Below are 103,172 nucleotides of genomic sequence, written 5' to 3' on the forward strand. Positions count from 1 at the left end.
GTTGGTTTCCTTCTTGGTTGAGTCAGGGAGCATTCATTCCACACCCCATTCCCCTGCTGCACTATGGGGTCCCACCCACAGGAGACAGTCCTTCATGAACTTCTCCAACATGAGTCCTTTCCCACAGGGCTTTATCTCTTCACCAGCTGCCCCAGCGTGGGTCACTGCTATGGTGGGCAGTCATAAACCACAATGTCTCTCAGTCCCAGTCCTCCACGGGGTCACCAGCCTCTCCCCAGCAAACCTGTTCCAGCACGAATCTCTCCCTTGCTCATCTCTGTGTCTCTGTCTCTCTCCATGGGCTGCAAGTGCTGGCCGGGGCTTGCTGCAACATGGGTCACAGCATCTTCTGCCTGTCTCCACCTGCTCCATCCAGTGTGGAGCCTCTCCAAGGCCTTTTCCATGGGTTGTGGAGGGACACCCACTCCCCCATGGGTTTCTCCACAGGCTGCAGGGGCATCTTTCTCTTGGGCATCTGGGGCACCTCCTCCCCAACCCCCCCCCCTTCCCCCCCCCACCTTGGTGTCCGCACAGCTCCTTACATTTTCTAACTCCCTTCTCTGGTGGCAAAATACTGCAGCTTGCGGGTTTTTTTCTCCCATATGTGATTCCCAGAGGCACTATGAATCCATCTCTGATTGGCTCGGCCTCGGTCAGCAGCAACTTTAGCTGAATCTGCTGATGTTTACTCTTCAGGCCTGCAGAGAGCTTCTACCTGCTCCTCACAGCAGCCACTTTCTGCAGCTCTCTGTTCTCTCCCAGCACCCAGCTACACAAAACTGCAACAGGTCCTCTTCACAAGCCAGCTGGTACCCCGTGTAAGCAGCACAGTTCTGCGCAGCAAGCTTTCAGTCTCATGACTGATGTTCACAACCAACAACGCACCGCGCTGACCACCACCATCTCTCCCTGTTTACCTCTTCTGGGCTTCGAACAACACACAATACGTTGAAAGAATCGCAGAATGGTTTTGGTTGGGAATGATCCTCAAGACCACCGAGTCCAACCACCTGCCCAGGCCTACGAGATCCAACCCTAGACCATGTCACCAAGCACAACACCGACACGTCTTTAGGCGCCTCCAGCGACGGTGACTCAACCCGGGCAGCCGGTTCCAATACCTGACAACCCTCTCAGTCACTAAGCTTTTCCTAACATCCAACCTAAACTTCCCCGACTGAACTGCCGGCCGTTTCCCCGAGTCCTGCCACTGGCTCTCAGGGAGAGGGGACTGCCCTTCGGCAGGCGCAGAGAGAGCCATGAGGTCCCCCCAGCCTCCTGCCCTCCGGAGCGCCAGGGCGGTGCCGCAGCGAGCCCCCGGAACCAGGAACGCAAAGGCTTGGCCTCCCGCTTCTACGGACGGTGGCGGCCAGCGCCCCGGTTCGGCGCACGCCCCCCCCCGCCGCGGCCGCCGCCGGTTGCCGGCCAGGCCGCTGCCAGGCCAGCCTGGGACAGGGCCGGCCAAGGCGCGCCCGGCGCGCTGGGTAACGCACTGCCGCGACTACCTAGCGATGTGACCGCTGCGGGGCCGGCCCCCGCCTCCTGCCCGGCCGGGACCCCCAGCAGCCGGGGGTCCTGCAGCCGCCCGCACGCCCCCTCGCCGCCGGCTGCAGCCCCAACGCGCTCCCGCCAAGAGAGGGCACCGGCGGCTCCCGCCACGCCGCTGCCTCAGAGGGCGCGGCCCACCTTACCTCTCCTTATCAGCCGGAGACGCGGCGGCGGCAGCAGCCATATTAGCAACGCCAGCAGGGCCACCGACCCACACCAGCCCCAGACCCGCTCCCTTTTACCAGGAAATCCCGCCCTGGGCCCTGGTCCTGAAATCCGATTGGTGGATGGAGGTGTCTGTAAAGCCCATCATCCTGTAAGGAGGCGCTACGTTTGCGCCGCTGGGAAGGGCGCGAGCCCTCCGCCGCGCATGCGCCTTCGCGGGCGGGGAGGGGGCGGGGAAGGGGCGGGAAGGGGGCGGGAATGGGGCGGGCGGCACAACAAAGGGACGTCCCCTGGTGCGAGAAGGGGAGGCGCAAAGCGCTGCGCCCCAGGGAGGAGCCGCCCCAGAAGTAGCTGTATCAGGTTGGGGCCGCCCCGCTGGGAAGGCGCCTGGCAGAAGGGGCCCGGGAGGTCCCGAACATGAGGCAGCAGCGTGTCCTCGCAGCAAAGGCGGCCGGTGGTGTCCTGGGCCATGCTGACAACGTGCTGCCGGCCCGTCGGGGATCCTTCCCCTCTGCTCCGCGCTGGCGAGGCCGCGGCTGGAGTGACGGGTCCGACTCTGGGCCGCCCCCCCCCAACACGGACACACCAGACGGGGTCCAGCAACGGGCCACCGAGGTGATGGAGGGACTGGAGCGTCTCTCACAGGAGGGAACGCTGAGAGTGCTGGGGCTCTTCAGCCTGGAGGAGAGAAGGCTCAGGGGGATCTCATCAATGTACCCAAATCCCTGCAGGGAGGGCACCGAGTGGGTGTACCCAGCTCTTCTCAGTGGTGGCCAGAGACAGGAGCAGAGGAGATGGGCACACACTGAAACAGGTCACCCAGAGATGTGGTGGGGTCTCCATTCTTGGAGATGCTCACAAGCCACCTGGACATGGTCCTGGGCACCTGACTCTAGGTGACACTGCCTGAGTAGGGAGTTGGCCCACATGACATCAGAGGTCCAGCCTCAACCATTGGCTCACTCTGAATTTCACAGCATACATTTCGTGCACTGTTACACTTACCTGTTAAACTTCCTGCAGCAGCTATGTACCAGGGCAATGATCTGAATGTATTTATTCATTACTGATCCGTGTCTTCTGTTTTTCTTCTCCACCAATGCATCCAGCTCCCTTCAGTGAAATAGTGAAGATACTGAGGCCCAGCGCAACAGAGTGCTGCTCCCAGGGACGAGCTGCAAGTACAGTTCATGAAAAACATTAAGAGTTAGGGAGAAGGTCCAGAAATAATCAGGGTGGCATTTGGCACCCTTAACGAGTTGTTTTTTAGACTATTCAGTCTTTTGAATGATGAGCAGTATTCTTGTCTTCAGTCGTTGCTCTCATTAGGTCAGGAGTGAGCACACCGCACAATGTACTACAGGAAAGAAACGAGCGGTGTAACGGTGTGGCCTCGGCTGTAGCAGCTTTTGAAAATGCGACTGCAGCTGTCCAGCAAGGCTGCAATCTGTCAGCGTCACAAACATGACTCAACAAGCTCCTCAGCTAAAAAAGAAAAGGTTATGTAAAGAAGGTGTGTACAGTTATGAAGGAAGCTTTGGATGCAACAGCTGTCCAGTGCTAAAGGCAGGTTTTTGGAGGGTGATCTCCTGACCACCATCAACCCAGCTGATACTGAGTTAAGTGTACTTCTCTAAGAGATAAACTATTATGCATAACAACTCAGATTTTTTTTACTGCTTAACAACAAAGTGTTCTCTTCTCATTAATGCTAGCTTGGTAATGGATTTCCTACATTGTTCCTTTTTTTGCATAGTGTTTCTCTTTTAAATCTCCATTGCATGTGCACACTCATGTGTCTATTACATATTTTACCATTGAGATCCCCACCATCTAAAAAGTGTCAGAGCTGCCATTACCTCAGGACTTGTCCTGTTGTCCACGTTTTCAATGCTTTAGCCAGCCACAGAGGCAGAAGCTTGTTCGCTCAGCTGTCATCACTTGCAATCAGCAAGGCAGAGGGAGGCAGTAGGGGAAGGGAGGAAGGAAGGAGGGAGCCTCTGTGGCTTTGCCCCTGCATGGCAGGCAGATCCCACACTGGTGGGGTTGTGCTTCCCAGACACTGGGCTGAGCTCCCTGTCCCCAAGTCTGGGGAGAAGAAGGTCCAACAGCTGAAAAGAAGAAGAAAAGAGGAGTGGTTTGCACTGTTTAGCCCTCCATGGCTGTATGTACAGTGTGAACATTGTGTCCGCGCGGTGTGAGCGTTGGGTCTGCTGTGCCTCCCTGCCTGCCTGTCTGCCATCTGACCGCTGCATGAAGCACGGTCAGCACTAAAACACCTGACAAGTCAGGCTCATTCCCTTCTGTTGTGTCGAGTAACAGGCACAGCCCTTTCGTGTTGGCACACCTAGGTGGTTTGAACTCAACGGAACGGTATGGGCTCAAACCTCCCTCGGAAGGACAGTGCTCTAGTGCAGCTTAAATCAGAGAATTAAATATGATGCTTTTAGGAGAAAATGCAAAGAAATATTTGTTGGGTATTACCACAGCTTCATGCACAATTAAATAAAAAATAGGCTAAAATGTAATGAACAAATATTAACATTTACTTCTTCTCCCCTGCCTTTGACTTTTGCAATGTTTTTATTTTCATGGCTGCTTTCTAAAGCAATTTCTGTTGCATAATGGGCAACCACTGGACATCACCTGAAGAAACGCTGCTCTGACACTGTTAGAGGTGGCACTGTGCAGAGCTGCGGTGCCATTGTCGCATACTAAGACTGCTCTCAGTCAGCCCACTTAATTCAGGACACAGAGAAAGACTCTTTGTGTGTTTGTTTAATGTTGCTATACTGGACAATTGCATGCTAATTTCCCCCCTTGAATTCATGCTGCGTTTTAATACAAACACATTGGATTAATGGCTTCTCTTTTACAACGATATTTAAACTTCCTGTAGCAGAACAAAAGCTACATAGCTTCCAGCAGTAATTTTGGGATGGACAAAAATTATTTTCCACATCTTTTTTTTCAGATGGAAAAAAAAACAAAATAAAGAGAAATGTTGGAAACAGAGTTTGGAAGTTACAATTTGCATCATGTGGCATACATGACTGACCACAAGAGGGGAAGCGTGTCTTCTTTTCTGCAGAAGCTGTTGTTACATCCCAGTCTCCGTTACTGGTGATGGAACTCACAGGTTCTTGAAACTAGCAAGCCTAAAATGAAGTTCTGGGTACAGACACGTCAGTTTAATCTCCACCATCACCATAGAATGACTTCATCGAGTGTGTGGCATCTAGTCACCGCCTTTGTTCTAGTGCCATAAGAAATGATTTCAAACTTCAATTCTGCGCCTTTCTAGCCTGGGGAATGTGGAGACAGAAGTAGGTCACAGAGCCTGCTAGCTCAGGCACGCCGCAGCTGCGTGTGCTTCCCAAGTAGCTGCTGTCCCTACCCTTGGAAGTTGAATGATGAAGCCATCAAAGCCTGACAGCTTGAACGCAGTACGAAGAGAAGGTGGAGTTCCTGGTGCGAGCAGGACTCGGGCGCGTCTGCAGAGAAGTTTCTAGATGGCAAATAACACCTTTGGTTAGTAGCGGGGGCGCTGGCCTCTGAAAGCTGTGTGGGCTTGGTGAGCTTATTCCTTTGCTGTAACTGCTGTGGAAGGGGAAGCGGCAGGGAGCAAGCATTGCACTGCAGGCATTTAACTTAAGCAGAGAATTCCCCCACTGCATAGATCAGCAGCAAGTCAGGTGCCCTTAGTCAGACTCTATTTTTACTGCTTACCGTTTCAGTGGGAAAGAAAAACAGAGGGAAAAGAAACCCCACACAAAACAGCCCAGTGCCCTGTGCAACTGTGAGAGAGGTACTCAAAGTGTTTATGATACAGGCTGGTGCATTTCACCCGGGATAGATGCAGATGCCCCAACTAGAAGTGGGAGCCCAAGAAAATGTACGTGTGTGGAGGTGACACAGTTCCTCTGCATTTTACTGGAAGCATTGGATACAAACCCCAGTTTATTCAGACCTAGCTTATGTAGTCGTTTTTTCTAACCTGGCATTACACTGTGTAGTCTAATTGCGCCAGAAGTGTCTGTATAATAATTGGACTAGTGACATCATCCTGGAGGAGGTGTATTTTCAGCTAGATGGGTGTAACAGCTCCACAGCGAACTGCAGATAAAACACAGAATAAAGAAAGGGGTGTCAAGTGAAATCGTGGTTGGTTCAATAGACAGTGAAGGAAAGGGGGCAAGCTGTGAAGGATTTTTGGCACAACCTCTATAAGCAAGGATACCAACAATGTCTTGGAGCTGGGGAAAAAGAAAGAAACCGTTCAAGATGGAAACATGCTTCATGAAATATGACTTGTGAGGTGGAAGTAATAGACAGGTGTGAACGAAGTCTGTCCAACAGAGTGCCTTCAACAGCATAGAGACAGGTAACAATCCTCTCCATCTACTTTCATAAAACTGGTACTTACTTACCATGAAACTTCCATGTGCAGAATTAACCATGCCTTTTCCTCAAGGTGGTTATTTTAAGTTCATAGGCTGCTTCACTTCTTGCAGTTTTAACAATCCAAAGTCCTGCCTTTTATGTGTTTTCCGGAGAGGGACTACTCCCCTGCCCAGAGACAACAGCTACACAACTTTATTAACCAGCAGAAGCATCACATCTGTCCATGGTACAGGCCTCTGAACAGTCTTCATAGCTGGTATATTTTTAAGGCAAGTGGGGTGTTCTAAAGACACATTACTTGTTTCACTCTGTGTAAGTGCTGTGCCACAAGACAGTCACAAAGTGGCCTTGAAACAGTCACCCTGATTGTATGCTGTTTAAAGCTAAAAGTCTTATGGATTACGTCACCTAGACCCAAGCTTTGACTTAAACGAATTAATTTAGGAAGTGCAGCAGATGGTGCCTGCAGTATTGTACTACACACAGGGGAGCCCGTCGGGTACCGCAGCACCCAGCCTCCATCCAAATCCCTGCTCAGCTGGCAGCAGGAGAGCTGGCAAAGTGCAAATAGAAAAAGGGGGGTTTCAACCCATCTCATTACTTCATATTTGCAAAGACTGCACCTCTTACCTACAGGCTTCAGTTTTAGGCCAGTCATTCTCTGGCCTTCTGTGTTAGCCTTGTGGAGCAGCGGACAGTTGTGTAATGTCACAGCCACGTACAGCCAATGTACAAGATCAAAAGGAACCATCCCTCCTCTGCGTGAGACTGAATAATACAATATTTGCATGGGCTCCATGGCTTTCACTTAAGCCAGGGGATTTCATTTGTACAAATTCCAAATGACTTAAAACTCTTAAAAGTGTCAAACAAACCATTGTGGTTGCTCAACTGCTCAACTGTAGTAAAGAAAGTTGCCAACTCCTTTTCATCACACAACAGGGTAATAGTAAAAAATGTGAGTTTTCTCACCATTTGTATTATGGCTTTTTATATCCACCTTTCTGCTCTTCCACAGCTACACCCACCCTAAACATGTGCCATCGCAGACCTTACTGATAATCCAGATAAGATGCACAAGCAAATCTGAATTCTCTGTTACAGTGTATCCAAATTGCCTGTTCCCAGTCTGGCCCAAACAATGTTTGTTGTACAGAGGTTTGTTAGAAGGGAGAGAATTAGGCATAATCTCCCTTAATTTGTATTAGGCGTAATTACTGAACATCTTGTTTTCACAACCTCTATTGACTTCAAACTGCAGGTAATAATGCTTCTTTTTTATTATTATTCTGAACAAAAATGTTTAAACTACTAGCAAGTGAATTTAATTTTCTGCAATAAATCAAAATGTCAGTGCATCTTTCTCTAGAACACTTCAGAAATGAGGTACCTGAAATTAGAACTCATGTCCAAACTCAGCACTACAAATATTAGAATACAAAGGATATTAGTAACTCAGCAACAATGCTTTTTTTTTTTTTAAAAGAAATACTTCTAATGCTGTTAAAGCCTAAAGTGAATGTACCAGTGCAAAATACGCACGTGCACGTAAATGTGTGTATGTGTGTGTGTGCTGGGAACTAGCCCGTCCCGGACCCTGTCCTGGCTTCAGCAGGGACAGCGTTGCTGTTCTGTCGGGCAGCTGGTACAGTGCTGTGCCTTGGAGTCAGGCTGCGAATAGCGGGGTAACACACTGATGATGTAGCTGTTGCCCAGGAGCCAAGGGCTTTTCAGATTCTCATACTGCCCTGCCAGTGAGAAGTGGGGGGCGCAAAAGAAGCTGAGAGGGGACGTGGCCAGGGCACCTGACCTGGAACTGGTCACAGGGATATTCTATACTGTACAACATCGTGTTCAGCATATAGCTGGGGGGTGGGCCTGGAGGCAGCATGGCTCAGAAACTAGTTGAGCATCAGCGCTGGGTGGTCAGCAGTTGTGCTGTGCATCAATTTGTGTATATTCTTCTATTATTATTACTCTCTCCTTTTTCTGTCCTATTAAACTGTCTTTATCTCAACCCCTGAGTTTAACTTCCCCTCACCCCCCACTCCACTTCCTTTTGGATTTGATCCCCATCCCACTGGGGGTAGTGAGCAAAGGGCTGTGTGGTTGTTTGAGCTGCAGGCCGGGTTAAACCATGACACTCCTTTAATAGCCTCTTATCATAGACTAAATAATGAATTCATTATGGAAAAGAAAGACTTTGGAGTTAACAGAGTCTCTGCTTGTGAGTCATAATGAAACAAACCTTCTCATGAGCCTCTTGTAAGTGACAGAGATTATGGAATTTACTGTATGGAAACTAGATTTGTTCTGCACAGTGTGTTCTAAGCATGTAACATGGGAGAGAACAGAGAGCTCCACTGGTGAACCACTTCTCTCAGCTTCGTTTTTCCACTTCTTGTTTATCTGAAATGTGACTGCAGCCAAAATGAAACTATGGGTTTTTTTAAGCATTTTGTTCTAATAGGCTGCATCATTGCTGAAGTGTCTTAACAGCAGCTTCCTTCTTAAATTTAATCATATTTCTAATACAGAAAAGAGACACCTAACTTTCAGCAGTAGCCAAGAAAACAATTCCACTCCGACAAGGTGCAATCAGGAGGAAATTTTATATAACACTGCAAGTAATAAATAAATTATGCATAGCAAGACTAAATTCAGAATTAGTATATTGTGAAACAAAATACATTAGTTGAAGAAAGAATTAATTACAGAGTTAGGATATAAACAGTAATGCATCTCAGGCAGAAGCAAACAACAAAACTGAAAGAAGATAATTGTGGGCTGAGTTTGTTCAAGAGGAACAACATTTACAGGTGGGCAAATGCATCTGATCTCAGAGGATGACAATTTAATTACTTGCAGAGAAGCAGCACACGCTTTATGCATGTTAAATCCCACCAGAAAGTAGGGCATTAGAGATCCGGTTTATATGTACGGCTTTAGATCTAGACAGAAGTGCATTTTACTGAGTGAACAAGCTCCCTCCACGTCTTCCTGATACCCTAATTGTAATTCCACAGCCACTCAAGCGAAGGATGCTTTCATAAACAGCAAAACTGGAATAATTTCTGGAAATCTTGAAGTGGCAGAAATCCATACATACGTAAGCCTGTAACTATATGGAAATTTCCTAGGAAAGGTTATTCGCAAAACTATGCTAGGGAGGCATTATCCAGTCTTAGAGTAAGCAAGCAGCACATCTGGTAAAATGAAAGTCGACAGCAGAAATCCTATTAAATATGTACTTTATATTCATCTTGGCATCACAAATTAATTGGCACCTACATTATACTACTGTTGTGAACTCTTAAGCTCTTCAGCACCACACCAAATTCCCTTGCGCTTCCAATATGTAACCAAACACAACACGTAACCAATTAACTTACCATTCTGACTAAAAACTCAACCTTAACTACATTAACATTCTCTATAACATTTACAGATACAATCTGTTATTCTGCATATAGGAGACTATGAAGCAGGAATATCTCCATATGTGATTTGAAATGAAAATAAAGCGTGGGCATCTCTTCTGGTTAGACTTACAAAAGTGCAAAGGAGATGGCTGTGGAACCAGAGAGTGAATGTGTTAGGGCAATTTGGTATTAAGAAGGTCCTTGAAATCTTAAGCATGTGGAGGAAAGTCATGCTTCTTGTTAACGGACACTTCTGATGCGCAGCTTCATCCAAATCACACATCTCATCAACTACAAAGCTGTCAGGAGGACGAGACTTTGCAAGGCGTTACAGTAGATACGCGAAGTTACGTTAAGGGGGGAGTCTGCACGTGACTGTTAGCAACACTCCTACGGCTGTTAGTATTAATCAAAGCTAGATGAGAACAGACAGCTTGGGAGGCATCTAGTAAGAAGAGAGTAGAAGAGCTTTGTAAAAGTCCACCTAAACATTTTCTGGATCATCCCCACTAGCCCTTCCCTACTTCATTAGGGAGGGGGTATGTTCCCTCCCCTTTCTGCCTCTTCCAGAAAACAAGTTGCAATAAACCTTTTTACTGGAAGGATTTACTGCATTCAGCTTAACATTGCAAATTTTAAACTTGTCACGCGGAAGTTCACTTGTGGTGAAGAAAAATTGCTCTTTGGGTATTTTTGATGAATTAGTATTTCTTTTCACCAAGCACAAACTACAAGCCCATGTAATACTTCTGGTTGGGTGTCGGAATTTCCAGGGCAAAGGACTTACCTGAACATCATGTATTTAAATGCAAAGCGTTAGGGGTCATTAGGCAGAAGGTCAGAGCCAACAATAGTTAAGCATAAAAAAACCCCAAACCCAACCAACTTTAATTTGCTTTTGCTGTCTCAAAAGTCTGAGAGAGATTAACAGGTCTAAAACTTGGCACAGCAACCTAAAATTGCCTGTAATGGTTTGATCCAACCCACTGACACCCCCCACCGCCCTCAAAGGAAACTATCCCAACTTCTTTCTACCAGCCCTAGATGCTCAGTTTCTTTTCTGATGGGTGAAGTAGCACTTGTCCAACCCTGCACTGAGCAAATTCTGCACATCAAATGCAGCACTAATCCTGCTCCCCCCATCAGCTCTGCTAGGTAAGAGGTGAGCTGGTCCACTGAAGGGTCAGATGAGGGCCAGAATTCACAGCCAGATGAGGGCCAGAATTCACAGCATGGACAGGAGAAGAAAACATCTTTCAACAGGCTCTTGATTCTATAAATAATATGGATCTTTAAAAAGAACATAGACACTATGGTGTACCACTTGGTGGTACTTGGCAACCTCCGTTTCTGTTGAGGGGGATGGGCAGTTCAGAAATACTCCAAAATGACCATCAGAAAATTCAGCTGTCAGACATTGGACAAAAAAGGTTTTGCAGCTTTGTGGTCTATTCTTATACTTGCAAAATAAAACCTCATTAACTTTTGGACAAAATGTTCTCTCCTGTGCAGCTTATGCAGTTTACTGGGGAAGATAAGGAGGTACATCCCTGGGACAACTTGGCCAAGAGCCTCAAAAATCATCCCTTTTCTCTCCCTCGCCCTATACCCAGGACACAGCAAGTCACTTCCCAAAGCCACTGAACATACTGGGCCATGTTGGAGAACTCTGTTGCTTAATGGAGTTTATAGCAGAAACTATACTCGCATTCTGCAGCCAAATCCTGCTTGAAGCGATATTCCAATCTCACCAGGAAATCCTGGCAAGGCTGTCGGGTTTTAAGCTGTCACCTCTGGCAGTTTTGAGAATTATCTTGTACGTTTTCAGGGGAAAATATTCAGAGAGAGAACTGCACATGAAAAATATAAAGAGATTAGTTCCCCTTTAAGGTTTGCTATATTTAGTCAGAAGAGCTTTTGCAGAAATTGAGCAATAACCTTAACTGTGGCTCACTGCAAGAAACTAAAATGAATGTGCATTTTAAAAAGTGAACTAATTGGAATTTGTGGGGAGGTCACATTTCTGCTTATCACATCAAGAGGACAAAACCGTCAGTCTGAAATGAGCTTTCATTGTATTTTCAGTATAAACTGATTTTTAAGTTTGATATATTCTGGATATGGTAGGCTAATTCAAGGGCAACTACAGGTCTGAGCACAAGTCACAGAAGTTCTACCAAAATCTGCAAATCAGGAAGGCAATAAAATGAGTCTCGGTTTCCTTAGCTCCTTGCTTTTCTTTGTTTTGCTTTGACATAAACAACGTGCTCTTACCTGCTATGGCATAATAACAAAACCAAGGGAAAAAAAAGTAGATCTGTAGCAGCATAAATCAAATCTGACTATCATGAATCTAGACATCGTTAACAAAATCCAAGGCCAAATGTACTTACTACAGCCATTTTTCATTTTTGTGATTTTGTATTTCTGGGGTCTGTTTTTACAGTTTAGCTTAGATTTTAATTTTGTATCCCCATTGCTAATGTAAATCAAACATCATGGATGTCCTTACATATTCTAAAAGGCTCTTAGTGGATACTAAGTATTTTAGATAAATAATCAAGAGAAATGTAGATCTGGAAGGGGTTTCAAAAGATCACCTAAGCCCATCTCTGCACACAGGCATGAAATATACTATAGTCCATCCCTATGAGATGTTTCATAAACCTCTTCTTAAAACTTCTATAATGGAAATTTAACAACTCCCATGGGAAGCATATTTGAGCGTATCACTACCCTTATAGTTGGAAAGTTTCTCTCACTTGTCTTTGCTACAAATATAGGTTACTTATCAGGATATTAAGAGAAAATTCCCAATTATAATGAAGTACCTTCATGACTAGAGAAGCCACTACAATTTTCAAAGACATTCTGGTATTTGATACGCATACAATTATTGTTTCACCTTATTATCCCCTAACTCCCTCTGTTATAAAACTGAAATCAGAATTTCTTTACTGAGATTGCAGCTACCTTTGAATTCTCAGAACGACAGGACATAGACATAAGGCCAGAGTTAAACCACTACCTTGGATGCTGTGGTGTATTAGTAGCTAAAAGCCTAGAACAAAAAAACTATCACATCATTTGTAAGAAAAGTGGTCTTGCATTTTAAACTCAAGGGTGGAGGTCTGTATCCTAGTCCAATGGAAAGTCTGACTGCAAACACATCATCTCTGTTTCATCTTTAAAAGGACACTAATAATAGTATTTTAAGTTTTGTGAAGATGCTATATGTAAAATATTTCAAATGGTAACGTGAAGAGCGCTGCTTGTTAACGGATTCACCAGGTGATGTAGAAGCCTGGTGCTCCTCTAAGCAAATCTGACAGGACGCAAAGAACAAGAAAGCAAATAAGACACCATTTCTGCAGGACAGGTATTTTTGGTACTGGCTTTTAACTTCATCTGAATTCACGTCTGCCTGATGATAGCATCCCAATTCTGCTCATAAACAGCGCAAGCCTTATGGTGAATTCACCATAAAAATGGATTCAAGTATCAGACAAAGTACAAAAGCCACTCCGCAACGGTGTGACAGCTACCAGAAAGATAAACTGCTCTCTTTCAGGGCTTCCTGAAATCAGGGCATGCTGAATCCTGAACATCAATTATTCAAAGTGCTAACTTTAGAACAGTCTGGTTGAGATAAAACGAAACTGACATTCCATTTCATGGTCTGTTCAGTCACGCACAGAGTGGTTAATGTTCTTTTCTCTCACTTTCCTACTTTAAACCAATTGTCATCTAAATTCAGGCTATATTTTTAAAGCACTGATCTGTGTTTTTGGTGTTGTTCTAGCACAAACCATATTTGCATCAAAAAGGCTTGAGGCAGCAGATGTCCTGGTTTGTGTATAGAATTGTTGTTCCACGACGACAGCGTATTTCTCGCCGCTGTGGCCATCCTGTGATACTTTCCCCTTCTTAAATTTTAAAAAATAAATTTAAAAAAAATGCATGGAAACTACAAGTAGAATTCAAATGCCATCTTATAGCACTATTTCACATTCTATATTATTTCCCCCAATTAAAAAAAAAAGTCTTTTGTTTTACAAACACTATTCTTAGACATAAAATGTTGTTTCAGGCTTGCAGTCATGGAAGCAATTACACTGCTTGGCTACTGAAAATACCCTGCCTTTAGCCTTGTTACGCACCTGAGATGTGTGAAACTGCCTCAAGTACAAATATATTACAGAAGACCTAGGGCCTGATCCTGCAATGTTATAAGCATCCTACAATGGCCACTTGCCAGTGATAAGGAAGAACAAGTATTGGAGCTGCGAGACTCTGCTGGATCAGGCCTTAAGTGTAAGTGCATCATACAACACATTATATGGTGACATCTCGAAATAAAATACTGTAATTTTATGTAATGCAGAAGTAACACGCACAAGTTACATATAGTAATAATTTATTCTGAAATGTTCATTTTTAGTCTCTGTTGAGACATCACCCATGTCTCCTTAATAAAAGAGCAGCCATCTCACCTCAAATACCAGAATATACAACAAGTTACAGCATAGCAAAAAAATTCTACCTACTTTAAGATAAAATCTAATTCAGGTAAAATAATTTTGTTCAAGGTTTTACAGTTACACAGTATTCCTTCTTTTTTTTTCTTTCTTTTTTTTTTTTTTTTGCAGAGCACAAAGAAAGTGTAAATTATTACACCATAACTATCTATGCACATTATGTGACCACAGAAATGTTAATCATTACTTCAGAAAATGAACCACCAGTTCCATTCATGCAGAAAAGCAGGCTGGGAAAGCTTGTTCAACAGAAACCATATTACTGTGAATTTCACAGCCACATGATTAATTACTGGGTTGGATGGACTCACAAATACTAAAACTGAGTATACTGTTTTGCATAAATAATACCAATTCTTCCCTGATGTAGTTTAGTTGGTTTGTAATCTGGAAATGATTGATAAAACAATTTTACTGTATCCCCTCTATTCGTAATGTTTCATGACAGACAACAAGCAATATTTAAAGGATTATGGGATGGGATGCTAATTAAATAGATGTTAAACATACTGTACAAATATACTTGCATTAGCAATTTTATTCCAAACTGTCAATCAGGTATTCCTCCAAAATATTACCAGTGAAGACAAAGTATACTATCAAATATGGCTTCCAGAACAAGGACCCTCTAACAAGAATCAAACTTATTTACAACAAATAAAAACAACAAAAAAATTCAATCCCCATGTTTTTTAGTTTCATTCGAAACAAAATTTCTAAATAGCTGCTGTATATAATACATCAGTTTTATTTTATTTTTGTTGCACTTAAACAGAAGTTACCAGGTAAGAGCCAGAGTGACGTTTAGGACTCTGAGTTCCACTGGAGTCTGGGTTTTCAGACTTGGAGTCACGTTTCTTCGTACTGTTATTTACTGGCGTCGGGATCTGCGACGGCCGAGCAGAACTATTGTCCACGCTGCTCTTCCTGCGGCTTGGGTTGTAGTTGAAAGGAGTCACCCTTGCTGCAACAGCACCGATGGGGGAGCTATGTTTGCTTGAGCTACTGGAACTGAAGGGTGTACGCTCGCTTACAGTACTCTCGTTACTTTCTGGTGCGGGACCAGGGTTACTCTGCGGAGGCTTTGTTTCAGTGCCTTTCTTGTCTGGACTGTCTATCTGAAAGAAAGAGTTCAGACGGTTTTCTAAGCCAACGGTACGAACAGCAACAGCTCCATTCCCTGGGGTTTGTTTTTCTTGCACCTCTTTAGAATCTTTACCATTCACACCCCCTTTCTCTGAAATGGTGTCGATAACAGGGGGAGTATTTCCAGTTGGGGACCTCCCGGATCGAGGGTTGTTAATTGGGCAGTCCTCTATCCTCACCCACACATCCTCTGTCTTAGAGACAGCTGGTGCCATCTGATAGATGAGAGTTTTGGAATCTGAGCCGTTTGTGGCACCCGAGGAAGAATGCTGAGGATCATTCATTATCTGAGGAATTTCGTTTTCTTTTATTTTTCTCCAAGTACCTTTTGCTGGTGCTTGGCTTTCTTTACTTGGCTTGTGTCCTGAAAGGGAACCTCCATGTTGCTTTTCATCTTCACTTTTTGCCTTTTCACTGGATTCTGAAGAAGCTGACAGAATTGAGGAGGAACTTCCAGTTCTTCGCCAAGTGCTGACACGAGGCAGGGATGAGGAATGCTTACTATGCTCACGCTTCCATGTTCCTGATCTGTTGATTGGCAATCTAGATGGACTCTCAGAATGAGAACGAGCTATATCATGACGCTTTGCTGGTCTCCCATCATATTCTACAGAAGGGCTCAGATTAGGGGGTAATTTTCGCCAGCCACTACTCTGGGCAGTTGAATGTGTGGATAAAGACATATCAGGGAGAGATGGACTTAACACCGGGGTCTGTAGTTGGGACCTTGTGGGAGAATCTGGCCTGGAAGGAGACAGAGATTCGAATGAAGCTGACTCCTCTAATTTCCGTCTCAGAGTTGGGCTCGGAGCTTCTTTAATAAAAGTTGACTGCCGAACGAGAGCAGGTCTCTCCGATCTGTCAGATTCGCTTCCACTAGATTTTGTGGATGACATTCTGGACAGGTCTGTCTTTTTGTTGGATCCACCACTGCTGAAAGCTTGGTTTAACCCTTTTGAAGCAGACTCACTTCGTGGAATGCTACTGGTACTCTTCGGTAAGGCAGTTTGCTTGGTAAGGTTTTGCTGGCTCATCTGCCTGCCTGGTGATGTATACGACATTCTACCTGAACTTGAAGATTTAGTTGAAGCTGTGCTAGGAGACGATGTTCTTGGCAACTGAGACAGTTTGTTGGGAGGACTTATGCCATTTCTTCCTGGGGAGATTGAGTTTCGTCCAGGAGATTGCAAAGGCCTACTTAATGGCTGCTGTTGTGGCCTAGAAGGTGTGGAGTCTCTAGATCCTGATCTAGAAGGTCCTTTACTTGATCCACTCTGGTTCAACCCTGATGGCTGCCTAGTTACAGGAGCTGGCTCAGGTTTCACTGATGACTTGACTCCTCTTGGAGAACTAGTCAAACTTTGGCCTTCACTGGGACTCTTGGAGTTTGTGTTTTTGAGTGGAGGACCTTTTTTGGAAACAGGACTAGTACTTGAAGAACTATTTCTAACTCCAGGAATATGGATCATTGTCCTGCCACGTGAAATTGAAGGCACACTTTGTTGTGGTTGCTTCAGCTGGCTCGAAACTTCTGAATTTGAGCGAGCCTTTCCTGTAATTATACTTTTATACACTTTCTTCCCTCCTTTGATTCCCCTACTTTCAGACTCTGCTTTTTTAGATTCCAGTGTACTCTTCTCTCCTGGCTTAAGAATTCTTGGACCTTTATTACTAGTGAAAGGTTTTTCTTCTTGGTCTGGGGTAAGATGAAACGGTGACCCTAAAGAAATGCCAGATTTTAACGAAAGGATAGAATCAGAGTCTGATGAGGCTTGTCTAGACAGCGATGCAGCAGCTGCAGCTTGATGTAAGCTACTAACTATAGAATTTGCACCTTCTTGTATAGCTTTCCAGTCAAAGTTCTCTGAATCAGGTGAGAAACCATGTTCTGAATCCGGCCTCTGTATGTCCCTCAAATCCAGCGTTAAATCTTCTGCCAATATGCCACCTGTATTTCTGGAATTGTTTTTTTCACTTTCACTCTTCACTCTTGAGGGTTTTTTCTTTTTAGGCATAGCAGAACTAATGCATTCCTGCAAAAGATCATCTTCTGAGTCAATACTAAGAGAACTCAGAGAGCTGTTTCTAGAGAAACATACTGGAGTGTCTTCAACATGAAACGATTTAGGTGCATAACCAGAAGTCTGTGGTCTGTTTGATTCCATCTGTGACTCAGGAGCCTCACTGTGTTTTACAGGTTCCTCCTCTTTGTTGTTATTGTTTTCCTGATCAATATCACTGAGGGAACTAAGAGATGAATTGCGAGAAAAACAAACAGGTGTGTTTTCAATAGCAAAATTCTGCATTTTCTCATCTGTAGCTGCTCCTCTGTCTGGAATATCTTTAGTTGACTGAGAGAAAGCTTTCGTCTGGCTTCTGCCTGTTGGGTGTTTTTGACAGACTTGTGCCCTGTTACTGGGTTGCTGATTTGAAGATTGTTCTGGGTTAGTGCAGTCTTTAGTTTCTGTTTCCTTTGCTTCTTTTCCTTTTCTTAATTCTGCCTTCTCCCTTGAAAGGTCAACATCATCATCATCAAAATCTAAAGAACTTAGGGAATCATTCCGTGAAAAACAGTAGGGAGTTCCCTCTATAGGTGTGTAATGATGAGGGGAATCAAATGCAAAGCTTCCTCTTACACGTTCTTCGTTATTTGGCAATTTGGCATTAAAATCTCTTGAATTATTTTTAAGATTCTGTTTCTTTGCATCTCTGTTCTCTGGATAGCTTCTTTCGTTATTAACAGTGCCTTTAGGCTCCCCGGCTTTTCTTACACGTGCTCTGTATTCGTTATTTTGGGGAACAGGCTTTACTGGTGACGTTGGTTTCTTTTTCTCACCTTCTGGTTGGTTTTTATTACTTAGAGATGACGATGCTTGTTGAATTTGATCCATTATCTTCTTCACTCTGAAAGGTTTGTGACTTTTTCCTTTTGGCATAGCGGAGTTAATGCACTCTGCCAGAATGTCACCCTCTTCTGTTTTGTCATCATCCAGGCCTGGGGGAGTCACAGTTGTGCTTTTTGCTCTCTGAGTGTCATCTGTACTTCTACCTTCTGTAGGAATGGTGTCTCGCTTTTCAAACTCCCCTGACTCTGCTCCCGTACCCACAGTGTCCACGTTGGCCAACTCACTCGGGGGTGACTCTATTGTGAGATCACTCAGAGACGTGGCTGTTGAAAAATTGATTGGTGTACCCTCAACACAATATACCCGTGGCATATCATCTCCCGGTGTGAAGCTCACGTGCTTTTGAGATTGCAGTCTGCTTTGTGAAGGCAAAAGTTTGTAAACAGGCAACTGGCTGGGCTTCCTGGCTACAGGAGGAGGTATTTTTGGAGCAGATGCTTGAGAAGGCTTTTTGGCTTTACGTGAAGACTTCGTTGGCATTGCAGAAATAATACATGCTTCCAGTATTTCAATATCATCGTCATCATCAGAATCATCCAGAATATCTTTTTCTGCTTCAGCAGGCTTCTCTGCTTTCTTCTCTTGGTTGTCCTTTGTATCATCTGACTGTTCAGGTTCTGCTTCATTTCCATGCTCGTTTTCATGGACTGGAGGCATTATTCTCAACTCTACATCTTTCTGTATAAATGGCTCATCCAGACTCAGAGCGCTCAGGCTAGAAGAGCAGGAAAACCCATCCGGTGTGCTTTCTGTGGCAAAATGTAGGAGTGTATCAGCATCCGGCAGCACCTGAACTCTCTGAACAGCTGCATTTACAGCTGCCTGCCTAGGACCAGGCTCTCTCTTTTCTGCACTAGGTACCTTACTTTTGGCTACATCTCTTTTTACCGGAACTCCTTGAGCAGGAGGTGGTGTTTTACTTCTGCTTGGAGGCATCGTTTGTCCCGGGCTGTCTGGAAGGTCACTGGGACTTATGATACCACTTACCATTCCACTGCAAGGCTCACTTTGAACTGAACTAGCAATGGAACGGCTTTCGAAACTATCCAGGGAGCTCACAGAGGTACATCTGCTGAACATCAGTGGTGTTTCCTGCACGTAATGTTCTGGTGGGCTTTTAGGAGTCTGTGCGCCGCTCTTTGAAGGAGATTTGGCACCTGAAGAAAATTCAACAGCTTTATGTCTAGAGGAATCAGAAGGAGACAAACTAGAGGTCTGAAGTCTACTGGATTTCGTTCTGATGTGTTGTGAAGTTGATGCGATTTCACTCACGGCACCTTCTGTCGATAGAGCCCCGCTGTTTTCCTTTAGCTCTGCTATCTGTAGGGTGTTGCCAGCATCCGCCACGCGTGTGGACTGATCGCGCCCTATTTCATCTTCAGCTGAGGACAAAGATGACAAAGAGCTACACCTGGAAAAACATATTGGGGTGTCTTCCACACAGTATGTCTGTATAGTTTCCTGATTAATGGAGGGTGTTTTACAGGAGGCAGTCTTTTGTGCATGAGCACCCCTGCTCTGTGCAGAATTTGGGTGAAGCTGATTCTGCCTCTTTGAACCAGCTGAGGGGGCTGATGTATTCCCACTGTTTGAAGAAATGTGGTCGGTTTTAGTGCTTTGTACTGAAGAAGTCTTTGAAAAAGTAAAAGATGGCTTCTGAGAAGGAGGAGGAACTTCTGTTGAGTATTTTAAGCTATAATCAATAGGCTGATCCACATGATGTTCCTCCTCATTGTACTTTATGCTGTAATTAGTTGGTCTGTCTTCCTCTTCATGTTGCTCCTCCTCAGAATAACGTTCACTATAGTTGGTTGGCTTATCATCATCATAATCATCAACCTGGCACAAGGACTGGTTTACTTTTTGGTTCATTCCAATAGTTGAGCCTACTCTATTCTGATCTGAACCACTAGATCCTCTTGATCTAAAGGAAGAAACACACTCTTGCTGGCCAAAAGGTGACTGGTATTTCATGTGTTTATCATCCCCACTTTCACTGTACACTGGATAGGTTGCATTTTGGCTCCTTGACTGCCTTTGTTCATTCTGCTTCATTTCATCATCTATTATATGCTTAGGCCTTGCCCATCTTTCATTCTGAGAGGGACTTTGCCTTCCAGAATTCAACTGCTCATCTGAGTATTTAAGACTGTAATTAATAGGAGTGTCCAGCTCCCCATCATTGTCATCCATATGATTTGCACTGTGAATCTTATGTGCCAAGTCAGCTGGATATTGACCATAACTACAAAATTTACTTTCATCATCTTCAGAGTAAGATTCAATAGAAGGCTTCATTTGCCCTCTTTTACCATAGCCATCGCTGCTGCTGACACTATTTAAGCTGTCATTTGAAGATCTCTTGTATTCCATTTTTGTGTAAGGCACAGGACATGTCCTGTTTGAATTCTCAGATTTAGGAAAGTATGTATTTGAGTGAGTATGGGCAGTGGCTGATCTTCTCTGGGCATTCCTGTCTTCTGCCAAACAGTGCATTTCAGAAGAGGAACCAGAACTTCTGTCTTCCTGTGGAATATGCATGCTTGTCACTTCTTCCATAACTTTGGCAATCTGAGCTGCAGCAGTGGGAATCTGCATTCCTATTCTCTTGGAAGAGCTCCCAGTATTCTCTGCAGCTGGGTGATAGGTATTTAAACCTACATTTCGATCCCTATCAAGACTCCTATCTTTCTCAGATCGAGAATTTTCTAGGTTTCCTCTGCTAGAGGAGGAGGAGCCAGGCAATACTGTAGTATTTAGATAGGGTGAAAGTACAGTCATATTACCAGCATTAAAACTCTCTGATCTGCATACATTATCATCATGCCGACTAGAGTCCAAGACATAATCACTGTACATATTTTGCTTATGTCTCTGCTTATTACGGTGAGATGCTTTTGGGCTTAAATTATCAATGTTGTCAAAAGTCTCTGACAAATGCTGAGCATCCAATTCTGCTTCCAGTGCCTTTTGTTTTCTGACATGAAGGGATGGTAAGCTTGATCCTGGTGACATAATGTTGGCGTCCTTGTATTTTGCTGGCCTGTTTGCCATGAGGTTTCTTAGAGCTGCAGCACTACCCATGGCTATCATTTTGTGTTTGGAGTGAATGAGATTCTTCAGCATGCTGACTGCTCCCATGTCCCACAGCGCCTCCTGATCCTTCGCATTTCGTGCAGAAAGGTTCCACAGGGTCCCACACGCATTACTGACTATTGTTAAACTGTGTGACTTCAAGTGTTGTAACAAGGTTTGTAAGCAGCTGTTTTCTCGCAAGATTTGCCTGGTGTTAAGTAATTGAAAACAAACATCAGTATGTGGCATTTCAAAAGGGTAAGAGACAAAGCAAAACAAACCCTATTATGCTAGAGGCGACTTTTGCCCTTAGAAAGTATAATCGAGAATAATCCAGTGCAAATTATCTCATGTTTCATTTAGGTTTCATCTGACTGCTAATCAAACCCAATTACAAATACGAATAGCTGAGCAGTACAGTTCATGATTAATGAGCTGCAGGTATTAATCTGTTCACATATTCCTGTTACTTAAATGGAATACCTGCATTGTCAAACGCATTGAAAACTACCTGTACTTAGTTAGTGTAACACATTCACAGTAAGACTCAGGCACAGAAACTGCTTACTAAATATGTAATGTGGAATGTCTAAAGATTTTCAGAAGAAGAGTATACCTACCTATGGTCCTCATTAGTAGCAATTAAGCTAGAAACATTTCTTAGTATTCCTCCTCCACTTTCTATGATGGCTAAAGTGTTTGTTTGGCTCCGGTATGTCAGTGTGCCGACCAGAAACGCAAGAGCACCATCAACAGCACATATATCTGCTTTGTTCTCAGTACAGTGTGCTGACAAATTCCATAAGGCACTCAGGACACTTTTTAGTGTGGATTCCTAGGAAAGTAACAAAACAATAGAATTAGAGAATTTTTCAGCTACTATTCACAGTCTCTCAGAAATGCCTAAGTCGACTTCAGCGAGTTAGGCATATTCCGATTTCTTCTCTCTGGGCTGGTGAGCTAGATGCAGGCAGCAATGCACACACATCAGTACTTCACTCGTGTCTCCTCCCTTCAGCTATGGATTTGGTATTGCCCGCCCCAAAGCTTTTAGAAATGCCTGACATGATACTTGTTAGCTGCCATAATGGTAAAAAAGGCTTGAAGACTAACTGGCAGAGGAATCTGGCATGGAATATAATGCTGTCTGGATACCAAAACCATACAGAGAATTTTGCAGAAATGGCAGTTACCTATTCACGACCTCAAAAGAGATTTTATTAAATTGCAAAATTATAAAAGAAGGCTACTGTAACAGCACAGCTCATGACACTGAGGAGCAAAACCTGTCAACCCTCATAAATATCATCACAGAAATGCTAGTAGTTTTGAGATTCCATTGCTACTTTGCAGTTTTCTGCCACGTTAACTCAAAGCAACTCTCTTCCAAGAAAGTCGCACACAGCACCCCAAATATTTGACCAACAGCTTTTAACAGAAAGGACAACAATATTACTGTTTTGTGTAAAGTAAATTCAATGCCTCAAAATTTTATCTCAATCATATATACAAGATACCTTCTTAACTTCTAAAGCACATTCCATCAAGGCTTTCACACTTCCAACTTCTCTTAGTGTCTTTTTACTGTTCACATCTGCTCGCCAGGATAAGTTCCTCAACACACTTGCAATGACCTGCAAAATGTTCAAGAAAAACAACATATCTCAATATAGCTACCTCTTTAGCAAGCTGTCAGACTTTCCATCTGGATTTCCAGAATACTTATGGATTAATCAACAGTGGCTGGGTCCAGCTAGGAGACCAGCCCTTTGCTAAAATCTGTTTTTTGTCGTGTTGCCTGCTAGATTCTTCTAAGATTTCAGTATGAAGCTTGATCAAGGTACTGGCTTTTGTGTGGGGGTATCTAAATCAAAGATTTCAAATCAGGATCCTTTCTTTACATACCGGTTGAAAAACTGATCCAAAAATTCAGATTTGTGCTCTACTCTGATGCCTGCACTAGATTTACACAATCTCTGGTGAGATTAAGATTTTATCATCACCCTTTTCTTTTCTTCCAGGAAAATAAAACAGGAACACTTGCCTGTCTCTCTGATGGCATGACTACTTTGTTGCTTAAAAAGCTGTTTTTAAAATACACTGTACCTTTTACAGTCAGAATAGCTTAGACTGAGACAGACTGTCAGTGGACAGTCATTACATACTAAACTCCATCCATTTACAGGCTGCAGTATAACCCCCATGACATAGATTTCATGTCTATGGGTGTTTTCATTGACACAGAACTGCAAAAGCTTGTTATATCACGTGAGGAATGCTCCCCTCCTGCACACACCACAGGGCAGCCTTGGGAGGCAGAGGCAGACAGAGCAGCCCAGGCTGCTCCAGGCTCACCATCTCAGAGGAGCTCCCAGAGGAGCACAGAGGCTTAACTGGGGCTCAGAGGAGGGGACATCCTGCCTGGGCTCTCCTAGAAGACCCACAGCCCATTGCCCCAGGTTGGCAGCCATTCAGGTAAGTCAGTGGGAGCAGCTCCCTGAACCTTTTGGACTGACACAGGTCAGTCCAGAAGTCCCAGCCTAGGAATGTGGGACGCTTTATGGGATCCAAGGGATCAGCATCCTAGGATTGTAGAGGACTTAGGAAATGGGAGGACCCATGTTCCAAAGACAGGGGAAAAAAAATGGATCTAAGTGGTACGGGAAAACAGACAGGTAAGGGGACAGAAAAGCACAGCTGCACCACTGCTCAGCTTGTCCAACCACGCCCTTGCCTGATGATCACAGTCTGTCCCATATTCTTTGTAAATCCCATTTCTAACTTTTCCTCAGTCTGTGTTTATGCATGTGTATGGGGGGCCACATGCCAGTGGCTGGAGGCACGCCATGGGTCAGAGGGCTAGCTTTTCTTCTAGTGGAGAAAACTTTTTGCGAAGAGTATTTTAAGAGATAAAGTCAATTCTACCTGAATTTTTTCTCCCACCAGATAATTCACTCAAACTGCAAGGAAAACACGGGTTTCGTTTCCAAGAGCTGTTCACTTTGTTTACAGTGGGCAACCGTTAAAATTGATTATAATTTAGTATTTAATAATTTTACACAAGTTCCATACCAATAAAGAACATTTCTGTGCTCTCAATTCTCAGGATGCCCCATAGCACTTCCTGAAGACTTTATTTTCAGGCCATTCTCTTTACATAGCAGGAGGTCTTAGAAAAGACACTCAGGTGTTACACTGACCACTTTGTTGGAACACATAGTTGGAAAGCTTCTTTGGGAGGTACTGGTGTTAAGAGCAGTTATGTATGCATTAAGAGAAAAAACTCATCAAGTCAAACACAGATTTTCTTTTGAAATACACTTTTCTCTGCTATTATTCCCCTATTTAACTGCTGCAACTGAAGGAGCAACCACAATATGGTATTAACCCTCCAAGTAATCCCACTTCACTGGCCCCATCACTAGTAAACTAAATTAGAGAATCTAAGGTTGCTCCAACTTGCCTTTGAAACTGGACTTCCATTAAGTCAAGGTCATAAAAGGGAGTTTTACAGCCCATGTGTTATATGTGCTTTGGTAAAAAAACAGAATATGACCCATAGTTAAGTTTTTTTTACAAGAAGAGAGCTGTACTTCCCAATTTGTGGAATGAGTACAGGTACAAAATTTGCATTGAAGTTAAAGCAGACAAGACCAAGTAAGAACAGTCACAAAAAACCCAAAAAGTCTGGGTGTGATGAATGAGGCTTATTTCAAAGACAGAGCCTAATTAAAAAAGGACAAGGCTGTTTGTGGACAGCACACAGGAAACTTCATGAAGATGACAGAATTCATATATAAAAGTAACTGGTGGTGAGGCCAAATGAGTAGAAGAAAGGTATATATTAGAAAACATTAACAGAAATACAGTATTTTAATACAATGTAACGAAATTCTTGAGAGTACAAAGCAATGGAAATGTCCAAGCTAAAGAAATACTTAATCTCAAAAAGACATTACCTGCTGTAAGTCTTCACTTTCAGATTTCAGTTGGGCTACAAGAGCTCTCATGCAGCCCTTCATAGAACATAATGTAGCCTGTTAAGAATCAGAAGGAAAGAAAAAATGCATAGTTTTAAATGACAGGTTAGGTGGGTTACTTCTGCAAAATATTGCAGTATTTTACACTAATCATATCTTAAGTTCAATAAACAATTAGTGAAATATGTTGCTAACAATAAATATTTGCATTACAACTACTGAAAAGTTAATCATAACTATTCTGGACAATACATAAGTGGTAAAACTGTCCTAAATTTGGGTTTTTTTGCAACAGGTCTAACACTTGATCTGGAACATCCTTAGAAGCTTGCTTTACTATGCCCCAGGTAAATATCACCTGTGAGCTGGCAGTATGTTGTTACCTGCTGCCTATTAAGTGTCACAAACAGATTTTTTCTTTCAAATAAACACATTATGAAAAATGGCACGAATATTTAAAACTGACACAAATACAACAACATTTCTGACACCTAAGTGACTTTTAAAGAATACAACAGCAACTGAAAACCTGTAAGGCTTATTTTGGAAATTATGATAAAGCACAATTAAAAATCACTCAAGAACAAAGGATATGTTACAACTGTACTACTCATCAGTTGGACAGCACGAACATCTACATCACTGAGTAGTTTAGTTCATACTATACACCCAGTATCTGTAGCCCTGTAGTGGTTACTGATTGGATAATGTAAAGAGCCAATACTTTGTGAAGCAATTTATTTGCAGCTAAGGATTTATGCTTCACTCTTATCTAGAGCTTGGAGCAAAAAGCAAGTTACATGAAGTCTGTTATTTCCATTCACTCCTGAAACGTCCTCCTCGACTAGAAAGAGAAATGTCTTCTTGCACTTAAGTTTAAGATCCATAGTTTGGCGAACACTGGGGCAAGAAATTATTGAAAATTTCTATCTTTTGAAAGTAAAGTCCTCGTCAGAGATGAGGGAACTTACTTTCTCTTTTAATTCTGAAGTAGTGCCCATTATGAGCTACATATTCTCCGAGTATTTAAAAGCAAGCTTTGCAAAATCTTATCAGACAGCACTAGCATTGTTAAGTAACTCACAACTGTACAAAATCTGCTTCAGTTTTAATTCAACATCCTCAGAAAAATCAGTCACTATCTACACTCATCAGTCCATAATCATTATGTTCTACACTATCTAATGATCACTAAAAAATTAAACCAATAGACAAAATTCTTAGATTCATGACAAATTAAAAGTGATTTGATATGAGAGTTGGTAAGTATACCTGCATGATACAACAATCAGTTCCTGGTGCTCTCTGTCAGGAATGGGATGGAACAACAGAGGTATTCTGAACTGTCTTGAGCTTGAACTTAATATCCTAGCCTGGACATTTTTATCACCTGTCTTGACAACTACAATTCAAACATAGCTGTGAACTGAAATTACTGTATCTTTAAAATTCTACACTTACCTTGTTTGCAACATCCCCAAAAGTCAGGTTAGTCAGAGCCATTCCGGCGTATCTCCTCAAGGTCACACTGTAGTGATCACTTGTAAGCCCGTACATTTCACAGTCCACTTGCAGCAGCTCAGCGATGGCCTGCAAGCCTCCTGTGAGAGCAAACCAGCAGTAAGCAACATCTCTAACGTCACCAACACACTACACATACAGCAAATTGCATTTATATGGGTGGAACAAATCTCTTTCTGGAAAAGAGGCGGCTCAGAATGGTAAATAAATCAGTAAATACTGAGTCTGGATCTTGAATCCTGTGCTTAGTAGAAGCTGACAGGTATAATGCCATGACGTGGAGACTTCAGGGGAAAATGGCAACGGGGGCATTATGAGGAATTAACTCACAGCAGTTACACAGTGGGCCATTTGATAAATCTGAAATTAGTGATTTAATTATTATCACTGAATATTATTTGCTGAGAGAAATACACAGAATTTTTAATTGATAATGAAAAGTGGTAAATTAAGGAAAACTGCACGCAGAGAATTTACTGAGTACGGACTAAAGTAATAGGAACCAAAGGACAAAACCCTCCAAAAAACAATCCAAGAGAGTAATCTCCACCCCAGAAAGCAGTCTCCTTTTTAAGCTGAGCATTTCTAAAATTGTGAATATTTCAATAAATGTAACTCTTCCAAAACTCACAACTGATGCCAGAAAAGGAGAGTAACTAACATAGTAATTTATCCACTAGGAAATGATCTGGTTAATTTAAACTGACACAAACAAACATGATCTATTTAAACTACTAGTGGAAAAAAGCCATATATCCAGTGATGTACACAAGGAATGTCAGCATTTCCAGCAAACTTCTCAAAGGATATCAGAAGAACCACATCTGGTCTTACCAAGCTCATTCATTGCATGCCTGTGTTCTTCATCAAATGAAAGCTTCATCAAAACGCAGACTGCGGGACAGATTTGATGATCCACTGGAGCAGGCACTGATCCAGAAAGAGGTAACAATTAGTAACTCCAAGGTGATTTTGTCTAGGTAAGTTTTCCAAAGCAAATCTAATCTTAAGAAAAATCCAACGGCAGTTCTGTTCAGAGTTTGTAACTTCCCAGCAATCCAAGAAGAGTTAAGAATGTTACTAAAAAATGTGTGCACTAAAATCCTAATTGATGCTAAAAAAGAAATTAGGGAGAATCCTGGACATATATATTAAGAAAGAAATATGACTTCCAGTAAAAAAACCCAAAACCTTATTACTTAAAAAAACCTCAAAAACTTAGTGAAACAAATTAAAAAGGTTAAATATTCTGATGTCATTAAATAATACATCATGTAAAGTGAAAGTTTCTTTCGGTGTTTCATCCTTATTAATGTTTAATTAAACCCTTTACTTTATAACCAAGAAATTTTTAAGTTCATAATTTTATGTGTTAAGATTCTGGCTAATGCACAAGTGGTATTGGTACATCTTTTTCAGAGCACCACTCCTGCTAAATGTTTCCTGTGGTAAATTCCAACACCCATGATGCAGCCCACTGACTTCAGCAGTACTTCTGTCACAGACACCCACAGCCTGTATTGACAAAATACCCTCAATTCTGAAAAACAGCTGAGGAATCAAGAAAGTTAAATCTATTTTCATGTTTCCTGAGAAAACTCCTATTCACTTACACTGTCACATCTCTTATCATTTTAATACTAAAATACTTCTTACATACGTTATAAATAACAGCTCATATGATACTGAATAGCTTTACTTCATTTAATTTGTGCTCTGTCCCTCTCCTAAATGGAATGTGCTATTTCCTGAATACATCTACATGAAAAGCCATTTGGTATTGTTTATCTAGATATTTTTTATTACCCATTAAAACCTAAAATAGAGTAAGTACATATTTAATATTAATTTAGAAAATTGGTACCAATCTTCTTTATTATAAAACACTAGAGTTATTATCTGTAAAGCACACCAAGGTGATTTAAATAATGAGTTTATAAATAGGGGATCATATCTGTAATAGATACTATTTCTTAATGCCACATCAAGATAAAAAACCTCCCACCAAACCCAGCACACATATACACACATAACTCACATACATTCAACAAGAAGTCAGACTGAAGTAGTACTTTCTGTAAATTCACTCTTTTTTATAAATGTATGTGTATATATATCCTTGAGACATTTTTTACATGGCTTACAGAACCTACTTGGGTTTTTGTCTTGGTCCATGCCTTGCTCATGTGCTTCCTGCCATTCCCAACACGTTTCACAGTAAGCACGGATCTGCTCCAAGAGATGGAGCACGCGGATTTCCCGTCTGCCCCGTTTATCGTCAGGCTGGGAGTGAATGATGTTATGCAGCGCTGCGCTGGCTCTGGCACGGGCCTCCTTACTACCACGAGAGTTTCCTAACAAGACAGAGTCTTTATCGTTGCCATGTAAAAGCTGGATGAGGAGAGGGAGACATCCAGACTGACGCATGGCTATGCAGCTGTCTTGGGAGCTAGACATGGCTAGCAACGTTCTTGACATGTCATCTTTATCATGAGTACCAAGCATTGATAACAATGAATACACCATTTCCACCTGCAGGTCAAATGATTTTAAAAATACAGTTACATTTAAAAAACACACATTAAATTAAAACAAAGTTTGAATGGCACACACAAGCAAAAAATCCTTGTTTAATGGGAAAAAAAATGTGCTATTCAGACATAATTAAGTACTATTACCACTTCTACAATAAACTACTTAGTGATTAAATGTGTAGAAGTGGGCAGTAGCTGTATCTAACTGTATCAAACTACAAGACCAATAGCAAAGACTTCCACAATTCCACTGGAGGACAAAAAAGATTAAATAAGCATACTAATGATTGTGTTTCAGTCTGAAAAAAGCTAAAATACATTTAAAATTAATTCTGTCTTGGAAAAATATGCTTTGTATGAATCACACTTTCACGTAAAGATGCTATTCAGTCACAAACTTTATGTGGCATTAAATACAGTTTTTCTAGACAAAGGAGAAGAATGATTACATGATTTGTAAAATTCACACTGTGCTAAAAAACTGACATGCATATGTTTTAAAATTGTCCTTTAAAACTATTTCAAATTAACTAATAATTTTTATGACGATGCCTGACTTGCATATGGACATTATTTACAGCAAATGCAAAACTGAAAAATTAATGATTTTTGAATTTTACAGGGATAAAACCAATAAAGCAAACAAATGCTCACTTAAATATATCTAACATACAGAGCATTTGTCAAATTAAATAAAGTCATGGAAACATTTAAGTTGGAGTAGCCAGATTTCTCATTTAAAAATAGCAATTTCTGAGGGAATCCCTTGGCTGTCATGTAGTACAGTGGTCAACACACTGTTTGGTTTGTCTTTTTCATTCTGTTTTCTTCGATAGTAGCTTTAGATCAAGAAATGGTTTGGTTCTTCTGATGAACTTTATTAGTAGAGTATTATGATGTGGAGGATGATTTTAGATACTATCTAGAAACACCAAATTCCAACCTCGTAATCCCAAAATAAAAAAGAACATTTAAAGCATTAAGAAGCTATCAATGTGAATTATGAAGTAGCAGCATGTGTATTTCTTTAGAATGTACCACTTAAGGCAAAAATACGTGGATCTGGACTCCTATACAAAGCTTTCTACTAATAACTACCTATTTTCACAGGTTACCAGACCAATGAATGATCCTATCTGGCTTTTTCAGAGACATCTCTGATGATGAGTACAAATACCAAGTTAAAAAATTTGGCCAGCACTGGGTAGAGCAGAAATCCTGTTAACGTGTACTTCTCTAAATACTATAGGTTGCTGAAGCAATAAAAATCTTAAAATCTGTGAAACACTGTATCATTGCAGGCAAAATCCACTGAAGCAGCCTTGGAGCCATTTTTATGACAGCATGCATCTTGACAGGTATTTCAAGTAGCAGCTTTAATCCAGTGTTACTTAGATTTGAAAAGTAAAGTTTTTGTTAGTGGAAACAAAGTCACCAAAATCTGGCCCTCAGGTTGTGACAAAGACAGTGTATGGGAAAAAAATAAAATTGTCTACCTGTGCCCACAGATACATCTCTTTCCCCATCTGTAAACACATTACTCTGTTTAGAACCTCTACCACTTTCCCTTCTTCTCATGCATTAACATTAAGCTTTTCCTACCTCACAGCACACTCACTTCAACCTATTTCTTTGCCCGTATCCTTCCACGCTTTTTCCTGCCTTCAGGGCCCTGCCACTGTCTGCAGTTTTTGGGAATTTCACAACTTGAAATGGTAACTTATAGGCAGACTAGCTGATGTCACCATTTGGTAAATGTAAACAGTGCAGGACCAAAATCAGAACATTATAACGCTGTTTTAAGGCCCAAAGTAATTAATACTATGTCTAGCTAATAGTCCCCACTTCCCAGAAGACTGCACTCAGCACATCACCAGTCATATCTATACTGCTGCTGATTCCAGAGGCAGTATAATAAACTCCAGTGGTTCATTAACTCAGCTTGGTATTACAGACTTGCCCTTTTCTTCCCCTCTCTTTTTATGTTACACATATACTTTGAGCGCAGTCTTTAGTGGACAGACATTTATCACTGTGAAGGGCTTACATAATTCCACACCCCTCTTTTTTTCCCCCCCTTCTTTGGTCCATTTAATTTCTTAGCAGTCACATCTGCTTTGTGGATTTGGGTTCTGGAAACGTATTTCAAGATCTTAAAAGGGTTAGTTTTCATCATAGATTATAAACCAACATCACAAACTTTTTAGACATACTAGTAATTTCTAGCAATTATTTTTTCCTTAATGTAACAACTCTTAACTCATCATCAAGACGTTAAAAAAAAAAGGACTTCTGTGCATATATTTTAAATGTCAAAAAAACCCACTAAAACTTTAACTGCTTAAAATTACTATGTGTGGACAGATCGTTCAGCTAATATTAGTAACTACTGTCAGAAACAATGAGGTTATTGTATTAGTAAAAATGTAGCATTAGCGACCTGTGGTTTGTAATCTTCGGTTACCTTGGTACCCAGGTGACTTGTCAGTCTGCGAGGAACAGAATAGTTACTACTAGAGCTCATTACACTGGCTGTCTCGTGGTCCATTCGAGCAGTAGAACCCTACAAATTCAAAAAATAATTCTGCATAAATCAAAGTTCAAGAGAAAAAACAACTATTGCCTAATTCAGTGTCCACCCTGGATTATGAAATCCTATTGACAGTAATAAACCATCAACTCATTTTTGTTAAATTAGGTCCTCTCTGCCCTGACACAATTTAGAGGTCACTATTAAACTCAGTCTTATTAACCACTTTTCCTGAAATTAAGGCAGGATATTTTCAATGGGATTATTATGTACTGCATAGGAGGAAATCTGTACTGCAAAACACAACCAGGTAAGCAAGAACTGACAAGTAAAAAGAGATTCCTCTGGACAAGAAGTAACCCTACCTGGACTCATCTATATCAAAACCGAATTATAAGTAGATGAACCTATTTAATTTTTTAATGAAAAGCCAATAAAGTAATGTTGACACAATTTGCTGTTAATTTTCCTATAAATTTTTGTAAATAGCATGCTCCTACCTGGAGTAGCAAGACACAGCTATTAGCATCTTTGTCCTCTTAATACATTTTGTATATTTACATTTTTCCTTTTCTTGCCATTTTAATCCATGCACTCTGCCTTTTTTCTGCTTCTTGTTTTTAAAGTTTCCCTTACTACGTCCCTCCCCATTCACTTTGGGCAATTTATGAAAAGCAAACACTTTAAGTAGCAGAACACTGTTTTACTGAAGTAGTTGCCAGTATCTTGTTGATTCTCTACAAAAGCTAACATCTCTTCATTTAATTGTTTAATTTGCTAAACAACATTTTCAAACTATCTGGATCAATGAGTACAAGTTTTTTTCCAATAAAAATACCTAACACACTGTATGAAAGACACTTTGAAATAATTTCTGTATTTTTTTCCTAGGAGCACCATAAAGAAAGTAAAATAATCTTCTCCAGATATTTATGGTTTATATGGTTCAAAATCTTAAATTTGAAGATGAAAGCGACTTTTAGTAAAAGTTAGGAATAACTTCATGTAATGTTTGTCTAGACAGAAAAAATCCAGTTATACTTGACTATTTAAATACATGTTATTTACACGCATCTTACTTTCCCATTTGAATCTAGAACATGGATGCCAGGTCAGAATGGATGCATACAAGCCAGAATTCTCCATTATTAAGTTCAGCATGATTGTTTTATCCAAGAAGGTACACAAAATCTAAGTTTGGACCACTACCTGTTAAAATTTACCACGGTGTATACAGACACAGCATAATTTTCTTATCATTTTCCCAAAACTGATTAAACTTTGATTCACGTAACTATTTCCTTCAGATCCATCATGTGGCCTTCCTACTTTGACAATCCCAGGGTGCCCAAATGAAGTGCAAATATGTTTCCTAATGGCTTCTAAAGACCCACCAGAATGGAAGAGTAAGGTGTGTTCATCTGAGAAAATGCAAAAACACAAGGGGATGTTAACCTTTCTTGTGCAGAACCTTCACTTTCCTTCATCTCGTTTTCCCCTTTTATACTTTATTGTCTTTCACTCCATTTTTTACTGTGCTTGGTATTTCCTCTGGCAAGTTAGGTTATTTTACCTACTTGGTGGTACACTTGCTTAACAGAATAGACTAAGTATCTTTACAAAACTTGCAAAGCAAAGGTATGAAATAATATTACTTCAGCAGCAGGACAGTGAGTGTAATGGAAAACAGAAGACAGCTGAAAGACCTTGCAGGAAAGGATGTAACTGAATCTTGAAAAATCACATTCAGTTCCCAGTGTTTCAATTAAGATTGATTATCTGACTACAAAATCAATTAGAACCAAGTGATTTGGTTAAAACTTTTTGAGGTCAAATTGAAAAGTGGTTACTCAAAGTATATTGAGCTGGTTTATCAGAAATAAATGTTATGCCCAACCCATTAAGCCTCCCCTGTCTGGACTTGCAGTGAAAGTAAATAATCCCCAGATGTGCCTTTTAGCACAGATTCAGCGCCCTGGATCTACCCACCCCCAGGAGGAAGGAATTTGCACGGTTTTTTACATTTTTATGAGGCAAAGTTGAAAACTGCACAAATCCTCAACGTAGAGACCTCAAATGAAGTATGAATGAATCCCAAACTTGCATAAGTCTGTCAAGATATGGCAATCTCTCCTTCCTTCCTCCCCCCTGTAAAATATCTGTTGTCCAGAATAACTTCTGATTCATACACTGAAGATGGATGATATAGCCACAGTGCATCAATTATTTAAATACATTATGCTTTCAGCCCCAAAGCAGCACTGAACTATTTTCTTCCCAAACAATAAAGCTGTCATAAGAATTAGAGTCAGAGCCTCAAGCATTTGCTCAGATATGGCTGACAGAACTAAATTCCAAATGGCATCAAACATATTTCAAAAGTGAAATTATAGGCTGCACTTAGTGTTTAATCAAGTGAAATATTCTAGGCAAATGTTCTAACCAAACCACAATTCTTTCTGATAAATTTTCTTGAACAAGACACTTTCAGAAAGATTTAATAATTTTACTTCCCTGGAGTAGCAAAAATATTTTGCATATTTATTTAACTATTTCGTTTGTAGTGTGAAGTTTTAAGAAGCCAAATTACTAGTGGGAATGTCTCAGCTACAGTTGGAAATCATGAAAGGAATGACTGCTGGCATACAATAAATAAATAAAGAGAGGGGTCACAAATTTTGATAAATATTTGCTTTAAAAGACAAGTAAATAATTTCATGTACCCCTCAAAATATTCCACTAATGCATTTCACTAATAAAAGGAACAGCAATTAAAGATTATTCAGAAACATTTAAATAACCCTTTCGCACACTTCCAGATTATCTAATTGATACTACTGCCTCAAAGCTTTATCTAGAAGTATTAAAGAAGCATTCATGATAAATCAGTGATTTGGTTCTCCTCCTCTTTAAAAACACTGGTATTTCAGTGATAATTTATAAAGTCAAAATTTGAACAATTTCTGATGATTAGATATTTCTAGTATTACAGTTCACCTACAATAAAATCTTTTTGTAGTAATTATTATTTCTCCTTTGTAGCATTATGCTCATTGATAAAAAAGAAAAATGCTCCCTTTGTTATGAAATATCTATACTTCATCTTATTAAGACTCTTCCTTCCAAAAAATACAAGAAATGTCTCAAGAAGATGAAATGCAGAAAGACATGTATCTTTTTGAAACGAGCAGGCATACAAACACCGTATAAGGCATATACCAACATACAAGCATTGTACATTCTGAGTATTTCATTATACTACCAGTAAAGAAAATAATCGATTTACCTGACCAGTACTGCTAGTAGCCATGCTGATTTCTGCTGCTCCTTGACCTTCATTCTGCCTCTCTGTATCATGGGAAGCTGCATCATGCTTGCTTTGAGGTGCTCTCTGTTAATGTAAGAGTTTATGAAATTACATCGAGAAATGAAGTGCCCTTTACCATTCAGAGCTCTGTAGACTGTGGATGCATCAATGCCGCATCCTCACAAAGCCACTGAACAGTACTTTGTATTTCATAACCCCTAAGCCTCAATAATTAACAGCCGAGACTCAGCGTCTTCGAGAAACTGCAAGATGAAAGTCAAGCATGTCCTCTGAGGATTATAGCCCTGCAAGACAAAGGATTTGCTGAGACACAGAAACACCATTTTCCACCAGCTGTGCTCACATCGCTATCAGAAATGTAACAGAATTGGAGCAAACAACTGTCTTCTCTGCACTGTCACGTGATCCGTGCAATTACTGGAGACCACGGCCAGCACAGTTCAATTAAGCTTCACATAGTTCAATTACGCTTTACACTCAAAGACAAATAATTTCTCTGTGAAGAGATGGATATTTTCAGTAAGAATCCTTCTAAATGTTAAGGGAAAAGAGTGCAGGAATAATCACTTTGATGCAAGGAAAATTTTTATAACCTCATACTCATCCATCCACCTAAACATGTTTTATCAAAATAAATTCAACTGCTCTAGCAAGCTGCTGCAGACATGTTTCAGTTCTTTCAGCAGACCAAATACTCTATACCACTGCGTGAAAATTAAACCAGTGTCCCTGCACTGACAGTGATAAAAAGATCAACGTGAAAATCAGACCTTTAAATACAGTTTCCTAATAAAGCAAATAGAATAGCAGTTACACACTCTGTGAAGCATCCAACATTATCTACTAGTGTGTTTAAAATCTTTCAGGTAGACATAAACAATCCTGTCATTGGAAGTGGCTTGAAGCCTGGAGTTGAACAGGTATCACCTTAACTCCAGCACATGATTACTCTCATAGTGTTAGTTTTGATGCCATATCCCCATGCACAGACTCAGAGGCTACACACTACCTTAACAGACAACACTCCTGCATCCTTCTCAATTAATTTGTTTCACTACACTCGGTATATTAAATTCAGCTTCTGTGCAGCTCTGCAACCTTCTTGAGCAGTACCGCCTACAACAGCATCTGTCTCATCTTTCTTTAGGGAAATTTAACTCAGCAGAAACTAATTGAAACTTCTTCAGTTACCTGGTGGTCAGATTCATACAGTGTCACTGGCAGACTAACTCTATTTTGTTCTTATTAGTACACATGCTAGAGTAGCGAACCCAGAAAATATTTAATGCTGAACAGAATTTCAGAAACCAGCAATGAAATAAATGTGAAGAGATAACACAGGGATAAACTTGAAAAATGAAATCTAAACTGTTTAACTAAAGGAATAAATTATGTCAAAGAACACGCTACTATTATACAAAATAACAGCATCAGAAAATTTTAAACAGTGATAGGTAACAACTGTCTTAACTGTAAATGTTCTGTTATGGATGGCGACTAAGCCACAAAACAAAACTCAGAAAACATTTTGGGAGACACACAGCATTACTATTCTCTTAAATTTGAGCCGTAATTTTGGAAGCCACCATCTCTGTGTATTAAATTACACCATTACTGATGCTCATGCAATGACAACAGAAAGCTCCTAAAACAAGTCTGTGGACCCATTAAGATCACACCTTGCTGCACAACATGCTGAATACGGTGCAATGTTATTACATGCTGAATCCCTGTCTCACACTACTTTCCATCTTGAAAAAATTGTAATATTTAGTTTGACAAAACCTAAATCTAAGCCTCCAGTATAGCTCAGAGTCATTAGGTGACAGTAATTTTCAGTCCCAGGAAGAAGGTAGTATTCAATGTACCTAGAGGTGAAAGGCTGAAGGGATCACCAGTCAGCCTCTGACCCAATGGGTCACCTGAGGGGGAATAACTATTCTTCCAAGAACATTTCTAGGTTTGGGGCAGTTTTTTGGCATGGTGATGATGGTCTATTTCTTAAATACTTTTGATGCATCTAGAGCACAACCATGGAGAGACTCTAACACGAAAAGTTTCTGCTCTCAGCACTCTCTGTCCTCCTCCCATTTACATACATTTCGTTCACTACATGCTATTTATGAAAGATAAATAGTGGCTTCCTGTCCTTCTCAAGCACTCTCAAAAATATGCTACTACAAAAACCAGTCAACATAACACCCAAATTAATTTATAAGGCAACATTTAACAGCTACTAGCAGGGCTTATCTAACTTCAAATGTAGTATGCACTCACAACACACACAAACATATAGACACGTTACTCTCACATAAGTCACCAGCTGGGCTCCTATGTCAAATCTGCAAGTTCACAGCAAAGTGTTTTTACTACTTCAGCTACTGAAGTGATTTGAAGTAAGAAGGCATTCTCTTCACGAAAACTGGCCCAAAGGAGGTTACCAGTAACACAAGCAGCAGATAAAAACTGATTCTTCATGTAAGCAGACATTTATTACAGTACATATTTAACGTTAAGTACCATCCTAATTTATTAAATGAAATATAAAACCAGTATCTATCTGCACACATGTATGGGGATTAAAATATATTTGTTCATATAGATAGCATTACTGTAAATAAATTAATATTAATCCAACAGACTGTGCATTAGTAAAGAGAGTATGACCACTGCAAGGTATGCCCCATCTTTGCATTACCTTTTAGCCCTGACCACAAGACCCGTGGATGAAAACGTATGAACCACCAACCACATCAGCAAAGAACCAGAGCACATAAACAGCAGCAGATTCTGTAACCTCTACGTGAGGTACAGCAGCTAGACAACGACACACAGGTCCCCGGATCAGACTGCATCACCTGTTCTGAAGCGTGATTTTTGAAGGGGTGTAAACTGTGTTTACAGCCCTCTGCCATTTCTGAGTGCATGACCCTGCAAGCCCCTGAAGGGGGCAAGCTGCTGTGCTCTCACAGCAAAGCGCTGGAAAAGCACACATACCCATTACAGGAAGGTAAAGCTGCTCCCTCCATCTTGTCTGCCACTGATTTTTAAGTGCCCTCAAAGCTTGTCAATTCTCAATTTCCCTGTATTTGCTAGCAGGAAAAAGATACATCTCTAGCTATTATATGACATTTGAAAGCACAGTAGGCCTTGATCAATTTTTGCTAAGACAACCAATTACAAATAGTTTTACATAAATTTCTGAGTTGCCAAAACATCTCCTGTGTATTTATTAGGATGGAAAACTTTTCCATGCATAAACAACTACCCTTCCCCCAATATTCAACTATCCTATTATTATCTGTGTTTTGAAAACTAAAGATACGCTACCGTTTTCTAGATAACAGAAAAAGTTTATTTTGCCATTCCTTCATATTAAACACAGCACCCATACAGGTATAATTAAGAAGGTGTGACAAAGAACAATGGAATAAATAAAAACAAGACTAAGTTTGAAATGCTTTTGCTCTGAGTCAGAGAAAAAAATAAAGTCTAGTGAGTCAAATGCTTGACAGAACTGCTGTCCATCACAGTTTAAACAGTTTAAAGCTTGCTGAACATCATCTCTGTACAGATTACATCCTTTACCTTTTCTCTACAGCAACACTAATAAAAATACTTCGTAATATCTGTCATTTGAAATGTGTGAGAGAAACCCCTGTACCACTATCAGAACCTCAAAAGCACACATGAAACACTTATCGAGAATTTGATTTTTTTCTTTTAAATAATTTCAATTTTGTATCCGACAGCCAAAAATTATCTTTGGAGGGGTCTAACTCTACAACGGATTGCAAACCTTATGAAAATCTTGCAAAATATCCAACAGAAGTCTCATGAAATTTGAAGATACCATCACTTGCAGGTAAATTACTTCAACTTTTTCAAGCAGCACTTACAAGACTTTGAGATTGCCAAGCTTTAAAACTGATTTCCAACAGCCACTTTCATGGTACAGTATCGCAAGTTCTTATTCTATGAGATGTACTGCACTTGGATTCCATGGTGATTGGCATCACCACAGGGGCCAACTACATCAGTAGAAAAGGTATGGTATTTATTATTGTTGCTACTAAATCTTTATAAATAAAAGGAGCACATTCAATTTGGGTATCGCTGTATCAGGCATGGTATAAAAATATAATAAATGCCTCATGTTTATATTTTTCAGTAACACAGGCTCTGCAGTTTGACTGCTACTACCCTCCTCCCTGCCACCAGGCAATTTCAGAACTAGATCCAGCTGTTTTCCATAGCAGATGGCCATCCTTTGGAAAGTAGTAACACACACTATGAACTTTTAGTGTATAGTGAATGCCTCCTTTTCCACAAGTGCCCTGGCAATTCTGTTCTAAAGAGTGTAAGTATAAAACCTGTCATCCAGACACTTTATAGATAAGATACACCACAAGAAAATTTCAATATATTAGAATTTCGACGCATTCAGCAGCCAAATAATTTGGTGAAAGGAATGAGGAACTAAGATGAAAATTTACTTTAATTCTGTACTTGCATCTCAATGATATTGGAGTCCTTGAACTCAGTCCAAAATACAATTTACCAGAGCAAGAGATAAAAACTCTGGGGACAGAATTTGTCTGACTAAATGGGGCAAAAGTATCTGATAAGTGGCTGGACAAGTGACGATTAACTGCTTAGCAGCTTAAGGCCATAACTAACGTCACTGACATACCACATACCCAATTTATTTTAAAATGAAGAATACTTAGATAAGATGTAGCAAAGGAACCTTGAAAAAAGGAACATATCAAAACTACGGATACAAAACTGTATCTCCCTGGGAGTCAAAAGTCAGCAAGATTCCTCTAATTGGTGTCCTTACAGTGAATTCTCTCATTATAACATGGAAACTGCACCTCCAGTGCTGAAAACACCCCCTCCCCAGAAAAAGACGCTTACTTAACAAAAGTGCACTAAGTTTAAGAGGTACTGTATCTTTAAATCAAAGCACGAAAGTAGTTAAACAATTGTAGTGGAGAAGGTGTGACTAATAGGCAGAAGCACATCCTGAGCTGTATCAGTGTACAAAACAGTGGTAACCAGTGTGCTAGCTTTGTGGAGTGACCACCTAGCACCCACCTCTGCACAAACACCAAGTAAATATCTCAGCTCTACCAGCTCTTCGCACACCGGGTAATTCACCCTGGTTTGGGACAACACAACCACGTAGCAGAGAGCTTTAAACTGGAGACAAGAAGGGACAGATCAATTCCTCAACAAACAAGAACAGGACGCTGGGGTAGTGCAGGCAAGGCAAAGGTCCTGGCTGATGGGAACACAAGGGTAATCCACACAACCAGGCACGGAACAGAAGGAGGTGCTGCAGAACCGCCTTGCAGGGCAATGTCTCAAGCCTGTGCTGGGTAGTGCTGCTCCAGCATGCCTCTGCACTAATGCACGCTGCATGGGGAACAAACAGGAGGAGTCAAAAGTGTCTGCAGTCACAGGGCTACAACCACGATGTGGTGGGACAGACCACACCACTGAAAGGCAGCAACTGAGGAATATAGAAGTTTTAAGAAGAACAGACTGGTTAGATCTAGGGGAGACCTTAATTGCTCTCAGTAACTACCCAAAAGGAGGTTGCAGTGAGGTGGGTGTGAGTCTCTTTTCCCAAGCAAGTAATAAAACGAGGAAAAGCAACAAGTTGTGCCAGGGGAGGTTTAGATTGGATATTAGGAAAAAAATCTTCACCAAAAGCATTCTTGAGCACTGGAACAGGTTGACCAAGGAAGTAGCTGAGTCACCATTCCTGGAGGTATTTAAAATGTGTGTAGACAGGGCACTTGGGGACTTGGTTAGTCGGACTTGGCAGTGCTAGGTTTATGATTGGACTTAGTGATCTTCAGAAGAACTTTCCCAGCCTGAACGATTCAGTGGTTCTAAGGTGAGGAGATGGAGTTGTCCTTTATGCAAGCGAACAGCTAGAAAGCATGAAGCTCTGCCTGGGGATGGGTCAGGAGTCAGTCAAGAGCTCATGGGTGAAGATGAGAAGGCAGACCAACATGGAAGCTGCTGTAACAGACCTATGCTAAAGACTTCCTGATCAGAAAAAGAAACAGATGAATCCTTTTCCAAACAAGTGCAGAAGTCACATGTGTACAAGTCCTGATGCGCTCTGTTGACAACTTCCTGACACAAGTAACTGAATAGTCAACAAGGAGATGTACTGTACCGGACCTGATACTTACAAAAAAGGAAGCACCAGTCAAAGACACAGAATCACTAGGGTGGAAACCTAGTGAATGCCTCCTTTGCATCTAAGTTAAATGCTGCTTCGGCTGCAGTGACCATGAGATGGTAAGATTCAGGATCCTAAGGGGAGAGGAAAAGGCAAGAAACCAGGACCACAGATATGCACTGGAGGACAGCAGATTTCAACCTCTTCAGGTATCTGCTTGCAAGAATCCCATGGGATACTGCCCTCCAGAGAAGAGGGGCCCTGGACAGCTGGTGATTCAAAAATCACCTCTTCCAAGCTCAAGAAAGGTCCATCCCAACAAGTAGAAAAACAAAAAATGGGCATCAGAAGACTTGTACGTAGACGAGCAAGAAGCTCCTAATTGAACTTGGGCATATAGAAAGAAGAGTGCAAGAAGCAGAAGGTGGGTCAGGTGTTCCAGGAGTAAAGAGTTGCTGTCCAATCTTGCAGAGAATGTAAGGGGCAGCAAGAAAGAACTCTGCAAGTACATAAACAGCAGAAGAAAGACTAGTGAAAATGGGGACCCTTCTGCTGAATGGGGAGGGAGACCTGGTGACACAGGGCACAAAAATGGCTAAGGTACTTAATGGCTTTTTTGCTTCAGTCTTTACTGGTAAAAGCATCCTTCACAAATCCAGGTCCCTGAGACAGAAGACGTACCCTTGATGGGGAGGACCAGGTTAGGGGTAGCTTAAAGTAAACAGGACACGTAAACCCTAATGGCCTCATAGAGTGCACCCATAAGTGGTGAGTGAGACAGATAACGTAACGGAGAGTCTACTCTTGAATGGTCATAGCAGACTGAAGGAAAGCAAGTATGACTATCTTTAAGAATACCAAGAAGGAAGATCAAGGCAACTAACAGGCTAGTTAGCCTTGCCCGAGTCCCTGGCAATTGAAGGTGATGGAGGAAATCCTTGTGGAAAGCATTCCCAAACATGTGAAAGACAAAAAGGTGACTGGGAACAGTCAGCACGGTTTTACAGGGGGGAAGTCAGGTTTAACCCTTCTACCACTTAATAAGTCACAGAAGAGCAGCTGTCACTATTCACATCAACTTTAGTATGCCTACAGACACTGTCTTCTGTAACATCATCACAGACGAGCAGACAACAATATATGGGTTAGGTAAGTAGACAGTGATGTGGTCTGAAAACTGGTGGAACGGTTGCACACCAGAGGGCTGTGATCAGTTGCACAATGTACAGTTGGAGGCAAGTCACTAGTGACGTACCCTAAGGGTCTATGCTGGGACCAGTACTGTTCAGTATCTTTGGTAACAACCTGGATGATGTGACACAGTGCTGTGTCATCAAGTTTGCAGGCGACAGAAAACTGGGAGGAGAAGCTGATGCACCACATGGTTCAGATGTCTTTTAGAGGGACCTGGGCAGGCTGGAGACAGGGGCCGACAGGAACCTCATGCAGTTCAACTAGGGGAAATGCAAAGTCTGCACCTGGGGAGGAGCAACCCCAGGAACCAGTACAGGCTGAGGGTCACACAGCTGGAAAGCAGAGAAAGATTAGAGGTCCTGGTGGACACCAAGGTGAACATGCTAGCCATGGACCCTTGAGGCAGAAAGTCAAACAGTATCCTGGTCTGCATTAAGAACAGTGTTGCCAGCAGGTGGAGTCAGGTAAACATTCCTCACAGCTGGTATGGTTGCTTCTGGCAGACCCAGTACAATAAAGATATGGATTTACTGAAGCAAGTCTTGTACAGGGCCACAACAGTGTTTTAGGGACTGGAGAGTCCCTATGCAGAGGAGCTGAGAAAAGTGGGACCATTCAGCTTGCAGAAGAGAAGGCTGAGGGGGGGAATCTCCTCAATCCATAGAAACACTTGGATTGGCCAGTAAATCAGAAGACCAGGAATCCTTAATTATACACAGTACTGTCTGCTTCACTTGTAAGTCTACATTTTTTCCCAAATCCTGAAATTACAAAAGCATTATTTTTCTAAAAGGTAAAATACAAATCCCTTAGTAGTCCAAATGCTGGTCTAAGCTCTCACAGTAGTTATTTTGGGTGAAGACAAAACATAAAATGTTCAGGTCGAACATAAAGTTTATGTTTAATTTACCAGTACAAGAAAAGGAGTTGACCTTCTAAGTGAGTTTTCACTACGAGGGCAATTTTTGCTAATGGCAATTGCTCCTATGGACTTTGCAATTTACCGGAAATGTTAGCTTGTATTTCTTAATATAGAACCCAATACTTGAACACTAAAAATATGCCAGATGTCTATAGTGAAGTCTGACAGAACCTGCATTCACCCTTCCTTTAATCTTATCTCTCTAAAAAGATAAGCAAACCATGATGGTGCTTATCAGAGATTCATACTTAGAGAGGCTTTTACAACTGAGTCTTGTAATTATTTGCTAAACCTAAGACTCAGCCTTTATAATACATTTGTAATACACTGCACTTTGGCATTTTTACTGAAATTTCAAGTTAAACTTTTAACTGATACATGACTAGCGATTAAAGTTCAATTGTAGCATGAAGACTAATTCATGTATTCCACTCTCAGTTCACTGGTAAGAGAGCTAGCAACAGTGTATGTATACTGACGAGTTGATTAACTGTGACATCACTAATCCTGCCTAACACTTTATTTAGTTTTTTAAACTTTTTTTTGTCCTTAGAAAAAATGTTTGTAACATAAAAGAAGGCAAGTAATTGCTCACTAACCTCTGCTTCAGCTGCTTGTGATTGCAGGAGCTGCCGTATACGAAGAATGTCCTTTTCTATTTGTTGAATTCTTGCAACCCTTGCCTGAAATGAATGGATTCTCATGTTTGATTTTGTTCAAAAACTCCTTTTACTTACTGTACAGAATGACAATATGTAGAGTTCTTGGCAAATGGACAGCTGACCACAAAAGAAAACAACTTCATTCATTTGACAATTCAAGTATTCTCCATAATAAAACAGAGGCATCTGTGCAAACCTTTGAAACATAGTAAGTAGTTGGGTTTTTGATAAAACCAATACTTGTTTGGATATAACAGGTCACGAAACAGCACACATTCAGCTACATAAAAATGCTCCAGTTAACTTGTACAATTTTCCTGTTTCTGAAACTGACATTTTGTGCAGATCTTTAGCAAACTGACTTCCATCTCAAATGCCAGAATTCTACTTGCCTTACAGCGATTTGAGAGAGATTTATGCATTTTCTGCTCCTTCAAACCTCAAAGAATTTAACAGGCTAGGTATGAGAAAACTACATACTGCTCCTTCGATTTTTCTGGAATTTTACATACATCTCTGAATCAAGAGTCTTTTACTGCTACTCATTTGCTGTAACACTCTGTGGCTAGTAAAGGAAATGTTAAAGAAGCCCCACCAAGCATTACAGGACACCCATACTTCATACAAGTTCACAGTGAAGCACAGGTTGCATTATGAAGTTATATATCCCTGTATGAAAGTAATTAGCCCAATAGTATCAGGATATTAATAAAACACCAAACAGATTAAATACTGATTTTTCTGTATGTGATGGAGTGCTTAATAAATGGACACACAGTTGAAAGAAAAATCTTGATTCTTTCACCTGATTAATATTTACAATGCTATACTAAAAAAGGAAAGGCTTTAGTGCATCTAGTACACACTGTAAGGATCAGCATTATAACCAATCTTATTTAAGACATTTATAACCTGGAAGTAAGATGTACTTTTAAAATATACTAATGTCAAATATATGCATGGAATAGAAACACAATGTTAACTACAAATTTTAGAAATATAGAAGATATAATCACAACACATAACGAATTCCTGAAATACACATCATAAGCAACTCTAGGAAAAAGCATAATAAACATAAATGTTCAGTAGGGATGCAAAACTACAAACATTAAACTGTAATTTTTATTTGAAATTGCAAAACGAAGTATCAGAAATGCAAATAGAATTTTGAAAGCTGCACACACAGAAGCTTCCACACAACATGGCACAACCAGGTACTTCATGCCCCTTGTTCCTAGATTAATACATTTTTAAGTATTAGGAAAATAATATATCCCTGGAAATAACTGCACTGGTGAATACATCTCTCTGTCATTAAATGTTACTTGAATTTCCCCTAAATTGAGATTTTTTTTTTCTGTGTAAGCAGCAACAATTTATTACACAAATGGCATCAAAATAATCTGAGTATCTAAAGATACACACCTAGGCATGGGGAAATGCTTTTGTGCACATGAAAAAAAATAAATTGCATGATTTGCCCAGTATCACTGAGTCCTCAAAAGGGACAGGAATTCAGTTCACCCTTCCCAGTTTTAGTCCAGAGTTTTAAACAATTGACCATCCTTCTTTCTGCTGATCCATTATTCATACTACGGGGACATTTAGGATTTAGGATTTCAATCAGGAAATTAGAATTATTAACCAGGAGCATATTTTGTACCATATATTGCACAAACAGAAAAAGAATGCATTTCTTGCCACAACGGTGTATAGACTAAAAGCAAAACAGAGCTACATAATCAAACAAGCACTGCTTTAACTTTAGAACCTATACAAGAAATATCAATCTTTATTTTCTATTTGTTCATATTTGCGTTGATACATTTAAAGTTAAAACTTGTTTGGATTTCACTGCTCCAGTAAGACTTCTAAGAAAAATAAAATGCCTCCCTGTTCACAGTGAGAGAAGAGCAGTCACTTTCTAGAAAGCAAAAAGAAGGAATATTATTTTGTTTCAAAAAGACTGGCACAAGCTGTACAGCTGAATTTGTGCAGGGCACCACCAGGCTGATAAACTCAACAACAGAGCCATACGGCTTCCAGATCAGAGCCAGTTATTATCCAGGCAGATTAAACCTGGGTCCGTCTCAGTACATCTATACAGACAAATGCATGCAGCCTTTATGCATGTACCTGACAATAGCAGGATGTTTTGCCAAATAATTACATGAATTTTCTGAAAAGTCTTAAATTATTCACTTTAAAATTTAAAGCAGCTTTTCAAATTAATAAAAATAGAAACATTACTTAAGTAGCAACATTTTGTGCTGAGTAAACCTGGTAAGAAAAAGAGAGTCTAAAGAGACTAATTTTATTGGAAGGACATATTTTTGTAACATTCACCATAAAAAACCACCCCATATTATCTTACCAAGCTGGTTATCAAACATCTCTGGAAATATGGGTTAATAAATAATTCACCTTGTTGCTCTATTACTGTGGGGGAACAGCTTTTGTCACCAGCAAGCAACTGATTATTCCACTTACAGTTTTCACAAAATTACATCCCGAGTTACACTTCCAAATGTGTGTAACAATTTGCATACAGAATTGTACATGTCCTCATCATGAATGCAAAACAATTCTTGGTAAGAGCTAACAGCTTGCAGATACATACATGAATTATTCCTTGATAGGTGGTTTCTGGTTAAAGAAACTTAACTGTAGCTGCATTTTATTCTAAACTTAAAAGCATGGAAAAAAACTCAGCATGACAGATGTAAAGTAAAGAAGTTGCAAAATACATTTTTTAAAAGCTAAAATAGCAATAAATTATAAGCAAATTATAATAAAAATATTTTCTTTTGAAACAATTGTTTACTTCTGCCTACCTAGAAGCCTTCTTTTAAACAGCAGATGAGGGCACTTTTAGCTGTGTATCTTTTTCCAGTGTTCTTATCCCTATTTTTATATTTGAAAGGATAACTAAGTGTTCTAGGCTTATCACTTATCTACACAGTTTAAAGAAACAGCTACCAATAATTTAATAAAAACGCAGGAAAAAGTTTTCTATTCCATCTAATAATGAAATATAAACTATACCTGTGCTCGCTTCTCCATGTCCTGACAAGTACCTAGTTGTTCTTCCATTGCAGCTCTGATTTGCCTTGCCTCATATTCCAGCTGCCTTCTGGTCATATCTGTTTGCAAGGAGAACTGAAATGGAAGTACAGAGAAGGCGTTTTAGTAATACCGCTTATGTAAATTATGTATTTCTCTGAAAAAAAGCAGAACAATTACTTTTCTACACCAAGGTTCACCAGCAAACAAAACATAATAATAGAACCATTATTAAAATCAAGAACACAATGTTCTTGAACCAACAGGCTACCTGCAAGTACACTTTAACAGGGTCATTCATTACAAGCCCGGAACATCTGGCTACTAATGTATGTCAGCATGCCAACAAAATTGTCACAGGTGCCATGTGAACCAGTGTTCTCAAAAACATTCAGAGGTATTAAGCTACTGCACAGAGCTACAGCATTCATACTACAGCCATCTACCCTATTTTTAACTATCCTGTGAAAAAAATGCAAGTGTTCAATTCATGACCACCTCCACAGTTAAGGGAAGACACTCCACTGGTTAGATTTTTCAAAGCAGGAGCAAAGCACTTCACTGGTTTTGGGCAATTACTCAGTTTGCAAATAAATGAGTCTCCAAGAGCAGTCTTCCTAGAAAAAGGTCAATTCAGAGATTCAAAAAGAGACCATCACCTACAAATACGTAGAATTTTGCTAGAAAGAATGGAATCTGTCATGTTACTGTGGCTGGAATAAGTAGCAATGGACATAAATTACTACAAAAGAGATTTAGTGTAGATGTTAACACACTCTTATCATAAGATGACCCAAGTTAATTGATTACCTATGGAACTGGAGAAACAGTCTTAAAACCTACAACACACTAACACAGACACTGCTGACAGTGCCTTTGGGGACGTGCTGCACTTCCTCAAGATCCTCTTCAGACCTTCTCTGTGGTTCTGGTGTTCTGGTAAGCTCTGCTATGACTCAGTGTTGTATCTGCTGAAGCCCAGCTACTTTACCTCAGTCAGGGAAGTGTATCCGCTGTCTACTTCACTTCCATTGGACTGACTGACTCCTGATGACTCTGAACAGACAGGCAGGTCTTCCCAACACTCTATGTGTGAAGGAAGGCACTGCAAAAATATCTAAACTGTTGAGGTCTGGCAACAGGAAAACCTGCTTTACCTGGGATATCAGACATCATCATTATCCCAGATAATGGTGACTTGTCTATAAATAGTTTGGAGATGCCAAGGGAAAAGCTTGGAGCAACAATATCTGCACAGGCTCTAACACCAGTTCACTTGCTGTTACAAATTCAGGGTAAATTGTCTCTTAGGCTACTATGGCACTCAAAACTAGAAGAATCCACTAAACAGAAGAAATACAGAAAACACCTTAAGGGTATAGAGTGAAATAAGCGGCCTACTGACATGTAACTCATTTGTCATAAGGACTTTTCAGTGCTTCTCTCTGTGAATTTTATTCATACTGATATGAATTTTAATGTGTAAAATTGTATATGAGAAAGGCATTATTTAGGCTGTTAGCTTTACACAGTGAATAAGAATATTATAAATTAAAATGACAGTCGAGAATGCCACCAAATTTATAAAATATACACAGCATCTAAAGAGGGGTCATTAGCACCACATATGTGACCAAGCATACTTAGATACTTACATTTTCAGTAAGGGGGAGACTATCAATCCTTTTAGTCAGGTTCTGAAGCTGGGCATAATACCAGTCCTTTTCTTTTTCTTCCTTCTCAAGTTCCGCAAGCAAAAGAGATCTATTAAAAACATTGTCAAACATAAGCTGTTAAGGAACAAAACTACAACATACAACACAAGTACAAATTTTCCCTGGCTACTTTGATATAGCATGCCAGTCATGACTGAGAATGAAGATAATCAAACTTCCGTGTGACAGAACTTTCTGTAGAAGAAAGAATTCTTACTTTAGGGGATCTGTTCAACTTGGTTCCTGCTTTAAAAATATTTCAAACTAGTTCTGAGGACTTAACATTTATACTCCATACTCAGTGCAAGTGACCTGACCAGTGCTCAAATGGAAAATTAAATTTGAAAGGTCCTCTTGCTTCAACTGGAAGAGACTGAAAAACTACACACATCTAAGAGTGCTGAATATTTTAAAATATGAACAGAACGGCATAAAATTTGATTCAACAGCTATGGTAAAACAGAACAGTTTTAAGAATGTCAGGACTACACATAAAGTCATACACTCTGTAGCTTTTACATTAGATGGGTTTACAATCAAAGGGAAAAGAAGCAGCAAGCAATACCACTGCAGGTAACTGTAGCAGTATTACCAGAAAACAGAAACTCTTCAGCCACAAGGATGGGGCAGCAGGCATTCCCTAAGTTCTTTAGACAGACTGAAGGAAAAACTACTAGATGGTGCTTGGGGAAAGCCTGTCAGTAAAGTAATTTTTCCTGCCCATCCTCTAGCTCTCATACACTGGGTTCCTGATCTCTGCACATTCTGCATGACTCCCCTTTTTTCTACCTCGGGTACCCATGCACCAGTTGTGTCCAGTTGTAAAATCAATTTTGCAAAAGCATCATCAATGCAGTGCTTATAAACTTATTTTTACCATATGAGGATTTGCAAATGTGAAAGGACCGATTAGTTCTGCCTCTGGATGTCAAAGAGCTGGTAGCAGAAACTGGAGGGATTACTTTCAGCTAAGTGAACATGTGATTAAGTTCCCCCTGTAAAATGTAGGGTATTCAGTTTGTGAGATGCTGTGTCATTCAATCTATTTTGACATGCACAAGGGATGCTAGAAGCAAGAAAAGAACTTAGGAACCATCCTCCACAAAAAAACATAATGCACGACCTGAGGCTGATTTGTCTTACTCAATAGTGTCATTTTTGCTTCTGAGTAATGCTCTATTTGGGATCACTAACTTGGTACCACTGCTCCATTACAATTCAGATTTTAAATAATGTCTTTATGGTCTCTCAGCACAAAGCTTTAAGGGTTGGTACAACTACAGCAGGTTGCACCTCAATTTCCTTGAAAATAAGCAGCAAGTGTCTGTAGATGTGTCTGATAAGCTGCTCCCCGCACTTAATGTTACTATCAGATACAAGCTCCATCTCAGCCTTCTGGAACTTCCCAAGGTTAGGAAACCATTTAGAGCAGAAAAGCTGTTCCTGATTATGGAAGAAAATGATTCCATCCTTTTATACCCCGAAAGTGTTTGTAGCAGAACTTCCACAGTATGGAGAAAATTCAGTTCCATGTCATACACTGTCAAATTCAGTGAGCATGCAGTAATGCAAAAGAAATAAGCCTCTGGGACTTCTATGAGTTAACAAAAAGTTTCCAATTTGAACTGCTCTTCTGAGTTCTTACTTTGAAAGACATCTCTAATGTGGTATTTTTGAAGCTCCCCACAATAGATGAAGCTGAATGAATGCAGAAATGGGTTTCTTCTTTTGGAAATCTTTTTTTGGATAATGATGTCATTGTTATTCACAGTTAAAAGGGAGAAAGGAAACTAACTATATGCTACACTACTTCCATTATGTAAATTACAATAATAAATATTTTCACTTAATTGGTACATGATAAAATACAAATCTTGAAAATGGAAGACTGTTGATAGATGCTCTAAGACTTAGGTATATCATACAGTCAGCCAAGGGGATATAAGCATAGGAGGAGAAAGGGGTTATGAGACAGAGATAATGCTTAAAATCACCATTAGGAAAGTTTGGGTTTTTTTAAAAAAAAAAAAAAAAAGAGAGTGGCATAAACCAGAAGGAATACATAAGGCATACAAACACTTTCTTTAAGAATTCAATGCAAGATTGTCACCTTTAGTGGCAGATTACTGAATTTACAAATATAAGATAATTAAATTTACCAAATTGCAAAAGGCAATGCAACCAAAAAGTAATCTGCAGCGTACTCTGAAAAGTTTCGTTGCTGAAACAGTGTATTACCAAATACACCTGGAAATAGTCAGAGAAAAAGCAGGACATATTTAATGAGCAGTATACTTTAAACTGATAACCTAAAAAACATACAGACACACACACAATTTTTTTTAAATTTGAAATCAGAGGAGAGCTAAGCAAATGAGAAACAGGCAATTTCAACTTTATTTTGGTAAAGTGAATCAAATGATTAATTTTCTTCCCCTCAGAAGGTCACTTATTTGTTTACATTCTAGTGAATTAGTTTATGAATAAACACCTCATAAATTTGACAACTTCACATGCATTTAATACATGATTTAGTCCTCGCCCAAACACTGTTGCCCATGAGCAGCATATATTGTGCCAGTGTGTTAAGATACTGAGTGGAAATGTTCCCTTGCTGCACATTTCCAAAAAATTATTTTCTTCTGAATCATTTTAGTATTTTGAGGCTTGGCAATTGCCACCAGCTATTTGAAAGTCTGTTTAAGTGCCAACAAAAATTGTGTTAGCAAATAATGCGTGTTTATATATATGTTTAGAAACACAGAAACTTAATGAGTATGCCAAATGAACTCAGACACAAAACATAGGAAAACAAGTAGTTAATTTTCTTTTATAATTTGTAGTGATTTCAGCTGCATGGTCCTACACCACCCCCTCTCTCCAAGTTCTGATTCACTTGGCTACCCAGGGATCCCATCGATGCCCTACATGTTCCTATAGGTAAAACAGCATAAAGAATAGGGTGGTTTGGATTACCCATCATTTCACTAATAATGAAGGCAGATGTCATCTGGCTGTGCCTCCACAATCTTTACCCTATCAGCTGTGACAGTTAGACTGCCTAAGCTTGTCTGAAATGAAAATATTCTTATCTCCCCTCCCTTTTTTATTTTAGCATGACTTGGAACAAAGATCATTTCATGGCCTGTTTACTGCAGAGAAAAATGACCAAAGCACTATCACCTTAGAAACCACAAGATGGGGAAAGGATCACAGATCATAAATCAGATGTGCTAACCACCTTGAAGAAGTCTGGCTGCTATAAATTAATACTAATTTTTCCATATCTGGAAGTGTTAACTACAGAGATTCACAGAACAGTCAGGGTTTGAAGGGATCTCTGGAGATCCTTTAGGCCAACCCCCCTGCTGAAGCAGAATCACCTAAAACACACCACACAGGACTGTGTCCAGACGGGTCTTGAATGTCTCCAGAGAAGGAGACTCCACAGCCACTATGGGGAGCCTGTCTCAGTGCTCTGTTACCTTCAGAGTAAAAAAGTTTTTTCTAATATTCAGACAGAATTTCCTATGTTCCAGTTTGTCTCCATCACCCCTTGTCCTGTTGCTTGGCACCACTGAAAAGATTTTGGCCCCATCCTCTTGACATCCATCTTCTGGATATTTCTAAGCACTGGTAAGATCCCTTCTCAGTCTTCTCCAGGCTGAACAGACCCAGCTGTCTCAGCCTTTCCTCACAAGAGAGAAGTTCCAGTCCCTAAATCATCTTCGTAGCCCTCCACTGGAGTAGTTTCCTGTCTTTCTTGAACTGGGGAGCCTAAAACTAGACAAAGTAGTCCAGATGTGGCCTCACCAGGGCAGAGCAGAGGGGGACATCTTCCCTCAACCTGCTGGCCAGGTTCTTCTTAATGCACCCCAGGATACCATCAGCCTTCTTCACTGGACTGCTGGCTCATGGAGAGCTTGCTGTCCACTAGGACTCCCAAGTCCTTCTCTACAGCACTGCAGCTCAGCAGGGTCAAGCCCTAACCTGTACTTGGTGCCCAAGGTTATTCCTCCAGAGGTGCAGGACCCTATACCTGCCCTTGTTGAACTTCATTTGATTCCTCTCTGTCCAACTCTCTAGCCTGTCCAGATATCACTGAATGGCAGTACAGCCTTCTAGTGTGTCAGCCTGTGGAGTAATTGCTAGAGGTGATTTAAAAATTAAACTTATGTCCATGCTTTAAAACATTCAGCACTGAAGAAACTTCCAGGTGGAGTGTAGTGTTACGTTGAGAGTCCATTCCACAAAAGTTCCCTGGGCAATCTTACAGGTTGGCCACACCAGGGTAGCTTGATGTGCTGACCCTGAGAGAATAGTGCACAGAGGGTGAAGCAGGGTGGAGACACCATGACCAGGCTCCGTGATATATGGGAACCTGGCGTGTTACGGTACAAAGAAGGTGCATTGTTTCTGCCCTGAGTGAGAACTGAACCAGAACTGAGCTAGCAATTAACACTTCTCTGTAAAAATCACGTCCTTTGGGTGAACTTTCCTCATTCTATCATTGTAACACACGTCCACCTCAAAAAGCTACCCACCTCCAAGGCACAGCCACCCCACAACTGAGCACACGCTCTGAATTTCTGCTAGTTTATGCTTTTTAACGTAAAGTGAGGAAAATTTACACCAATCACAACAAAAGACATGTATGACTAGAGTCACTCCAGCTCCATCTGATACATAAAAATCGTATAAAAGCGGCCTAAGTATGGTATGATGTTAAGGAAGGGACACCTCGAGGGCTGCTCAGAAACCACTTTGCACCCACCAAACTTTGCACTGATTCCAAAGTGGATTTTTTTTCTTGTTAGCAGCTACTAGGCATAAAAATACTGCATTGCTATTTATTTGGTTTTGCAGCCCCCAGCCTAACATCCTACCCATTAAGCAGCTGCCAATGACCAAATCTTTAGGAAACTTTGTCTTACAGACAAGGCTCCAAAAACATCTGGAATTTCAGTCAGATTAATTTTAAGATACAAAGATGTCTTCACTGGAAATAGCTGTTTATCTCTTACCTTGCGTTCCCTGTGTGACTGGTAAAGTGCTACAAATCTGTATTACATCCTGGTATTATGTTCTTCCTATTAAATGGATACCACTGCCTTTCAAGAACAGTAATTTTTTTATTTTGTCAACAAAAAAATCAGATAGGAACAACATTTTGAAGATGAATCTTTCTGTTTAGCAGACATTTTTCCTGAGAGGGAAAAATCACTAGGTAAATGTCTGCTAATAGCAAATAACTGCCCACACAGCTACAGGAGTTATAACCATTTACAAAAAAAGAGAAAGAGATTGCACCATCACACTGTTACATTTTCACCACTTATCAACAGTGGTGAAGAGATATGGAGGTGCTGGGGATGCATATTTCAGGTGCTGGTATCTGCTGATCCAAATAAAATAGCCTTCAGACAACAAACAGGAACTGTGAAACACATATACAAAGAAGCAGCAGAAAACATATGATGCATTTTAAGTTGTGGGTTTTTTTCTGGTATTTTTTCTGTGCCTCTAAATACAATGTGTATTCCTCATTATATATATTCCTGTCAACATAAATATACCAGTGTCCAAAACATATGCATGATAGCTAAATACTTACATGTGTCAGTAAACTTTAATGTTAAAATTAGAAGTCAATCCATACTGGATGAATAAATAAGGAAATTTACCTCTCTTTTTCTAGCTCTTCTAAATAACCAGTGCTTTCTCTGCTTCCATTCATAAATCCCCTTCTTGGAAATGACCCCATGGGAACAGGGCTGCCCTCTCCTGAACGGCTTGACACAGACCCTTCCCGGCTCCCATATGAACGCACGGACACCTTTGGCCTTAACTTCACTCCAGGGAAGTTGGTACTTTCCAAGTTCAGTTCTGGATAATAAAGAACAAACACTTTCAGAGTTCAAGTTCAGCAGCACAAATTTAAAAGATCATGTCTATTATATTAATTTCTTATTTCCTGAACAAATGTGTATCTTCACGGAAACATTCTGCATTGGAATCCACAAGACACCACGTGAGTAAAGTCAATGTTAATGGTGCACTTGGAGAATCCTAGACATCTGAGCAGATGGCCAAATTGCAATCCTGACAATCAGAACCTTATCCCCACACAACCCTGTCTCTTTCCCAGAGGACATAAGAAATAGGCAGTTTTGCATAAATGTCACATAAATTGTTCTTGTGGCCTACTTGCTAATAGCTTGTTTCTCAGAGATCCTGCAGATGCTCCTCTGTCACATAAATGATGACAGCTCTTTTCACCACAGTGCCCTTAAATGTATACATCCCCTATGACCTTTCTGGTTCACTGGTAGGGATAATGCATGTATACAGGAAGTCAGTGGTCCGGGCTTGCTCTGCACATCCCTGATAATGGCATACTGCATATTCCATCAGATGCTCTAGGGAGGGGGGCATCAATTTGCATCACGACAGATACAATTCCAGTAATATGACATGGAGAGGGCAGAGCATGCAAACAAGTTTAGAAAACTGGTGGAGCTAATCCATCTTTAATTTAAATACATGTAAATTTTTCTGAAGAACTGAATGAAATGCAAGTTGTATCAAAAGCAAATGATCTGATTCCCCAGGGTAACAGTGGCAAAAGCACAACAGCAGTGTAGGAACGTGTATTTTTATGAACGTTCTTAAAATGCTTAGCAAAAATTACAGGCACTGAAACTACACCTGAGCATTAAGGTCTGCACTGGAAATATACAGCTGAGTTAGAAAATTTTATCCCAACGAAAAAACAACTGAGAAACAAATGAACCTACTTAAATTGTAATTCTAGATTTACCTTTAAGTCGTTCCAGTAAGTCAATTTGTCCAGAAGATGCCATTGCCTCATCTTCAATGCTTCCTTGTAGCTGTTTCAGCACCTCCTGTAAGAAATTAACTTAATTAAGAAATCCTTATAATAATAATCCACAAAGTAAACACATCTTATCCTGCCCTCAAGTGCAAATTTATGCAACAGCTACTGAGACACTGATGTAAACTGTATTTCATGCACGTAGTGATCAAGTGTCATAATTCTAATTGCTATTAAATATATTCTACAGTATTTCCCCAAGCACTGTCATGATGTAAAGTATACCTTGAATAACTCATCCTTTCTGGTATTTCAGTCTATTTAAAAGTACTTCTCATGTTGAATACTAGTTGTCTTGAATTTCTCCATCTGCACACCTATGGTTAGTTTTGTAAAAATAAAATCTGGATTCACTGTGAAAAATTACCAAACTATCTTGAATGCCACATTTTTTAAAACCTCAAATATATCACAACAGAAGTATTCCCCAGGATTTATTTTCTGGTACCACCAGGAAAAAAAGATTCTTTCATGGTGTCATATTGTTCGGCCTATTAATACCACTACTGCTACACCTACAAAAAAAAAAAGGGAAAAAATAAAGATATTTAGGGCTCCTCCACACCACTGAAGCTTCAATGCCAAGAATATTGGCGTGTGGTACTGAAGCTATGTATTTAAGAAGGAACACACTTCTAATGCACAGTAAGATTTGTAGTAAACAATGACTACAACGCTAAAAGGGTCCCCGGGTCGCTTACGCTCAGTGGCCTAAATTCAGGTAGAAAATTAAATGCAAGTTAGAGAATGTCTTTTCTCTATCACAATGGCAGATGCACCAATAGGAAAAATAAATTGAAAAGACTGGCCACAAGGCAAAACATTCTTACTGGAATTTAAAGTATCGTTTTTCATGCTGTGGCATATAAAATATTTTTAGAAGCAACAACAGTCAGGAAATGAAGAAAATTCTGAATAATGGAAGTTACTTCATACTTTTCATACATAGACTCTACACCCAGAACTGTACTTCTGTTCAGACCGGAAAACTAATCATTTTAGACTATTTAAAAAAATCTCTACATCACTGTTTTACTCTTTTAAGAGCCTAGTATATCTTAATGTCAACATTAATGGTTCTTTCAACCTACTTGTACAGAGGATACCTTTTAAATTAATTTTGTTCTTTTCAAAGGAAACAAAACAGCATATACAAGAAGACAAGATATTCTTTAAACACTCTACCAAGCTTTTCCTTGTGTTCAAAAAATTCAAAGTGTCTTTCCTTGGATCAAAAAAAAACCCAACCAAACAAAAAAAACCCCCAACCAAACGGACTTTGAGTAAAAAACCACACAGGATTCCAATGAAACAATCTCCCAGTACTAGACTCAGAGCAAAGAGGAGTAGCACAGACACTGCACTCACCTGCTGTGTAATTAGATGCTGGTACTCTAAGAAGAGGAATTCTGGTGTACAGACATACTAACTGTGTTTACACTGTTCTGTGGAAATAATTCGGCAGGTGGGGTTGAGGTCAAATTTCCCAATTTACGTGTTGACTGGCTGATGGGAGTTAAGCATGTGTCTGCATTTGCATTTCAGACTGGATCAGTCTGATGGCATTCCCACTGCCCCAGCCACTGCAATTTGGTTCACATTGTAGGGCGATCTTGGAGTACGAACCAAATTCCTTTCTGATTAAACTGGGTAGTGACATTCAAGACTGCTAATGGACATTCACTACAAGGCATCAGGATGGACCTAGTCCAAACAAACAAAAAAATCCCCTGCAACATATGTAGCACACACATTGGGTCTTCAACATAATTACTCTACAGATCTGCTCTTACTACACTACCTGTTATGCAGTGGCATAGCCCTTAGGATCAACTCTGGGGTGATAAAATCACTACTTTTGGAAAGACATCTCCACTGTGCTAGTGCTTAAGTACATTCAAGGGCATCCTCATTAGCCATATGACCCAGGCATCTCTATACAGAACACCTGCCTTGTCAGCAAAGTCAGAGAAACAAGTAATCTGGCGTTTCTCAACGAGAGATTCCTACATTACCTGACATCAGGGCATGTAACATTTGCAGACAGCAGTCTTAGCTTAAAAGCCTAAAAGGGCAATGTGATATGTGGAGTGGTGTTGGGAGTTTTACAGGTTTCTGAAAGACCTTCCAACTCAGGTAAATTCAGAAATAATGAACCCCTTTTCTCTAAGAACAGGATCTTGGTCCTGGAAAATAAGACAACCCAAACTTCCAACTCCTCCTCCAGTTGCCTTCTCAAAAGCCTCTTCCCTCACCACCCTGAGTGGCAGTTCTGCAGTTTCAGTAATCTTATGTTCAGGATGCTCTCCTACATAATGAGTCCTGCGTCAAGATCCAATTCCTTTTCCTGTGCTACCAAATCACATGACGAGACGTCCAGGCAGCTCTTCCTGGTTATTGGTAGCAGTTAAACATTAGCATGCTGGATCACCTTTCTCAATTTTCTCTGCTACAATTCATTAATTTAGGTTGTAACTTTCAGATTTCAGATATCCCCTTCTCTTTGACAGCTCATGCATTTTTTTAAGTTACTGGGTAAAACGTTCTTTTCTGTATTTTCCTACATTTCTCTTCTACAGTACTGCTAAGGTAACAATGCCATTATGAGGCTATGGCATCCATTCTGAACTCAAATGAAATCTAAGCTGACAAAGATGACAAAGGTTAGAGAGATAGATGCAGGTCCTCAGCCAAGTACTGTGGAATATGAGGCAGTGTGCTAAAATGACAAATTGGGGAATCTACAGGCTTGCTTGAATAAATGAACAAAGAATTCTGTTTTCTGCAATTACCCATTTGGAGGAAAGCTGGCAAGTTATCTATTACTACAATAAAGGAAATTTTCATTTGTTCACTCCAGGACTCAGCACTAATGCTGTTTACATGCAGTTATCCCACACGCTCCCCTCCAAGATTACTACAGTGCTTTGAAACTGTTCTTTTCTATAGTAATTTTATATTTTGATGTGTCTGCTAAAATGTAAAATCTTTTCCACAAATAAAACTGAATCAGTTTAACTGAAATTAATATTCTATTTAGTTATGCAAGTTTGAATAAACATATTAGCAGTGGTTTATAGCATTATTCTAAGTGAATTCTTCACTGACTAGATAGTGACTTACTGATAAAACACACAAACGTGAAGTTGATCTATATGGCAGGATCCAAAGTTGTTTTTTTTTTTCTGTTCTTCTAAAGAATGTAAGTCAAATTACTTTAATGGTCATTTACATATAACCTAGTTTATCTTGTCCTACTGGGGAAGTACAAAAGACTGCTTTTGGAAGTGGAGCTGTCCTCAGCTGTGACTCATCATCATTTAAAAAGGTTTTTCACAGTCCCTGGACTGTGAAGTACAGAAACAATGTCAATTTTTTGTTGTTGTTGCTTTGTTTGCTTGGACTCTATGAATATAGTCCTGACCTTACAACTACTTTATGGATAATTAAAAAAGATCAGACCTGTCAGCAAGTAACTGGAAAACTACTGAGAAGAAAAGCACCTTAACTAACACAGTTCCTGCGCTCAGCTAAGTTGTAAGGGTGGTAAATTAAACTGCTTAATGACTGTGAATTTACCCAAGCTGCTAATACAGAATGGAACCATAGAGGAACAGTACTAACAATGCCAGATTTCAAATCCCAGTGAATTAAAGATTTTTAAGTATATTCAATTTTTCAGGACTGTATGTACCGTTATTAATATTCATACTTAGAAAAATTCCAAAAGATGATATCTGCAAAAAGCCATTTTGTTTTAGACATATCCCTCTCCTTTGGCAAGAAAAGGAGCCCTGACAACCATTCAGACAAATCAGATACTTTCAGTCTTCTGTAAACACTAGTTGCTTCCCCCTCCCCTTTTTAAATAGCATGAGATTACTTGTACTCACTTTTTTTTGTCTATCAAGCAAAAGCCAGAACGTATGAAAACTATAATGACAGTTAAATATATGGAACTGCCAGCAGCAGTACACGAGGTCTGCTCACCGGCCAGTACCAGCTGGAAGAGTAAGCCCACAAAATGTTTTGAAATGTATTGCACCTTTTAAAAGTAACCCGAAGTCTACATTTAAAGAGACTTCAAAGAAAAGCTACCCTATTAACCCATTTTTTGTAAGACATCTTCATGCCTGATCCTTTTCAGCTGATAACTATAGTTGGCCATGTGTGAAGAGCCATCCCTATCAATGCACACACAGGCTTCACTGTGTGTTTCTTTCAATGTTTGCACATAAAAGCAAAACTGAACTATCTTTCAGTTTAGTTGGGTTTTATTTTGCTTATCTTGTTTACCACTTTATTTACAACATCTGAGTATAAAACCAGGTTTAACTGCACAAATATATCAAGTCTTCCCTATTTCAGGCAGTAACTGAACATCTATCTTAACACCATACAGGATGGGAATAATGCACACTGAATGACTCAGAACTATTCTTTTTAATCAAATTAGCAGTATTTCAGAATTAGAATATTCCTGACAACATTTGTAATCATGTTTTTAGCCCGATATTCTAAAAACTTAACATACAATTGCACTCTAAACTGAAAGTGATTTTTGAAGTTCAATCCAGTGTTGCACACCTTTTTAATTATTACTGATTTAAAAGGACAGGAAAAAAGGCAAGAGATACTAAAAGCACATCCACCACTCAAACACAACAAAAACATGAGATGTCAAAACAGTGGGGGGAATGGGACAGCAGGGGAGGGGAATGACAGCAGAATACTGTTTTTTTAATGCATATACAGAAAGCAGAAACTTAAATTCAAGGTCTTACATGATCTCTCTATCTATATGAGCTTTAGAGTGCCTTAATTCTCTCAACACACACAGTATAACACTCATAGAGACAAAGAGCTGTGGAAGAGTCTCTTCATTCCTATACATTTTTGCGAATTACACCACTATGTAATCAAACTTGGCAGGAGACCTTATGATTGCCTGAAGTGCCAAGCAATTGCTCTGGCTGCTCAACCTTAAAACCAGGTCCAAATGATAACAGCAATGACAGCACTGCTGAGTGAGGTGAAATACTGGGGCAACTCATCTTTTATCCTTGTACAAAGTGGAAAGCATTTGTTATGCGAAATGCTGTTGTTCATTTTCTTTTCCAACAATGTTATTTCCTAAAAGATATTCACTTGGTGCCACCATGCTCAAGAGCTGTCACTTGCTGTAAGCACAGACTGAAGTCTACTAAGGTTTTAGTGCAAGCCCACTGTCAGATCAGCTAATGTTACCGGATTTTATGCTCAGAAAGAATGCTGCATGAAATAATGCCAGAAACTATATATAATCTCACCAGCTCAATGTCACCCCAATTCTAATAAAATAATAAATTTATATATATATATATATAAAAAATAGATATTTATAAAAAAAAAGCAAAGCCACTTTTATTCAATTCTCCAACCACTTTGGATTCTGGTAGAATATTTAGAGTGGCAAATACAATGCAAAAATTTTACTTGCTGTGAAATCATAGAATGGTGTGGCTTGGAAGGGATCCCAAGGATCATAGAGCTCCAACCCCCCTGCCACAGGCAGGGCCACCAACCTCCAGGCCTGGAGCTACACAAGGTTGCCCAGGGCCCCATCCAACCTGGCTTTGAACACCTACAAGGATGGGGCATCCACCACCTCTCTGGGCAGCCTGTTCCAGCACCTCACCACTCTCTCTGTAAAAAAAAAAAAATTCCCCCTAATATCCAATTTAAACTTTCCTTCCTTTAGCTTTAATCCATTCCCCCTTGTCCTGCCAAATCATACCAGCAAACTTAAATATACAAATCAAGTAAAATACAACACGATGCCACTGCTGCTTCTCTACTATTTAAATAAGTTCACTGATATTTTAAATGCCCGTGTTTTGCAAGATGTTAAATGACTTTTATGACTACATTTTTTTGTTCACATGAACTTGAAGAGAGTTATTTGCAAATGTCTAACTGCATTAGCTGCACCGTCATGAGAGAGAAGCATTTCCCAAAACTCATCATTTGATTCAATCTGTAATAACCAACTCAGCTCATGGGGCTTTTGTCCATTTGCACATTAGAATTTATCAAATGACCGAGACAGATTAAATGCCTTCAAAATTACTTTTGTTTTTCGTAGTATTTTTAGAGGATTGATCCACTGCACCACCCCCTGCACACATACTCTACTACCCATATCCTTCCACTTCCACCCCGTGTCACAATCCTGATGTGCCCCAGGACTGAGATCATCTCTTCCGTCCAGAAAGGTATGTGGTGGTGGTGGGGTGGCACCACAAAAACATCCTGCACATGCAAAATTCAATTAAGGGAATTAATTTGAGAAGGAAGATGAAAGTTTACATCAGGATGGCGGGGGCAGAGGGGGGAGGGGGGAGAGGGAAAAACCCAAATGCATAGAACGTTTCTTTCCTACGCTAACCATGACTACAATTTTCCCTTAAAACACTTAAAATGTTGAAAGACTTACAGAATGAGAAAGAAGTATTGAAATTAAATAGACAGCAAGCATACACTGGAAAGAAAATACTGGATGAATTCACACAGCACAAGTTACAGAAGCCCAGAATTTAGCATCTATTCCAAAAGTATTTATACAGGTGAGGAATGTTTCTGATTAATTAGCTGCTCTTCTCCTTATTTGTTCAACAAACAACATATTGGTTGAAAAACATTGAAAAATAGTATTTTCATGAGTTGGAAGTACAATCTTTAGCAATTTAGCCTCCAAAGAGGCATTCAGTATCAACGGATGACTACTAGGCAGCAAAAAAAGGCAGCTACTGGTCTGCAAACCTGCCCCAAAGAATTCTTCAGGTGAACAGCCTTTGCATGTGAGACTATGCAGCTCATTTCACCCTCATACTAGCTCAGCTAGCTATTATCACATATGGTAAGATTGCTTGTACAGGCAGTTAAATAGAGCAGAAACAAAGACTTGAGGAAAAAAGTAGAAAACACGTATGGCTACTCAAAGAACAAACCAGTGTGTCACCATGACCTGTCCATTTCTATCACACCTGTTGTTGCACAGAATGAGATGAATATAAAGCTAAAATAGGCCTTCACCAGGAAGAGGGATATGTGCAAATGCCTGTGTGGTAAATCATTTGGAAGAGGACCTGACTTTCAAAGTGTCAGATCCTATGCTGTGACTAGAGCTTCAACATTCTCCTTTATTAAAAAGGTGTGATGTGGAATTTCTACAGCTGGGCAATTCATTACTGTGCACAGCTAGCTTGCAGTGAGTTTAAATCTGTGTTTCAGAATACCAAGCCTAACTCAGCTACGCTGAAAGCAAAATACAGACTTATTACTGAATCAAAATATTTTGGTAGGTTGTACTGAATGTAACTGGATTTTGAGCACTGTCTGTCCAGTATGCAACAGAGCTACGTGAGAGCTGTATCTCAGAGCTCTCAGGGAATTCTCTCCTATTAGCCCAGCTGCCTGCAGGCAGCGGTTCTGATGGTAAATGGGGTCGTGCAATTTCCAAACACGCAACTCGTACTGAGACCTCGACTCATTCAAGGAGACGCAGACTGGCTAAGAAATGCAGCTGAAGGAAGAGGATGGGCTTTTAGTTTTAATACTGTAAAACACTCCACTGTTTTTAATTAAGTATATTCTCTGGGGGGAAAAAAGTATCCTGCAGACTGCATTTCTGTGAAGAAGTAACTTTTAAGTGACCTGACCCTCTGCAGGTCATTAATATGTATTTGTTTAAAGACTTAATTTGAAGAGGTGAATTAGAAGATAACAGTATTTTATACAAGATTATATTTTTATCCTTATTGTGAGCCTTGGTACATGCTAAATTTAGAAGAGGTTTTTTGTAGAGCAGGTAAAATTGTACCACATGTTGTACAAACCAGCTGACAAAATCAGGGTGGCATTGCCTATCTTAAAGCTGGGATTTCCTTAATCTTCAAATGTGCAAATGAAAAACATTTTACATTTTTTTTCAGTGGTGTGTTTTTCATCTAAAGAGAAAAAAATTGAAAATAAACTGAACTGTGTAAATCACTATTTTTTGGTACTTTCAGTCATACCATTTGTTAGTGCCATGAGCAAAGAACAGATCTGGGGGTCAGATTCATCTGAAACAACACTGAAAACAGATACAAAGAATTTCACAGAAATTTCTTTAATTTATACTTTTGATTAATTGCTTCCCTTTCATAGCTTTCTTCTCAAAAGCAGAAAACTTACTGCACAAACTCCTTGTTTGCTACTGCACCTTGACCTGTTCTTCAAAGCACTTGTAGTTCCTTCTACATTTGCCTTTGTGTGCTGTAATTTATGTTCCTGCTTAAAGCTCCCCTAAAGCTGCCCACAACAGAATTGAGTGAAGTATCAAAGAAATCAAGACAAAGCCTCCACTGTGTGCCAGACAAAGCATGTATCAAAACAAGCTTTAAAAAAATTGAAGTTTAGAGAAGAAAAACAAGGTCTTTGAAGTCAGCAGAGCATACAGTACCATACAAATAACTCCTAAGAACCAGGAGTACAAAGAATAAAGAAACCCAAACCAACCACCCTTAACTTTGGCCACATCATCCAGAACATTGAAAAATCAGTCAGACAAAATGAAGTTGACTCATTAGAGTTGGCTGGAAGATGCATGGAAACAACGCCAAGACAAGGGCAGATTCAACACAGGCACCACTTTCTGCAGTACACTACTTGCATGGCAACGAGCAAATGAAGACCATGCTAGAAGGTTCTCATCAGCTGGTGACACACAGTCTGTGTTCAACTGCTGCTAGTAACAAGTGAAAAAAGAGGTTTCTTTTAGTACCACCTGTATCCAGGTAAAGAGGATTCTTCTCAAGAAAGCTGTAAGCCAGGTATGCACAGGCCTCAACAGGATGATGCAACAAAACCAAATGCCAGAACCAAGGGATACGTTAAGAAATGGAACATGTCTGCAGCCTCAGAGCAGCAAAAGTGTTGACACATCACAGGATGATCATGGTTTGCAGCTGCTTCATACTTGTAAAGAAACTACAGGATCCTAGTGAAAATTGAAATGATTTAAATTCTCTGGACCTTTATAATCTAATGACTGTAATAATCTAACAACTCTGGCTTCCTTAAAAAAACCCAAACCTACAACAAAACCCACCACCCAAACTCTACCAGTTTTTAACGTGACAAAGGTATCCTAGTGCCACCTCATACAGAATTTTAAAATTTAAATCACTACACGTTTTATTCCCAATTGTCACAAAGTACAAGTTTTCACTAAAAATGCTTTCCTGCAGTTATTTGCTGAAGTGTTCTCCAGGAACATAAAAACTCATGCACCAGGGACTGTGCTACTTTTCCTGGTAGCCAGAGCCTCGTGGTGGGTCTGCTTAAACATTCTTGTTAACACTTTCTGTTGAGCTCCCAAAGACGACCAAGAAGTTTTTAAACAGCACAAAAAGCTAAACTATGAACCACAACAATCAGATAACCATTTAATTAAAAATATTAACCAATCAAATGAGAAAAAGTTCCTTGAAGAGTCACTGCAACTGCTGACTTGAGTCTCAGTAGAACCACCCCACTGCCTACTCCACCCTTGCAGGGCAGATGTGAAGCGCAGCGTGCTACCTGGTCCGAGAAAAGGCTCCCCACGCCTGGCAAGGCAGAGGTCTCCATTTCCTACTCTATCACATGGTGTTTGGATTTATTCTTCAGGCTGCCACTGTCACCTTCCATCCTTCACCCCACTCCAGTCCCCTCCACCCCTCAAACCTCTGAATGACCCTTCCCTCTCCTTCACAATGGTTCAGAGCTCTAGAAGGGGAGGGGAGTTCGTCCTCAGATAACAGAACTGAGAACAAATGCTGTCCATCACACTGAGACAGGCCAAATGCTCATCCACACCAACATCCCACCTTGAGGAACCTTTGAGGATACATTGACAAAACCAAACCCATCATTCATTTCTTTTCTATGTTCTCACCCCTCTTTGCAGCTGGCCTTGACTTTCAGACTTCCTAAAAGCACTTCTCCAGTGGTACTACCTCCTGATCAATTCTCCTGTTATCCAAATGCTCCCATGGCAAAGACTTAGGATTTAAAAGAAACTCTGCTTTGCTTGTTTTCTGCTTGCTATCTGAGAATGCTATTTGACGTCCCTTAGTTCTAGGATTGGAGGAAACTAAAAACTTGCTACTAAATTTTCTCATGGTATTTATGATCTTTTAGAGCTCAACAACCTTCTTTCTATCCCATGTCCCACCCCTCCCTCTCTCTCTGAAAAGTCCCATTCTATTCAATCATGACACCTGAGGAATCTTTTTTTGTGGTTTTTTTGGTACATCTATACTAATTTTCCTAGATACTTCCTGAAGAAGTTCATCAGGATAGGACATACTATTCAACTTCTGGATGCACCATATGTCCATCCTGACATAATTACAGCTTTTTTTTGTTTCCCTATCTACACACAGAAATTCCTAGTATCAGAAAGACTTTTTGGATATAATCTAAGCACCAACCTAACAACTTATAAAAAAAAATGACATTTCAGATATTTAGATATTTACAGTACCTCTAAGCCCACCTACTATGTTGCTGCCATGCTAATTCAAAACCCCTCATTTTTTATATAAAGGTAAGGCTGTCATGACTCTCTTATGCTTCAAAGCAGTGAATTTTACTTGCTGTGATTCAATCCAATCAATACCAGGAGATTCTTTTGCAGGTCTTCATACTGTTTCTATCACATCATCAAACTTCTACATCTAACTCTTTTTTTTCCAGATAACTTAAGAATATATTGAAAGAACACAGGCATCCGAATACTCTATCTGACAATCACAAGTGGTCTTTATAACCGGGAGGACTTAAAACATGTGAAGTATTTTGCAGAAAAATTACATGCAGACACAGAAATTTGGTAAGCAGTGCAGATGTTTGTCTGGTGGAAAAGCAAAAAAAAAAAAAAAGCCAAAACCAACCCCCAATGCAATCACTGAGCTTTTTTCAGTTTGCATTTCAGTACCATTATGTTTATCAGACCACAAATAAAGCAAGATAGGTTAAGGAATCAAGTGGAAACACGCTGGTGAAGAATCTGATGAACTAGGGGGTACCTAACTAACAGACAATGTCTTAAGCAATAAGGCTGACATACTGTGGGTTATACAGAAGAGAAGCTTTGACTAAGACATAGTAGCTGAATTTGCTGCAGGGAGGGAACCACCTATAGAGGAACTTCGGGATCCACACCACACAAGAATTTATCATCTGACTAACTGATGAAGACTTTGACAGAAGGGTGTCCTGGTTACAGCTGAGATGGAGTTAATTCTAGTAGCTGGTACCGCTGGTTTTGGATTTAGTACAAGAATGATGGTGATAACACACTGCTGCTTTCAGTTGTTTCTAGGTAGTTGTGTCTACACGAACCCACCTTCCCACACCCTGCCAGGTACAGAAGAAGCTGGGAGGGCACAGCCAAAGGGATGTTCCAAAACACGGAACATCTTGCTCTCTACATATAACTGGGCAACCTAGCTGGGTGGAGCCACTGCTGCTCAGAAACAGACTGGGCAACAGGGTTTGGTTTTTTCCTTCTTCCTGTATGTGGTAAACAATTACATTTGTGCATCACTGGCTTTATATTATTATTATTATAAAAAAATACTATTCTCCTCCCTTGTTGTTCCATTAAACTGTCATTACCTGAGACCACAAGGGTTTTTTTCCTACTCTCCTCCCTATCCTGACAGGGTGGGTGAGGGGGTGTCAGGTGGAGAGTTGAGAGTTCAGGAAGTGAGTGACCTGCTGTGTGGTGCCTAGCTGGCAGCTGGGGTTAAACTACAACAAAAGGAATTAATCTGCATGACTACAAATTACAGTTTTAAGTATCTAGATTTCGTGATCACTCTAGTGAATGACCTCTCCTTTTTCTTAGGTTGCACTCTGCTCTTTCTTTAAAGCCAAAGGGTCACACCTCAATCTTCTCAACTACTGGAGAGGGTGGAACAGGTTATACCTCACACCTCAGCAATTCCATGCTCAAGTTGCTTTCAAAGGCTGGTGAATCTAATTTATTTCTGACCTTTTACTATGTTTTATCCCTTTGTTATAAAAGTTTTATTGCTGACAGGGCTAGTGAGATGTTCTCTGCATAGAAGAGAAATGCCATAAGCTCCAAACAAGCAATTACTTTGGAAATATCATAACATTGGTTTGGTCCATGAAGCAACTACAACCCACTGTGTTTTGTCTGAATTGACCTCTTAGCAGAAATAACAACACAGCAGGTAGCTGACATCACCTGAAAACCAGCTTTCCATTGGCTGTTTTGAAAATGATGCTAATACTCTAATGCATAACAGGATGCACAAAGAAATCCCAATCATAATAAATTCAAGGCTCAAATGCAAACTTCTCAAATTATACTGCAGCTTGCTTGCAATGTGCAGCCTATACACAGATCTGTGTAATTCAGAAATTACAATGTGTAGCCCATTTCAGAGCAAAAATTTATTTATATTAAAATATAAATTAATAATTAAATTAATATTAAATTAAAATACAAGCATTTCTTTTCAGTGTACTGGATGTTTTGCTTTCATACCCTAACATAATTTTTCAGGGTTTTTTTTTTATTATTTCTACATGCTTTGGTGAAACATTTTACTGTGCACAATGTCAACTAAAACCCCTTTCTCTGAAAATAAAAGGAAAAAGGCAAGATGAAGCTAAAAACACTCCATTTGGAAAGAGTTTGGAAATTCCTGTTCTCTGATATAGTAAGTATCCTCAGCAAGCAGTGTAATTTAGAAGAAAAAGCATTCAGATTTTTGAAGATGGCACTGCAAACATGGATATCCATTAAATGTACCTATCACCTCCTCGAGGAACCTCATATGCAGATAGATACACATTATATATGTATATAGCACAAGACAAAATTGTTAAGCTGTATGTATCAGCGGTCTTTGTGAACGTGTTAGGCTTCAAGATCTAATTCACAAGCACACACAGCTTACCATGATACTTGAACAAAAATTCTCATGTCAGTTACAAAAATATCTCCTAGCACCTTCTGTGCTTACAATGAGAATCACTAAACACTGACAATCAGAGACAGCTGATCAGAATACAGTAGGTTTTCAAGGTTAAATATCAAGAAATGGTGGCTAAGCAGGTTATATGACCATGAAATGGGGTTTGGTGAGTTAAAAGATGTGATCAGTTGCTTACCTGATCAGGGAGATATCTAATAAAAAGTCACACATTACAGAAGAGAATCCCTCAGCAGCCATTTTAAAGCAACCCTTAAAATTTAGGTAAGGGGGATAAAGGGTAGTAATAGTATCTGACATACTATGTTGCTACAAGTGTAAACATCTGAAAAAAAAAAGATGTGATTCAGCCACTAGTACCACTAGTATACCTGATGTAAATAATCAGCACTTTTTAAAAAAAAAAGAAACCCCAAAACCTCTTATGGCCTATAAATCACAAAATGCTACTTGCATACAAGGTTGACAAAGAGTTCATGTCCAAAAAGTGTAAAAGAACGTCAAAACATTGCAAGCCAGATAGTTCCTGGAACATTCTGAACATCAATCTTCTGTTTTTATAAACAAATGTATGCTAACAAACTCCAAGCTGGAAGCAGTAAATTTTTCAGATTCTTTCTTTTTCATGAAACAAACCCGCTACTGTAAGTGTTAAATTGCTAAGTTGCTTGTCAGGCTGCTCTTCCTGCTAAGGATTTGTATATTCATCCCTTTAAATAGTCATAAAAATATATTATAGAAAGTTATATTTGTGGATAAAATGATATGCAACTTCATCATGTTTAATTACAAAATCACAGTCTAATAAAATAGAAGCTGTCTCATATTCTCACAAATCCCTCATGACAGAAACAAATGAAAACCAGACACCATGGCATCTTTTTACCTCTAATTCTGCTAATTTGAGTATTAACTAACCAACCTCACAAAACTCGCACAATACAGCAATCCACGTAGAATACTACACTCTGTAAGCATAAATTATTTTGCAACCACATTACATTAACACTGTGCAAATAAAAATCCTCAAACTTGCTTTTTGTTTACACAAAATCCATTCCAATCCAACATAACAGCATCACAAGGTTTATTACCCCGCTGTCTAATTAACAGAAGAAACCCACAAACGACATCCATGTGAAAAATAAACCACTCTGACATGCTCTGGACATCACAGTAACTATGTCTTTTAAACCTGAAATCCTTAAAAGAAACAAGCAAACAAACAAAAAAACCCACAGAAAATTGTTAGAACTAAACCCTTTATATGAGGACAATAATCTTCCAAAAAACCCCTCTATCTTTCACAAAACAAAAAACTCCAAAAAAGGCCCATGAATAAATACCTCATAATTTCCTGAGAATAACAGTTTAACCTTTTTCTTTTTAATTGTATATTTATTTTTGTGTATTATGTATTTGTATATATTTAACTCTGTATATTTGTATATGTCTATATATTTGTGGATATTTAGCGGGTTGGAATATTCTAAACAGACTTCCTACTGTATTATTGATATGTGTGGACACAGCATAGAGGACATTAAATAAGCTGGGAAATCATACATAGAATGCAATTTCAAGTGTACTATATCAAGAGAGAAAATTTTGCCCACAGAGCATCACGTACAATGAAGACAGCTTTCTTAGACAATGTAATACCCATTACGAACTTACTGCAGAACCCTAGCACTCAGAATGAATGTGGAAATCACGCATGGCATTATCTTTTTGCTACTTCCTGAGTACTTGAAGTTAAGTTATATATGCGGATATGAGTTAGCTATGATATTAAAGGAAAAAAAAAAGGCCATCCTTAACAGTAAAAAAAACTATCTTTTACAAGAACCAGGCAGTAAAGTCTTCATTTTCAATGTATGTCTCAAGAATGAAGGTCTTTTTCTAAAAGAAACTCGTCTACATTTACATGCATAAAGGAGTACAGCTGATGCTGGGACTGCTTTTGTCTCTTCATGAATTTTACAAGTTTTCAATTAAAATAAAACTCATTTTTTTTCTAAATTTGTCCATAGTTTGGCGTTTTATGCAGTTACCGTTACTATCTACATCTAGACACTGAAACTGCTTTTATGCATTTGTGGGCCTACATCATTATTTCATTGACCATCAAATAGCGTATTTGCTGATTTAGAGAGAACATTTTATCATACCAAACTGCTGTATTTCATCTGACAGTAAGCCAACAGTAACAACTTAATTTCCCAAGTTAGTCATAATACTCTGAGGGATTTCTTTTGTTTGAACAGTTAAGCCCTAGGACAACACAAATTAAAAAAACAAAGTAGATACTGTTTTTCTAATCACTGTGGCACCCCATTATCACATTTATCTTTGTTTAGCCACCAGGTTGTTTTCTGGTCAGCGAACGTACAATTTTCACTTTTAAATATGAAATTTAGCTTTAACATGAAGCATTTAGGCACTGTCCTTATATAGGTCAGCAGTAGTTTATAATAAATACATGTGCAAGATGAGCTCATGTTAAGCTTTTAATTCCAGCATGATTACCTTACATTTCTGAAATGGAGTGATCATAAAGATGAGGCACACTTACACAACCTTTTAACAATACTACTTCAAATCAATTTCTTTAAAGACACAGTATCATCTTCAAATTGCCTGTCCTAACTACGGCTTTTCTCAATTGATAAAACAGGAGATACAACCAAACACATTACCAGGCCAAAGAATCACTGTGAGATGTTTCTGCACTGTGAGACATTTCTACACTAGCCCACAGATCAACATTCATGGTGCAATAACAGTTATGTTTGCCACAGAACCACAGCTTGTTTTCCCTGCTGCTGCTCCCCCTCTCCCACTTATATTTGGGATTTTACTTGGTGGGAGACGCTGCTAGGCCTCTGTGGCACTTACATGCTCCCAAAGAGTTACTTTTTTCCAAAATATTTTAAGTTTTAACTGCTAATATGGTGGTCAAAGGACTTTCAATTTCCACTGCTCTGGTTCTTCCAACTACTTTTCTTGGAAATATCCCTAATTATGGCACTGGAACCATACAAACCATGCAGTTTCTTTCAATGGAACAAAGCCACTGCATAGTTTCGCCAAAAGCCTGCAAAGATAAAATAACTTCTGCCTAAAGACAATCCTACAACGATCCCCATCAAACTACACCCCCAGGATCAAAGTCACCCCCAGAGTCCAAGATCATTCCCACATCCTCCAGCAGGTTCAAATCAAGTCAAAGCTACATTTCAATCCTCTCCAAGCACGTCTGAAATGAGGGAAAGAAACAGCTTCTTGTTTCGGGTACAGCAGCAAGCACCCCTGAAGAACACAGTTGCTTAGCCTTTCTCCACTGAATGTGAATTTTAAAAAAAAATATATAAAATTAATCTGACTAAACCCTTCACCACCCCCCCACCCCCCAAATGAAAAGAAACATACCGAGTTTGGTATTTGAGTTGGAGTTTTTTTAGGATAAATTCCTCAGATATAGAATGGCATTTCAGGAGAGAAAAAATGCGACATCTACTCTGAGTATGTTCATAAGCACTCCTCTGTGGAGTGCAAAAGAGCCACTTTCCATTTGGTGGTCTGCCAGGTTTGAAGTAAGGACAGAAAGCTGTTCCACATCCCAAATTAATGCCCTAGAGACGAGCTTATACAGCTGGTCTGTCTCTAGGTCAGTGGAAATTTAATTATCTGCACAAAAGCTTTAAAAAAATAAAGAAAAAGGGAAAAGGAACTGTATGGGGACAAAGAACAGAAAATACATTTTCACTCTTCCTTTTTCAAACTATTAGGAAGACCATTTCTCCTGTTCTTCCCTCCCTTATTTTAGACTACAATGACAGGGAGGGAAGAGGAGTTACTGACAAATTTGTGAATTTTTCTGAAGAAAAACAGCATAAATGACAGAACTAGCTTTCAGATACCTAACTGAACAAAGATTTTTTTTTTCCATAGTTGCTAATGCCAACCACTATTTCAAACTGTTGGTGTTAAGGACTATAATTTCCTATCAATTTAGGTAGCAGACCCATTTTCCTTTTATACAGCAGTGGAAAGTATTGAATGTATCTGCAAATTTGTGCAGCTTTCAAGTGGCATAACAGGGAACAGTGCTTCAGAACACAAGAGATTTTTTCTTACAGTGTACGTACAGGTCATAACCTACATGCTGGAGGAAAAGAAATTCAGTTCAAAGTATTTTTAATTGCTATAATAATCAGATTATCATATTTTAAAATAATTTTTAAAAGTAAAGATTACCTACAAAAGAACAGTAAGTCTGTGATACACAGATTTGAAACCAAGGAGATGGGCATACAAATGTTGTTTAACGTTTAGAATGTGCCTACCCTATACAGCAGTATAGTATATACAGAGATACCAACAATTTCTTAGCCATACTGAGGTACCAAAAGCAGTCTGGTTTTGCTGGCTGCCAGCAAAAAGCAGCAGGATTTGTCGGCTTAGGAAAAGCACTACATTAATGCAGCTATAATGCTTGTGAAATTCTGCCTTGTTCAGCGTCATGGATCACACGGATGCAGCTGTGTATCTATTTTCCTACTGAATAAAATCCATCTCCATTCCAGCTGAGCCTAGCATTTCCTCTTGGATAGGTGGCTCTGAAGGCCTACACCTAGCCAACAAACACCAGATGGAGGATCTGGGTGAAATTATAAAGTATGAATTTTGCCCTTAGGAGAGGCTAGAGAACTTGTGATCTTACTTTAAAAGGAACGTTTTCTTTTGGGATGTTAAAACATAATTGTAGTATCCCAATTTTTTTTAAACTTTTCCAAAAACACTGAAAATCTCCATTCTCTCCCGTTTTCCAGAGCTGAATAATACCTGCATTGTCAAATTATGTCAGCAGAGTAGAGTTCCTGCTGGTAAGTACAGCAGTGCCGGAATGGTAGTGCTTACCATGACACACCAGAAAAGAAGCCATGAAAAATGGAAGCTGTTTCTAAAAAACTACTTTCAAATATTTCGATTTTCAAATTTAAAAAAAAAAATAAATCAAATTCTTCACTAAGTAGGTTTGATAGTTTGCCCTCACACAGCCTGGAAAAAGACTTCTGTAGGAATCTAAAACCACACAAAACTTGCTGAGCGACGGCAAGTCCATGACACAAAAGGCAGTAAGAGAAACCCTGATGCACACAAGCAGGGAGCGCTCAATACCTTCATGTTAGACGCTTCCGTTTCCAGTTTTGTTAGGTGATTCGAGTTATCCTCTAGCTCTTGCCGAAGGTTGGAATTCTCCATCTTTAATGCCTCAACTTGCTTTAACAACTGATCATAGGAAGCTGCGGCCATCCTGGGCTACCCTCAGCCCTAAAAAATTAAGAGAAAATACACAATTTAAACATTTTAGGAAAACATCCCCAGTTTAATCTTAAAATTATCTGTCTTCCATTTACCACTCAGCTTTTTGAACAATTAATTTAAATCCATTAAAACAAACTATTAAAGCCTACAACTAATGTTAGTTTAAAGACTTTTTTCAGTGGGCTTCCAATTGATACGCACAATTAAGGAACTGAAAGAAGCTCCTTAACAATTGCATTAGGGATTAGGGTAAACCAGAATACCTGAAAGAAAATCATAGCATCACACAGAAGCATCCCTCCTACTGGAATTTCAATTCTAACATTGCAAAACTACACAGATAATGAACCATATTTGTCTGTCCCCATTTTGGGACAGACAAGAAGAACCATCAACCATGCCTGAAAGATGCTGCCTACTTGTTTTATCAAACAAGAGATAGTCACAGATGTTCAAATATCCTAGGAATAGCACAAACTAAACGAGATCCTGTATGAAAGTCAAACAGTAAATACTGAGGAGTTTTAACAGGGAAAAAAAGCATAAGATGCAGTAGTAATTAAGTCTGTTGTAAAAATACACTTCAATATATAAAAATTGTAACAAATATACTCACAGAATTCCAACACAAGAAGTAGTCATATTACACAGTAGAATAAAAAGGTAGAAGGCTATTCTTGATATCAAGATATCCCATATTATTTTAGGCAATATTGTAACAGTCAGAACACCATCATGATTATTCAGCCATTACAAAGCAGAAAGAAACAAGTATTCCAATTTAAATTATAAAATTCAAATTGTTTCCCACATTCCAAACCAAAACACAAAGTTGTTTTCAACTAGCAATGGACATTGCAAACCATGTTGAAGCTCTTTACAGTGGAAGCTATCAATCTCTTATTCATCATCCATTCAAGTGAATAAAAGGAAGCCTAGCACTTCATAATTGTACAAGTTACCCTTCCAATGTCATCACAAGAATTTCCTAACTATGTGGCCTGTAACTGAAAAGAAAAAATATAATAAGCATACAGGACAACATTCCTTTTCATTATTATGGCAGTAATTCGGAGAAGACACAATTAAAAGCTCTTATTTAGCATTTTCTGTGTACCCTCTACTAAGCCATTGACCTTACTGCTTGTGTAACTCCTTTTGTAATTAAGTTCACTCTTCCAAGCAAATCTGAATTACCCAGTTTACTAAAAAAATAGGTAAAATTATTCAAAAAAGGTTTTGACTCCCCAGTACAAGTTTTAATAATCACAACTTCTAAACTCAACAGAATGTCTTCATTTCTAAACTCAACAAAAAAAGAAAAGCACATCCCAACTAAGACAGGAACAGTACCAGAAGCTGTAGTGCATTTGACAGGACTAGTTTGTTTCCTTTTCAAGAAGAAAGTCTTCACACCCTAAGCACGTGTCATCATCAAAGATGGGAGAAGAAGCCTGACTCAGAATTGTGATTTCCAAGACACCACCAATCAGCTGAAACAAAAACCCTATTGAAATTTCTTTTTTCAAAATTTGATCATGCTCTACTGGAGACCTCCTTTTTAGAGAAATTAAGACCATCTGAAACATCTATTCTCTGAATTCTGTGCTTTTACCCATCATGTTGTTTCACCTAGAAGACTGAGTGATGTCAAAAAAAAAAAAAGCAAACTGGTTTTGCCCCATTTCATTTATGTTTTTTATTTAATAGGAAAGAGTCCCCATTCTTATTAATAATGCTACCAGTTATAGTTCACATTTCCATGTGCTGCATGGACAGTTCTGCACAAGCCCAGGGAAAGGTAGATGGATGTGCAAACATTTTCTCATTAGCTGTCGTAAATTAGCATTGTGTTGTAATATTTACAGAAACTGTTTCAACTCAAGTATTTATCACACATTCATTTAAATCTAAGCTGCTGTATGCCATGTATTTAACATGCATTTTGAGTATCTTTTTCTCTTCATTATTTTAAATCATGATTAGTATGAAAGGACAGGTAATAGTGAAAAGTACCAAGTTTTCTCATTTTTTGTCCGTATTGAGGAATTCTGACAAAGTTAAAATAATTAGTAACATTAACAAGATGCATGCACACAACAAAGAAAATGGAGAAAACTGATTGAGGGGTGGAGCTGCAGTAGAAAGATAGCAACTGCTGACTTTTTAAATGCAAAGTAAGTTTAAACGTGCTTGTTACAGGAGTAAGGATCCAGTTTATGAAGGGGAAGTTTGGTTTGTGTTCCCTCCCTCTTGATCTAAGCTCCTAAGCTTCCTTTTGTGTATTTTATTTTCATAATGTGGAAGGAGGACATCACCACCAAGACACAGCATCCTGCCTCAGACCGGGAGTCACTTCCTGGTTTATCCAAATGGCAAGCTTTACTCTGGGTTTTCAGATTTAAAAAAATAAATAAATGGAGGCAGCTGATTACCGCAATCTGTGTAACCCACATCTTCGTTTTTTTAAGAGAGATGCCCAAATGGGCAATAAAGGGGCAGTGCCACAGTCAGAAACTCACTCCTGGCAGTTTGGCACGTAGCAGGAGCCACACTGCCCAACTTTGCTCTGCTGGCTGGCCACATGCTTGCCAGAAAGGCACCTGCACTGGCAGGATGCAGCTCTTACCATCCCGGCATTCACTTCGGCACCTCAGGATGCAGCATAAAATTTAAAGAGAACCTCCTGAGGTGGGGTGTGTGTGTGTAATAATTAAAATAAGTGTATATTGTATTTTTCTTTTGGAAACATGGTAAGGTGTGGACAACGAAAACTGGACTGGAGGCAACCAGTCTCATGTTAGCAGTGTGCTGCAGAACACTGAGGCACCCGCTCCCAGCAATGCCTGCCAGCCCACTGGCTGAAGCACCTGGCTTTCCTGGGGCATGCAGATGTATACCCACCCCTGGCCCTCCAAGATAATCCTTTTTCCTGCCTGTAAAAGAAGGACTACCACATATTTGAAGAGAACAGCCAACTACTCCTCAGAAGTAATGGATCTCCCCTACCAAAGCCGCATCCAGGTGTTGACACCACGCCGCACATAAAACCAGCCCGGCTGTAACAGAGATAAGAAGAAAAACTACACGGTTAAGGAGTGGCTGGCTCAAAGACAGGATGACGCCAGGCAGTGTTGAAAGCCAAATTATTGGGCTGTAGATTGTTTGTTCGCAAAGTTTCCCCAAAGTTTGTCTGCTACAGGCATTATTAAATGTATCACTACTGACCTTAGCACAACAAGTGGCATCAAAACTTGCTCCTATAAATTCAAGAGGTCACAAGGTCGGGGGCTACATATAATACACAAGGAATTGTACAGACAAGTAAAAACAGGGTGGAATTAAATAGTGTAAGAATGTAAGGTCACACATGTAGGAACTCATCACCTGAAAGCAGTGAGTGGGGAGAAGCAACTCGAGCCTCCTGGCAGCCAGCCTGCAGGGCACTACCAACACGGGAGCAGCACTAGGAAAGCAAATGCTAAGTCGTTTTACTAAGACATGGGTAAGAAAAGCCAATTTAAGCGGGTGCAGAGAAAGACGCTACGTGATCAGGGGACTAGAGGTCTTTCATAGGAGAAGACTTGACAAGCAAGCTCTTGCTGCCTCAGCACAACAAAGGCGAGAACAACACAGCTACACTTCATTTCCAGGGAGTGCAAAACACTCATGAGGGAGAAAAATATTTATGTTAAAACACAATACTGACAGAGAACAAAGGGGTATAAACTGGTCAATTTGTCAACATAGCCTGGCAACATCCATTAGAAATTGTAAATTCAGCAACAACCTTGACTGTCTCACAGCAAAGGAAGGAACTTGTCCTGGCAGTTCAGAAATCCAATCTATTTCTATACTTCAATTTAGAAGAATACGGTCCTTGTTTTTGCATCTCCAAGCTTATTCTATCCTTTCACCCTGAAACAATGAAATGCCAAAGTCCTTTCACAAAAGACACCAAGACTTAATTTAAAAATGGGGGATATGGACACAGGTAATGCATGACCACAAAGAATCTTAGGCTTTCTGATGCTGAAGATTGAGACATCTCTTGGGCACTTAAGTTTGTGGAGTAAAATCACAAAGCTTCCTTACAGACAAGCTGTTTCACATAGGTTGAGCTAACACCCTCAAAATTAACATCTGCCTCTCTCCCGGAAATAGGTTTTTAGCAATAGCTTCAAACTAGACAGATCACAGTTCACGTCCCACAGTTCATGGATTTATGCTCCGAATTATCTAGTACAAAAAAAAAAAATAATTTAAACACAGAACTGGTGACATCAATAGAAACTGACTGCAGTGCTGCATCCCCTTCTTGTCGTTTCTTAGAGGGCAAAACATTTGTCTAGAGTCAAAGCCTGTACACCAGGCAGGGTTCGCAGTCATGTATCCCCTCATTCGCAGCAGGAGTGACCACTAACAACTGGAAAGGAAAGCAAGGAATAGTTTACCCAGGGCCCACTAGCCTGAAGTTGTACCACTGCACATAGATGCACAAACATGTTCAAGATTACTAGGGCTGGAATCAGCTGAATCTAGAATAAATTACTCTTCCTCCAGTAAGAAACCACTACAGTAAGGAGTACAAGGGAAGAGGAAGAACTCTGGGCTCCAACACCCATTTCACATTCTACTCAGCCATGGGGAACATGCATGACCTAACACCTGCAACACCACCTACTTGTATTCCCTTTTGCACTCTTATCTGAATTTCTACTTCGCAGAGCAATCATCATCCAGAGGGAAGAATGGAGATATCACTTTCTCTGGATTTACTCCAACAAATAAGGCTCTTGGAATACAGCAACTTGACATTTAATTACTCCATTGAAGATGCACCTAAAATCTCACTAAAATCTCTTCCCAGACCTGCATTTCCCATCATTAAGAGGTTTCTTCTCCATCTCCTAAAATTATGACAAGAAATTTCATGCTTTACTGAATCAGCAGTTTGCATGAATATGCACATCAAAGAGGAATTTCAAGATGGATATAACTCTCTTGCACACTAAAATAAAAATTAATGAGAAGCCTAAATTTATGCAAATATACTGTTACGATTTAGATATGTACTTTCCTACATTAACTATACCAGTTACAGCTGCCCAGAGATTAGGAACTTACATATATTCTTCTTAGTCTCAAATCTGATGACATAGATAAAGACCCCAATATTCTCTGAAAAATTGTAATTTTTTATTGATCTAAGCATTTTTTTTTTTTCTGAAATACATAAGGACATATACTAAAAATGCCCTAAAGAGGTTTTACTTGAGAACCCCAGCAATTTGTAATTTATTAATTAAAACTCCTTAGGAAAATATTTCAGACTCCCATTACTATTTTTTTTTCATCCATAAAAGCCATCATTGTTATCAGGACATCTTATTTGTATAAAAGAACTTCTGTAGAAAAAAAAAAATCAGTCTTTTTCAGGACAGAGGCTAAGAGTAATCCAAGACATAAAACCTCACCTCATCTTTTTTTCAACAGAGACAGAAAAACAGCATTGTCCATATGTAAAGCTAGGTAAAATCTTTAGATAACTACAATCTATTCATTTCAATTTTAGAAATATTTTGTCACCCACAAGAACTGTCTGATTTTTTCCCCCTTTTACTGGTAAAAAAAAATGGTATGGCTACTTCAGACATCAAAAACAGTGGAGAAAGGCAAAACTGTTTCTAGGGCCAATCAAAAAACCCACCAATGTCAACCAAGGCTCCTGTTAGTATAATTGGTTTTGGATTTTTAACTTTGCTGAGAGTAGTAAATCGGATGTTCAGCTCCCTGATTAGCAAACAGAATTTGGCAGTCAGTAAGATGATGTGCTCCTGCACTCAAACTGGAAAAAATTCACAATGTCATTTATCTTACAATAACAACTTGTAATTATTGTATCTAAAATTCATGAGTATCTAGATCATCACTGAGTGAAGTTGGAAAAACCCATCTCTGATTTCTTTGCATGCCCACAAATTTTACCCAAACCACTCAGTGCTGTGCCCAACACCTTGACTTCATTATTCTTTACCATTCTCACAATTTTTATCATTCATTCTTATGTGACTAGTGGCAAATTGTTTCTTCAATGGCACACCACAGTGAATAGATGTCGGAAAACCCCCCACTCATACTGTTGTGTGGTTTTTCTAATTAGTTTATCTTAAATGCATTAAAGCCACACTTTTTTTAAGCACTAGGTCTGGGGTTCCAAGTTAGACATGGCCTGTGCTAATGCTAGGACAGCTGGGAGAGCTGCACCAGTGCCTGCCCCCAGCTGTCTGCCCTACCCATCTCTGCAAGGTTCCCACCCAGGGAAGAGAGAAGGGCTCAGCTGCTCAAGTGGCAGCTGCCTAAACCACTGCAGATTACTGCCTGACTACCGAGGTAATCTGAAATAGGTGTTGGTTTAATTTACTATGCTGGGCCATTAACCACAATGGCTCACAGCTGTTACACAGCTATTTCCAAAAGAGGGGCAAGGCTGACAGACAGGCAAAAATCCAGCACAGCTGTTCTAAGGTAAGCCAGCCCCACTTACTAACTTCAACCTTAAATGTACCATTTTCATATAGTTAACTTTATCAATGCACTCAAGGGATAAAGGGAGCATTTTTTTGGCCATTCTTACTTTTGAGCATGTCAAACCATGCCAATTTGCATCAATTCAGTTTCTCTCTTGACTGTATCCACTATTTTTCTGAAGCTTGTCTTCAGGTTAAATGGTTTGTATGTAAATATTCTTTTGCTTCTCCTCTTTCAACTCTGGCAAAATATCAACACTTTTAAGCGCTATGTTTAAGAACTTAGCAAAAATGAGCACCAGTGCACCAGAGATTGACTTAACTAATTTCAGTCTGAGGCAAGCTTTCCAGGCTTGCTTATTCGAAAATGTTTATCCTTGTTATCATTGTTTAATACTCCCTGTTTCTATTCACTGAAAAATACCCCATCAGCCTCAGACTGTAAAAGCCCATTATCCTGATTCCTTCCAGAGCAGAAAAACTGTACTTCTGCCTCCTCCAGCATCACACCAAACAACTATGTCATTTCCACCTGATAAGCCTGTGCTTTATTAAAATGGCTTTTGTTGCCAGCACATTTAATCCTCCCATCCCTAGCTGCATTTAAGAACAAATTCCGAAACTTCTGGTCTGGAGAAGCTAGAAGGGAGGCTATTTTGTTTGTTTTTTCCTCATCCGAGGTATGAGACATACATATATAATGAGTAGTCTGAAAATGCTGTACAGCTTTGGGTATGGTTAAAGAGAACTAAGAAAATACTTGGTACAGAATGAGAACAGCCCATGAGTGTAACAGCACATCTGGCATCTTCTGCTCATGCTCTCATTCCTTCTGCATCAGCATGCTCAGGTCATCAAAGGAATGCAGGAAGGAGCAGGAAACAGCCATCGCAGAAAAACTACCCTTCGTGAGCCTGTTTTAGCAACAAGGGCTTTGGTATCAGAAAGTGAATCACAAGTTATGTAACACTACTCCTTTTAATAAACTGAGAAAGATGACATTGGAAAATGACAGCAAATTTTACCAAATTCTAATCTCTAGATTAGGTACCTCTGAATTCCCGGGCTTTTCAGCTGTGTAGAAAAAACAAGGGCCAGATGAAGAGCTATTACTATTCAGTTATCCCAATACAAGTTGTAAAAGGATTAGTACCTTTAAAAGGAGGCCACACATTTTTCCCTAAACCTCAGCTACAGTGAAAGGATTTTGTACTTGTTTTTCTGTCCACTTCTGTGCAAACGTTATTTTTGTGGACAGCACAGACTAAAACACAAAGTGTTATTACACCTGACCTTCCCAAACCCTTCTGACTGAGGGGGGTAAGGTAGAGAGGGTTTTTTGGCTTTGTTCTTCCAAAATGAATTCATAACTTGGCAAGAGCTTTCAATGCATTGTTGTATTTTGAGATACTTCCTTAAGTTCAATATTTGGTCTGCACTCACCAACCATGAAAAGCAGAAGCATCATCTGTTCTTCCTAACCAAAACATAACTTGTCTGAAGGTTTGCAAGAGTAAGTGATCCATGTTCTCTATATTCCTTAAAAGACCAGGAGGAGAAGGAAAGAAGACGATGGCCTGAACTCTTGGCTTACCTTCCTTGTTACAGGTGAAGCATGATGGGGGTCAAGGATGCGTGTGAAATAGAAATGACCCTGTATTTAGGATTTTACTAAAGAATGCTACCAATCAAAATCCCATTCCCATTAGTATAAAAAGAGTGAAATCCAGAAGTCATACATCTCAGGCTATGAACAGCCAAATTCAGCTTTTATTACACTGCAAGAAAAAAGCCCCACTTCTTCCTTTATAATTCTGGGTTGGGAAGTTCCTTAGCTGGTTAGTCATGCTGCATTCAGAATACGACTGTGAAAATACGAAACATGATTTGCATTTAAATACTATATTGAACACAAAGCAGCCCAGACATCATCTGAATCATAACTTATATTCGACCAGGGATGATTCACAAGCCTGAACACTCACTCTTCATTACAATCATCTTTGCTATTAATGGTTTATTGTGTATGCCCTCACTGCCTATGACTTGCTCCTGTTTAATATTTCTCGTAATCTTTTAAGGATTCAATTCCTCAACGTTTAAGCTATTGAGAAGTCTGAGGCAGATCTTTATTTTCTTATTTTAACTGAAAACACAAAATAAACCCCAAACCATTAAAATGAAGTAAGTCAGCCTTAATTAAATTTAAAAAAAAAAGAAAATTCTTTTACAATAAAGAAACAGTCCCCCATATTAGGTGGCCTATCAGGGTGTGCTGAAGGGAACGTACTGGCATCTGATCACACAGGTCCTGCATGAATTTTGGAAAGTCACCAGTGGAGACTTGGTCTTCGCTGACAATAAATTACTGTCACAGCATATCATTACTAGTAGAGCCAATATTAAATAGGATTTCATTACACTCGTGAAAAAAAAATCACATTTCATCAACATAAGCATTTTACCAGTGGAATTAAGATACATATTGAAATCCAAGGCAAGAATTTAGAGACTAAACGAACAAATTTTAGCCATATGCTTTTCCAACATACTCTACTATTATATGCTTATGGTATGCTAATAGTGTATTATGACAGTATGCATCAGAACATTTATCATACCCTAATATTTTGTGCAAGAATTTTGGCAAGTATCACAATAGCATTCCAGTGATTATGCTTAGGAAATGTAAACTCATAAACAGTTTCAAGTATTTTATTTAAAAGTGATCTTTTACTCAAGATGTCATTTTTAAGAGTGTGACTACTGTTTCTTACAGGAACTATTCTACTTGTTACACAAAACAATACTAAGTCAATTTCTTTTTAAGACATAGAAAGGTAAAAAAATGACATAGTAATAATCATAATCACTACCGTGACTTTGTCACCCTCTTGCCTTTCAGAAAAAAAAAGATGAAAGCACCTCTGCACTTACTGTATCTTTCAATGTTTATGATACTGTAACAAACATTCAAAATGTTACAGGAGAAACCTCTAGTATCACCAATTTACCTTTCGAAAGCAATTACTCTGCATATATAGAGGGAATAAGGGCACATCTAAATCAGAAATTTAAACTCAATGAATTAAGACTTGTCATCATCAAACCTTTTTTGTGCATCATTGTATTCACGGGAACTGAGAAGGAAGAAAAAAAACGTTACCAGTTACTTCAAGAAACGCAGAATAGTCTGGTTCCAGGAAACTGCTTAAAGTACACAGGCTCATATGTGTTTTCAAAGAACTGCAATTTTGTCAAAATATTCATTAATTATTAACCGCATTAGAAGTAACAGAAAAATTGACTAAACAGTAAAAAAACAGAGTAGAAAAAAATTAGGTAACACTTGCAACAGAACAAACAGCAGAGAGGGGAAGTATTTAAAAACTGAAATTGACCTATACTCTATTATCCATGCACATACAGTGATTTACCGAAAAGATTTCTATGCCAACTAAGAAGCTGTATGTTTCTCCCTACGCCTTTAAAAGGCATCTTTCAGTGCACGACTATCCAAATCGAGTCACAACCGGGCTCTGCTGACCCCTTGAAGAAAATCCTCTCACATGAAAAATGCTCCTTGCGGCTCATCGCCAGGGTCCTCCACCTAAGTCAACTGGGAGGATTTTAAATCTTGACCCAAACAGCGAACAGGATGCAGTAATTTAGCAGCATATGCGCCTTCCAAAAACCGCGACAGATTTTTCTGCAAAAGCAAGGAGCATTCTGCTGGCAATGACCTAATTACTAGAATAAAAGCTGCGTGTCTGACAAAGGGAAAGAAAGAACCCACTGCTTCATACATAATTTATTAAGATTTCCCACAGCATTCAGGTTAAGTCGCGGACCCAAGCATCTCTTTGTGATGGTAAATAAATTTGTAAGAAGTCAGCGGATCCCAGGGCGCACCGAGCGCGCAGCGCTACCCCCAGTGCGCTCCTCGCCAGGCCCGCGCGGCGCGGCTCGCCGCCGGCCGCCCACCCGGCCTCCCGTCCCCCCCGCGGCTCGCCCTTCCCGGCGAGGAGGACGCGCTGCGGCAGCGGAGCCACCGCCGCCCCCTGTCACTAACAAAGCCGAGCCGGTGGCACCCTCGGGCAGCGCCTCGCGAACCGCCCCCCAACCTCCCCTCCGCCTCCCCCGAAGGGCACCTCCGCACACCGGGCAGGGGCCGCCCGCCTCCCGCCCAGCCCCGAAGCCCGCGCTGCGGGGCGCACGGCCGCGCCAGAGCTCCGCGGCGGCTTTGTGCCCCTCGCCGGCGGGGCGGGCTGTGGCTGGGTCCCACCCGCAGCGGCTCCCCGCTCCCCGCCGTGCCCGGCCGCGGGCTCCCCTCCTCCCAGCAGCCCTTTTCCCGCAGCCCAGTTTTTGTGTTGGGGTTTTTTTTTTCCCCCTTTAAGCCACAAAAGCCGCTTTCTTCTCCCTTCCCCGCGCCGCCGCCGCCTGCCTGTCACAGGCAGAGGGAGCCGCCCCGCCTCGGCTCGCCGCTGCCGCCCGGGTAGGGATGCCGCGGGGAGCAGCCGCCGCCGCCGCCGCACTCACCCCATGGCCGCGGCGCCTCCATCCCGCCGCCAGCGCCCGGCCCGGCCCGGCCGGCCCCGCCCGCGCCCACCGGCTGCGCCCACCGGCTGCGCCAGCGCCGCGGCCGATACTGCCCCGTCGGTCACGTGCCGCCCGGCGCTGCGGCGCAGCCAATAGGGCGGCGCGCCCCGGAGGATGCGCCCGCCCCCTCCGCGGGGAACAGCTGCGTCTCCGCCCCGCGCCACCGCCGCGGGCGGAGCTGCGCCGGCGGCCAGGCAGGGAGCTGCGGCTCTTCGCACCGGGACCGGCGCGGCCCGCAGGGAGGCCCGCGAGCGGCGCCGGGGCGCTGGCACTGCGGCGAGCCGCCCCGTGACTCGCCGCCGCCCGCAGGGGCCGGAGCGCTCTCCCGCGGCCAACCGCGCAGGCGGGGCCCGCGGTTGGGAGCCGGGAAGTCAATGGGCGGGAGGCACGGCGAGCTCAGGCGCAGTTCCGTGCGAGGACGCCCTGCTGCCCGCCGGACAGCGCTGCGGCCGTCGCCGCTGGCGCACGCCGCCCAGGGCCTGCGCTGTCCACACGCTGTTGCCACCTACTGCGCACACATGGCGCACAATGGAGAGTACGACTTTGGCTAACGCACACAGGCTGGCGTGCCAGCGGTGGGCAGGTTATAAGCCCCCGAGAGGGCAGGCAGGAGCTGTTTCGCAACGCACGAAGCACCCCGTGTTCCACACTCGAACATCAGCACTCGCTCTGTATAGCCAGAGGCAAGAGACTTAACACCCTCTCTGCAGAGATTAGCTCACTGCATCACTTCAGCTGTGATGATGATCACTCGTTCTCCTCTCAAGGGACACGAGGACTACATCCCATGTAACGCTACAATCGTCTGCGTTTACGTAAAGGAAAATACTTTGCTTTTTATGTAAATGAAATGAGGCTCCGCCATAAAGCTAATACAGGTCGGTCACCCAGTTTTCCATGGAGTATACCCAGCGATGCTGCTTATTAAGGCAACAGTAAGCATATCCTTCGAGGGTATCTCCCATTTAACTGGAAGCAGTGTTTCACTGAACTGCTTGTGCTCCTCAGATATGAAGTTGTCACTACTACTTCACAGTTGAGTAACAGATCATAGATGCACACAATTAAGCTATACCAAATGAGAACAATTAAGTACTAGGGGGGGAAAAATCCACAAGACAGATGCATAAACCAATCAGCTCATTAAACTATTTTAGAATCTCCTTGCAGAACTGATCTCTCTCCAAGGATACAGATGTAACAAAGTATCTGTGCAGGCTTAAAAACCCCACAGAAGCACACTACTGAACACGAGATACAGCTTAAATTCTGCTGTGTTTCAGCTGTTTCGAGGTTGTAGTCTGTATTTTTACTTTAAAAAAAGTGTTATATAGGTAACAGGTACTACGGGGATGATATATAAAAAAAACTGCTCCAACATAAAAGGCAGCTCTATAGGAACAGCACAATATTAAGCATTCAAGAATAAATCTGTGGGCAGTGCAGCCCACTGACAGATTAGTACCTGACAGAAGGCATCTGAAAAAGTGCAGTCGTTTCCCAACCAGAGCAAACAAATGCCCTTCCCTGTGGCACTTCGCATAAATTATGGAGTTACACACTTGGACAAGTGAACATAAGGATAGATAGCTCATTAAGTACACCCATCCTTACAAGCCTGAGGAAATTCCATCCTTCCTGTATTTTCTTTGATTTATATGAAACAAGAAGGCTCGTAAGGTAACCTCATGACCTGGACGAGATAAAATGTGAGAAATTGCACCACAGAAACTTAAATGCTACTATTTTAATTTCAGCTCCATTTCTCATTTTTCCAGTCATAGAAGGCAGTACTCCACTCTCAGAAAAGATGGTCTTTCATAGAATCATAGAATACAATGAGTTGGAAGGGACCCATAGGGATCACCAAGTCCACCTCCTTCATCCCCCTCCTTCCAAAAGCACATCATCATTGAATTACTGCAGCACACCAAAGCACTGCATGTATTGCAAGTTAGTTTGAAGCTCAAAAAGGTAACAAATCTAGAGAGGCTCATCTAATCAAATTTCCTCAGTTTGTGTCTGAAATCCAAGGCACTGTTGGGTGGTGGAGGGAGATGGGAAATAAGTAGCTATAATCCAGATCATAATTAAATTCACTTACTCACTGAAGGAACAAAATTGAGAAACCTCAACTAACCAGCCTAACAATAATGTCAACTTCACCTTCAAGTCTGATACAGCAAAACCCACATTAGTGGAGTTGTTAGTATTGTTTTTATTTATAGTGAAGTTCTGTTTGGATTATTATTTTTCTACACAGACAGTGACAGTTTCTCAACTGGAACTCACTTTGCCAGTATAAAAATTACACCTTAAAAAAGGCAACATCAGCAATTATTTCATAATCAATCATCTCAAAGATTTCTCAGAAAAGATTCATTTCCTTCAATGAAGAGCAGTACTCATACATTTTATGTCCATACACACACATATACTTTACCTACAAAAGAAATGCTACAACTCTTTGGTGTGTCTACCTATGGTACAACACTAAGTTCCAGACACTCTTTCATCAAATGTCTTCATGATTACAAAGATGTATACCATAATGTCATCTGCTACCTTCAGCATGGTATCACACAAGATCCTCTTTGACTTCATCAATATGGCTAACTAGAGAGGTCCTGTCACTTAAGCAGTTATAGCAAACCATTCTGAACAACAGTTAAGTGGGCCAGGATTCCAGGGTATTTCAGGCTATCTGAATTTTTTTGCCATAATGCTTCTATTAATTACAGCAATGGTTTTCATCCTTCTGGTTTTTGATCCACTCAGTTTCATTTTTAAATCTGATGTACTAGAGAGACAAAGTAAAAAATTACTACATTACTCTTAACAGGTTTTAAGTTTAGAACCTAGCTAGGCATTAGATCTAAAGCCATCCTACTTTATATCTTACTGATACATGCCACTGTTCCCCCTCTCAGAAAAGTAAATCAAAATGTTCCCAGTTGTTATTGTGGAGGTGTCTCCATCCCCAAATTATTTACATTAGCATAAGCACATATTCAAACAAGTATAGACATAGCTCAACACTACGTTATCAGTTGGCAAGTCATTGCCATTTGAGTTGTGGCTTATATTACCCATCAGGTTGGTCCAGTAATGATTTTAAATTACGTTGAGAAGTTGCAAGTGCAACACAGTCTGGAATGACTACTTAAAGTGTGTGAAGAGAGTATCAGAGGACCTGTGCCAAAGAAAATGCCAGAGACACTTAAGTCCTATACTTTAAGTATACAATTTATCTTTGAAGTGTAAGATCAAGAAGCACACATAATGCATCTTCTTTATTTACACACATCATACTGCATTTTCTGCAACTCTCAAAAATTAACTACTCGCTCTGTGAAAAGATTTTGTTACTGTTGGTGATGGTTAGTTCTTTCTAAGCCTGGCAGTTGCAAGCTGTGGAAGTTTGAGTAAATTCGGTGTTGATGAATGATGTTAGATTCACTTCTCTATAGCCTGAAGTCCCATATTTATTTGCAGAACAAGCAGAGCATAAGCAGCAGCACAAATTCTCCAGTTACATTCTGCCAAGATGACAGCTGAGTGGAAGGCAGAAAGCTTTCCCTTCCTCGCTTATAGTAAAGCCCATTTTGTTATGACTTCATAAAAATGGCAGCTTAAGTTTTGTGTTGGTCTCACAGCACTTGCCTCTGAAGCAAAATCTAGTATTAATCACAGAAGGGCAGGAGTTGGAAAGGACCTCTGGAGCTCACCTAGTCCAGCCCCCCCCCCCCCACCAGAACTGCATCACCTCAAGCAGGCTGCACAGGACAACATCCAGGTGAGTTTTGAATATCTCCAGAGATGGAGACTCCACAACCTCTCTGGGCAGCCTGTTCCAATGCTCTGCCACTCTCACAGTAAAGTCCCTCTCATGTTTAGGTGGAACCTATACACTTCAAAGATAAATATATTCCAGTTTACACCCACTGCCTCTTGTCCTGGCCCTAAGAAACCACTGACCTCATCAATTAAGTGAAATTCAGTTTAATAAACAGCATCTTATTAGCAATAAGCAGACTCTTCTCATACGGTATATTCCAGTAGTGTTAAAACACTGGTATACAGCCGAACGGGTGAACGTTGTTGTGATACAATCTTATTTTCTTTCAAAACTTCTTTCTTAGTGCAGCACTAGATTCTGCTAATGGAACAGTACCAACGAAACAGTATTTGAATAAAAAAATTGTCAAGACTCTCAAGGAAGAACAAAATGCAGAAAGGATCTGCACAGAGAAAAGTTTTGTTTAGACTTTGTTTATTTCTCATTAATTATTGTCTATATGGCAGAAAGAACAAGGTTTTTTTTCCTTCTTTGAAAGATACCATTACCTTGACAGAGCTAGCAATACCTGCTGCATATTACATAAAACCCCAAATCCTTAAAATCTATTAAAAGAATGAAATCTGCATGTAAGCTATCAAATCCTAGGGATAAAAAAAATTTAGTATTAAAAATATCAGTTGGTTTCAGTAATGAATATACAATTACTTCTATTATTTTGGACAAGATCGCTGCAGTCCACCAAGCACAGCAGTCTCAAACAACTAAATGTGAATTTTGCTCCAGAAAATTAATTGGCAAATCTTTTCATACAGCTTTTGATGTAATCCATGCCCTAAGTATATTCCAACTTCTTACTGCATTTACAGAAATCCAGTTTGAGACCAAATAAGATTGACCTGGCAGCCCACTACTAAATACCGTTAAATAGAAGCTCTCAGCAGATTGTGGTGATTTTAAGATGTGAATCTTAAAGGCACTCCCCAAAATAGTTACTTGCTTTATAAAAATCAGGACTATTACCAAAAAAATGCAAAAGGTTTTCTGGTTTAGGTAACTGCCTCATAAATGGGACAGTTCTCTGTACCTTCACAACCCCATCCTCTGCACCAGTACCCTTCTCCCTAGAAGTTTTTCACTATTTAAATGTATTTAAAGTGACTGCTATTTCATTATTAGTCATTGTACATCCACAATACTACCTCAGAGACTCTGGGCACAGCAAGTGGGTTGGATAATGAGTTAAATTCGCTCTCTCTGTTGCCAGGCACTATGGTTGGCATTATTCACAAGTGTGAAACGTAGTGTTTCCAATTTAAGAGATCTTGCTTTCAGAGCTTCACTTACTCATGTAAGTTTTACACATTGACTTAGATCAGGCCACATCTTTTAGAAAGGTGGTATGAACAGATGTCATAACAAAATAAACTGAAAATATTTCACATCTGTTTAACAGAGATGTAAATTTCATCTTAAACCAAGACTTAATAAAATATTTTAGCAGCTGCTATAACCAAAGATCACCTTCCCGCCTTTCAACTTTATTCCTAAAAAAATTAAGCTGAACATGCTCTCTGTTTCTCAGTTCCTTAGAAATTGTGAAGTTGCTTTCCTTTCTCTCACTACCACACACAGACTGCATTGTTCCTCTGAGCCTTGTCCTTAGCATGTGATGAGGACAAGTGATAGTTTGTATATACACACATTGGGAATACTCCTAACTTGCTCCTATTAGCATTAACATCAGTGTTTTGACCATAAAAAGCTGTATTCCTACTTTGTCCATCGGGATTCTCTCAGAAAAGTCGCATATTATTTCCTCATACAGATAGCCTCAAACAACAAACATTAGAAAGATCATCAGAAAAAGTTTTCCTGAGGATCAAGAAGCTAAAGGACCATCTTTCTCATGCAGATGCTGACATAATGGAGAACAGAACTCTGTCACTGTTCCTAATGCATCACCCAGAACACATGCACTCATCTCTGACACTAATCCTACCAAAATAAACAGGAATTTTCTGTACTGAGAATGAGAATCAGAAATCAAATATTTAAGATTCTTCTAGTATACTTTTTCTTCATTCTGCAGAAGGTTATGCTACAGTTCCTGAACTTGAGGAGATTTTTCCACAAGCAATGAAAAGATTTGTCATTCACAGAGGTCGATTAGCTACTGGTAACTCACGTAACATAAGCTAAATGAGAAAAGCTGGAAAATGCATGCAATTTAATTATTTTGGAAGTTGGATGTATAGAAAGCTATCACCTGCTCTTTAAATCCTTCACTATCTAATGCTCTGTTGTTTGCCAACTCCTTAGTTCTGACTATAAGTACCATACTCTGAGGCATCTCCCACTCATGCTTTCTTCCCTCTCACGTTTTTCCATCTGCATGCAGATTTCTTGCTGCAACTTAAATGAAGATTCAAGGACTGCTTCCTTCCTCACATCTGCCAGACCTAGTATGGTGCCATAGCCCAATCTGTAGTACCAGTCACATATGTTCCAAAAGCAGTACAACAATAATGAAAAGAGTTTGCATAGCAAACCATTAATTCAGTATACTTCACCATCCAGGTGAAGTTTCTATCATTCTTCTATGTCAGATATGTAACAAACCCCACCTTGCAAAACTTTGTGTTACATTAACTATGGTTTCCTCACCCTCTAATTAAAAGCATTACAGTATCCTGGTACTGCATCTCTCTTTGCTGCAAATATTTTAGTCTTGTTAGGTAGTTTACTGTATTAGGTAGGGACTGTAATTACGACTACTTAGTTCAGCCATGCCTTGTATTTTCTTTCCCTTCTAACCAGCTGTATGTTATGTTTTCAGCCTTCCTTTTATTTACCTTTCTTTTCCACTTCCTTAAAAGCATGGTAAAGCACGACAGTTGTTAGACATCATTTCTAATGGACTATGAAATACAAGTCTTTGTCAGAAATATTTCTGTTCAAGTATCAACAAACTTAATTGTTACTTAATCTGTATCTCACCTGTAAGAGGGCACCAGAAGGTAGCAAGTCAGAGTAATGTTGTGAACTACCTCAGATGAAAGGCAACACAGAAGTTCAATACATGCCTACATCAGCTCTTGCTTTCCTCAGCTGCAGATCTTTCTTTATTCAATATTAACATTGTGCATTAATTTTCACAACTTCTGGGTTTTAAATGTAAAACCAATTCTATCCAAAAGCTCTGTTGCCAACAACATAAAAGGAAGATTAGAAACGTAAAAAGGCAGAAAATAGGTGTGCTAAAGTGGTGCACTCTTATGGAAATTTTGAAAGCTGATTTTAAAGACGTGAGGTAGAAAAATTCCCATTTGTCAGTGATATGAAGTGAGTTCACATTGACCAGATAAACTAAATAGATGACTTTGATATGTAGTTTCATTTACTGTACTGATTCACGCATACCCACTCATATCAAACCTCCAGCAAAGTGAAGGCTTATTCAGCACTTTCGGAAACCTGTAATTGTACCTTCTAACCCATCTGTAATTCTACTTCAGTAATCCATTAACTGTATTGAAGGCTGAACATCTTCCATATAAAAGCACTTGTCTAGCATACCTCAGAGATTCTCTGGGGAATATTTTCCAGAGGCAAAACTTCCTAGAGGACTTCGTTTATTAATATAGATTTCTCCTCTTTCTCCCATCTGGGCCATACAGTGGAAAAACATTAAGTGTTTAGACAAAGATCAAGAATTTTATGTTTTCCAATGTTTTATGGGGAGTACAGGCTCTGGCTCTGCCTGGTCTCTACTGGCGCTATCTTTTGAAATCAAAGCACTTTGTCTTAGAATACTTTGTCCTTCCTTAGCTGTCGTACAGCTCTTGGCTCTGATGCACCTTTTTACCCTGAGCTGCACATCCATCAGCTGCTCAGAGACAGATTGAGGGTCAGACTTGTAGAAGAAAATAAGCATGTCCCTAGAATACTCAGTGGCTTGAATCACAAAACAAAGCCCTATTTTGTTTATTCATATTTATTTCACTTACTTTTTAGCATCAGCCATAAGAAGTTGCCGTATTCACATCTGCACATGACAAATGGATGACTGCACATGCAAACAGATGATCAGATTCAGTTTCTTGCTACACTGTGGCTGACAGAGGTCACTGCTAAAAAAAATGGACACTACGTGGTTATATAAGCTTTATAGTGAACCCAGGAGCATCCCAGAACTCTACACCACTCTGACAAATGGAAGATCTATCACTTCAGTGGAATATTTACCTTTTTTCTTCACCATCTTCTTCTCAGTATTCTCTTTTGTTTGGTTTGAACCAGATGTTCTTAATGCAAGAGTTGATTTCTTGTAAGCATTCTGACATTTTAGTAGCAATAAATCAGTTAAAAATCTATTTAGCTAAAGGTCATCAACATATTTTATGCCTAGGATACTGAAGAGGAGGGAAGGTCAGGTTTTGTGGAATCCTGTAAGCAAAGACCTTTTACAAAAAGGTATGTTAACCATCACTATTCTCCAAGTCTCCTAAGAGAAAAAGTGTTTCAGCTACAGGCAAGTTTCTTAAAGTCCGCTACATTAAGGAATGCTGTGACAAGGGCTAGAAACACAAGTCATGGCTGTGACTTCTCTCACCAGAACTTGAGTCTTTTAAACATTTAAATTAAGGCCTGAGCAACAGAGGCTCTTAGCTAGAACACAACAACTATATCAATGTAGAAAAACTGTTCTTTACAAGATGAAGTGTTGCCAAGGAATCTGAGGATACATATATCTTCCTTAATCTCAAAAATTCCATGTTTCAGTACATAACAGTAATTACTAAGGAGTTCAAAGAAGGATCACAAAAACCAGCCCAGTTTATTAAGGAAGATTTATGTTATATGGTTTTAGGAGTACAACTTGGCTGGTTTAGCAAAAAAAAAAAAAAAGGCTGTTTTTTATTACTCTGTATTGAAAATATTTCCAAGTTTGATGCGAGTTTAAAGCCATCCATCAGCTGGAAATTAGACTAACTGGAACTGAATTTCCTAACATTGGTACAGTTAATCAAATCACAAAATCTCAGTGCGAACTGAGTCCACAAGATAAGATAAAGAAATACTGACTTCTAGTGTTCTGCAGCTTCTAAGACAAGGGTCATACTTGAACAGTGCAAGGATCCATCCCTTCAGGGCTTGAAACTGACAGAAGTTCACAATTCATTTAATCCTGCAAAAATTTAATTCCTCACTGTGTGCATGTAACTCCATGTGTTCCAACAATCATAACGGAGGCTCACTACAGGGATCTTGTGGATTCCTTGCTAAGGTCAGGCAAGAAAGTCCTCCAGCTCTTTTCTCAGGACCAATACAGAACTTCACCATTAACCAACTTCTGTGTATACTGAGATGACGTGTCATGGGAGGCAGCACTCCCACAGAACAGACTGGTGCTCCCAGGTAGTATGACCCCCATAGACACCTGGCCAGCATGCAGCTTTCATGATCACAGCTGTATTAATCACCAGGCCTAATGACTCACATCAGATTTTGGGGTTCTTTTTTGTTAGACTTGTTCTTCCTCCCTTCAGCTTATTTATTCATCATAAAAATACTTCCTTGGATGATTTGGGTTTTGTTCCCTTAAGGAATTTGTTGTTACATAAGCTTCCAAGCATTGGTGGCATACTATTTTTTCTTCTCCTTTCTTGGCATGCATATTATTGTGTTTCCTGAAATTTAAAAATCCACAGCTTCATTTCAACATATGGGGCTTCATGGTGTTGATGGGATGGGTGCTAGGAGCTGTGTTTTTCTCTTGGGGTTCTGAATGAATAGCCTCAACACCAGTGAGGTTTATACAATAATTTTTACTTCCACTGGTGGGAAGGGAGGAGCATGTTTTTATAAAAATTGGGTATGTCTATGATATCTTGCGACGTTTACCCCCAACAGATTTTTTTGTTCAGTAAAGAACAAAAAATCAGGTATAAGCTATGGATGGGTAACTCAGTCTGCTCTATCCAGTAGTCAAACAGCATGAGTATTTTTTTAAATTGATCCACCTGCTCCATAGAAGAATTCAAAATTGAAATATGCACTGCACATCCAGGCAAGCTCCACAAATGTATCAGTGCTCAATGATCCACACTTTTAGGAGTCACACAAAGCTGGTCTTTTGGGCCATTCCTCACCTTGGAAATCAACATGCAACTTCAAAGTAACAAAGCCAGCATCTGAGACACCTACTCCTCAAACTTTACCACCACCAAAAATACTTCAGGGAAGTACTCAGGAAAAGCAACTGAAGAACATGCCCAGAACAAAGCAAGCATCAGTGGAGTAATAAAGCAGAAAAACACACTTAAGTTTGTCAAAACTGAGAAACCAGGAGTGTTTTCAAATTCCTTCTCCTAACAAAAGTGCATATTTAAATGCCAGTTTCCCTTCCCCAGCTTGGCCCCAAAGCTATCAGCTAGTCAACTTAGTCAAAATACTGAAGTTGCAAGTATTATATCTTGCAACTGTATAACACAACTACATGACCAAATGCCTAATATTGTAACTCCCTTTAAACACTGAGGTTGAATACACAATATCAAATACCATCACTGAGAGGAAAAACATCTTACTGATTACAGATATATTTTGCATCTCAGTCTCCAATCCCTACAGACACAGGAAGGGAAAACTTTAATTAATAACAACCATATTTTAAAAAGCTCTCAATCACCAAATATACTATAGGAACACTGGGGTTTTTTTCCTAACACATAACCCTGATACATCAATCAAATTAAAATATGTAGTTTCAAAGATCTCCACAGCAAGACAGCTAGAACACCAGCCTCAACTAGCTGATACACAGGGAAAACCCATACTTGACACTCATATTTGATCTTGATCTTCCTCCCTCCTCATCATGGATTTGCATTTTATTGATCTGTTACTCTTTTATAACTGTTTATATTTTTAATCAAATACTGAACCCCTTACTAAAAAAAAAAATGCATTGTTTTAATGTTAAAACTCAAACCATTCCAGTTTAAAGCTTGCTTGGCACTGAGCAGTCCGCAGTAAACACTGCCAGACATAACACATTGTTTCTGCAAACTTAGAGCCTGGTGTTCTGGGTTTGTGTGGCAAGGTTTTGGTAGCAAGGGGGGGCTAGAGGGATGGCTTCTGCAAGAAGCTTCTAGCAGCTTCCCCCATGTCAGACAGACAAAATGCCAGCCAGCTCCAAGAATGACCCACCACAGATTAAGACCAAACCCATCAGAAACAGTGGTGCTGCTTCTGTGATAACAGAGTTACGAATGGGAAAAAAAACCTTATGCAAAATAACAAGTGTGGCCAAAGGGAGAAGTGAGAAGATGTGTGAGAACAACTCCACAGAACACTACAGTCCATGAAGGAGGACAGGGAGGAGATGCTCCAGGTGGCAGAGATTCCTATGGAAAAGACCATGATGAGGCACACTATCCCTGCAGCCCATGGAGGTGGAGATGTCCACTTGAAGCCCGTGGAGGACCCCATGCTGGAGCAGGCAGAGATACCTGAAGGAGGCTGTGACCCTGTGGGAAGCCTGCACTGGAGCGGGCTCCTGGCAGGACCTCTGGCCCATGAAGAGGAGCTTACACCTGAGCAGGTAGGACTTGTGACCCCATGGAGGACCCATACTGGAGCAGTCTGGTTCTGTAGGTCTGCACCCTATGGAAAGGCACCCATGCTGGAGCAGGTGGTGAAGAACCACAGCCCATGAGAAGGACTCATGCTGCAGCTCACGAAGTACTGCCTCCCATGAGAGGGAACCCACACTGAAGCAGAGTGTCCTCCCACTGAGAAGGAAGGGGAGACAAAGAACACATGATGAACTGACCCAACCCCCCACTCTCCATCCCCATGTTGCCACTTGAGGGGAGGAGGGAAAGAAATCAGGAAAAAAGTTGAGCCTGAGAAGGTAGTGATGGAATGTTTGTAAGATTTTGGTTTATTTCTAATTACTCAACTCTGTTTTGCTTGGTGTTATATAAAATTTCTACAGCTCAGTGTTTTGTCCATGACAGTAACTAAGGAGTGATGTCTCCCTGCTTTTATCTGGACCCAGAAGGTTTTCATTATATTCTCTCCCCTCTCCAGCTGAGGAGGAGTGATAAAGCAGCTTTGGTGGGCAACTGGGGTCAACCTACCACACCTGCAAATCAAGATTAGCTGAGACTCCAAGAATTTTAAGCACTGCACACAACAATGAAGGGGTTCATTTTGCAAACTAATTACCCCAGGTGGCAAGAGAAACACAGAAAGCTTCACAGGAGGTATTACTTTTTCTGACAAGGAAGAAACAATAGAAGAGATCCAATTGGCAAAATTCCTTCTGTCACATGAACAGAAAGCCACAGTCCTTTTCCAGAAACAGAATTGGCAGTAATTTAAATTTTCTTGTTTAAGATTATGGATCACTTCTTTCTTTTGCACTTTCCCTGATTTTTTTTGCCCTATCTTGTGATCAAACATGTCTTATCACTTGGAAATTTTGTGTGGCATTCACATCATGTGATCAAACATGTATGCAACTAAAGTCACCTGTATGTCCAGATGTACATCCACCACACAGGAGGGTACACCTATGCTTCAATCACATGATAGAGCACAGGCAGTCACTAAAATCCAAGCATTTCCAGGAAAGGCTTTATGGCACGACTTAATTGAAATACAAGAGCACCACAAGAATTGAGGATTTTAGTCTACAACTCACTGGTACTTTTCTGATATTATTTTTTATTTTGTGTTTATTACCTTTCTCTTCCCACAGAGTAAATGCTGGCAAGCGCTAGTGCTGAGCCTTGTGAAAATGTTATTCCCCAGTTTAAATGCCTGGTGATGTTCTACACTGCAGGCTATGAGAAGTATAATTATTTCAGTATAGGAATCGTGTCTTTCTATGGATTTGAGGTTTGCCCAACACACAAAGCATTCTGAATGCTTGCGGGGCTTCTAGAGACCCCTGCAATACAATTACATAACAACTTGGGAAACGCAGAACAGAGGCAAGAACGATGAAAACCACAACCCATCCGTGTTTGCAAACGGTGCAATAAACTTACTCGAATCGAACAAAACAGACACTTCTCCTGCAAACAGAAAGCCAGGTGGGCCAGCTGCCCACATGCACAATTACTCGGCTTTATAAAGAACTACATCACTTGTCAGACACAAGGCAGAAAACTTTCAAGCAATAACCACGTATGAGCAAGTAACAAACCTGTACATTCCCGTACTACCTACATTCAGAGCAGTCAACCTCAAAGGCAAGAATTAATATATTGGCAGAGAGCAAGTGTACACCTGTAACCCAGTACGTGAAAAGTAGATGTTTTCCCATTAATCTCAGAATAAACTAAAACATTAAAAAAATACTCGAGCATTCTAAAATATAAACCAGTGAACTACAACCAGGCTTTGTTGTTACAGCTAATTTCAGGTCTTCCTTGCTGGATGCATTCTAGACTGCCACATAAACTCTCCAGTGCCTTCAAGTCATTATTTCACTCGTAAAAAAAAAAAAAGCTGGACACCTTGCTCAAGTAAAATGGGGGGAGAGAGAGAGAGATTTGAACAGTATAGAGACAGTCATGTACAGACAACTACTTTTTCATGCAAATAAAGCAATACACAAATCCACTGGTTTTAGAGGAAGACAAGCTCTCTTTCTCCATTCATTTCAGTCTTTTCAGCTTCCAGCACTTGAAACATTTTTTGGAAAAAGCTTTATGAATCAAGTCTAGTTCTCAAGGTCTTAACAATGACATTTAGACATTTAATTAGCAAGCCATCACTTGGACTGGCATCTAAACCTTTTGTCAGAGACCTAATTCTGTGCCAATTCAAACATCCCATTACTCCTATATTAACTAACAAGAAGCCTCATAATATTCTGGCTACTTGATTGCACTGGCACACATTAACACAACAGTGGAGTGAGTCTAACTGAATTTAAGGACACAGATTTATAGTGTACAAATGTTAAACTACCAAGGCTATTTTAAGACAAAAATAATTCTCACATTTGTGTTTGGCATATTCTGTGCTTCTTAGTAGCCTGGATGCAATTATAATGTCATTCAAGTTGGGGGGCAGGGGGGAAAGATCATCTAAGTCCTGATCTTAAACCTTTCTGAAGCTCATTCTGATGATATTTAGAGACTTACACATGTAAATTAATTACAACTATTCTATGTTGACATTTCTACTCTGGGTCTGTACAGTATTTTTAAAAAGCCATGAACATATATAACAATGCATATGAACTGTATTTGGAACCAAAGAAGAAAAATCACATTAGCTAATGCCCTTTTTTTTCAGTTTGCCCTTCTAATTTAGAACTGGAATAACAAAATAAAAAATGCAGAAAAACGCTAGAGCAAATGGCGGGAACTCTGTGGGTGTTTTCTCTGTCTTGTGGAAATAGGAACTCCACAGAAGTTTGACTCACCACTCCACTAGACTGAGCTAAAATTAGAGTCCTATACAATGAAAGGCTTGTAGTTGAACAATGTGAATACCAGAGAACAAAATCCCAACAGAGTCATTCTGCTGAAATAAAGGGGAGGAGAAACACTAGTACCAAGAAAGATTAAAAAACCCCAGCAGATACATAACAGAATTGGGAAATACTCAGAGTTGTGCTTGGTACTGATAGTCTGTAAACAAAATTTTTGTTACACTGTGTTATAAAAATACCAGTTTAGCTGTGTGTTAAAAAGCAGCGATGTTGAAGGAACACGGTCATATATTAGATTCTGCTAACCTCAGAATCTCATGTATCTCAGCATTGCCTGCTGACTGTCTTCTTGGCAGTGATACCTGCCAATTATAGTGTCAAGGTTACTGGCACCAAAGCTTTTACTCCAAAACTGCTGACAAGGCAGCTTTTGATGCCAAAAGTAAATTCTAACATAATCAGCATTTTTGGGGGGGAGGGTTGATAAAGATCCTGGTGTATTGCACCTGCTGACAGCCACCAATTTTACCAAAACTTCATGCCACATCCAAGCCTTTGGTGACTAATACAGAGTAATCGAGTACACTTTATATGAGCCCCTGGATTGCAAATCCCCTGGGAAAAGGCTTAAAAAGAGTACAGATCTTGAATGTAGATCTTTCTGGGGAGAAACTACCTAGGTTATCTGCCTTGTCTCCCCGAGATTGTTTGCTATTAACTCCAGAAACTCCATTATTTAATGCATAATTCAAACATCTACTTTCACACACACTAAAAGTCATAGTTGAATTAAAAAAAAAAAAACACCCCAATCCTATCCCAATCACCAAAAAAAGCATAAACCTTAAAGAAGAAAAATGTTCAAAACAACTTTGGTCTTGCATCTCTTCTGTAGTAAAAGGACCACAGCTACTTATCCTTTTGTAGGACCTACCTGCTTTGCAGATGATAAATGGGAACTTTCTACTCTAAGAACTCCTAAAGATGAGAAAAAAAAGACAGTCCTTCTTTGGGGCAAGCATTATGGGCACCGGAAGGACACTAGAGCAGAACTGATAACACACAAACGTTTCTTTCAGAATGGAAGCCAACATCTTCCTTGTTAATGTGAGGTGCCTCCTTACCTAATTTGAAGCTTTTACTGAATAGCAAAATGCTACGATCACCAGCATGCCCACTGAAATAAGCAGTTGGCAACAAGGTGCTGAAATTTTGAACTAGATCAGCCACAGGAAAGATATTTTTTTAACTATTTACGTGAGATCAGTGTTAATATCACACACTTCCTCAGGCCCTTAAAAGGCATTAAGCAGACTGACAAGGTCTCAAAGCTTTGGGAATTAGAAGTCAGCACTTAATTGATGAAAAAGCTCACAAATGAAGAACAAGCTTCTAGAAAGCCAGACTCTAACAGAACTGAATTTAATTTTCACTGAATAGTAAAGACAACTGTTAAGACCAATAGACAGTGGTAGTATTACACTAAGACGTCAGCAACTTGAGAATAGTGGAAGTTCTTTGCAAGACTGACACCTGAAGTTAAATCTATAAAAAAAGACTACACTACTATGGCCTGCCTCCAAGAGGAACAACTAACTCAGAATACTTATTCAGATACTGCAGAAGCAAAACACAACTTAATAAGACTATGAACTTGCTTGATCAAACTATTTTGCTCCATTTGCAAAATGAACATCTTCCTGTTTGATGAATCTTTAGGTAAAGATTCCAAACAATGCTATACATATACAAAGCAGTGGAGGTAACAGTTTAAAAACCCCAAAACTGTCACACTCTAACCTTTTTTCAGACGCCTCAGACCAGAAAAGAATAGATTGCATTATTAAAATAAAGGATAAGTTAGGCATTTTTTACTCCAGAATTTAAAAAACAAACAACTTCAAATGTTCAAATTTGCACTGATAATAGAATGTTTCAATGTTTCCATTATCATTCAAATAAAAGCTGTTTTAATATCACATTATTAGAAGGCTTGACCATTAAAGCATCCATTAGAGTAATAAGCAGCATAACAGCTTCTTGTACAACATGACCTATTTGCTCAAATTCTTACACCACAGCCCCATGAAAAGCTTAATTCCCAGTGTTACCCCATTCTAGGACAGGATTGTTACCATGTATGAAATAATACTTCTAAAAAAATAGAAAGGGAAAGAATCTAATCTCCATATTACTAAATTCCAATGCCAGTAAGTAGGTACCAACATGGTAACTGTACTTGTCAAAACATTCTTCATACACTCTCAAACACTAACTACACCATAAGACTTGCTAGAATGTATGTTTTTATGTACAGTCTGTACATAAAAATCAGTACACACAATCTATATAATCAAGATTATCCTATTCCTTTCCAATGAATTCAAACACATGTGAAAAGCCATTTCAAATATGTAGTCCTGTATAACAGCATGTTCTATTGCTTGTTAATAGACTGTGTAAATTTGGTCTTCAGGTGTATGCTGCAAGGAATACCTAAACCTTCCCCTACTCCTCTCCCCAAACAAAAGCACTAAAATGTTACTACACCTATATACTCACCCCATTTTAACTTTGCAGCACATTCCACTGCTTATCTTAATTACAATGTATAACTAACTACCTACTATCAATGTATTTTCTTATATTCTCCTCCAAATCCAAGCACAATTTGCATGAAAATCAACATTGCTCACATTGAGTTCCCCTAAGTGTGGCAGATCTGTTATTTTTGAGAACAGAGATCTGCTGCAAGATATTGTAAGAAGGAACTTTACACGCACAGTACATTAACACCACCTATAACAAACAGAAAAACCATCATTAAAATTATTAAATCATAGAGAACAAAGATCTCTACCAACACTATCCTAACAGATAAAACCATGACTTTATTACAATGGGGTGCATCAAACACATCATTGCCAGCTGGTCCACTGAGGGGACTATCCAGCTCTGCACCATGGTGGTGCAGCCTCACCTTGACTAATGACTGCAGTTTTGGGCACCAGGAAGGACAAAGCTATTAGAGACTGTCCAGAGGGGGGCAACAAGGGTGGTGAAGGGTCTGGAGGGGTATTTGCATCCGGAGGAGTGTAGCCAGCAGGTCAAAGGAGGTGATCCTCCCCCTTTACTCTGCCCTGGTCAGGTCCCACCTGGAGTATTGTGTCCAGTTCTGGGCTCCTTGGTATACAAAGGACAGGGATCTCCCGGAGAGAGTCCAAAGAAGGGCTACGAAAATGATTAGGGGCCTGGAGCATCTCCCCTATGAGGAAAGGCTGAGTGAGCCGGGACTGTTCAGTCTTGAGAAGAGAAGACTAAGGGGGGACCTAATTAAAGTTTATAATTATCTGAAGCAGGGGATGCAGGAGGAATCAGCCAGCTCCTTTTCAGTGGTCTGTGGGGACAGGACAAGGGGCAATGGCTGCAAGTTGGAGGAAGTTCCGCACCAACATGCGGAAGAACTTTTTCACAGTGAGGGTGACAGATCCCTGGGACAGGCTGCCCAGGGAGGGGGTGGAGTCTCCTTCTCTGGAGATATTCAAGACCCATCTGGACGCCTATCTGAGTGATATGTCCTAGGGAGCTGCTTTGGCAGGGGGGTTGGACCCGATGATCTCTCGAGGTCCCTTCCAACCCCTACAATTCTATGATTCTA

General features: G+C 40.1%; 2 protein-coding genes across 9 annotated transcripts in view; both read right to left on the reverse strand.

Annotated features, from left to right (window-relative positions):
• SRP19 (signal recognition particle 19) overlaps positions 1-2,803 on the reverse strand; it is an 8,340-nt gene extending 5,537 nt beyond the window's left edge. Inside the window, exon 1 of one of the 2 annotated variants that reach the window (XM_084278921.1) lies at positions 2,719-2,803. In XM_084278921.1, the coding sequence (XP_084135047.1) occupies positions 2,719-2,777 (59 nt within the window). In that variant the 5' untranslated portion in view covers positions 2,778-2,803. Of the gene's footprint in view, positions 1-1,691; positions 1,771-2,718 lie in introns of those variants that run through there. The other variant, XM_084278922.1, reaches the window with a different exon arrangement.
• An 11,136-nt stretch (positions 2,804-13,939) lies between these two features.
• Positions 13,940-74,112, reverse strand: APC (APC regulator of WNT signaling pathway; the record flags this gene model as incomplete). Of its 7 annotated transcripts, none has more annotated exons than XM_084278110.1 (15): positions 13,940-21,412; positions 21,825-22,039; positions 22,722-22,838; positions 25,164-25,241; positions 26,646-26,785; positions 27,540-27,635; positions 28,859-28,934; positions 31,704-31,802; positions 35,056-35,160; positions 44,015-44,098; positions 47,126-47,239; positions 48,799-48,907; positions 54,543-54,744; positions 55,679-55,763; positions 73,978-74,112. In XM_084278110.1, the coding sequence occupies 15 exons, from the start codon at positions 74,110-74,112 to the stop codon at positions 14,845-14,847; spliced, it is 8,223 nt and encodes a 2,740-aa protein (XP_084134236.1). In that variant the 3' UTR covers positions 13,940-14,844. The 7 variants fall into 7 exon arrangements, with proteins under 7 accessions (XP_084134236.1, XP_084134235.1, XP_084134232.1 ...); XM_084278109.1 differs by having other exon boundaries at positions 26,646-26,815; positions 27,528-27,635; XM_084278106.1 differs by having other exon boundaries at positions 28,859-29,237.
• Positions 74,113-103,172: the final 29,060 nt, after the last annotated feature.

This window comes from Gallinula chloropus, assembly GCF_964237585.1.
Source record: "Gallinula chloropus genome assembly, chromosome: Z".
Taxonomy (NCBI): domain Eukaryota; kingdom Metazoa; phylum Chordata; class Aves; order Gruiformes; family Rallidae; genus Gallinula; species Gallinula chloropus.